Raw genomic sequence first — 144,179 nt, 5'->3', positions numbered from 1 at the left:
CATTGTGTTTGTGGAGCGTTGTGTTTGTAGAGCGTGGTTCTTGTTGAACGTGGTGCTTGCGGGGCATTGTCCTTGTAGAGCCTTGTGCTTGTGGAACATTGTGCTTGTGGAGCGTAGTGTTGTGGAGTGTTGTGGTTATAGACCATTGTGTTTATAAAGTGTTGTGTTTGTAGAGCATTGTGCTTGTGGAGCATTGTGTTGTGGAGCGTTGTGTTGTGGAGCGTTGTGCTTGTAAAGTGTGGTGCTTGTGGAGAATTGTGGTTATAGAGAATTGTGGTTATAGAGCATTGTGTTTGTAGATCATTGTGTTTGTAGAGCGTGTGTTTGTAGAGCGCTGTGCTTGTAGAATTCTTGGAACACAGTAATCGCCCAACAGACATTCTGTTTTGTTTTTAAACATTTTTTACTGGGGGCTCGTACAACTCTTATCTCAATCCATCCATCCATCTATTGTGTCCAGCCCATTTACATTTGTTGCCCTCATTATGCTCAAAACATATGCTTTCTATTTGAGCCCTTGGTATCAACTCCTCATTTCCCCTTCCCTCCCTGCCCCTTCCCCCATGAACTCTTGATAATTTATAAATCATTATTATTTTGTCATGTCTTACACTGTCTGACGTCTCCCTTCACCCACTATCTGTTGTCCGTCCCCCAGGAGGGGGTTGTATGTAGATCCTCTGTGGTTACTATTTCCTGAAAGCAATGGGAAAGGGCACCTGTCAAACTTGCTGCACCTTGGAACCAGAAAAATCTCCTTTCTTCTCCATATCAAGGAGTCACCGGACTGGCTTCCTGGTTCCGGCAGTGATGGTGGTGGTGGGGGGGAGTGCCCTGGGGCGGGCTTGGCCCTCTGCTGTGGGAAAGCAGTCCAAAGTTAGCCAAGCATAGCAGCCTCAGCCAAGGGAGCTGCCTTCCTGGGAGCAGAGGAGACTAGTTTAAGAGGCACCAGGTTGCAGGGGTCAAAATCCTCTCCATGGCGGCACAAGGGTGCACATTGTCGTTGTCGCTGCTACTGCTGGTGCTGGCAGTGGGCAGTACAGACAAACTGTGGACTGGGAAGGGCACCAGTCAGCAACTGAGGTCCATCTTCCTGGGCCGCTGCCAGGACTCCCTAGTGCTGCTCAGTCCGGAGGAGAGGTGAGCAGAGGGGGGAAAGGGACTTAAGGGAACTTGGAGGGCAGGGGAGTGAGGCAGAAGGGTGGGGGTCTGGAAGAACAAGGGCCATCCAGGGCTAAGAGGAATGTGTGGTCGAGAGCAAAGATGGGATCTTGGGATGAAGCGCATGAATTTGGAGGGGTCAGGCAGGGATCTAGAGGTAAAAGTGTGTGTGAAGGGACATTGCCAGGAAGGTGTGTCGACATATCACAAAAGGGCTTGCTTGTGATGTAGGACTCTAGAAACAAGAGGTAGGTGATGGAGGTGACTGTGTGTGTGTGCGTGCGAAAAGAGAGGGAGCCTGCGGTGATCGGACTATCTAAGGGTATGTGTGAGGGTTGAGGGAGGAGAGAGGTATGATCTAGGTCCTGGTGAATGTCAGTACCTCTCCTTAGACTTAACCAGGACCTTGGGGCTGCAGAACATATTCTCTGGAATTGTTGGAGTCAAGATATTCCAAAGATTCCCATTTGAGGTCCTCTAATCTAAAGAAAGACCGAGCCCTGATAATGCAGTTGGTTACACAGTGTGCTGCTAGTCTCCTGGTCAACCACAGTTTGAGACCACCAGTGCTCATGGGGAGAAAGATGGGAACTTTGACTCTCATGAAGAGTTACAGCCACAGAAATCCACAGGGGCCAGTTCTACCGTGTCCTAGACTGTCGCAATGAGCTGGCATCCACTTGATGGCAGTGAGTTTGGTTTCTTAATCTTTTTGGAAGCAGACTAACATATCTATCTCTCAGAGTCTGGTGGAATGAGACCATTGACCTATTGGCTAGCAGTATTTTTATCTACTGAGGTTCATCCAGCAACAGTTATAGCAGTACCTTCACAAGGATCTGCCAGAGGTTCAAACTAGATTCAAAAGTAGTCTTGGAACAAACAATATCATTGCTGATGTCAGAATTTGCCTCAAAGGAGAGAATTCCAGAAAGACGCTTACCTGTGTTTTGTTTACTATGCCACGGCATAACAAACTCTGGATTGTGCTTCTGTGGTATTTGGATATGGAACAAGAGGCAGTTGTGCAAAAGAAAGAAGGAAATGTTGCATTGTTTAAAATCCAGGAAGGTGTGCAATAGGCTTGCATTCTCTCCTGATACTTATTCCAACTTTATGCTGAGCAATGTATCAACGAATCTGACTTATGTGAAGAAGAGTATGGCACCAGGAGTGGAAGAAGGCTTATTAACAAATGGTGATTGAAGATGACATAACTTTGCTGAAAGTGAGTTGTATTTGAATCACTTGCTGCTGAATATCAAGGATTGAAGCCTTCAGTGAAGAAGATCAAAATCTTTACAATTGGACCGGTAGGTCACATCATGACAAATGAAGAAAGAAATTGAAGTTGTCAAGGGTTTTGTCTGGCTTGGATCCACAGCCAATGCTCACGGAAGCAGTGGTCAAGAGCTCAAAGGATGAGTTGCATTAGGTAAGCCTGCGGCACAAGACCTCTTTGTTGCGGCTAGATGCCATCAAGCAGGCTCCAACCCACAGCGACCCGATGCACAAGAGAATGAAACACTGTGCCATCCTCACAAGTGTTTCTATGCATGCACCCATTGATGCAGCCACTGCCAGTCCATTTCGAGGGCCTGCAGTGCAGAGTGCCATATCTTGGGTCAGGTGCACCTTAGTCCTCAAAGTAACACCCTTACTCTTCCATACTCTAAAGAGGTCTTAGCCAGCAGTTACCCAATTCAGTATATCTTTTCATCTCGACTGCTGCTTCCATGAGCATTGACTGTGGACCCAAGCAAGACAACATCCTTGACAGCTTCAACCTTTTCTCGACACTGATCATGATGTTCCCTATTGGTCTAGTGGTGAGCATTTGGGTTTGCCTTGCATTGCGTTGTCATCTATACTGAAGGCTTCAATATTGGTCTCCATCGGCAAGTGCTTCTATTCTGCCTGATTTTCAGCAGACAAGGTTGTGTCATTGTTAACAAGGCCTCTTTAGAGCAGTGAAAAGCGAGGATGTTACTGTGAGGACAAAGGTGCACCTGACCTAAGCCATGGTATTTTCAGTTGCTTAAAATGCATGTGAAAATTGAACAAGGAATAAGGGTGGCTGTAGAAAAATAGATGCATTTGAATTATGATGCTGGAGAAAAATGCTAAAGTACCACGGACTGCTAAAAGGAAAAACCAAACTGTACTGGAAGAAGTAAGGCCAGAGTGCTCCTTAGAGGCAAGAGTGGCAAGGCTTTTGTCTTACATACTTTGGCCATTTTGACCAGGCCCTGGAGGAAAGACATTATATATATTTATATATACAGAGTCTACAAAAAAGGGGGAGGTCCTCAACAAGATAGATTGACACCGTAGCTGTATCTTGGGGCTCAGGCATAGGACAAATTGTGAGGATGGCTCAGGACAGTGCAGTGCTTCATTCTGTTGTGCACAGAGTCACTATGGGTCGGAGACAACTCGATGGCACCTAACAGCAACAACAACTTTAAAATTACTGTGCTCCTGGTTCCTCTCCATAAAGATTGTATTGTTGAGTTATTAGGTACCTTTGAGTCCATTCTAACTGTAGTGGCCCCATGCACAACAGGATGAACCACCACCTGAAACACTCCATCAATGCTATGTGTGAATACCTGGCTGCAGTCACTATGTCAATTCATATCCTTGGTATCCAAGCAACATGTCCTTCTTCGGGATCTAGTCCATCATGATAGCATGTCCGTAGTGTGGGAGGCAAAGTTTTGTTATCTTTGCTTCTAAGGAATCACTGGCGAAACTTTCAAGACAGATTTGTGTGTCCTTCTAACACACCCTTGTATGAAAATTAATCAATGAAACTTAATCAATTCTGCCTTACTTGTTCATTATCCAGTTTTTACATGCATATGAGAAGATTGAAAAATACCCTGGTTTGGATCAGATGCTCATTAGTCCTCAAAGTGAATTCTTTGCTTCTGAACATATCCAAGAGGTCTTTTGCAGTAGATCTGCTCAATGCAACAGTACTTCATTTAGTTTATTCTTCTTTTCTTAAATTTCTTTTTTATTGTGAATTGGGGTAATATTTCTAGAACAGATCACCTTTCTATTCAACAATTCATACACAGTTTGTTTAATCTCATTGATTTCTACCCCCTCAATGAAACACTGCTTATTTCATTCCCTCGCTGTGTTTGCTATTTCTAGCCTTCCTTCGGTCCTCACCTTTCTGAACTCTGTCTTTGAGGAATTGCTGTCCTTTTGATATTAAACAGTGGATTCATCTGGTATGTGTGTACTTCCTTAGCCCTATGGTTCTCTGTATTGAGCTGTTTATTTTATTAATTTATATAAATCATTTTATTGGGGGCCCTTATAGCTCTTATAGCAATACATACAGTAATTGTTTTTTAAAAATTATTTTGTTGGGTGCTCTTATCACCATTCATACATATATCCATTGTGTCAAACACCTCTGTCATATATCAGTTGTATCAAGAGCATTTGTACAAATGTTGCCATCATCATTTTCAAAGCATTTTCTTTCTGCTTGAACCCTTGGTATCAGCTCCTTTTTGTTCCCACCCCTTCCTCACCCTCCAATCCTCATGAACCTTTGATAAGTTATAAAATGTTATTATTTACATATCTTATACCATCTGCTATCTCCCTTCACCCACATTTCTGTAGTTTGCCACACCCCGGGGGGCATGGGATGGGGTTATACGGCAATCATTGCAATCAGTTCTCCATTTCTCCTCCTTCTCCCCGTACCTTCCTACGACCCTCATGGATAACATCACTGTTCCCATGATTGTTCCTGAGGACTTTATCTGTCCTGGGTTCTGTGTGTCGATAGCACTTATCTGTACCAGTGTACATGCTCCAGCCTAGCTGGTTTTGTAAAGTAGAACTGGGGTCATGATAGTACAGTGGGGCTGGGGAGGAAGCATTAAAGAACTTGAGGAATGTTGTGTGTTTCATCGGTGCTACACTGCACCCTTCCTGGCTCATTCCTTCCTTGTGATTCTTCTGTCAAGGGATGTCCAATTGTCCACAGATGGGCTTTCGGGCTCCATTCAGATCCCCCTCGTTGACATTGGTACGCTTGTTTGTTTTGGGTCGTCTGATCCCTGATTCCTGATCCTTTTGATACCTTGTGATCACACAGGCTGGGGTGCTTTTTCCTCGTGGGCTTTGTTGCCTCCCTGCTAGATGGCTGCTTGTTTAATTTCAAGACTTTAAGACCCCAGATGCTATATCTTTTAATACCTGGGCTCTATCAGCTTTCTTCACCACATTTGCTAATGTACCCACTTTTTCTTCAGCTATTGTGTTGAAAAGGTGAGCATCACAGAATTCCAGGTTACTAGAACAAAGTGCTGCATTGAGAGAGTACTTGAGTAGAGGCCCAATGTCTGTCTGCTACCTTATACTTAACATATAAATATATGTACCTAGACCTATATCCCTACCATACTTTAATATATTTCCATATAAATGCCTATATTTATACCTCTGGAAATGTCTTTTGCCTCCTAGTTATTTCTCTATTTTCCTTTCACTTTCCTCCTGTACCATTATCATGTTCTACCTTCATTCGGCTCTCAGTAATTCCTCTCGGCTACATTGCACTTCTTCAAACCCCACCAGGCCTTCTATACCTTCTTTCCCTTCGATTTTAAATCTCTTGTCCTTCCCTTGTCCATTGGTTTTGTTGGCTTGTCCCCTCCATCTTCCTCACCGTCCCCTCTCCCTAGTCCCCAGGGAACCATCAGTTTTGTTGTTTTCTCCTGGGGATTGTTTACCTTGCCTATCTTATATAGATAGAGGTGAGGAGAAGAAGAAGAAGAAGAAGAAGAAGAAGAAGAAGAAGAAGAAGAAGAAGAAGAAGAAGAAGAAGAAGAAGAAGAAGAAGAAAGGGGGCCTTTAATTAGTTCCAGGTCTGTCTGCTAACACTTATGTATGTTTTCTGATCAAGTCTGATGAGGTGCCAAGTCCGGCCCTCTGGATCTGAAGTCAATTTTCAGGATTCCTCGGGGACTTTGTTCCCCTTGATGCTCTGTTGTGCTCCCTTCCTGTTTTTCCCTGGTGAGTGTGTGGGTCAGACCAGGCACAACTCCAACACTGAACCTCCAGTACTGTCCCCAGCAATGCGGTGGGCCAGTAAGGGGGCATTGTGTCTCATGATGGGGCCAGCCCTACGGTCCTCTCTGCTCCTTGGCTTCTCTGAGCAGAAGTGTGGTCCCAAAGGCTTGTGAGGCCAGGATGCGGTCCACTCTCTTTCTCTCTCTCTGTTTCCCTCTTATTTGCTCCCATGTGCTATGGGCAGCCCCGTTACTCTCCTGGGGGTCTCTTCAGTGCTGTCCTCTGTTGTGCAATCTTATGGGGAGTGGGTCGACATAGCTAGGATTGGGACCAGCCCTACACACCTCTCTGTTAGTTCACTACTTTCTGCTTGTATGTTGTCCTCAAGGCTTGTCAACTGCATGAGGTCTGGTCCCTCTCTCCCTTTCCTGTGGAGAAATAAACCATAATCTCCCTGTGGATGGGTTAGTGCATTGTTCCCCCACTATCCATTTTCTTTTTTTTTTTCTTTTTCCCTCCTTTTTAGTAGACTTCCATATGTAACCCTGGGTTGTGTCTGACCCTGCCAGAGTGCCTGAGCCTCACCCGTGAATTTATGCATTTAGTAGCTTTTCCCCACGCCCTTTGTGCTTTTTAAGCTTACCTCAGTGGACTCATGTTATACTTGTTGTTTTTTGATTGGCTTATTTCACTTAGCACTATTTCCTCCAACTCTTCCCATGCGATGATGTGCTTCATGCATTCATCACTGCTTTTTAGGGAAGTGTAGCACTCCATTGTGTGTATGTACCAGAGTTTTTAAATCCTTTTGTCCATTTAAGGAAATGTAGGTTGTTTCCAAGTCTTTGCAATTGGGAACTGCACTGCAAAGAACAGTGGAGCACTGATGTCTGGCTGTGGTCTGTTTCTTCCCTCTTCTGCGTACATGCCCAGTAGGGGGCTTGCTGGGTCATATGGTAGCTCGATTTCCATTTGTTTTAGGTATCACCAAATCGATTTCTGTAACAGCTGCACATGCCTGCAGGTCCACCAGCAGTGGATGAGAGTTCCTATCACATCACAGCCCCTCCAATACTTGTGCTTTCGGATTTAAAAATTATATTTCAATTTATTTATTTATGTTTGCTTTCTGATTTTTTCGCATTGGGCTATCTTTGAGGGTGTTAGGTGGTATCTCATAGTTGCTTTACTTTGAATTTCCCTACGGCTAATGATCGGGAACATTTTCTCATATGTTTATTGGTCATTTGGTTTTTCACTCTTGTGAAATTTCAGTTCAGGTCCTTTGCCCAGCCCCTCACTGGGCTATTTGTTTTTTTCTTATTGTAGGCTAGCAGACTATTGCCAATTTTAGTAACAAGGCCTTTGCCTGATGTGTCATTCCTGAAGCTGTTTTCCCAGTCTTTGGGCTATCACAGTATTCTCTCGGCAGATTCTTCCAATGTACACAGGTGTTTTATCTGCGGTATATGTCATTTGTTGAGCTGTTTATTGCTCGACTCAAAACTTAAATTTGGGGGTTGAATTCAGGTCCATACATGAAGGACAACTAAAGGCAGTCATTTCAAAGATTCCACCAATCTCTACGCAACCAGCAGGTCTGGTCTTTTCATGACTTTGATTTTGGCCCATATTTTTCTCTCCCTGTTATGCAGAGTTTGATTTCTCGAGTGCTACTTCTAGGAGGATGCAAGTAAAATAAAATCCTTTATAGTTTATATGCACTTATCATAATCTTGCTAATGGTCCAGTGGTGAGGATTTTAGTGTTCTTTATGTTGAAGTGTAGCCCATAAGGTGACACTTTGTCAGCTACAGTCTGATCTTCATCAATAAATGCTTAGAGTCCTCTTCACATTTATCAAGCACGGATTATCATCTACTGCAGATTGTTCACGAGTCTTCCTCCATTCTTGAGTCTGTATTCTTCATATAGACAAGTTTCTCAGATTAACTGCTCATAAACCTTATGGGACAGTGCTCCTGTGTCTGATAGGGTCACTATGAGTCAGAATGGTCCACCTGTGAAATCCCACCTGCCACTCATGCCCCACTGGAGCCTTGGATCTGGCTGAGCTCACACCCTCGTGTCGAAATGAAGAGACAGCTGAGGCTGAGAGTCTTCCTGGCTTATCAGGATGACCAACCTTCTAGGTCTTGTCTGCTTGTCTTTCTTGGTGCCCCTGACTAAGAAGTCAGTGGAGAACTTTGTGAGAGAGTGTGAGAAGGGCAAATTTAAAAATGGGTATAGTGAGCTGGGTTTTTTTTTGTTTCCTCTATTGAATTTTGGTTATTTCATAAGCCCTGACCATGTGTGGTCTTTTTTAATCACCGTGCTTTACAGAGCAGAAGCGCTCATAGTACAGTGGTTAAGTGAAAGCTCACCTCACAGGATAAAGACTGCACCATCTATAAAGATTGTAAACATTCCGAATGATCATAGCTTTGGACATCCTATGTGTCTGTGCTACACTGTCCTATAGGGTGCCTGTAAGTTGGAATTGATTCAGTGACAATGAATTTTCAGAAGTTAGGCCTGTAGTCAGCACATGACAATTGCTTGTTAAACCTTGAATCTTGCTGAGAGAAAGGGAAACACTGCACCACAGTGATATGAGCGCTCTTTTTGTACCTTGTGTTTTGCACAGAGACAAGAACTGCACAGCCATCTGGGAGGCCTTTAGTGTGGTGCTGGACAAGGACCCCTGCTCCGTGCTTCCTTCTGACTACGACCTTTTCATTAACCTCTCGAGGCACTCTATTCCCAGAGACAAGGTAACTCCACACACACCCACATCTCTGCAGAGATCCAGAGATCCACCTAAAGGTTGGCAGTTTAACCCATTCAATGACTCCATGAAGAAAGGCCTGGGAATCTGCTCCCATACAGACAACAGCCCTCATGATGATGGCAGCATAAGTACAAATGTGCTTGACCAAGGGATGGATGAATGTACTGTGATAAGAGCTGTGGGAGTCCCCCAACAAAATGATTAAAAACAAATAGGGGAACAGGCCAGGAAACCCAGTGGAGGAGCCCTGTTCTGTAACTCATGGCTCTGCCATGAATGGCAGTCAACCCCACAGGAATGGATTTAGTAGAGGTTTGATAGGGATACATGGTTCATGATCACACTTGGGGTTAGCTGTTCTCTCCCAAGCAAGCAACACAATGTGTGCTGCATCTGTCTGGTGGGGAGGGGACGCTACATCTCCTGTCCTTGTCATGGTAATTGACTGGAATAGCTCCCCCAACTGAACAAGGTCATCTTCCTGGTAAGCCAGCAAGACACTCAGCCTCAGTTGTCTCTTCATTTGAACATGGATTCATGATCCCCACTTGCCAGACCTCAAGACTGAAGGTCAAGGAGTTTAGATGACTTGGTCAGTATCATCCATCCATCATCCAAAAGAGCCAGCATTCACACCTGGGTCTCTTAGTCCATTTTAATCAAGGAATATTTCCACAGATATGTGATTCTGGGAGACGTTATTATTTGCCACCTTGTAATCGATGAAAGAGAGAGGATAGGACTCTCATCATGGTGGATAAAAGACATAACTAAAAGGGTTCATTTGTTGTGTAGCAGGTCAATGTTGAGTAGGAAAATGGGCTGCCTGGTTTGTCCTCATGTGGTGCCTGAAAAAAGTATTCTGATTTTAATTTGCATCTGATTTTTGTTTTGTTTTGTTTTCCCTTAGTCCCTGTTTTGGGAAAATAACCACCTACTCGTGGTCAGGTTTGCAGAGAATGCCCGTCGCTTCATGCCTCTGAGTGATGTGCTGTATGGCCAGGTGGCAGATTTCTTAAGCTGGTGTCGACAGAAATTTGCCTCTGGTAAGAAAGGGTTCAGGTATCAAGTACCAAAGAAAACATAAAAAATCATATCATCGTGAATGAGGGGGAGTGTGGAGTGGGGACCCCAGGCCCATCTGTAGGCAACTGGATACCCCTTTGCAGAGGGTTAGCGGGGAGATGAGTCACTCAGGGTGCAGTGTAGTATCAATGAAACACACAACGTTCCTCTAGTTCTTAAAGGCTCCCTCCCCCAACCCCATCATGATCCCAAATTTACCTTGTAAATCTGGCTACACCATAGAATGTACACTGGTGCAGATAGGAACTGGAAACATGGAATCCAGGACAGATGAACCCCTCAGGACCAGTGGTGAGAGTGGTGATACTGGGAGGGTGAAGGGAAGGTGGAGTAAAAAGGGGGAACCAATTAAAAGGATCTACATATAACTTCCTCTCAGGGGGATGGACAACAGTAAAGTGGGTGAAGGGAGACATCAGGCACTGTAAGATATGACAAAATAATAATAATTTATAAATTATCAAGGGTTCATGAAGGGAGTGGGAAGTGGGGAGGGAGGAGAAAAATGAGCTGCTGCCAAGGGCTCAAGTGGAAAGCAAATGTTTTGAGAATGATGATGGCAACAAATGTTCGAATGTGCTTGACACAATGGATGTATATATGGATTGCGATAAGAGTTGTCTGAGCCCCCAATAAAATTATTTAAATAAATAAAAAAAGAGAAACCTCTTCACACAAGAAAAGAAAAAAATCACGGTTTCTACTTATGATGCATTTATTGAATGTATATTTAATTGCATAAATTCCTTTAAAATGTCTTGTAATTTATCAACCTTTTCTTATGATTTGGGTGAAAGTTTACAGAACGAATAGATTTTTGTTCAATAATTCATACATCTTTTGGTTCATGACTTTGATTGTACTCCTCCAGAATGTAACAGCACACTTCCCACTTTCTCCCTGTGTTTCCATGGAAATTCATCTTTCTCTCTTGCCCCTTTATGTCTTCTGAACGTTACCACTAGGCAACTGCTGCCCTTTTGATCTCCTGTGATTGATGGATCTAAAGAGTAGCCCCTGGGTATGATAGTTCACCTTATAGGTTTGTCTATTGTTTGGCTAAGGGCTGACTTCCATTCCAGACCTGAAGGGTATCTGAAGGCTAGAGAGGTAGGGCCTTCCTCAGTCTCCATCAAACCAATACCTTTGGTCTCGTAATTTATGTGACTTTTTCATTCTTTTATTTCCATGTATATCCTTTGTTTCCCCCCAAATCGTCTTGGTGCATGTTTATTGTTTGTTGGTGTTAGATGGTGTCTAATTGTTTCCAACTTATAATGACCCAATATACAACACCGCCTGATCCTGTATCATCCTCACAATTGTGGTTTCAGCCATGGTGACAGCTAATGTCAACACTTCTCCTCCTACCATTGACAATAGAGGATTTCCAGCCAGACACACTACATAGACTCTCCACACCAACGACCCAAGAGACCCAATGAAATCAATGCAGGTGATAAACCTAGAACTCTGGGCTTTAGTGGAAGGGTAGAGCAGTGGATTGACTATTTAGTAACAGGAGAGACTGAACAAAAGTGGTTAGAGAGGAGATAGGAGGGGGAATAATCAGTTGTTCTGAAACAGTGTGGCCATCTTCAGCTTCCATAAGCAGCATTGCATCCAGATGGGCTGGCACCCGAATGACTGGCAACAAGGACAGTGAGATCCTTCTCGTTTCCCTCACCCTCCTGATGACTAAAAATGTAACCAGCATACACTCTCACCCACCAAGAGTCTTGTGACAGCCCCTTTCCACTTCCTCACCACCTCCACACAGTCCCTGCTCAGTCTGAGGCCAGAGTCTCACCCTCATGGATCAGAAGCCAGGAGAACCACGTCTGGGTCTGGATTTGGGAACTTTACCTCTTCAGATCAGCACAGATGTGATCCGTAGCATCCCCTAACTCGGCGGGGACTCCTTCCATAGCTAATTCCCCAGCTCCCAGAGGTCGTCCACAGTGCATTAACATTCTCATGACATGTGGTTGTTCCCTTTCTGTCATTCTAGCTTCTCTCCGCTCTTCTGGTTTGTGCTCTATGACAAATGTTGACGTTTGGTCTCACATAGATGATTGTATCTATTAGTCTGTTTTGGTACTTTTTAATATAAAAGAACACTTAACTCACGAATGATATGGCTTACTCTGTGAACCAACTGTTAACTAAACTAATAGTGCTGTTATTTAGATGCCAGCAATTACTTTCCAATTCCCCCCGCCCCCCCGTGGGCATTTGAAGATTCTCTAAAAAGTTCTTGGAAAGATTCCATTATAATTTTAGTCCATTTTGGTATGACTTCTCTGAAGCACCCTCATCAGATCTTCACTACAGCTCCTACTGAGTGGTCTGACCCACCTCTAAATCAGATGCCCTGATCCCAAACAACACATAGTATCACCCCTCCTTTCCATCACACCCCAGGAGCTCTCGAGATGGCAGACAGTGCCAACCCTCTCGGGTGCGCTGCCCTCCTCTTCCCCCTCCCCACATTTTCTCCTTTCCCTTCCTTATTTTCCCCCCTTTATTTATCTGCTTTTATTTTTCCTCCCCACCCCAACATCTACTTAATTTTTGCCTTGTGTTTTCCTTCACTATTTTCTCCCCACCGCCTATTTTGCTTCTTGTACTTTTCTTACCCTGTTCTCTTTTCATTTTCTCTACTTTTTTTTCATTTTCCTTCAGTTTTTCTTGTGGTTATCAAATTATTTTTATCTTGCTGTCTTTATTGGCTTTTCTTGCTTGTTTTTAATTTATATTTATTGGCCATCATTTCCTTTTTTTGTCCACATATGTAAAAATTCCCAATTAAACCCACCAGGAAACAGATGATGAGTGACTAATATCTTTCTTTTATTTATTTTTAATCATTTTATTAGGGGCTCATACAACTCTTAGCACAATCCATACATACAGCCATTGTGTGTCAAGCACATTTGTACATTTGTTGCCCTCGTCATTCTCAAAACATTCCCTGGTATCGGCTCCTCATTTTTACCTCTCCCTCCCACCTGCCCCTCCCTCATGAACCCTTGATAACTTATAAATTGTTATTATTTTGTCATATCTTACACTGTCCTATGGCCCCCTTCATGAGTGGCTAAGATCTTATCAACATAAAATGATCAACTAAATGTAATGTGTTGCTGACAACTGAAGTTCAAAGAATCAAGCTAGAATGGCCCAAATAAGTGGCCAATACACAGAACCAGAAGAACTTTCTCAGGAAAAAAGGCATTGGAACTATCTAATAAAGATTTAAAAAGAAAGACATTTGGATTCCTTTAATGAACTGAGTGAAAGATTAGTGAAGCTGTTGGTTCTATTATGAGATATTTACATATTTGCTTGCCTCTAAGTGTATCACAACTGAGCAATGCAAGGGTAGTCCAATATTAGAAAGCCAATTAATGTAAACCATCACACAAATAAAATAATGGAAAAGAACCACATGATCATATCATTTAACAAAACCTAATACTTATCACTATTAAAAAACATCCAAGAAAATAGGAATAAGAGGAAAATTCCTCAGCATAGTAAAGGGCATATATACAAACCAACAGCCAACAGTCCTCTCAGTGGAGAACTGAACATGCTTTCCTTATAGATGGCAGTCCAGCAAGGAGGCTCTCTTTTATTCAAGGTCATCCTATGGAGTTTTTGGGCTTTGGGTTCCACTTGGTGGCCACACAGCAATAGCACAGGTACAACCGTTGAAGTGAGACATGTTTCTTTATTCTTTTATTGTTAGGACTGGACTATGAGTCCTGCCCTACAGCGGAAGACTGTGAAAACAACCCGGTGGATTCTTACTGGAAAAGAGCATCCATTCAGGTAGTCCTGGGTTGGGGGCTGGACACAGGTGGGACAGTGCACGTGGGAGGGAGACTTCAGACACTGAGCCATTGCATCCCTCCTTTATTTCTCTGGGCGTTCCCTTTCCATTTTAGCATTATTCAGGTTCCTTCTTTCTGCTCTCCTAGATTGTGGGTATTTACTGAGGATCTCTGGGGATAAAGAAATTGCAGTCTCTGGTACAGGGAAACTATCTATTGGCTGCTAGTTATAGATGAAGATATTAAATAATCATTATTAGAACTACTTTGCATTGGGAAACTCTGTGGCAAAATACCTCCTTTTAAATCTCAAAAAGCAAGGATGTCTTTTGATGACTAAGATTCACGTGGCCCAAGAGATGGTCTTTTCAATTGCTTCCTATGGACGCAAATGTTAGCCAATGAAAAGGAAGACCAAAGAAGGGCCATTGCATTTGAATTGTGGTGTTCATGGAGAAGATTGAATAAACCAGACTAGTGAACAAAATTGTCTTGAAGGAAGTATAGCCAGTGGGTTACGTCAGGTTGTCTAGAGAAACAAATCCAGTGATTCTCATAAGAAAGAGGTTTATATCAAGAAGTATTCACATATCAAAAGTCCCAGCCTAGTCCAACTCGAACCCATAAGTCCTCTATTAGTCCAGAAGTCTCTCCTCAGATCAACACAGCCACACAGAATGATGAAAAAATGCAGGAAGCTCACAGGCCAGTGGGTGCAGCATCATGTGGGTCGCAAAATCAACTTGCTTTCTGGAACTGATACTAGTTTGTGTCTCTATTAACTATAGGGGGAAAATACCTAAATTGATCACATCCTTGCTTATTAGGAAACAAAACACAGCAGCAATAGCAAAAACTATTCTGCTCATTTCATAGGTGATAAATGGCATGCTTTCGTTTCCTCAACATTCTCATTTCTCTTTGCAGTATGCCAGGGATAGTTCCGGAATAATGCAAGTCATGCTGAATGGTTCACATCCAAATGGAGCATATCCAGTCCCAAGGTATAATCACTAACACTAATAAGCACAAAATATTTACATTGTTGTTTTGAATGGATCCTAGAGAGAATCATTGATGCTCAGCTAGTTGTCTTGGTTATCTAGAACTGTTTCACTAGTTTAAACACATCAAGCTTTATTTTCTCATGGTTTAGGGGGCCAGAAGAAGCCTGTATTCTGCATGTTGGATCTACAGGAAAGCATTTTCTCTCTATTGGCCCTGGGGGCTGTCCTTGTCTCCCCAGCCTCGTGTCCTGGTTCCTTGGAGATCCCCAAGTGACTGGCATCTATCATCCTCCCATCTGTGCATGTTTAATCTGCTTCTTAGATTATGTAAGAGATGGACTCAAGATGCAGTCTACACTAATACTGTATCATTCGTATAACTAAGACGACCCCTTCCCAAATGGGATTGTAACTACAGGATTAGAGGTTACCATCCACCCCCCCCCCCCACACACACACACAAAGAAGCACATAGTTTTTGGAGCACTAGTCTAATGGGTGCTTCTATTAATCCAGGTAAAGCAAAACAGTTGAATGAGCTGGTAATCAGAGCCATCATGTCTATACAGCTACATGGTCAACAGTTGATACATACACATGTGAAAATAAGTAGTCTAAGGATTAAAAGCAAAGCAAAACAAAATAATACTCCCCCAAACCATCCAAACAAACAAACTTAAAAGCTTCCCCCACCCAACTCCGCCATAGATATGTTGGTTTAAAATTCACATATTGTTTACTTCCATAGTCAAATTGCTTTTAAAAAGTTGCACATACACCATCACAATCCTTTCTAGTGTGCTCGCCCCCACTCCAGTGTGCATTCTTCCTCAATTCCTCTCAACCTCCACCCCAATTCCTGATAAGCTATTACGGAAGTCACTGTCTCTGTGAATCAGCTCTTTCTGTACTTCATAAAGTGGGCAACAAAAGCAGAAACAAGAAAAACAAAACTGGAAAACAAGAAAGAAAGAAAGACAAAAAAGAAAAGAAAAGACAGTCCTACTGGCAATATTAAGATAAGCCAAAGAGAAAACGTCTGTCTTGGAACAAGCTAGAAATATTTAATCCTAGAGCAAATTCGGGATGGGTCAAGAGGGAGGTCAGCTGACCAGGTTTCATATTATAATGCCATCCACCATAATAAAGTTGACAATAAGCTGTGTCTGAGAGTAAAGCTGCTCTAGTCCCTTGACTGTGGCCACAAGAGAGCTGCCAGAGCCTTGATGCAAATAGGGACTCTGACAGTGAATTTGGGGATTCTATTTTACAGGAATGTTTAATAAGTTTACAACTGAAATAGAGGTAAACAAACATCCCCCAGCATCTCACTGCACCAGAACTTTAAGGAATGCTTTCCTGGTTTCTCAGTTTTTTTGCAGACTATGAAATTCCATTCCTCCAGAAGGATAAAATCACACGAATTGAAGTCTGGGTGATGCATGAAATTGGGGGACCCATTGTGTAAGTACTGGTGCTGTTGGTGATGAGTAATTGGGCACATATACTTTTTTCGGGGGGGGTAATCATATACCTACACTCATTTTGCATCTGCATATTGCGGGCAATAGAAGTCCTCACTGTCTCTGAAATGGGCAGAGGTTTTCTGAGATTGTCACTGACCTGTCCTGATCCCAGAGAGAAAACCTTCTCCCTTATCTAGGCCGCTCCACTGTGCCAGGAAAATGGTGCTCCTTCCTGAGTGGCACCAGCAATTTGGGGGAAGCAAGTCATCCAGTTTTTCCTGTTGGAGATTGGAAAGTCAAAAGCTGACCTCACTAGGGGCTCTCAGCACTGACCCAGTACTCTGTGATGAAGACATGGTTCTTGAAGATCAATCAGCTCTACAAGTGGAATCTCAGATAACCGACCGAGGACACTTTCAGGATCCACATTTTTCAGGGGAAACATTTGTGTTTTTTTTTGGGGGGGTTTAACACTGTTATTGTTAGGCTCCCTCAAGTCGGTTCTGACCCATAGTGAACCTACGACTCATAGCACAGCACAGGAAACACTGCTTGGTTCTGAAGCATGCCCACAATTGTTCTTAAGACGAGCTTATTTGTGCAACCACTGTGTCAATCCATCTCACTGAGGACCTTCATCTTTTTGATGCCCTTCCACCTTACCAAGCAGGATGTCCTCTCCTGACAACATATCCAAAGCATGTAGGATCAAGTTGCCCCATCGTTGTCTTTAAGGAGCACTCTGGCAATACCTCTTCCAACACCGATGAGTTTGTCCTTGGAGCCGTCCATTGCACGCTCAATATTCTTCAGTATCACAGTTCAAATGTATCCATTCTTCTTTGATCTCCTTCCTTTCTACTACCCAAGTAGAACATCATTTTTGGTCAAGTAGTTAGACAGTGGAAAAGAGGAAGGCCCTCAAGGGGACAGATGGATTGACCCTGTGCGTCCAACAGTGAGCTCAAGCATAGGCTGGCACAGAACTAGGTCGTGTTTTGTTCTGTTGTGCATGGGATCACTGTGGGTCAGAGCTGACTCCATGGTACCTAACAACAACAGACAAGGTGCCTTAGAATCAGAATTGATCCCGTGGCTTTGGTTTTGCGCGCGCGCGCACACACACACACACACACAAGCAATGCAGGATGCAAAATACATTGGGCAGTGTCTTCCTGTTTTTGTTTTTAAGTTTTGTGTAAATAAATATAGAACTGTCCCCCTGAGGAGACGCACCACCATGATGGCAGCAGGTCCTCCAGTGTTGGGAAATGTGGGGTTAATTCTGTTTTTTCTCTAGTTTCCCGGTGTTTTCCAAAGCTGAAGCAAGTATGTTTGGGTGGTTATTTAAAGATTGATGTGAATGCAACAGGGTAGGGCTTGTGTCACACTATCATGTGCAGCACGAGGCGGCACTTAGCGTTTCGCTCTCACAGGTGGGTGTGTGCTGCGTGAGGCGGGCGGGAGTGGGGAGAGCTTCACTCAGTGTGGGGTGCAGCTCTGTACCTTCCCGTGGGCATGGTCTCTAGACTTCAGATGGAGCCATCGCCTGGAGCCAGCCTCGCCTGGGGCGTGTGGGGTTCCCCAGGAGCAGCCTCTGTCTCTATGTGTTTTCAGGGAATCCTGTGGCGAAGGCACTGTGAAAATCCTGGAAAATCGGCTGAAGGACATGGGTTTCCAGTTCAGCTGTATAAATGATTACCTGTAAGTGGCATCTGACCCCCAATGGGGCCATTCAAAGGTGGGTGGGTGCTTTCTTGGGGTGGGTATCCGTGGTACAAGTGGCAGTGTGTGTTGATCTGGAAGAGCCTGGGAAGAAAAGCTTTGGAAAGGCCCAGGCTGTGAACATAGTTCTACTCTGCCACACAGCGTCCCCTGGAGTCAAAACCCAAACCCAAACCCAGCTCACTGGGATGTTGCTGGGTGTCAGCTCTCAAGAGCACCGGGCTGTGACTTCCAGGTTGTCAAGGTGTTGGGACAGGGAATGTCTCTGGCTGGGGCTCTGCCTGCCTCCCATCCCACACAGGCTCAGTCCAGAGTAATTTTCCTGACAGTGAAAGGCCACGTGGAGAGCCTGTTATCACTAGGGGTCTGGCTGGCTTCCCCACCCCCCCGCCCCCGCTTTGCACTCTCCGGACGGAGTAACCTGAGTACTGGACTGTGTCTCATGGAACTCTGGACTCTTCCTCCTCTGGGTCCTCTCTCCTCAATCAGCGCTTTACACTCTGCATGAGCGTTTCTTTGAGATATTTACAGCTAGATATTGTGACGATAGTCAGAACAATGCACTCGACAGGTGCCACTTTAATGTTTCCCACCTGCGCAAGTTAGTGTTCCGGTTACATTAGTCACACTGTGCCGCTGTCGCCAGTGTCCACTGCCAAACTCTCCACCACCATCCACAGAAACTCACTGCTTCCTAATGTTGTTCCCTCCCACCACCCACCCTGGTAACCGTGATGAGCTGGGGCTTCTATCGCTTAGCCTGTTCTGGATCACTCATTAGAGGGAGGTCACACAGCATTGGTTTTTTGGAGGTGGGCACATTTGGCCCAGAACAATGAGATCACAGTGTATCCCTGTTGTCACATGTCTGTGGACTTCCTTTCTCCTTAAGCCTGTGGAGTACTCACTTGTGGTTATGGCACATTTTGTCCACTTCATTCGTTAGTGTGCTGGTGGCCTGTGAGGTTGTGTCTACTCTTGAGGATTTGAGTAAAAAAAAAAAAAAAATTTAAAGCCCAATGATGAAGGAAACTGTGGCTAAGAACTCTAATTTCGGAGCACTTGGCCTCAGTCTAGGATCTCCCCTAATGGGACTACCTTTTGGTAAGTTGTTGGGTCAAGTCAAGGTCTCCTTGTTCCTTACAGCTGTCTTGAGGTTACTCAGCTTACTCTGAGGCCTTTCTAAGAGCTTTAGAAGGAGGTCTGGTAGCACAGTGGGTTAAGCACTGGGCCGCTAACTGAAGGATGATGGGTCCAAACCCAGCGGCTGCTCCCCAGGAGAAAGAGGGGACTGTCCACGCCTGTAGAGGTCTGTAGTCTTGGAAAACCTACGGGGTCATGAGCAGTCAGAATTGACTGTGGCAGTGGGTTTCTTTTTGTTGTGGGAACCCTGGTGGTGTAACAGGGCTGCTAACTGTGAGGCTGGTGGGGTCAACACACCCAGTGGCTACACAGGAGAATGAGTTGGTGATCTCCTGCTATACAGAGGCCTAGTGAGAGGACCCTATGGGAGAGTTTCACACTCTCACAAAAGTCCTCTGGAAAGCACCTGGCAATGGAAGCAATGTGGTTTCTGAAGCTGGACCTTAGGACTCTTCTCTTCCAGACCTGCTCTCTCTTCTTCAATCCCCAGTTCCTCATGTCTTCGTTGTTCACGGACTGTTTTGGCGACAAGGTGGGGGTTGAGGACTGCTCCTGGGAAGGAGAAAAGAGACACCAAAAATGATGAACTTGGGGAAGTGACAGGGTTAAGAAATCCACCTCTAGTCCAATGATGGTTCTTGGGTTCAACATTGTACTAGTGCACGTAGAGGCAATAACCAGTGGGGAGAGAGCAAGACAAAGGTTCACAAACCAATCTCCCCGTCCCACCCTTTGCAGAGATGTAGGTGAGCACTTCCACCTCCTCAACACCAGGCTTTACTCTCTGCTGTGCTGTGTCTCTCAGTGTCCCCCGAGATTCTTTTGGGTTTCTGAAAGACTGATGGTTCAGACTCATCCAGAAGCGCCTGAAGAGAAAGGTCTGATGACTGGCTCTAGAAAGGCCACAGCCAAGAACACCCCCTGGAGTGCAGTCCCCCTCAGAACACAGGGGTGGGGGCTATGAGCTGAATGCACACGACCAGGGGGATCTTTCCAATAACCTCCTTTGCTTCATTTCCGGCCAGCACTCTCTTGAAGTAGACTCATACCACCTTTCTGCGGTATGTGACAACATACAATGCTAATAAAATATATGAGTAGAGTAGATTTTAGAGGAAAAATTGATGCTTTTGTTGGAAAAGCATATTGCCTGTACCATGGATGTACAGAAGATTGAACAAAGCTGTCTTGGAGGGAGTAAGACAGAACAGAATGTTCCTTAGAAGAGAGGATGGCAAGACTTTATCTCATGTACTTTGGATATGTTATCAGGAAAGACTAGTCACTGGAGAAGGACATCTTGATTTATAAAGTAGAAGGTCAACGAACAAGAGGACGACCTTCAGTGAAATGGATTGGCACTGCGGCTGCAACAATGGGCTCAACATTGGAATGCGTGGGAGGGTGGCACAGATCGGGGCATTGCTTGATCTGCTGCGCACAGGGCAGCCCTACATAGGAACCAACTTGACCACAGCTACCAGCAACACATTGCCCAGGCAAGTAGGTGAGCTCAAGGAGGGGTCACAAAGCATGCCACAGAACAGTCAACCCACATATGCAGTTCTCCAGTCAGTCACCCGCCCGTGTCCACCATTACTTGTGCCCACGAACACAGCCAGTCTCCCTTAGCCCCTCAGTTGTGCTGGGATTTGACACCTTCTCCAAATGATTGCGATGATGTGGTAATTTTTCTTTCTGAATTTCAGCCTGGACATCAGCTGTTACCCTTGCGCTTCAACTACAATCTGCCCAAATCACTTCACAAATGTCTCCAAACATCGCTGCTCATGTGCACATGCACACACACACTCACATGCACAGTGTGGCACCGTGCTCAAGCCCTGGTATCCCCCTTCAAGTTTCAGGTTCAAATCCATTACTAGCCTTTCTGAGATCTTGGGCATGTGACTTTGGTCACGTGCTATCTCAACTGTCAACTGGAGATGACAGTGAAACCGCCTGTGCTTGGTCGTCATGAAGATTCAATGAGATAATCTATGTAACAATGGGCTCATACACAGCAACAATTATGAGGATGGGGCAGGACAATGTTTCCTTGTGTTGCCCACCGGGCCCCTATGAGTTAGAACTAGTGCAACGACATGTAATAACAAGGTAAAACGCTTGAAAATATTTCCAGATTATATAACCAGAAACCCTAATCCACTGCTCTCTAGTTGATTCTAGCTCATGGCGATCCCATGCATGTCAGAGGAGACTTGTACGCCTTAGGGTTTTCTGGGATGTAACCTTCCTGCAAGCTGATCATCAGGCTTCTCTTCTGGGACACTGCTGGGTGGATTTGAACAGCCAACCTTTAGGTTACTGGTAGAGTATAAACAGCATCTGCCAAATGAGCACCTGTAAGTACTCAGTACATGCTGGGTACTCTTTTTCAAATAAATCATTTTCATCAAGATCAGAGACTGTACCTTCAGTATCTTGCAGGGATCCCCTCAATATTCAGTGAATGAAAGATGCTGAATTCTCTCCATCTTACCTCTTTTCTTGCTACAGTCCCGTGAAGCTCTTCAAATGTGTGGACCACAGCACTCATCCGGACTGTGTCTTAAATTCTGAGTAAGTGTTTTCACTCAACTCTCCTCTCTTCCCAGGTAGCCAGCTCTTAGCATTTGTAGGTCTCTGGTGAACTGCAAGGGTTCATGGGTGGTGCAAATGGTGAACAACGTCTGCTGCTTACCAAGAGGTTAGAGGCTGAAACCTATCCCAAGGTTCTTTGGAAGAAAGACCGAATCACCATAGAGAAATCAGTGGAGCACAGTCGTACACTGACCAGCATGGGAGTCACTGGGAATTACATGACACTCAAAGGCACTGTGTTTATTGTTTTGGTTGGTGAATTGCAATGTGATTTTGTACCACACCCTAAAATGCCCAAGTGCAAAATTAGCATTGTGTTTCTGCTTTGTGCCTGACAGACATCGCAGGGCTGAGTTGAACACAGGTGGTGCCCTGGGTCAGAGACTGCCCTGAGGAGCTTCAGCAGGAGGACTGGTCTACATTTCATTATGAAACTTAATATGATTTACAATGCCAGTAATAGTTCTGAGAAGTAATACATATACATGGGACAAAATTAAACTCTGATCCATGTGAAGTTACCAGAAGCCAGGATCAACTTGACGGCTATGGGTTTAAGGTGTTCACAAGCATTTCCTGGGACAGGCTACTAAATGAGCCTGGAATCTCCTAAGTCTTGGTTCCTAGGTGTTCTTGGTGTCACGATGAAATCAGAGTCTTTGTGTTTTTACTCCTTGGCACTGTAGTCAGAATGTCAACTTTAAATAGATGCGAGGAATGCCTCTTAGTAAAACTCATGCCCAGTGTGACACACTCTGCTGGCTGACATACTGCTGTGATACTGAAAGTTACAGCACTGGTATTTCACATTATCAACGGGGTCATCTCTGGTGGACAGGTTTTAGAGAGCATTCAGAATAACACGGACAAGGAAGAAGGACCTATCTACCTCTGAGAAGTATTGACGCGTGAGAGCCTTACAAGTAACTAGAGAACATTGTGTGATATCGTGCTAGAAAGAGAACCCCTCTGGATGGAAAGGATTCCAGCTATCACTGGGGCACAGCTTCTGCCTCAGAATAGAATGGACCTTAATGATGTGAATGGAGCACAACTTTGGTATTCTTCATTTGCTGGGGGCGGAACAATGCAGAGTGAGAAGGAACAACCACGGGCATCTATTCATAATAACAGCGTGAACTATATGAAGGGAAAATCAAGGGGTGGCAGAAAAGGAGAGAGAGCACGTGAAGATCAATGCCCTAGGTATCATTGTGGTGGTGTTGGTTCAGTGTCAGGGAGGATGTTCTAACCCACAGTGACATTATGCACAACAGAAGGAAACACTGCCTCGTTCAACCCCAGCTTCACAATTGTTTCCACGAGTGAGCCAGCCATTGTTTCAGCCATGGTGTCTGTCCATCACCTTGAAGGCCTTCTTTTTCCATGCTTCTTTCTCCGCCAAATATGATGTCCTTCCTGCTCCAGGGACTGCTCTCTCCTGGCAACATGTCCAAAGTATGCATGTAAGAGTAATTCACTTGTGCTAAGTGTTGTATGAGCCCCCAGTAAAATAATTTTGGGGGAAAAAAGAAAAGTAATCCTTACCATCTTGACTCCAGGGGACACTCCAACCGTCCTTCCAAGAGAGATCCGTTTGTCTTATGAGCAGTCCCTGGTAATATCAGCATTCTTCTCCAGCTCCACAATTTGAGTTCATGGGTTCTTCTTTGGTCTTCTTTATTCAATGTCCAACTTTGACATGCATATGATGCTATTGAAATTACTCTGGCTTGGGTCAAGCCCAGCTTACTCCTCAAGGTAATATCCTTGTTATTCAATATTCGAGTGTCAGAGTTCTTCTCCAGTAAATTTATATATGTCAACATGGATTTTGATTTCTTGACTGCTGCTTCCATGAGCACAGGTTGTGGATCGAAGCAAGACAAAATCTTTGGCAACGTCAACCTCTTCTCCATTGACCATGATCCTATTGGTCCAGTTGTGACGATTTGTCTTTTTTCACATGGAGTTGTAATGAGGGCTGCAATCCTTGATTCTCATAACCAAGTGCTTCAAGCTTCCCCCACTTTCAACAAGCAAGGTTGGGTCATCTGCTAATGGGAGTGGTTAATAGGCCTTCCTCCAATCTGGATACCACATTCTGCTTCCTATAATTTACTTTCTCGGATTATTTGCTCAGCATACAGATTGAATAAGTATGTTGAAAGGATACAACCCTGACACACACTTTTCCTGATTTTAAAACATGCACTATCCCTTTGTTTCATTTATATAACTGCTTCTTGACCCATGTACAAGTTTCACATGAGCACAAGGAAGTGTTCTGGAAATCCCATTCTTCTCAAGGTTATGTTCCACACAGTCAAATGTCGTGGCATAATCAATAAAACATCTTTCTGGTATTTTTAGCTATCAGTTATTATCTGATGTCAGCAATGATTTTTCTTGTTCCACGGCCTCTTCTAAATCCAGCCTGACTCTGTGGCAACTCCCTGTAGATGTACTGATGAAACTGGTGCTGGATGATCTTCAGCAAAATTTTACTTGCATGGTATATCAGTGGTACTGTTCTATAAGTTTAGCATTGGTGGTGGTGGAGTGTCACCATTCTTCAGAATGAGTACAAATATAGTTCTCTTCCAATCATTTGAACAAGTAGCTATCTTCCAAATTTCCTGGCATCGATGAATAAGTGCTTCCAGTGCTTCATCATCTTGTTGAAACACTTAAATTGGTATTCCATCAATTGCTGGAGTCTTGTTTTTGGCTAATGCTTTCAATGAAACTCAATCTGCTTCCTTCAAAATCATTGGTTTTTATTTAAGTGCTACCTCCTGATATGGTGGAATGTCATCTTTTCAGTACCGTGACTCTGTATTCTTTCCATCTTCCTTGAATACATCCTACATCATTTAATATTTAGCCCAAAGAATCTATCAATATTCCAATTCCATACTTGAATTTATTTTTTTTACTGTTTACTTCTTGTGTTTTATAGACTATGCAAAGGCATTGAACTATGTGGATAATAACAGACAATGGATAGCCTTGAGAAGAACGGACATCCCAGAACACTTTATTGTGCTCATGCAGAAGCTGAACATGGATCAAAGTGTAGTTGTGTGACCAGAAGAGAAAAAGGGTTGTTTTTAGCATGCTGTTTTTAGCAAAGTAAAGGTGTGCATCAGGGTTTTTAAAAATTATTTTTGGGTTCCTTCAGTTTAAGATATGGCGATTGTTCTCTTCCCCTTTGGTCTTCTAATTCTAGGTCTTTGCACATTTCCCTATAATAATTGGCTTTATCTTTTGGAATTGTCACTTGAAATGTTCTATTCAGCTCTTTGACTTCATCCTTTCTTCTACTTGCTTTAGCTATCTAAAACTAAGAGCAAGTTTCAGAATCTCTTTGAAATCCACTTTGCTCTATTCTTTTTTTTCCCTGTCTTGTTAATGACCATTTCCTTTCTTTTTTAAAAAAATCTTTTTATTGGGGCTCATGAGGCTCTTATCACAGTCTGTACATACATCAATTGAGCAAAGCACCCTTATACATTTGTTGCACCCATCATTCTCATAATTCACCTTCCACTTGGGTTCCTGGAATCAGCTCGGTTTCCCTTTTTTCCCCCGTCCCCCTCCCTCCCCGATCCCACCCCTGGTCCCTTGATAGTTTATAAATAATTATTATATTTTATCTTACACTCCCCGGCGTCTCCCCTCACCCGCCTCCCCATTGCCCATCTCCCAGAGAGGAGGTTACACATAGATCTCCAAGATCGGTTCTCCCTTTCTACACCCCCTTCCCTCCTGGTGTCGCCACTCCCACCGCTGGTGTTGAGGGGTTCGTCGGTCCTAGATTCCCTGTGCCTCCAGATCCCCACTGCACCGCTGTACATCCTCTGGTATAACCAGGTCCTCAAGGCAAGGTAGAATTGGGGTCATGATGATTGGGAGGGGAGGAAGCGTTCAGGAACTAGAGGAAGGTTTTGAGTTTCATTGTTGCTACACATTTCCTTTCTTAATGAATGATGCTCTTCATGTCCTCCCACAGATATTTTCCCACTAGTTTTCAGTGCTCCAAATCTGTTCTTGAGATATTCTCAAAATTCTAGTGGGATAAACATATTTTGGGTCTCATGGATTTTTTTTATTCCTTCAGCTTCTCTTGAACTTATATATGAGAAACTGATGATCTGTTTCACAGTCAGCCCCCTGCCTGGTTTTAGCTGCAGATATTGAGCTTCTCCACAGACTCTTCCAATAGATTTAGTCAATTTATTTCTGTGTATGCCATCTGGAGAAGTTTATGTGCATAGTCACCATTCATGATATTGAAAAGTGTGTTTGCTATGAGCAAACGGTTGGTTTTACAAAATTCTATCATCCAATCTCCAGCCTCCTTTCTTTTACCAACTTTCTATTTTCCAACCACTCTTCCTTCCTCCTTGTTTCAACTTTTGCATTCCAATCACCAACAATTATCAATGCGCCTTGATTGCCTGCTTGATCAATTTTAGACTGAAGTTGTTGGTAGATTCTTTAATTTCTTCATCACAACATCTGTGGTTTGTGCAAAATTTGGGTGGTAGTTGTATTGACTGCATTTTCTTGAAGGCAGATAAGTATCCTATCATAGACCGCATTGTATTTCATGATGGATTTGGCGATATCCCTTTTGTCAATGAATAGCAGGCTATTCCTCTTGATTTTGTTATTACCAGTACAGTAAATCATGATTTTCTGATTCAAAACGGTCAATACTAGTTTATCTCAGGTCACTAATTCCTAGGATGGCGATCTTTATGCTTTCCATTTTGACCACTTCCAGTTTTCCTCAATCCATACTTTTCACATTCCAAGTTCTACTCATTAGCAGATTTTGTCGCTGTTTCTCCTTAACTTGATTCAATCTACATCAAGAAATGAAGCTCCTGAAGGCTCCACTACTATAAGCTTTACTCAACTCATATCACACACTCTGAGAAATCAGCTCTTCCTTAGTCACATTTTGAGTGCTCTTGGACCTAAGGGACTCATCCTCCAACACCATCTCCAACATTGTTCTGCTTCATTAAACATCTACTGTCTGGCAATGTTTGAATTTATGCATATGATTTTCAGCAGCTACTTCCTCCCAAGTGGGAAACTGAGGGCTTCCTCACTGTCTGTTCTTAGTCTTGAAGTTCCACTGAAACCTGTTCTCTTTGCATGACCTTGCTGTCCCTTGAAACAGCAGTGGCATAGCTTCAAGCATCACAGAAACACACACGTCACCACAGTACGAACAACTGACAGACAACTACATGATAGTCCAGCTGAAACTGAGACCATCTCGAGAATCAGTTTGATGCATTGAGCACTAATGACCAAAGACCAGACAAGGTGTAGGATGACATCAAAGGAATGGTGCCTGAGAAGAGTAAAAGGGCATTTAAAAGAGCTAAAAGCTAGAAAAGACCAAACTAGGTGTCAGAAGAGACTTTGATATTTGCCTTGAATATTGAGCATGTAAAACAAATGAAAGAAATGTTGAGATAAAAGAACCGGACAGTGGACTTCACAGGGCAAGTAGAGAAGAAAAGTATCCTAAAACAAGCACAGACCTCTAGTTAGAAGACCCCAAAGGACAAACATTGGCATTTGTCAAGCTGGGACACCTGAAGAAAAAATTCAAGCCTCTAGTTATAATAACGAATACTTCAATGGGCAAGATATTCAATGGGGCTGGAAGCATCACAAGAAGATGGAACGAATACAGTCACTCTACCAAAAAGAATTCCTTGAGGATCAACCATTTCTGGAGAGAGAATATTATAGAGAACTGGTGATCCTAAGGAAAGAAGTCCAACCTGCACGGAAGACATTGACTGTAAACAAGGCCCTAGGAATGGATAGCGCAAGCATTTCTGGAAGCACTCACTCATCTAAGCGAACAAATTCGGGAAACCACTTTCTGGCCAACTGCCACGAAGAGATCCATTGTCAAGTGCACTGCCAAGCAAGGCCGTCCTACAGAACGCAGGCTTTATCAGATACCACCACTGCACCGGAGTGAACGTTTGCTGAAGAGAATGCAATAATGGTTGAGGACATACATCTTGATCCAAGCTGGAGAGAGAAGAGGCCATAGAACGAGCGAGATCATTACAGGGGTCTGATGGACCTTGACAGAAAGCAGAGGTTACCAGAAAGATATTTTAAGTGTTTGATTTACTATACAGAGGCATTCGACCCAGGGATCACAGGAACTATGAAAACCTTAATAAGAACGGGAATTCCAAAGCACTTAACTAAGCTCATGCAGAGCCTACCTGTTCAGAGAACAGGAGGCAGTCGTTCAAACAGGGCAAGGGACTACAGAGATCAGCAACTAAACTCCCCCTGTGGGTCAAATTTTAGCCGAGCAGGACGGTTATAAGAGGAACAATGACAATCATGATGTAGGCACAACTTACAATAATCTGTCTTTTGATATCAAAAGGGCAGCAGCTCCCACGGACAATGTTCGGCACTGTTAGAAAAGAACAAAGACAGGATGACACATGGGAAGAAGCGAGATAAGTAATATTACCTGAGGAGACTGGAATCAATGAGTGGAGACAAAATGTGCATAAATTGTTGAATGCAAAACACACCCTCTGCTCTAAAGCCTTCGGCCAATTCACAACAAAAAGTTAAAAAATAAAATCAAGGAAGGCTTGTATCAGTATTGTACCCTTTCACCACATGTGTTCAACCCACGCCTGGCAAATCATCCAAGAGTGTGGACTATGTGAAGGGGACCTTGGCATCAGGTTTGGAGGAAGGCTCATTAATGACCTGCAATATGCAAATGAAACAACCTGCTTGCTTGCTTGCCTTCAGTATGGATTTCAACCCAACATAAACAATCAGAAACCCTCAAAAAAGCAACATCATGAAACATGGAGAACAGATTGCAGTGGGCAGGGATTTCACTGGACTTGGATCCACCATGAACACTCATGCACACAGCAGTTAAGACATCAAACGACACATGACATTGGGCAAATCTGCTGCCCAAGACCTCCTTAAAGGGATGAGAGAGCAAAGATGTCACCTTAAGAACTAAGGTATCCCTGATCCAACCCATGGTATTTTCAATCACCGCACATGCATGTGAGCTGGACATGAATAAGGTATCCACATGGAAGTATGTTCAAGATAAAATGCTAGGTATAAAAAAGAAACCAGAGTTTATGTGTGCTTAGACTAGAAGATCTATGAATGTGTGTGTGCGTGTGCCTGCCTTAGAAGGGTCATTCATACTATCAACATTGATTCTTTATTAAAGTAATAATGTGCTGCCTATGAGAATTTTACTTTTCACCTATGAATTTTGTACACTATTTGAATTTTTCTACATTGTGCCAGTGTGTTTTTTAAAAAATCATTTTATTGGGGGCTCGTACAATTCTTATCACAATCCATACCTACATCCATTGTGTCAAGCCAGTGTGTTTTTGAAAGTAGCCTTTGTAACCAAATACTGACTCTCTTTTCTATTTCCTTCTCAATTTGCAGGGTAGAGACATCTCCTCAAGGAGGAAGCTCATCTCGTTATGAAGCCAGGGTGCCTTTGGTCTCAGCAGCGCCACCTTAACCCGCCCCAGCCCTGCAAACTGTTCATGGCACACAGCGATGATCTCATTCTGTATCTGCCAAGTGATTACACGGTCTGAAGGGGCATGCTGCTGGCAATTAGTCCAGGCATATTTAACAGGCGGCAGTGGCTCCATTACACTGAAAGCAAGACATTTCTTTTTTCAAATCTTAATCAGCACTGAGATCGAGACGGCTTGCTGTAGAATCCAACATCTTTAGAAATTTGATTAAAATTGCATCTTATGTATGTCTTCCTTGTTGAAGTTATGTTACTCTTAGGTGCCATTGAGTTTGTTCTGACCCATAGTCACCCTATACACAACAGGAAGAACACATTGAACGATCCTACACCATCTCACAATTGTTCTTATGCCTGAGACCAGTGTTTCAGCCACTGTGTCAATCCGTCTCATTTAGGGGGTTCCTCTTTTTCCCTGCCCCTCTACATTTACCATTCAAAATGATGTTCTTATCTGAGACTGATTTCTCCTGATCACAAGTATGTCAGATGAAGCCTTGCTATCCTGACCTCTAAGGAGCACTCTGGCAGTACTTCTTCCCAGATAAATCTGTTTGTTCTTTTAGCAGTAACTGGTACTTTCAATATTGTTCCCAAGTACCACAATTCAAATGCATTGATTTTTTGGTCTTATTTATTCAATGTCCATCTTTCAAATGCATAACAGGCAGTAGAAAATACTATGATTTGGGTCAGGCCCACCTATGTCTTTGTGTTAGACAATGTTCACTAGAGAAACAAAACCAGGACAGTTATGATTTTATATAAATAAACATATATACATACATAAACAGTATATATGTATATATACACACATATACAGTTATATATACAGTGTATATACACACACATACATATATACACACAGCACAAAAGAATATAACAGCTAAGTAGTCCACAGCAGTACAGAGGGCTCAGTTCAACTTACTTCCATGGAACTGTTCATATACTGGAAGTCATTCAACTCACAAGGGTCCCTGGGTCCAGGGTCAACGAAGCAGACAGCGAGTCTTCCCTAAGGCAATGCAGGCAGTCTGGCCACAGGCAGCAAACAGCAGGGCAGGTCACCAACAATCAGCAAGACAACATGATCTGACAGTCCCAAACTCAAACAATGTATGCACCAGCAGTGTGGTCAGCAGATCTCAAAGGAACCTCAAGCTCTAGCAACATGATCCATGGGTTGGCGGTACCACAGGTAGTGAAGCTTATGAGTTGAGGCAGAGAACTAGCAGCTGCACGCTGATCCAATCATCAGAGAGCAAGAGAGAGAGTGGCAGGCCTTGCCAAGCCATTATCAAACAGCGACCTTATTAATCCCACGTGCTCCTGTTGGCCAAGTTGGCACAATAAACCTACCAATTACAGTCTTCAAAGAAATATCTTTTCTACACTTCATAGATGTTCTGTGCAGTAAATTTACCTAGTGCAAAGCATCATTTGCTTTCTTGACTACTGGTTCCATGAACATTGATTGTGGACCCAAGCAAGACAAAATCCATGACAACTTCAACATTTTTGTCATTGTTTATGATTTCTGTTGGTCCAGTGAGGATTTTGGTCTTCTTTACATTGAGTTGTAATCTATACTGAAGGCGACAATCCTTGATCTTCATCAGCAAGTGCTCCAAGTTCTCCTCATTTTCAGCAAGCTGAGAGTTGTGTCCTCTGCATATCTCTGGTTGCTAAAAAACCTCCCTCTAATTCTGATGCCACGTTCTTCTTCATATTATTCAGCTTCTCTGATGATTTTTCTCAGCATATAGTTTGAATAAGTATGGTGAAAGGATACAACCCTGAGACACGCCTTTCTTAGTTTTAAACCATACAGTATTTTCTTGTTCTGTTCACACAACTGCCTCCTGATCCAGGTACAGGTTCCTCATAAGCACAATAAAGTATACTGGAGCGCTCATTCTTCTCTAGAGTTTCTTTTTTTTATTGTTTTATTAGGGGCTCATACAACTCTTATCATAATCCATACATACGTCAATTATGTAAAGTATATCTGTACATTCATTTCCCTCATCATTCTCAAAACATTTGCTCTCCACTAAAGCTCTTGGCATCAGATCCTCATTTTCCCCCTCCCTCCTCCCCCCTCTCCCCCTCCCTCATGAGCCCTTGATAATTTATAAATTATTATTTTGTCATATCTTGCCCTGTCTGACGTCTCCCTTCACCCACTTTTCTGTTATCCATACCCCAGGGAGGAGGTCGTATGTAGATCCTTGTAATCGGTTCCCTCTTTCCAACCCACTCTCCCTCTACACCTCCCAGTATCGTCCTGAAGGGATCATCCGCCCTGGATTCCCTGTGTTTCCACTTCCTATCTGTACCAGTGTACATCCTCTGGTCTAGCCAGACTTGCAAGGTAGAATTTGGATCATGATAATTAAGGGGGGGGAGGAAGCATTTAGGAACTAGAGGAAAGTTGTATTTTTCATTGGTGCTACATTGCACCTTGACTGGATTGTCTCCTCCCCTAGACTCCTCTGCAAGGGGAACTCCAGTGGCTGACAAATGGGCTTTGGGTCTCCACTCTGCACTCCTCCCTTCATTCACTATGGTAAGATTTTTATGTTCTGATGATGCCTTATACCTGATCCCTTTGACACCTTGTGATCACACAGGCTGGAGTGCTTTTTCCACGTGGGCTTTGTTGCTTCTAAGCTAGATGGCCACTTGTGTACCTTCAAGCCTTTAAGACCCCAGACGCTATACCTTTTGATAGCCAGGCACCATCAGCTTTCTTTGCCACATTTGCTTACGCACCCATTTGTCCTCAGCTATCGTATCATGGAGGTGTGCACCCAATGATATGATTTTTTTTGTTCTTTGATGCCTGATAACTGATCCCTTTGGACCCTCGTGATCAAACAGGCTGGTGTGTTCTTCCATGTGGGCTTTGTTGCCTCTGACCTAGATGGCTGTTACCCTTAATCTTTTAAGACCCCAGATGCTATATCCTTTGATAGCCAGGCACCATCAGCTTTCTTCACCACATTTGCTTATTCACTCGCTTTGTCTTCAGTGGTTGTGTTGGGAAGGTGAGCATCATAGAATGCCAATTTAATAGAAGAAAGTATTCTTGCATTGAGGGAGTACTTGAGTGGAGGCCCAATGTCCTTCTGCTACGTTAATACTAGACCTATAAATATATGCACATAGATCTATTTCCCCATCCATATATATATAAAATTTGCATTTGTACATGTCTTTATCTCTTTATCTAGACCTCTATAAATGCCCTTTGCCTCCCAGCTCTTTGCTCTATTGCTCTTGACTTCCCTCCTGTCCCACTATCATGCTCAGTCCCCACCAGGGTTTCAGCAATACCTCTTCATAACATTACCCTTGATCATGCCCAACCAGGCCTCCCAGACCTTCCTCACCAATTTGGATCACTTGTTGTTCCCTTGTCCCTGGGTTTGTTAACACCACTTCCTTTACCCCCAATTCCCCATAACCCCTGTCCCCCCGGAACTGTGAGTCCCATTGTTTTTTCCTCCAGATTGTTCATCCAGTCCATCTTATTTAGACAGACCTGTGGAAATAATAACATGCACAGAAACAAGACAGAGCAAAACCAAGCAACAATATGCAACCATACAACAACAAACCACTGACAAAGAACAGAACAAAACATAAGAAAGAAAAGCTTGTAGTTAGTTCAAGGATCATTTGTTGGCCTTTAGGAGTGTTTTTCAGTCCAGTCTGTTGGGCACCACGCCCTGGCCCAAAGTCCACCTTCGCATTCCCTAAGGACCTTGCCGCTCCATTCCCTTGCTGTTCCATTGCACTCTCCCAGTGCTTTGCCTCGGTGTGGTGGGATCAGGTTGGGTGCAATTCCCACACTGTGTCTCCAGTGCTGTCCCCTGCAGGGACATGTGTCGGTGAGCAGTGTAATGTCTCATAGTGGGGCTGGCCATGTGGTCCTCTCTGTGGACTGGCTGTTCTAATTGGGGTCATTGTCCTCAAGGCCTGGTGGGCCAGGCTGTGCTCCACTCTCTCCTACTTCCCCTTCATTTGCTCCCGTGTGCTCTGATCACATATGTCCCTCTCCCGGAGCTGCAGATTCAATGCCGTCCTTTGAAATAAATTCTCCTGCGGGGAGGGGCAGGCGTCCACTTAGTATTTGGTACTGGGGCCAGCCCCCAGCTTCTCTAGGTTTTCTATAGTTTATTATGATCCTCACAGTCCTCTTTTGAGTCTAGCCAAACCTCTGGCAACTCCCTGTCAATGTAAGATTGCTACTGTTGGATGATCTCCAGCAAAATTGTAATTGTATGTGATGTTTTGTTATATTGTTCTGGAGTTTGAGCATTCTAGTAGGTCTCCTTTCTTTGGGATAGGTGAAAATATGGATTTCTTCCAGTCATTTGGCCAAGTAGTTCCTTTCTTAATATCCTGGCATAGAGAGGTTAAGTGCTCCCAGTGCTTCATCACATTCTGGAAACATTTCCAGTGGTATTCCATCAATTCCCAGGCTTTGAGCTAATATTCCATCCATCCAGGACCTTGTACCATTTGGAACCCCCTTTAGCAGCACTGCTGTTAGATGCCATGGAGTTGTTTCCTACCCATAGCAACCCCATAGCAACACAGCAGAACAAAGCACTACCTGGTCCTATGCCAGTCTCACAAGTGTTCCTCTGCTTGAGCCATTGTTCCAGCCACAGTGTCAATCCACCCTGTCCAGGGGATTCCTGTTTTTGCTCCCAGGGCTCCTGGTAATGCTCACATGACCTTCCCTAGGATGTGGACACCAGGCAATTAACTTCAGTCTTGCTTTTGGGAACCACTTGTTACGTCTTCCAGTTCACCATTGCCCAGTGTTCACCCAGGCACCTTATGGCACAGTGGTCTACTCCCTGTAACTTGGACACTCAGGAGACATGGTGTTGAAAAATGGCACAAGAAGGATGATGAGAGCTTGGGAAATAATTCTAGCTTAGAGTGGTTAAAGGAACAGATTGTGGGAAGTGAGTCTGTAGAAGAAGGAAATCCAAGGAGACCTGACAGGTGGTGGGATGCTCATTTGGCACAGCTACTGGTGTTTATGGTACCAGCATGCCAGTTTCTTAGGGAAGCTATGCCCAGCTGGCCATCCTCACACAAAGTGACTTGCTGTAATCCAGACATGTCCTACGTTCTCATTCCTGGAGGTGGGGGGCATGCTGATTGCTGCTTCCTCTGCAATGAAGTCCCTTCTTTCTCTGCCACCTAGTTGGCAGACTTCAAGATCCATCTTCAGTATCATCACCTCACTAAACTAAACCCTTCTGTTTCTGTAACCTCCCCACCGGGATCTTGTCGTTTTTCCTCTTTGTTTCTCAGCCCCTGTGAACTTACCTAACATGATCCATGTCCACAGAGTGAGCTCGTGCCTCACTTCATTCTGTCCTGATGGCTTCATCATGGACTTGGCCATGTTTTCATTCCCAGGTCTCACCATCCCTGTCAATGTGGATCTCCCACCACATTGCTTGGGTGAGAGAATGGATAACTGAGTGGATTGAGCTTCAGGGAAACACAGAAGGGTATGTGCTTGTGTGTGTGTGTGTGTGTGTGTGTGTTTAATTCCTTTTGCCGTCGGCATTGTTGGAGGAGCTCAGGGATGGGACAAGAAAGGCTGAAGAATATCATATTCCCTGTTGTTGTTAGCTGCCATTGAGTTGACTCTGACTTATAGTGACCCTATGCATATCTTCACAACCGGTCCTATGCCTGAGCCCTTTGATGCAGCCACGGCATGAATCCATCTCACCCAGTGCCTTCTTCTTTTCCACCATCCTTCTAATTTACCAAGCATAATGTCCTTCTCCAGGGACTGACTGGACTCTCCTCATAATATGTCCCAAGTATGTAAGACAAAATCTTGCCACGCTTGCCTCTAAGGAACATTCTGGCCTTCTTCCAATACAGATACATTTTTCTTTTAACAGTTTATGGTACTTTCAATATCCTTCTCCAGCACCACAATCCAAATGCATCTATTCTTCTAATGTCTTCCTTATTCAATGTCCAACTCACACATGCATACGATGCCGTGGAGACTACCATGGCTTGGGTCAGGCACATCTTCGTCCTCAGAGTAACCTTCTTGCTCTTCAGTACTCCAAAGAGATCTTGTGCAGTAGCTTTACGTAGTACAATACTTCTTTTCATCTCTTGACCTCTGCTTCCATGAACATTGATTGTGAATCCAAGCAAGAAAAAATCCTTGACAGCTTCACCTATGGTGTTACCATAGCCTATGGTGTTACCTATTGGTTTAGTTGTGAGGATGTGGGTGCTCCCTACACTGAGCTGTAATCTGCACTATAGGTTACAATTCTTGATCTTCATCAGCAAGTGCTTCAAGTCCTCCTCCTTTTCAGCCAGCAAGGTTGTGCCATCTGCATACCGCAGCTGATTAACCAGCCTTCCTCCAATCCTGATGTCACACTCTTCTTCATATGCTCTGCCCTGATGATTTGCTCAGCATATACATTGAACAAGTATGGTAAGAGGATATAACCCTGTCACACACCTTTCCCAATTTAAAAACCATGCAATATTTCCTTGTTCTGTTTGCACAACTGCCTCTTGATTCATGTACATGTCCCGTATAATTCCTCTAGAATTCCCATTCTTCTCCAGGTCATCCACAGTTTGTTCTGGTCCACACAGTGGAAGGCCTTTGCATGCTCAATGAAACACAAATAAACATCCTTCTGGTATTCTGTGCCTTGAGCCAAGTTCCATTTGACACCATCGATGATTGTATCTTGTTCCACATCCTCTTCTGAATTCAGCCTGAACTTCTGCTAGTTACCTACTCATTTGCCCCACTCTTCAGAATTTATGCTATTTTAATTAAGCACTTAAATTAAATCCGATATCACTAGAAAGAGGAGGGGAAGCAGAAAGGGAGAATGCTAGTGGAATAAAAATTTGGTCTCAACCAACTTCGATGTCCATTTTTTTCCGAGTTTCTGCCTGGCTTTTCAGAACAATGCCTCAGGAGACCAGCCAAGGAGTGTCTCTTAAGCAAGGCTTCAATTGCATAGCGCCCTCGGCATTTGGGTTGCCTGGGTGATGAGCCCATTTCCACAGACCTCACCGCACACTGTCTGGGACTTAATCAGGTGGCCACCACTTGAGTTTCATGGAAAATAAAATGCTTTGTTTTTCAGAAAACAAAAACCACTTTCTTCCTAATTTAAAAAAATCATCATACCTGTTACCGTGAAAGCATTTAAACACTGCACACCGGTTGCAAATAAAGCAATGATGTTGCTGGTCCTCATACCGCCAAACAAGGAGGCGCTGCTTCTGTGCATCCAAACACAGGGAGTCCCTGGGCGGTGCAGAGGGTTAGTGACCTCAGCTACCAGCCCAAAGGGCGGAGGGTGGTGTTCACACAAGAGGCTTTTTGGAAAAAGGCCTGGTGGCCTACTTTGGCCAAAGCTGCTTTGAAAACCCTAAGCAGTGTGGTTCCACCCAGGCGCTCCTGGATGGGGTCGCCCTCAGCCAGAACCGACTCCAGGGCACCCGGTCTGCCTCAGGCACCAAATTGTTTAAGCGCAGGAACCTAGGCTTTGACATCGAGTGCAACCCAGAGAAGAATCATTAAACCACACGATCTACTTTTTGTGTGTGTGTTTTACAATGCTTGTTTCAAGCATAGCATTGCCTCTTACCCAGTCTCACTGTTTCTGATCGATTCCCCACCATTCCAGCCTACCTGCCGCAGAGCTGCCCCACTCGCTGTACTAGGCAGGGTCCTATTTCAGGACATCTTGGCTTAGAGTCATCAATGGCTTCCAACTGTCAGCCAAATAAAGTCTTGCCGTCTTTCTTAAAATGACTACGGTGGGAAATCTATGCATCATTAAATCTTTACCATCCCAACATTCTTCACAGTACAATTCAGTACACTAGGTTCACCATGTTGTTCAACTATCACTGCCGTAATGATTCCTTTCATAAGAATTACTACCTGAAAGTTGGACATTACAAAATGAACGTCTTACTGAATATTCTCTGTGTTACTTCTTCAGGAATCCTGCTTGTGCAGTACCATTCAGCTCCGCTTCTGTGAGTCAGAAAGTCCAACTTCCCTGTTTTAAGTGCCTGGAGGCACCCCACACCACAAGCCAGCATTAAAAGGACTCCTATCAGCTTGCTCCATGGGCTGGGAAGTCCATCCCTCTGTCCCATGCCCTGACTCCTGGTTCTACTGCTCTTTCTCTGGTGGTATAGCTGTCATCTGGATCAAGGGGGTTCAGTGAGCAGGGTTCTAGGGTCCAGAGGACATGCTCCACTCCTAGTTCTTGCTGGTAATAGATTCCCTCCTTCTGCTTCCCAGAGGGCTCAGTTTATACACAGCAGGATGTACTCCAGGGAATCCTATTTTCAATTACTTACAGGAAAATGCTATCAGTATCTTCCCCACTTTCTTACCAGACACATTCAGGGAAAGGTTTTATGACGGGAGTTAGAGACATTGACTAGCAGAGTCACTTTAAATAATTCACTGCTCCTGAAACCATCATTGTGTTTCTTAATTGTTCCAACGCCCTTAATAGAAGCTCAGGGTCCCCTAAGCACTGAACCTCCCTCCCTTTACATCTACCTCCCCTCTGTCCCTGATAACCACTGATAAACATTTATTTGCCTATTCTGGGTATTTGTCCTCATGTGAGAGACTTTAGAAAAAATCATTTTATTGGGGGCTCATACAACTCCTATCACAATCCATACATCCATCCATTGTGTCAAGCACATTTGTACATTCGTTGCCTTCATGATTCTCAAAACATTTGTTCTCCACTTAAGCCCTTGGCATCAGCTCCTCATTTTCACCCTCCCTCCTGGTCTCCCCTCCCTCATGAACCCTTTATAATTTATAAATTAATATTTTGTCATATCTTACACTGTCTGACTATCCCTTCACCCACTTTTCTGTTGTCCGTCCCCCAGGGAGGTGGTTATATGTAGATCCCTGTAATCAGTTCCTCCTTTCCACCCCACCCCTCTCCACCTTCCCGGCATCGCCACTCATACCACTGGTCCTAAAGGGATCATCTGTCCTGGATCCCCTGTGTTTCCAGTTTGTATCTATACCAGTGTACATCCTCTGATCTAGCCAGATTTGTAAGGTCGAATTGGGATCATGATAGTGGGGAGTGGGGGGGGGACTGGAGGTGGAAGCATTTAGGAACTAGAGGAAAGCTGTATGATTCATCGTTGCTACACTGCAGTCTGACTGGCTCATCTCCTCCCCATGAACCTTCCATAAGGGGATGTCCAGTTGCCTACAGCTGGGTTTTAGGTCCCCATTCCTCACTCCCCTTCATTCACAATGATATGATTTTTATCCTTTGATCTTTGTTACCTGATCCCTTCGACACCTCATGATCATACAGGCTGGTGTGCTTCTTCCATGTGGGCTTTGTTGCTTCTGAGCTAGATGGCTACTTGTTTACCTTCAAGCCTTTAAGACCCCAGATGCTATATCTTTTTATAGCCAGGCACCATCAGCTTTCTTCACCACATTTGCTTATTCACTTGCTTTGTCTTCAGCGGTTGTGTCAGGAAGGTGAGCATCATAGAATGCCAATTTAGTAGAACAAAGTATTCTTGCATTGAGGGAGTACTTGAGTGGAGGCCTAATGTCCATCCGCTACCTTAATACTAAACCTATAAATATATGCATATAGATCTATTTCCCCTTCCTTATATGTAAATATATTTACATATGTACATGCTTTTATTTAGACCTCTATAAATGCCCTTTGCCTCCTATCACTTTCTTCTATTTCCTTTGACTTTCTTCTTGTCCCACTATTATGTTCAGTCTTCATTTGGGTTTCAGTAATTCCTTTTGGTTACATTATCCTTGGTCATGCCCTACCAGGCCTCCTATACCCTCCTCATCACTTGTTTTTCCATTATCCCTGGGTTTGTTAACACCACTACCTTTCCCCCCACCTCCACCTCTCCCATGTCTCCCAGAACTGTCGGTCCTGTTGTTTTCTCCACCAGATTGTTCATCCAGCCTATCTTATTTAGACAGACCTGCAGAGATAATAACATGCACAAAAACAAGACAGAGCAAAACCAAGTAACAAAAGAAAAGAAAACAACAACAGCAACAGCAACAAAAAAGAAAAGCTTGTAATTAGTCCCAGGACTGTTTTCTGACCTTTAAAAGTGTTTTCTAGTTGAGTCTGATGGTGTGCCAAGCATTGGCACCAAAGTCTATTTTTGGTATCCCATGGGGACTTTGTTGGTCTGTTCCCCTTGCTGTTCTGTTGTACACCCTTTGTGTTTTAGCAGGGTGTGGTGGGATCAGATCAGGCGCCACTCCCACACTGTGTCTCCAATGTTGTCCCCTATAGGGCCATGGGTCAGTGAGGGATGTCATGTCTCATAGTGGGGCTGGACATATGGTCTTCTCTGTGGATTGGCTTCTCTGAGTGGGAATCTTGTCCTCGAGGCTTGGTGGGCCAGGATGTGCTCCATTTTCTCTTCTTCCCCCTTCATTTGCTCCCGTGTGCTCGGATCAGACATGTCCCTCTCCCTGAGCTGCAGCTTCAGTGCAGTCCTCTGAAATAAATTCTTTTGGGGGAGAGGCAGAGGTCCACGCAGTTGGAAATGGGGCTGGGTTCTCAGATCTCTCAGTGTGAGAGATTTATTTCACTCAATTTAATGTTTGCAAGGTTAAAATGTTTATTGTTTAATCACTCAACTTCCATTTGCACACAAACTACCTTTTTCAGCCCATATGTCAAGTAACCCCACCACACTATCCATGTGTCTCTTTTCCATTTCCTTTTCTCTAAGAACATTTCACACTTTACAACTTTGCTTTTGCTGACAACCGAGTCTGACATTGCCCTTTTTTACCTCCTCTGTCCATATGAAATATCAACTCCTCCTGGAAGCTTCAGATTGCTCTCTTGTCTGTCTCCATGGACAGTGACTTGATCCATTTGGATCTGTGTCTGCTATGCAGTTTTATCTTGAGCAGCTGTGAACCAGTGAGCTGTTGAAAAACCCCAGACTCAACTTGCATTCAAAGTGGAGCTAGATATTCAGGCATGGGTAACGGATGGGGCCCCTGGCTGGGACAAAGAATTAATGTGATGGAAGGATGGGATGCTTGAGTCCACTCAGAGGCATCTTGGAAGAAAGATCTGTGTGGCAGTTATATTTTATGTCAACTTGAACCTGTGTGAAAGTGTAGGGGTGGGGTCCAACCTATCAATCAGATCACAGCCTAACACCTGACACCTCCTTGGGGTTATGGGCTTAAAAAAATTTTTTTTTAACAAGAGAAACAGTGATAAGTTCTCTCTCTTGCCCCTAGCCTTCCTCCTCACTGTCACTCTGTCTCTGCCTTCAAGGATGGCTCCATGTTGGCCACTGAACAGGAGAACTTCTGGTTCCCTGCTATGCTCCCACCAACCATGGACCCAAGCACTTCTGCACCTACTGACCTGTGATGTCCCTGCTTCCTGCTTCATCAGCTAAGAGCTACACAAGTCTGAAGGGGAGCTCAGCTAGCCTTGGGCCCATGAGCATGAGTTGTACTGGGCTGGGATGCCTTCTTGATATGGAATTCTTTTTTTTATATGTATACAAGTGACACTAGTTTGATTTCTCTAGAAAACCCAGTCTAACACAACCTGGTAAGCTACTTTGGAAAACCAGTCATTGACAACCTTAAAGAGCACAGCCTTACTCTGACACCATGAGTTGGAAATGGTTGGACAGTAATTGGTGATCATGGAGATGTGGAGCCCAGGACAGGGCAGGGAGAGAGTGGACTTTTGCCCTCACAAGCACCTACTCACCTCCCTTCTCTGTGGTCAGGGCTGCAATGACCATTTCATTTATGACCCAAAGTTATTATTGCTTCCCCCACTACATAGTGAGATGCTGCTCAGAAAGATGTATTGACACAGTGGCCGCACCAGTGGCTCAAGCATAACAACAATTGTGAGGAGGGACCCGGACCGGAGGTTTCAGATGGTTGTGCATCAGGTCCTATGAGCTGAAACCTACTTGATGGCTCCTAACAATAACAATAATTTGCAAAGGAATCACAGATCCTGGAGAAAACATTTGACAATATATCTACCTTTTCTTAAACACAAAAACAGCTTTATTGACATATAATTCAAGTACCATAATGCTCAATAGTTTGAATGGATTAAAAATTGTTCAATCAGGACACAATCAAGTTTGGAATATTTTATTCATTTCGGGTCTCATTATTATTAGCTCTCCATTTCTCTTCAACTTCCCCTACCATAACTCTAAGAAACAATTACTGTATATACTTGAGTATAAGCCGACCCAAATATCAGCCGAGGCACCTAATTTTACCATAAAAACTGCATTAGAAATGTGTCAAAAAACTCGGCTTATACATGAGTATATATGGTAATATAGTATATATATGTATATATATACACACACACATATATATATTTACCTATCCTGGATTTCATCTAAAGAAAACATACAACGAAAAAGCAATCCAACAACAATAGGAAATTTAAATGAGTCAAAAGGGAGAAAAAATGGTAAGGTGTACCCTAAGTACACCTGCAATAACACACTTTATAATGCATTCTGTCTGATAGCTAGACTCATCACCGCCATGGTCAGTGGTCCAAGGGTGGCCACTGGAGGCTCAGTCCATGTGAGGTCTCTGCCAATGGACTTTTGGCTTTCACTGTCCCCCATGCCTCCTCTCAACCAGCTGCTCAAAATTGAAGCTTTAATATAAGTCCTTCCTCTGGTCTTAGATTTTATGATGTACAATCCTTGAATCACACAGGCTGGTGTGCTTCTTCTACTGGGTGGACTTAGCTGACACCTCACTTTGTTTGTTGGCTGCTTATTTTGAACAATGTTTTAAGACCCCAAATGCTATTCTTTGTGTTAGCTAGGCACCTTTGATTTCTGCATCATGCTTTGCTATAATACCCATCTCTTCAGTGACCCTTTCATGAGGGTAAGTATGGACTAGGGGCTTGTCATAAGAGCTGGTTTTTCTTAGGATAGGGCTTATGGTTAAGTGGAAACTAAAAATCAATTCTTATATCTTAGGTTTATATACATTCATGTTCCACTTTAGTTCATGCCTTTCTTGATAAAAATATTCCAGCTTCCTAGTGAAGCCATTAAGCCCAGGTGTGGAGGGACTTGCATAAAGATTGGAAGATGAAGTAATTTTTAACATTGGAGTCTGGAATTGGTAAATAAATAGGGAAAAATTAAATGAGAACAAATCTTCCTGAAAACATCCTGCATCATCAAAGACCCAAAACAAAAAATCACATCGATGTGAATGAAGGGGAAGTGTAGACCCAAAGTCCATCTGTAGACAACTGGACATCCCCTTAAAGAAGGGTCACAAGGAAGAGACGAGCCAGTCAGGGTGCAGTATAGCACTAACGAAACACTCAACTCTCCTCTGGTTCTTTAAAGCTCCCCCTCTCCCCCCATTATCATGACCCCAGTTCTACCTTACAATTCTGGCTAGACCAGACCATACACACTGTTACAGACCAGAGCTTGCAACACAGGGAATCCAGCACAGATAGACCCCTTAGGACCAATAATGAGAGTAGTGACACCAGGAGGGAAGGCAGAGGGTGGGGGGGAGAAAGGGGGAACCGATCATAATGATCAACGTGTGGCTCCCTCCCAGGGAGACAGACAACAGAGGGGTGGGTGAAGGGAGACAGCAGTTGGTATAAGACATGAAAAACTAATAATTTATAAATTATCAAGGGATCATGAGGAAGGGAGGATGGGGAAGGGGGGAAATGAATTGATACCAAGGGCTCAAGTGGAAACAGAACGTTTTGAAAGTGATGGTGGCAATATGTGTACAAATGTGTTTGACACAATGGATGTATGTATGGATTGTGATAAGAGCTATAAGAACCCCAATAAGATGATTAAAAAAAACAAACAAACAAAACCATCCTGCACATTGACCTGTTCAAGTCCTTGATGAAGAAGGGTAATGACTCCTTTCTAATGGTCTTCACAGATGTTAGATGACACTGATCAGATATTTGAAGTTCCCCTTGAATATCAAGAACAGTTCAACAGTAAGGTGTTTGTGAGAGATAAAAGTGTAGCCATGGTATCCAGCCTGTTGGTCAGGCCACAGCCTGATGGCGCCTTTTTGTGGGAGTGGCCTTCTCATAAAAGAGAGCCCTGGGGGAAACTCCCCACCTCTCTCTTCCTTGATCTTCCTGCTTGCCCGCAACCTTGAGAGCTTTCAGAGCCTTTCCATGCTTCCACTGATCTCTGACCCACACGACTTGGCATGCACTTGCCTGCCAGTGCGATTACTGCATTCTGCATCATTGAATATGACTGTGTGCGTCTAAAGGGAGATTTCTGACAAGTATCAGACAGGGAGTTGAGTTGGACTGGGTGGGGTTGTTTTCTTGATATATAAGTACTTCTTAATATAAAACTATTTCTTATACATATAAGAGTGCCACTGGATTTGTTTTTTTTTGTCAACCCGGGCTAGCACAGTGCTGAAGCAGACATGCGCTAAAGTTAGCTCCCGATTCCTTTGCTGAGATGATGAGAACGGGGCATTGCACGGAATGCAGGATAATCGTGGGTGAAAAGAGTGTTACTTTGAACACAATTTATGATCCCACTCCAATGGAACAGCCCCACGGCAAGCTTAGCCTTCTCCTCATGCTTGTTCTCTTGATTTAGTCTTTCTGAAATCCCTCTCAGAAAAATGCCTCTGCGTTTAAGACTTTGCAGTTGCTGGAACTAAATTAGCAGGCTTTTCAAAGCCAGAGTCCAGCTTTCCAAGTTCACTGAAAATCCATGGACTGTCAGAAAAACAAACAGATTTGTCTTGGACACTTGGAATACATTTCTGCCCAACTCTCAGTGAATCACTCTATGGAGTAAGCACTGTGATGACCTTAGATGCTGGCCTTACAGAGAACATGGCACCCCCCCAATGACCACAGCAAGACTGTGTGGCAGTCCAGCTGAAAGAACTGTGCCCGACTCAGGAGTGAGATTCCATGATAGGAGAGTAAGCAAAGGACAGTCTCACCCAGACTGAGGAAATGGCAGTCATTGGACCTTGAACGGGATACCTGGCTTAGTTGGTACCCAATGAAAGTGGACCAAGAACCACCATATAATTAGTATCGCAGTACTTCCCTTGTGTTAATATGACAGGTATTAATCTGATAGGCAAGTATCTGCCCTTGTAAGAAATGTTATAGGAAAATTTTCTCCAAGCATCTACTCCCTGCTCAATATAAACAGAGCTCCCCAATCAATTAAGAAATCAATCTGTACAACGCAACAACTCATGAATTGTAGCTCGCAATGGGAGTATACTCACATAACCTCCTCATAGCAATAGTACCTCGAATTCTATGCCATTGAATAAATGATTGATGTTATCGATACAATCATGTAAACCCCAGGGGGATGATTCACAATGTTTTGTTTGTTTTATTGTGGGAGTTTTTGCTTTTGTATTTTTGGTTGTTGCTCTTGTAGGTTTTCCTTTTTGTTTTTGTCATAATATGACTGCCAAAGTAAACCAGAGCTGTTCATCACCCACTGACAAGCAGATGGACTCTGGGCTCTAACTTAATTCTAGCCCCAATCCCCAAATAGTTAGTTCTTATAACATAACCCTGCTTGATATTTTCTTTCATGAAGATGTCATGATAGATAAGGATACTACCGCACAGTGTGGTGAAGAAAGCAGATGGTGCCTGGATATCAACTGGAACAGTGGCTGGGGTATTAAAGGCTTGTATTCAAACAAGCAGCCATCTAAGTGAGGTGTTAATTAAGTCCACATGGAGGAAGCACTCCAGTTTGCGTGATCCAGAGATGATGATAACAAAATTCAACCATGATGAAGGGGAAAGTATCAGAGCTTAAATTGTGAACAGTCAATTTGTCAAAGGCGATGGAGGACAATATCTATCTGCAGAGTCCATAGATAGTCAGAGTAAGCCTCTGGCAGATCCCCTCTGGCCATTGGTGAGGGGCTTAGAGAGCTTAGTACCAGACAGAGATGGTTGTAAATTTGATTAGAGTCCAGGGTATGGGGAGTGGAACACTGGTGATAGCCATGGTGGTAGTGAATGAAGTGGGAGGGTTGATGGATGAGCAGATTAGAGAAGGCTTCAATGGTGAAGGGACAAATTAGTTAAATCTTCTTGCAAGCGTGGGATTTTACAAGTTGGCAAAGGGTTTGTTGTGTGATAGTGGTGGTTGTGAGACTGGCATAGCATTTTGTCCTTACAATGAAAACCTAAAAGCGTTCTGATTGACAAGTCCTGAGTACATGACCTACCATGAAGCAGTGAATGTGGCTGCCAGGGCTGGTTATAATAGCTCGACCAGCTGTGGCCAGGGAAGTGAGACATGAAGGGAGATCGATATTTCCCTAGAAGAGGAAGATAAGTGATAGAAAGTTCTGCTTGTTCAGATAGAGAGGGATTTGGGCCAATTAAAGAGCACACTGCACTCTTTTCATAATGTTTTAAATATTATGCTTATGCCTTGTTTTTCTTTGGTCATCACCATGTGCAAAACTCAGTACTTCTTATCTTTCACATATAATATCTGTGGCTTTTTGTGTTCCCTTCTTCCTCTCTTACTACTACTCAGATCAGGTACGTGACTTGGGCACAACCAGAATATACATGTCTGCCGGTCTATAAAGCTGCTAGTGAAGTTTGGTTTTGTCCTTAAGGCAATGGCAAACAAAGATTTTTTAAAAGTTTACAAGGGAGATGTATGGTTAGATTTGTGTTTCAATCCTTAGTTCTTTCAACAATTAATGTTTATGGGTACTAGATGCACTGGAAATACTGCCTTGAATAGCATATCTATCTTGCTTTCTTGGCACACATGTGTAAGAAAGATAATAAGTCACTTGTATAAGTAAACGGTATCTTATAAGGTGATGCATGCTCTAGAGAAAAAATATAGAAGGAAAAAGACATGGTTGTGTATCCTGGCCCACCAAGCTCCAAGGACAACACTCCTGCTCAGAGCAGCCAAGGCACAGAGAGAACCGTAGGGTTGGTCCCCGCCTGGCACCCCACGTCCCACACACACACCATGGTTGAACATGAAGGGAGCACAACAGAGCAGCAAGGGGAGCACACAGCAACAAAGTCCCCGAGGAAACCCGAAAATAGGCTTCAGACTCAGAGGGCACCTCATCAGACTTGATTAGAAAACATACTTAACGGTCAGCAGACACACCTGGGACTATTTATAGGTCCCTTTCCCCCTTCTTGTCTATCTATATAAGATAGGCAAGATAAACAGACCTGAGGAGAAAACAATGGGAGCAATGGTTCTGGGGAGACAGCAAAGAGGGGGAAGTGGGGGAAAGAGGATGCAAAAACCCCATGGACAAGGGAGCAACAAGAGATCTAAAATTGATGGTGAGGAGGGTGTAGACCACATGGTGGGGTTTGATCAAGTGCAATGTAGCCGAGAGGAAATAATGAGAGCTGGGTGGTGGTCGAACATGATGGCGGGACAGGAGCAAAGTAAAAGGAAATAGAGGAAAGAACTAGGAGACAAAAGACATTTATAGGCATGTGTAGATGTAAATATATTAATATGTAATGATAGGGATGTAGGTCTATGTATATATATTTATATGTTAAATTTCAAATTAGCAGACAGATATTGGACCTCCACTAAAGTCTTCCCTCATTGCAAGAACACTGTTATAATAACCAGGCATTCTATGATGCTCACCTTCCCAACATAATTGCTGAAGGCAAAATGAGTACATAAGTAAGTGTGGTGAAGAAAGTTGATGGTGCCTGGCTACTAGAAGATATAGCATCTGGGGTCTTAAAGGCTTGAAGTTAAACAAGCAGCCATCTAGCAGGGAAGCAACCAAGCTGACATGGAAGAAGCACACCAGCCTGTGTGATCATGAGGTGTCAACGGAATCAGGTATCAGGCATCAGAAAACCTCAAACAAACAATCGTATCGATGCAAATGAGGGGGGTTGGAGTGGAGACCCAAAGCCTATGTGTAAACAATTGGACATCCCCTTACAGAAGGGTCACAAGGAAGGGATGAGCCAGCCAGGGTACAGTATAGCACAGACGAAACACATAACATTCCTCTAGTTCTTAAATGCTTCCTCCCCCCACTCCCCATTCACTATCACGACCCCAGTTCTACCTTACAAATCCAGGTAGAGTGGAGCATGTATATTGGTACAGATAAGAGCTCTTGACACACAGAATCCAGGGCAGCTAAATCCCTCAGGAACAATAATGGGAGTGGTGATACCAGGAGGGTAGTAGAAAGGTCAGGGGAGAAGGAGGAGAAAAGGGGAACTGACTGCAATTATTGGGGCAGACTCCCCCCCCCCCCCAATAAGAGGGGACAGACTACAGAAACATGGATGTAGGAAGACAGCAGATGGTATAAGATATAAAAAAAAATAATTTATTTATCAAGGATTCCCAAGGATGGGAAGGCGAGGGAGGGTGGGGAAAAAGGAACTGATACCAAGGGCTAAAGTAGAAAGAAAATGTTTTGAAAATGATGATGGCAACATATGTAGAAATGTGCTTGATACAATTGATGTATGGATTGTTATAAGAACTGTAAGAGCCCCCAATAAAATGATTTTTTTTAAAGTGCTGGTTAAGGGGTAGTGGTTTTAAATTATGAACTTAGGAAAGGTGGTTTGACTAAATATTTGGAGATATTGATGGAGTAAGTCATGCTACCTGCTTGTTTTTGCTCTCTAGGGCTACTATAACAGAAATACCACAAATATTTGGCATCCATATTTATCTAGGGGAAGACTCTTTCTCTCATTCGGCTCACAGTCTAGGAGGAAAGTTTTGGTCTCCTTTCAGTGTCTGTAAGCCCAGAGTTTATTGGCATCTCCAAGCTCCTCGGCATCCATCTGGCCCTGGATCTAGGAAGTTCCTACGGCAAGGATCCTGGGTCTCAGCAATCCCCCTGCTGGACATAAACCCAGAAGAGGCAAGAAACAAACCACAGGCAGACATCTGTGCTCCAATGTTCATTGCAGCACAGTTCACAATTACAGGGAGTTGGAAACAATCCAAATTTCCATCAATGGACAAATGGATTAAAAAACTGTGGTACATACATACAATGGAGTACTATGCATCCCTAAAAAGCAGTGATGAATGCATGAAGCACATTGTCACATAGGAAGAACTGGAGAAAATTATGATAATCAAAGTAAGCTAAGCCAAGCACAAAAGGACAAGTACAACATGAGTCTGCTGAGGTAAGCTTACGAATGCAAAAGGGGCATAGGGAAAAAGCTACTGTACACATACATTCCTGGGGTAAGGTCGAGGTACTATGGCAGGGGCCAGACCAAATCCAGGGATACATATGGTAGCCAACTAAAAAGGAAGGGGGAAAAAAGACATGGGTAGTGGGGGAACAAGACACTAACCCACCCAAGGGGAGGGCATTGTTTATATCTCCACAGGGAAAGAGGGACCAGACTTCAACTTGGTGCATCAAGACATGGATGCAACATACCTGCATGAAGCTGGGAACCAATATAAAGGCCTGAGGAGCCAGCTCCAAGTCCAACTACATGGACAGCCGTCCCGTCCTCCCCCCCCCCCCCCCCCCGCCGAAGAATTCATTTCAGAAGACGGCATTGGAGCTACAGCTCAGGGAGAGGCATAGGTCTTATCAGAGCACACAGGAGCAAATGAAGGGGGAAGGAGAGAGAGTGGAACACATCCTGGCCCACCAAGCCCCAAAGACAATGTTCTTGTTCAGAACAGCTAATGCATAGAGAGGATCATAGGGCCAGCCCCACCACGAGACACAACAACCCTCACTGACCCATAGCACTATGTGGTACAACACTGGAGACATAGTGAGGGAATTGTGCCCAATCTAACCCCACCACGCCGAGGGGAAACACTAAGGAGGTGCAACAGAATGGCAAGGGGAAGAGAGCAATGAAGTCCCCAGGGAATACCAAAAATAGACTTTGGGGCCAGGGAGTGGCACCCCATTAGATTTGACTGGAAAACACTCCTAAAGGTCAACAAACAGATCCTGAAGTATTAACAGGCTTTTCTCTTTTTTGTCACTTGTTTGGTGTTGTTGGTGTTTTGTTTTCTTTGGTTGCTTTGTTTTGCTCTGTCTTGTTTTTGTGCATATTATTGTCCCTGCATGTCTATCTAGATAAGATAGGCTGGATAAACAATCTGGAGGAGAAAACAATGGGAGAATGGGACCAATGGTTTGGGATAGGAGTGGGGGTGGGGGGCGGGGAGAACATGGGAAAGGGGCAGGCGGGGGAAAGGAAGTGGGTCTTAACAAACTCAGGGACAAGGGAACAAGTGAACTCAAATCGATGGCGAGAAGGGTGTATGAGGCCTGGTAGGGCTTGATCAAGGACAATATAATGGAGATGAATTATTGAAACCCAAATAAAGGTTGAACATGATAGTGGAACAAGAGGAAAGCAAGAAGAAATAGAGCAAAGAGCTAGGAGGCAAAGGGCATTTATAGAGGTCTAAATAAAGGCATGTACACATGTAAATATATTTATATATGATATTGGGGAAATAGATCTATGTACATATATTTATAGGTTTAGTGTTAAAGTAGCAGGTAGACATTGGGCCTCTAGTCAAGTACTCCCATAATGCAAGAACACTTTGTTCTATTAACCTGGGATTCCATGATGCTCACCTTCCAAGCAGATCAAAGTTGATGATGCTTGAAGAAAGCTGATGGTGCTTGACTATCAAAAGATATACTGTCTGGGGTCTTAAAGGCTTGAAGATAAATAAGCAGCTATATAGCTGAGAAGCAACAAAGCCCACATGGAAGAAGCACACCAGCCTGTGTGATCATGAGGTGCTGACATGATCACGTATCTGGCATCAAACACCCAGAACAAAAAAAAGTCATATCAATGTGAATGAGGGGGAGTGTAGAATGGAGACACAAAGGTCATCTGTAGGCAATTGGACATCCCCTTACAGAAGGGTCACGGGGAGGAGACGAGTCAGTCATGGTGCAGTGTAGCAATGATGAAACATACAACTTTCCTCTAGTTCTTTAATGCTTCCTCCCTGCCACTATCATGATCCCAATTCTACCTTACAAATCTAACTAGATCAGAGAATGTACACTGGTACATGCTGGAAACACAGAGGATCCAGGACAGATAAACCCCTCAGGACCAATATTGAGGGTAACCATACCACGAGGGTAAGGGGAAGGTGGTAGGAGAAAGGGGGAACTGATCACAAGGATCTACATATAACCCCCTCCCAGGAGGATGGACAACAGAAAAGTGGGTAAAGGGAGACATCGGTCAGTGTAAGACATGAAATAACAATAATTTATAAATTATCAAGGGATCATGAGGGAGTGAGAGTGGGAGAGGGAGGGATAGTAAGAGCTCAAGTAGAAAGAAAATGTTTTGAGAATGATGATGACAACAAATGTACAAATGTGCTTGACACATGGATGTATGTATGGATTGTGATAAGAGTTGTACGAGGCCCCAATAAAGTTTTCTTTTTAAAGGAAAGAATCCTGGTTCTAAAGAATGCACTCTGCTCCTGTCTCTTCTTTCTTGGTGGTGGTAAATCCTTCCTCTCTAATTGCTTATTTTTCCTTTAACCTCTTGGAAGTTTAAAGGGGATGTAGACCAAATATGTATTGAGTAAGTCTGCTGCAAAAGACCTCAAAGTGCCACTATGAGGGCTAAAGTGAACTTCACAGAAGCCATGGCATTTTCAATTGCCTCATATACATATATGAATGTTGGATATTGAATAAGGAAGATGACCAAAGAAGAATCTATGCATTTGAATTATGGTACAAGATTCAAGAATCTTGAAAGTACCTTAGACTGCCAAAACAACACACAAAATGGTCTTGGAAGAAGGACAGCCAATGTCCTCTTTAGAGGCAAGGATGGCCAGACACCATCTCCCCTACTTTAGACATGTTGTCAAGAGAGACCATTCCTTATAGAAGTACATTGTACCTGGTAAAGGTCAAACAAATCCAATGACACTTGTATATGCATAAGAATAAGCTTTCTATCAAGAAACACCCTGGCCCAGTTCACTTCAAGTGCAAAAGTCCACTACTTGTCCATAAATCCCTCTTCTGACTCATGTATCCACATGCTATGATGCAGAATGCAGAAAAATCACAGGCTGGTAGGTGCAGAGTTGTGTGGATTCAAGGTTGGTGGAAACATGGCAGGGCTCCAGCAGCTCTGAGGGTGGCCAGCAAGTAGGAAGGTGAAGGGGTAGAAAGAGAGAGGGAGACTATCTTCCATAGCTCACCAAATACCTAGGTCACACCTCCAAGGACACAACACCAGGTGTGACCCAATTAACAGGTTGGGTTCCACCCCTCGCCATGAGTGCTGTGAAGGGGTGGAGTCTAGCCTGTCAATCAGGTCACAGCCAATGGGGCCTCTGTGTGGGCATGACCTTCTCTTCAGGATTTTTGGGAACTCCTGTCTTCCACCCTGGAGGCGGGACACAAACTCTCTCTGTGAGACATTCCCAGTGACAAGCCACTTGGAGCTACGCTAATAGAGCCAGAGCTCTGGAGCTGGAGGAACCATGTGGAGACCCACACCAGCACTGAAATATTTCTCCTCCACTGGATCCACAAGCCTTTCCACCCACTGGCTTGTGATCTTCCTGCATTTGGCATCATTGCATGAATCTGACAAGGAATTTATAGATTGGTATCAGACATATGGGCTAATATTAGACTTTTGGACTTGGTCTAGACTGGCCTGGGATGTTTTCTTAATTTTCAATTACTCCTTGATATAAAGCTCTCTCTTACACACATGAGTGTCTAGGAATTTGTTTCTCTAGTCTACCCAGACTAATACAAATGTCCACTGACGTGAGATTATCTAATTGCCACAGTAAAACAGTGGGGCAGCAAAGAAGAGAAAGACTTGCAACACAGTGGATTGACATGATGGCTGCATGCAGGAGCTTACACTCAAGAGCAATTTGTGAAGATGGCACAGAACCGAGCAGGGTATCTTTCGCCATGTCCGAGCCGATGTGCAGGCATCTGACAGCAAGAACAACAGACCAAATCCTACAGACCCCTACTAACCCACTGCCATAGAGTCAATGTGAATTCCTAATGACTCTATTGAGGCTATAGATCTTTATAGGATTAGAAAGCCTGTCTTTCTCTCAGTGGGCAGCTGGTTGGTTTGAACCACCAACCTTGGATTTAGCAGTCAAATGTTTACCCAACAGAATCAATAGATAAGGGATTCGAAATCCTAAAGAAACTGCCCCTATGTCAGATCAGGGCTCAATGATCTCATTGAAATTATCTCAGTGTAGGTGTGACATACTACTCGAATCCCCTTACATCAAATCAGATCACATAATCTGTGAGGATGACATCATGACATAATTGTAATGCTGTATTACATCATTGTATAAATCCCAAACCACTGGGAATCAAGGAAAGTTAAGACATTTTGGTGGGCGGTAAGGAAGGTACAATTCAGTTCATGACATTGATTCCAAGAAGAAGGTGCCAAGGACCTGTGGTGTCAGGGTATCCTTGAACTAGCCAAGAAAAAGCAAGGAGACTCACAGGATTGGATATGTGTGGGAAAAGAAAAAGTTCCAGAAGTCGAGCTCAGAGATACAGCTGACACATGTGGGTCTCATAGACCTCTGTGCACACGTTTATCTGAATGACATGGAGAGCCAATAGGACTTCGGAAGGAACCTTCCATCTGAAGCATGCTGACGTCCCAACACTCTGTTGAAGAAGATGAGTTAAACATCAATCAAATCTAAGCCACAACTTAACCGTCCCGTTACTGCTTCCTCCAGTGTTGAAGTGCTTTCATCCACCTGCACCTCTGACATAAATGCTTTCTCCAAATTGAGCCGCACTGAGCTCTTCTTAAATCCCACTTGCATCCGCTCCAGCTTTTGTCTAGCCTGGGTCTATCTCTGGGTCTCAGTGACATCCGGGGTTATGACCTGGAGCTTCCAGGAGCTCATTTGTGGGAAGTGTTTCCAGAGAATCAAGGTGCTCTGGAGGAGAAGGCCATTATCATCATGTATGTAGCAGAGCTCACTCTTGTGTGTCTGTAAGGTGAGACTGTGTGGGTACAGGTGATCGTATATGTGAATGTGTACATATGTGGGTAGGTAGGCACACATATGTAGGTGAACGTGCATGGATGAGCATGTGTGAGTACATATGTTCATACATGTATACGTGTAAATACATTGTGTGTGTGCGTATGTGAATGCATCTGGTTGGCACATGCTATCAACTGATGTCTGCTCTCCCCGTGTGTTTGTTGACAGCATCCTTGTGTGTGAGGAGGACCCCTAGATAAAGTGTGGTGCCTAGGAACAGATAGTGGTCTTGTGGTGGTACCATGATATCAGAGTGTGATACAACCAGAGCCCGGGGAAGATCCCCACCCAGAGGCCACTGGGGGCTTTGATGGGGTCAATGGAAACTGCCTCTTCACGGTGTCAGGCATGGCACCCAGGTGGGAAGCTGCAGTTCCGAGAGTTGAGGAAGCTGAGTAAAGAACTCTTTGCAAAGGTATGACCACCATGCAAAGATGCCACAGGGCCCAGCCACAGCAGCCGAGACCACCCTGGCCTGGAGGTTATGGGGAGCAGGATGGAAAGAGTCCAAGGGAGGCCTTTACCTTGAGAAGGACAGGCACTCGGGGGTGGGGTGGGGGGTGGGGTTATGCTATTTTGGCTCATGAGAGGTTTCTTAACAAGGCTCTCCCACTTTCCGTTAATGAGGCAAATCTGTCTTTGTCACCGGAAAGGGCGGGGAAACCCTGAGAAAAGGCAGCCTTTGTCAGCAGAGATAAAATGGCCCCATGCAGAGGGTCACTGGAAGGGGTGGCGTCCTACAAAACAAGCAGAGGATTCAGGAGGCACTACGGAATACATTGTTGGGGCTACTGTGTCCCCATTGTGAACTTGGACTTGGAGGTGCCCAGGGAAGCCAGTATGTTTAGCCTGGAAGGAAGCCTTTCAGAATCAGCAGTGTTCTCTTCTCTCTCAAGCAGTGAATCATCTCCGGTCTCCTGGGTCTCTCTCAGGCTATGTACACCACGCAGCTGCAGGACCCTCTCACCACTTCCTGTCTCCTGGGCCTGTTTTCAGCCTCTGCTGCTCCCTCCGCATTCCGGAATGGAGGCCAAGGGAGAATGGGGAGGAAGGATGATGTTATCAACATTGAGAAGGATGCAGCCCACATTCTTTATTTTGTTGATTTCTGAACTCATTCATGGATGATTTCATAAAGGCATCTGATCAAATGTGAAACACTAGTCAGTTCCAGCCGGCTATTTTTGTAACACAGTACCGTGGTACAATTTATAGCTGGTATTTGTTGGTTTTTAGGTTACATATACAACTGGAATACTCTCCAGAGATTCAAAAATCAAAATACTAGGTGCCTCCTGAAAAGTCTGCCATCCACCCTAGCCTCCATGATCCGCTTCCTCTGATTGACACCTTTTCTGAGTCTCCTGCAGGTCCACCCAGTTGTTTGGTGAAAAATAAACACAGACGCACAAATAGGAAGCCAACCAAAGTCATGGAATGGTACAAAATGTTGAATGGGTAATTTTTTGGTGACATCTATTTTTATCACAATAAAACAAACAAAAATGTGGGTTGGGGTGGGAGTGACACAAACCAGAGTGAAGTGCCTTCAAACCATGCTCAAGGAGCACCAATTGCCAATGGAAAACAACCCATCAAGCAAAAAACCTGTCTGTCATCATTTATGCTCAGAAAATAAATAAATAAGGTGATGGACATATGCATATGTCAGGGGAGCTATATTTATTCAATTTATTTTGAGTTTATCATAGGTCAGGCACTATATTTGTACATATACATGATGGTGCAGACATATATTCAGATTCTAAAAAATATGTCCTGTCTTTGCTCTCACCTTCCAGTCTAGTCCCAGTGTGGTAACTTGGAGATGAAGTTCTAGGAAAACTTGTGATCGATGAGTGAATCAGTGCCTAACTCCGGCCACCACACTCTGGGCATCAGGTTGCCTCACGATGTATACAATGAACAATTTTGCTTATTTAACAGACATTCCTTCTCCAAATAGAAAGTACAGGGCATGCACCCCATATTGCAAGGCTTTATGTTCCTGGAATCTAGTTCATAGCCTGGTTATGCAGTAAAATTTTAAACACAGTTTTGCATGCGCTAGTGCATGAATCAATAATTTTGTCGATTTTATTTTTGTGGTGATTTTAGGACTTCATTAAAAATAATGTGGTATTGTTATATGTATTTAGTGTGTGATAGTGTATGGTCTAAAATCAGGAGAGGTGTGCATCAGGGCTGTATCCTCTCACCCTACTTATTCAATCTGTACGCTGAGCATATAATCAGAGAAGCCAGACTATATGAAGAAGAACGTGGCATCTGTATGGGAGAAAAGCTCAGTAATAACCTGTATTATGCACATGGTCCAAACTTTCTTGCTGAAAGCCAAGTGGACTTGTAGCATTTACTAGTGAAAATCAGAGAATACAGTCTTCAATTGAGATTACAACTCAATGTAAAGAACAACAAAGTCCTCACAAGTGAGCCCAAATACCTAGACATCAAAATAAGTACAGACAAGACTGAATTTGTCAAGGACTCATTTTGCTTGCATTCACATCAATGCTCATGGAAGCAGGAGTCAAGAAATCAAACCTTGCATTGCACTGGGCAGATGCGTTGAACAAGACTTCTTTAAAGTGTTAAAGAACAAATATGTCACTTTGAGGACTAAAGTGGACCTGAACCAAGCCATGGTATTTTCAATCACCTCATATGCATATGAAAGTTGTAAATTTGAATAAGGAAGTCTGCAGAGAAATAAATTATTGTGTTGATGAAGAATTTGGAAAGTACCCCGAATGGGCAACTACCTTCAAGTCTGCCTTGGAAGAAGCATGACCAGAAAGATTCTTATAATCAAGGCTGATGAAACTCCTCTCACTTGCTTTGGGCCTGGCATCAGGAGGAGCCGTACCTGAAAAAGGACGTCCTTCACTTGTCCCTCCCCCCAGAATTTATTTCAAAGGACGGCATTGAATCTGCAGCTCCGGGACGGGGACATATCTGATCAGAGTACACGGGAGCAGATGAAGGGGAAGTAGGAGAGAGTGGAGCATATCCTGGTCCACCAGGCCCTGAAGACGATGTTCCCAATTGGAGTAGCCAGTCCACAGAGAGGACCACATGGCCGGCCCCACTGACCCATAGCCCTACAGGAGACAACACCAGAGACACAGTGTAGTAATTGTTGCCGATCTGATCCTGCCACAGCGAAGCAAAACACTAAGGAGGTGCAACAGAACAGCAAGGGAAAGGAGCAGTGAGGTCCCCAAGGAATGCTGAAGGTGGACTTTGAGGCCAGGGTATGGTGCCAGAACAGACTGGACTGGAAAACACTCCTAAAGGCCAATAAACAGTCCTTGAACTAACTACAAGCTTTTCTTTCTTGTTTTGTTTTTGTCGTTTTGTTGTATACTGTTGCTTGGTTTTGCTCTATCTTGTTTTTGTGCATGTTATTCTCTCCGCAGGTCTATCTAAATAAGATAGGCTGGATGAACAATCTGGAGGAGAAAACAACGGGACCAACAGTACCGGGGGGACATGGGAGAGGGGGAGGTTGGGGGAAAGGTAGTGATGTTAACAAACCCAGGGACAAGGGAAAACAAGTGATCCAAATTGGTGGTGAGGAGGATGTGGGAGGCCTGGTAGGGCATGATCAAGGGTAATGTAACCAAGAGGAATTATTGAAAACCAAATGAAGTCTGAGCATGATAATAGGACAAGAGGAAAATCAAAGGAAGTAGCGGAAAGAGCTAGGAGGCAAAGGGCATTTATAGAGGTCTAAATAAAGGCATGTACATATGCAAATGTATTTATATATAAAGATGGGGAAATAGATCTATGTGAATATATTTATAGGTTTAGTCTTAAGGTAGCAGAATGACATTGGGGCTCCACTCAAAAACTTCTTCGATGCAATAATACTTTCTTCTACTAAACCGGCATTCTAAGATGCTCACCTTCCCAACACAACCGCTGAAGACAAAGCAGATGAATAAGCAAATGTGGTGAAGAAAGCTGATGGTGTCCGGCTGTCAAAAGATATAGCATCTGGGGTCTCAAAGGCTTAAAGGTAAACAAGCAGCCATCTAGAACAGAAGCAACAAAGCCCACATGGAAGAAGCACACCAACCTGTGTGATCATGAGGTGCTGAAGGGATCAGTTATGAGGCATCAAAGAACAAAAAATCCATATCATTGTGTGCTAACCTCCCTGATATGATCGCTGAAGACAAATGGGTGCATAAGAAAATGTGGTGAAGAAAGCTGATGGTACTGGACTATCAAAAGATATAACATCTGGAGTCTTAAAGGCTTGAAGGTAAACAAGTGGCCATCTATCTTAGACGCAACCAAGCCGACATGGAAGAAGCACACCAGCCTGTGCGATCATGAGGTGTCAAAGGGATTAGGTATCAGGCATTATCAGAACAAAAAAATTTACCATAGTGAATGAGGGGGGGAATGTGGAGTGGAGACCCAATGCCCATTTGTAGCCCATTTGTAGGCTACAAATGTAACCCATTTGTAGACCCTTACAGAAGGGTCTCAGGGAGGAGACGAGCAGTCAGGGTGCGATGCAGCAATGATGAAAAATACAACTTTCCGCTGGTACAGATAGGAAATGGAAACACAGGGAATCCAGGGCGCATGATCCCTTCGGGACCAGGGGTGTGAGTGGCGCGCTACAGGGAGAGTAGAAGGAGGGAGGTTAGGAAAGGGGGAACCAATTACAAGGATATACATGTGATCTCCTCCCTGAGGGATGGACAACAGAAAAGTGGGTGAAGGGAGATATCAGACAGGGAAAGATATGACAAAATAATAATTTATAAATTATCAAGGGTTCATGAGGGAGGGGTAGCGGGGAGCGAGGGGGAAATGAGGGGCTGATGCCAGGGGCTTAGGTGGAGAGCAAATGTTTTGAGAATGATAAGGGCAATGAATGTACAATGTGCTTTTCATAATTGATGCGTACATGGATTGTGATCAGTTGTATGCGCTTCTAATAAAACGATTACATAAAAGAGAAAATGAAACTCTTGAATGATGAGGGCAATGAATGCACAGGTGTGTTTTATGCAATTGATGTGTGTATGGATTGTGATAAGAGTTGTATGAGCCCCTAATAAAACGATTTAAAAGAAAGAAAATGAAACTGTTGAAGGATGAGGACAATGAATGTACAAGTGTGCTTTACGCAATTTATGTATACATGGATTGTGATAAGAGTTGGGTGAGCCCCTAATAAAATGATAAAATAAAGGGGATGCCGTTCTTGGTAAAGGTCAGCTAAGAAAAAGAAGGCTCTCAGGGCGATGGATTGACACGATGGCCCCCCAATGGGGTCATGCATAGCAATCCAGATGATGATGAAGGAGGAGGCAGCGCTTTCATCTGTTGTACATAGGGTTGCTTCAAGTCAGAAAGGATTTAATGACATTTATCAGCAACACATATATGAGCTACTGTCCAATCAGCTCTGACTCATGTGCTTCAGAGTATAACTATGCTCCCTCGGGATTCTCCTTCCCCAGTGGAGAGAAAGAAATGCAATCTTCAAAATCAACCACTTTCAATCAATTTAGGGCCGGGTGAACAGGTATTCTGTTTGGATTAATTATGTTGTTAGGTGCCATTGACTGGGTTCTAGCCATAGTGACTCTTCGCACAACAGAACAAAACCCTGCACAGTCCTGCACGCTCCTCACAAGGCCAAGCCCATCGTCAGTCCCTCTCCTCAAGGCCATTCCGCTTTTGTGCTGCTCATCCATTTTACAAAACCTGATATCGTTCTCCAGGGACTGATCTCTGCTGACAGCATGTCCAAAGTATGTAGGATGACATCTTCCCCTCCTTGCCTCTAGGGAGTCCTCGGGCCGGACTTCATCCAAGACAGATTTGTTTGTCTTTGTATCAGTCCAGGGGATTTTTAATAGTCTTCTGCAGCTCTACAATTCCAACGCATCTATTCCTCAGTCTTCCTCACTCAATGTCCCACTTCCACATGAATAAGATGCAATGCAAAATCCCATGGCTTGGGCTAGGCCCACCTTTGTCTTCAAAGTCACACTCTTGCTCTTCAGTACTCTAAAGAGGTCTTGTGTAGCAGATTTACCTAATACAAAACGTCTTTTGCTGTCTTCACCGCTGCTTCCATGAGCATTAATTGTGAATCTAAGCAAGATGAAATCCTTGACAACTTCAATCTTTTCTCCAAGTACCATGATATTACTGATCAGTTCAGTTGTGAGGAATCTGGCCTTCTTTACATTGAGTTAAAATCCATCATGCAGGCTGTAATCCTTTATCTTCATCAGCAAGTGCCTCAAGTACTCCTCACTTTTAGGAAACAAGACTGTGTCTTATACATATCTCAGGTTGTTCATAAGCCTTCCTCCAATCCTGATGCCACATTCTTATTAATATAATTCAGCTTTCTGATGATTTACTCAGCATACCAATTGAATAAGTATGATGAAAGAATACAATCCTTTTGCACATCTTTCCTGATTTTAAATGATGCAGTATTACCTTGTTCTATTCCCACAACTGTCTCTGGATCTACGTACGAGTTTCATATAAGCACGATGAAGTGTTATGGAATTCCCATTCTTGTCAGGGTTATACATAGTTTATTATGACCCATCTAGTCAAATGCCTTGGTATAGCTAATAAAACACAAATTTGTGTCTTGGGTATCTCTGCTTTGAGCCAAGATTCACATAATGTTAACAATTTTATTACTTGTTCTAAATGCTCTTCTGAATACAATGTGAACCTCTGACAGTTCCTTATCAACGTATTGCTGCAGCCATTTGGACTTTATTATTCTGCCATATCTGTGTTGATTAAGATGGCTATGGGGCTCTTTACTTTTGTTCTGTTCATGTAATGTATTACATTGATGGACTTTCTAATGTTGAACCAACATCACATTCCTAGAATAGATTCCACTTGATCATGGCCGTTCATAACCAACAGCAGCTCTTTGGGTGACAGATGGAGCTCTCTACTCTGGAAACAGTACCATCTTGGCAACCACAGGGTCATACCTCTGAGTCTGTGCTGACTGGTAGTCATGAGAGAGATTGTGATGTATAATTGTTTCTATATGTGGTTGGATTCTGTTTACCGGCATTTTGTTGAGATTTTTTTATGCCTGTCTTTAAGTGATATCTTCTTTTCTTAAAGTATCTTTGTCTGCCTTTGGTACCAGGGTAATGGTACCCTGGTTTTGGTACCATAGGGTTTATAATGGTTGATTTTGTGAGGAAATATATTGCCAGGCCTTTCTTCTTAGGTAGACTTGAACTACCAACATTAAATTATCGGCTGAGCATGTCAATCATTTACACATTCCAGGGATTCTGTATATAAAATTCTGGAATTTAACAGGAGTTTTCTCTAGATAATAGGGTTATGGCGGTTCCTATTTTCTTAGTGATAAAGTTATGTGTTTTCCCATGACTATACATTATATATTTTTATTTGGAAAAGGACCTAAATTAAATTACAAATCAAACAAAAGCATAACTTATTTCCTGGTGATTTCCTGGTGGTGTTTTTGATAATTAATGTAAGTTGCAAGACTAAGCTACATGATTTTTCTCATGAGTTTTAAGGATCATAACTTTGTTATATGCTTTAGTTCTGTTTCTTTTAATGTTTGCTCCTTTCTTTCTTTTAACATCAAGCATATATTCACTCCAATTTAAGATACTCATCACAAGAAAATAATAGTGACGTTCAAGGGGATATATTTTGGAGATTACCAAAGCATGAAAAATTGTGGACATGGCCCAGCAGCCACAACTAGCTTCCTCTGGGGAAACAAGAGAGAAGAAGGCTCCATCTCCACATCAGTTCAATGCCAATTGCCACGAGGCAGACATCAGACATGCCTCCATCCTCCATAATTCTTGGTCTATTCTGGCACCTCTCTGTCACAATGATGGAGTTTATTAGTGAAATTAAGGGGTTACTAGAAGCCAGGTCAGAAAATATGTCCCTCTTCAGCCAGTGAGTTTTTCAGCCTCTCAGCCATGTGGTCCCTTGGCCGCTGCCTCCATGGGCCAGGAAGCCTTCCTGCTGTCTTGTCTCACGGCCTCATAGTCTCCTGGCAGTTCCTCTGCTCTGTCACGTAGCCTCTGTGTCTCTGCCTCTGGTCACACTGTGAGACACCTCTGATGCAGTGCCAGGGACTTCAAATGTGCTCTGTTGGTGACTCTTCTTCCTTGGTGGTTCTGGGAATTCTCTTTCTGGGATGCCCTCTTCTACATGAGGAATGGCAACTGAAATGGACCAATCCCCTCTACGAGAGCTTCACATGCCCCATTTGCATAGTGCCACCCCATCGCTTGGTGGGAGTTACAGGTGACAGATTCCTATTATGAGATTTCATTTCACTGCATAACTAACAGGAAATTAAAACCATTTATGGAATGACAACAATATGGGAATTATGCACTATGAAACATGTTATTTTTGAAAAATATTTAAAGACAAAATAAAATATTTCACAGATAACGTTAAGTTGTACTGGTTAGGGCATGAAATATATATCATATAAACCAACCCAATTTACCCACTGCCATTGACTTAATCCTGACAAATAGCAACCCCATCCAGGGTTTCTGCAGCTGAAAATCTTTAAGAACCCTGGTGGTGTAGTGGTAATGTAATAGGCTGTTATGCACAGGTCAGCAGTTCAAACCCACTGGTGGCTCCATGGGAGAAAGACAGGATTTTCTACTACTGTAGAGTCATAGTCTTAGAAACTCGCAAGGGCATTTCTACCCTGCCTATAGGGTCACCACGAACCTGCATCAACTCGACGGCAGTGAGAAGTCTTTAGGGAAGCAGACAGCCTCATGTTTCTCCAAGGAGCGACTAGTACCTTTGGACCCTTGGCCTTGGGATTAGCCAGTCTAATGCTTAACTGATAGCACCACCAGGGCATCACCAAAATATTAATATCGATGGTAATTATTTCTGATTTAAGGGGCTAAGGGGAATTTAAATTCCCCCCTTTAGCCTCCTCTTAATTGTCGAAATTATGTATGAACAGAGGATTGATATTAGAGCCTGAAAAAAAGTTATCTGATGTACTTGCTACATTACAAGAAGGGATGTCTTCCTGATATATAAAGGGGAACGTTGCTTTCCTGCAAGGTCAGCAGTTCAAAACCACCAGCAGCTTCAAGGGGCTTTCCACTCCCATGAAAAGTTACAGTCTCAGGAACTCACAGGGAAGTTCTACCCTGTGCTATAGGGCCGCTGTGAGTCGGCATTGACTCTATGGCAGTGAGTTTAGTTTGGGTTTGGTTTCACTATTAATGACTTCGTGAAGTAAACAGATCTTTGCAATCTATCAAGTTAAAAAAAAAAAAGTCCAGCCCAAGAAAACAAAGCCACAGTGAAGGCCAAGTCGGCTGGCCCTTCACTGTCAGGGCACTCTCTGTTGGTCTTTCTGTTGAGTGTGCTTGTTGTGACCTGACCTCAGCTCGCTCTGAAGGCGGCTTGGCTGAGAAGGCAGTGCCATTTCCTCTTAGAATGTGCTCCTCCTCCCAGCTGAGATATTTGACCTTTTGCCTTTTTGTGTTGGAATATAAGCCCAGAGAGCATGGGTGTCTCGGGCAATCAAGTAAACATGTTGTAAGCAACCTGTCGGACTCATTCTGGCATGGAGTTAGGGGTGTTCGGGATGCTTTGAGACTGACTGAAGTATGCACTTTGGCCCTGTTGCTATGTGTGGGCTATGTGACATCAATGAATGCAATTGTGTGGTTATTTTTGTTTTGTTTTTCAGCATCGTTTCACGCTTCTTCTGGCGATAGAGTTTGCTCTCCCTGTCCTTGGACCCTTCCCTTCCTCCATGTAGCTCCAGCCCCGGCTCTGGCTGCGACCAGGCTTACGTAAGCGCATCAGAGCACAGCTGTCTCCGATCCACAGAGACTGGCTCAGAAGTAGACTTAGTGAGAATCAACAGTTACGTAACTGCGAGGATTTGTTGTTTCCGAGCAACTAAGAGATCTCATCTATGTTTAGCGTGGAAGAACACAAGGGAACTTCAAAAGGTTCGTGGGACCATGGGGTTGAAATATAATGCAATCTCAAGATTTTTTTTAAAGCTTCTGTGTCTGCTCCTGAGCTCTCTCCTTGTGTTCGGGTGTCAGTTCCAACGTCTCTCAGCTAGGTGACCTCAGACAAGTCACTTATTCTTTCTGTGGTTCAGTTTCCCCCAGGCAAAGTGGAGGTAAGCCTTTCATCTGCCTCATGATAGTGTTCTTGGGATTGCATGGGTTGATATTTTTAAACTCTGTCATGTGTCTCTGGTGTGTGTTATTGATTGCACCCCACGCCCCACCCCAACTACCGCCCCTGCCCCAAGACGTGTGCTGTAAATTCTAACCTTGAAATCTATGATTATAATTCTATTGAGAAATGGGATGTCTTTGTGCCAGGGTTAAAATAAGGCTGTAAGCAGAGATGGCAGGAGAGCGGGTGGCACCATTCAACCGACAACAATCTTGAATTCAGCCTCTAACCTCAAACGCTGAGAACACAGGTTCTGTTCTGTAAAGCGACCCCTTTGTGGAGTGTCTGTGATAGCAGCAACAAAGGACTAATCCAGTGGGCAGTGAATGCCTCACACCTCATCTGCACAGCAGGGGTCTTCCTCCCGGTTTTTCCCAGTCCAGTCAATGGCAATGTCATCCTGCCAGTTCCGCAAGCCTAAAACCAGGTGGTGTTTCGTTCCTCTTTGATCCATCAGGAAATCCTGTCATCGCAATCTGCAAAATATGCCCCCAATTCAACCACACCCACTGATGCCTTCCTGGCAACAGTGTGGGATGCAATTTCTCTGTTTCTGACTGTGACCCTCTCCCGTTTCTTCTCAACCAGAAGCCAAGTGAGCTTGAGAAAAGGTTGAGTCACATCATGTCTTCTGGACAGCAAAGCCTCTCCTCCCCACGGGCTGTGCGGTCTTTCTCCTTGTCGTGAGCATCCCGCGCTGCCCAATCAGAAACGCCCTTCATGGGTAGCTGCAACAAACAGAAGCGCGATCGTGCACGGTTTAGGAGGCGGCTCTAGGTCAGGGGTGCTCAATAAGTCGATCACGATCTCCTAGTTGATTGCAAATGTAGTGAGGGTAGATTGCACGGCATTCAAAAATAGACGTAAGCCTATCATCAATCCCGCCACTTAACTGATATACAGCGCAGCCAATCAGATGCAATCTTAGATGTCAAACGCATGCGCAAACAACCGCTCTAAGTGCATCAAAACTGACAAGCTAAGTTATCGCCAATTTTTAGACCTTGGTTTTTCCCCTCCTTAAACGCAAGAAAGGGTAAAAATGAGTGGGGGAGCTGGGTCAAGTAAGAAGACAAAAAGGTATCACTTTCATACGGAATGAGAGATGTTGATACTACAAACCGACATTCAGCTCAAGTCCAGAGCGCATGAACAGTTCTGGGACTTACTCGCAGAGGGAAAGTACCCCAAAATGAGCACATGTGCTACCTCCTTGTCTATTAGTCGGCTCTACTTATTTCTGTGAGTCAGCCTTTTCCCACATAGAGATCATGAAGTCCAAGTACTGTTCCACCATGACTGACTATCATTTAGAAGTGTGCTTGAGGCTGGCTGACTGCTGTCTGGACTAGGCATCCCTGGCTCATTCCATTCAGTGCGAGTCATGAGAGTAAACTCAGGTCGTGACAAAAAGTGCACATAGTTAACTGCGTTGTGCTGTGCACAATGGACTCATGCGGTTATGCAAGGTACACAAACACATCGTACAGAAAAAGAATTCTCAATGCATTTATGAATACATACATAAATAAAAACATGCTTTGCAGTTTTGTAGTTTGGGTAGTTTGGGTAGATCATTTTGGCTCACATGCTGAAAAAGTGTGAGCACCCTGCGTTAGGTCTAGGGGACAACTTTCTCTCTGCGTCTGCCCTGGGGGACAGTCTCTCTGCAGCCTCTCTTGCCAGGTTCTTTGATGACTGTGAGGTGTAACTCTTCCCTTTCACTGTGCTTCCTTGCTTAACCCCCTCTTTCAGATCTCAAAGGAGATTCACTGGAGCCGCACCCTCTGCATAACAAAGAAACCTCATTCCCACAGGAGGTTACAACCACAAATCTAAGGGTTAGCCTTTATAACACATAGGTTAGGGGATACAATTCAATCCCTAAAAAATCTTCATCCCCTGCTCCTAGTCTCCTCGCTCCTTCTCACACATCCTACTGACCCTGTAGGTCAGAGTAGAACTGCCCTATAGGGGTTTCAAGGCTTGAAATCTTTAAACAAGCAAACAACCCCCACTCCAACCACCAGAAGGAAATATTTATAGAAGCAGATGGCGGCATCTGTCTCCGGGGGAGCACCTGGTGTGTTTAAACCATCCTTCCTGTCATTTAGAAAACATGTGCCTAACCACCACGACACCCGGCTTCCTGTGCTCCAACGGCACAGTGCAAATGCACCTTTGCTTTGGGTTGAGCACAGGAGGCGTACTTCTGCCGTAGGGCCTGTGATGGGCTGGGTTCTCTAGAGAAACATTATCTGCGGTGCTTGTCTGTGTAAGACAGAAACATATTCAAGTAAAGAAATGGCTCATTCTGGTTCACTAGCCATCCAGGAAATGCCAGTCAAAACCACCTTGAGATGCCTTCTAACGGTAGCCCAATCTTCACAAAAACAAAACTGAGAACGACACATGCCAGAGAGGATGTGGTACAGCCACTACTGCAGAAGCCGATAAGGCGATTCCTAAAACAGATGACAATTGAAAGACCATATGACCCAGCAATACCATTACTGGGCACAAACCCCACAGAAATAAGAAACAGAGCACCAACAGACATAAACTCCCCCATGTTCGTTGCAGCTCAGTTCACAATAGCAAGAAGTTGGAAACAGCCTAGCCCCACAATAGTATCAGAGTGTAAATGGAGAGATTTCTAGTTAGCAGAAGGCTCTGAGTAACCGTGGGAGCCCAACATACATTTGTGGGGACGACATAGAAAATAAACCTCCGTTAATTTCCTTCTATCCGTACTAGAGGGATGGAAGGAAAATGGTTACTAAACATAGTGCATTGGAGAGAAGACTTGACATGATCAACAGAATAAACCTGATTTGAACGGTTACAATCTAGGCAGTTGACCCCTCTCAGGCACGTTAGACCTGATCTGGGTTTTAACATTTTCTGTATTTTGTTTGTTTGTTCATAGAAGGGTTTATCTCAGATGTGTTATGTCATTTGGGGTCACCCGCTTGGATTTTTGTTATATGTTTTTCTGTTTTTCAGTATATGAAACCCAGGATTGATAAACCTATAAGGACAGCAAGTCAAATGGGGTTTCTGGGGAGGTACAGTGGTGGTGATAGTGGGGCGGTACCAGGGGGTTGATGTCCAGGAGTTCAGGAAGAAGAATGGTTTGGAACTGGTTGTGGTGGCAATTGTACAGCACTGCTTGAGGTGTATGAACTGTGGAATGATATGATACCTGTATCAATTCCCAATAACATGGCTTTGAGAAAGAAAAGGCTCATACAGTTGGGGGAATAGGTGAGTCCAGTCTCTTTCAAGTCTGTGGGTCAAATATAAGCTAGATTCTTCTGCTGACTTGGGTAACTGCAGGAAGTAGGAAAACGAAGCAGGGAGACCACATAGGCTGATGGATGCAGAATGGAATGAAAGCAAGGCTGGCAGTCTGCGCATGACCCCTGAGATTGGCAGGCAATTTCGTAGGAGGTTGGCAAACCAGATGCAAAAAATCGAACAGTAGAAATGACCTAGCATCCTCTCAGAGTCCATTTATACTAAGTGGGCCACATCTTGAATGAAACCGCTCTTCAATTGCATCAAGGCTTTGACCAGACTGACAAGGTGGTTGTTGTTGCTGCTGTAGGTGCCAGAGAGTCAGTTCTGACTCATGTTTGGGCCCAGTTTTGTAGCCACTGTGTCAATCCATCTCTTTGAGGCTCTTATGGGGCCAATCTACTTTTGGTAAAGCTTGGTGTCTTCTCCAGGGGTTGGTCTCTCCCGACAACATGTCCGAAATATGTGAGATAAAGTCTCCCCATTTTTGCTTCCAAGGAGAGTTCTGGCTTGACTTTCTCCTAGAGAGATGTATTTGTTCTTTTGGCAGTCCTTAGCACTTTCAATATTCTTCTCTAGCCCCACAATTCAAATGTATCATTTTTCTGTGGTCTGTCTTATTCAATGGCAAACTTTCAATAGCATATGAGCCAACTGAAAATGCCATGGCTTGGTTCAGGCACGCCTTCGTCCTCAAAGTAACGTCCTTGCTTTTCAATACTTTACAGAGGTCTTGTGCAGCAAATTTACCCAGTGGAATGTTATTTGATCTCTTGACTGCTACTTCTATGAGCATAGATGGTGGATCTAAGCAAGGTGAAATCCATGATAACTTCAATCTCTTCTCCCTTTATCGTGGGTGTTACATTTTGGCATAGCTTGTGAGGTCGTTGGACTTCTTTACATTAAGTTGTACTCCATACTGCAAGCTGCAAACTTTGTCCTTCTTCAGAGAGTACTTCAAGTGCCCCTCACTTTCAGCAAGCAAGTTGTTAATAAACCTTCCTCCTATCCTGATGCCATGCTCTTCCTCATATAATCAAGATACTCGAATTTGCTCAGTGTATAGATCACATAAGTATGGTGAAAAGATATAATCCTGACACACACCTTTCCTGATTTTACGTCATGCCCTATCCCCTTGTTTTCCTGGCACAACTGAGTCTTCATCCCTGTAGAAGTTCCAAATGGAAACAATCAATTGTTCTGGGATTCCCATTCTTCTCGAGAAGATCCAGAGTTTGTTATGATCCACACAATTGAATGTGTTGATGTAGACCATGAAAAGCAAATAAACATCTCTCTGATTTGTCTGTTTGCCACCAACATCCTCCAGACATCAGCAATCATGTTCCACCTCCTCTTCTGAATCTGGTTGCCTGGACCTCTGGCAGCTCCTTATCCATGTACGGAAGCAAATTTATTCGATGACCTTCAGCAAAATTTTACTTGCATGTGATATTCATGACATTGTTCTGTGTTGTTGTTATTAGGTAAATTCTAACCCCTAGTGACCTTATGCACAACAGAAGGAAACACTGGCCGGTCCGGCATGATTCTCCTAACTGTTCCCATGACGGAGCTCACTGTTGTAACCACCGTGTTCTATCATTTGAGTAATTCTACTGGGTCACCTTTCTTTGGAGTGAGGACAAACATGGAATCTCGCTCAGTCAGTTGGTGACGTGTAGCCCTCCAGCCAGTTGGAAGCTATCTGAGATGCACAGAGCAATTAGTTAAAACTTGAGATTGCGTCATGAGGGAAAAGGCAAGGGTCTCAATGGAGAGAAGATGAGCTTCTCCACTCACCAGTTTTTATTTGCACACCAAGGGAGAAATTTTACAGAAGTTGAAATGCTGGTGCAGTGCTAGGGCACAATGACGTCAGGCTCAAAATGTGTTCATGATTTAGAATCAACAAACAGTCTTATATGACTAACAAACATTCTTGTGTGATTAACCAAAAAAAATCTCATATTGGAGAACATTTTGACCTGATGGCGTTCTTGTGTCTCCAGGAGTTCCTGGAGAATGGAAACAGTTATACACTCACCGTTTACTCACGGTCTTTGCACCCAAGAAATCCTCCCCGGGGGAACGCGACAATGTTTCCCGACAGTCTTACAAATTGGTAGGCTTGCACAAGTCAATGACTCTAGAGTTTCACCAGTCTTTTGAAACATTTCAGTTGGTATTCCATCAATTCCTGGAGCCTTGTTTTTGGCTTATACACTCAGGGTAGCTTGAATTTTTATTAATATCGCTGGATCTTGATTACATGCTACCTCCTGAAGTGGTGGAATGTCAACTGTTGTTTGTTTTTTAATTCAGTGACTCTGTGTACTCCATCTGCCTTCTTTTGATGCTTCTTGCATCATTCTATATTTTGCCTGTAGAATATTTCAATATTGCAACCTTAGGCTTGAAATTTTTCTTTGGTTTACTAACACTAGGTCGTTGCGCATTTCGTTACAATATTTTACTTGGTCTCTGGAGCTGCTCTTTGAAATTTTTCTGTTCGGCTCTTTGGATTCATCATTTCTTCCATTTGCCTTAGCTATTATATGATTAAGGGCAAGTGTCAGAGTCTCTTCTGATATTTATTTTCTCTTTTGCTTTCTTCTTGAATTGTGTCCTTGATCTCCTCTCATAGCTCCTCAGATTTCCTGTCATTAGTGTTTAATACATCAACATTTTTTTGAATATCAGGTGAGATACCCTTGAGGTCATATTTTGGCTCTCTTGGACTTGTTTTAATTTTTTTCAGCTTTCACCTGAACTTGCATATGAGCAATTGGTGATATATTTCACCAGACAGACAGCCCCCGGTCTGGTTTTAGCTGCTGATATTGTGCTTTTCAATCATGTCTTGGTACAGATATAGTCAATTTGATTTCTGTGTATTCCACCTGGAGAAGTCCATGTGTAGATGTGCCTTTTGTGTTGTTGAAGAAAGGTATTTGCCATGGACAAGTTCTTGGGCTTGCAAAATTCTACCATGTGATCTCCAGCTTCGTTTCGGTTCCCAAGACCATATTTTCCAACTCCCGTTCTTTTCTCGTTATTTTTAACGTTTGCATTCCAATCTCTAATAGCTACAAATGCATCTTGCTTGCACGTTTGACAAGTATCTAACTGAAGATGTTGGTAGATTACTTCAATTTTCTTCATCACGAGCTTTTGTTGGTGATGCATACTTCTGAATAATAGTTATATTAACTGGATTTCCTTGAAGGTGGATAGGTATAATCCTATGACAACATTGTACAGTATTCCTTTATGACAGTGAATGCAATGTCATTCCTCTTGATTGTGTCATTCCCAGCATAGTAAATCATATGATTTTCTAACACAGAATGGCCAATTCCAGTTCATTTCAGCTCACTAAGACCTAGGATATTGACATTTATGCATCCCATTCCATTTTTAATGACTTGCAATTTTCATAGATTCACACTTCCTACAGTTCAGGTTTTTATTATTAGTAGATGTTGACAACTGGTTTCTTCATTTTGAGTCATGATTCACCACCAAGTGAAAGTCCCGCAAACTTTACTCTGAAAGGCTTTTATTCCATACCCATCATTACGGTCAACTCTACGTTGAGAAGGCAGTTCTTCCTCAGGAATATTTTCAGTGCCTTTGGGCCTCAGAATATAATGAGCTTGAGCGGCCCATCTTCTGGCCTCAACTCTGACAATGTTCTGTTGCTCTTCGTTAGGTTTTCAGTATCTGACAATATTGGTTTTCAATGGCTAGTTTCTCTTCAGTGGACAGCCATTTTCTTCTTTGTAGTCTGTTCTTCGTCTGGAAGCTCTGCTGAGAGCTGTCCACTTTCAGTGACCCTGCTAGTATTTGAAATACTGTTAATGTAGCTTCCAGCGTCACAGCAACATACAAACCGCCACAATGTAACAAACTGATAGACAAGTGGTGGGAGGAGGTGGTCCTGCACCCTATTCTTCCCAGAACGACTTGGCGACTTCTCAGAAGACCCCACCATGGAGTTGTCCCCACTGTGTTAGGTGACATCGTGGGAGAATCCTGGCCCAGCCAAGGTGACATAAAGCCTAATTCTCACAAGACCTTTGCAAAGCTCTTTTTTCTCTCCTTCCAGAACTTGCAGTTGTTGCTCAAATATCACCATCTTATTGAAGCCTTCCTCGTCCTCTATCCAAAGTTGCAAGCCTCCTCCCACTTCTTATCCCTGTCTCTATTTTTGCCTCCTAATATTCACACATATGCTACACTTACTGATTTATTTTGTGTGTTTTCTGCTTGATAAACTCCACAAGGGCAGGCGTTTTATTATTGCCGAGTTCCTGAACCTAAGATGTTTCCTGAATGGATGGATAAATCACTAAAAGAAAAAATTATTTACATTCAAGTGTGTGATTTAACAACAAATGGCACCTTGTTTATAAAGGACCTTTAAAGACAAAGTAAAATATCTATCATATAATGTTAAGTTGCATCATTCATATATAAATTTGGGGCAAACCATATGCTAGAAAATTTGCAAGGGCTGGAAACTGTGTAAGGCAGAAAACCTGTCAAAGATGGAAGACACAAGTCTTTTCCACTAAAATAAGCCATAGAATAGTGGCAGGCCATTTGGTCAAAGGCAGAAAACTTGCAAGACCCAGAAAAACAAGGCCATCCTGGCATTTCTGACGTTCACAGGATTCATTGTATACATTATATATGAGAAATCATAGATAACCAAAATACTATTATTAATAGAGGTGACGTCTGAGTTGTGAGGTTACTGAGTTATTTCCCAGGGGTGAAGCATAGTAGGTAGGAATGGATAGGAAAGGAGGATAGAGGAAAATGGTAAACCCAGGAAAGAAGTGGAAAGCATGCTGCTATGTTGTGGGGACAGACATCCATGTCACAAAAGAACACATGTGTGAATTGTTGAATGGAACCAATCTGCTCTGTCAATTTCACTCAAACCACAATAGAAATTTTATTTAGTTATTGTGTTAGACAGGGTTCTCTACAGAAACCAAAACCAGGACACCTATGAGTATAGATAGAGAGATAGATAGATAGACATATCGGTAGATTTATACAGCACAAAGGATTATAACAGCTAATTTGTCCACACAGCAGTACAGAAGGTTCAGTTTAACTCACTTCCATGAAACAGTTAATATACTAGAACTCCTTCAACTCATGAGGGCAGCTGGGTCCAAGGTCAAGGAAGCAGACAGCTGAGCCTTCCCTAGGACAATGTAGGCAGTCAGCCCACAGGTAGCAAACAGCAGAGTGGTTTACCAATTGTCAGCAGCTCAGGAGCTTATTGAAGCAGGCCCAGATGGGATATCTAACTCAAGAAATGCAAGATGACAGGATCCACTAACCTCTAGCTCAAGTGATGTATACATCAGCAGCGTGGCAAATCAGGTCTCGAAGGAACTTCAAGGTCTAGCGACATAATGCATGGGTTGGCTGTCCCACAAGTAGTGTAGCTCACGTGTTGAGGCAGAGAACTAGCTAAAGCAGCTGCATGCTGGTCCAATCGTCAGAGGTCAAGAGAGAAAGGGGCGGGTCTTGCTGAGTCATTCATCTCTTCGCCATCCAATCAAACTGCAGCCTGATTAATCCCACATGTTCCTATTGGCCAGGCTGGCACAATAAACCTACCTATCGCAGTTATTTTTAAAGGAAAACAGATATATGGAACTTATTCAAAACTATAAGAAAGGCCAAGCTTGCTGTTCAGATAGACACTAATGGAACCTCAAAGTCTATGGTCCTTGATCATCCTTCAGATATGGAATGAAATTCAGTTCTATAGCTCAATTCTCAGTCAAACCATGGGCAGGCGTAGAAGGAGGAAAATAACACTAGGGAAGTACATACACCTTAGAATAACCAGCCACTTGTGATCCAAAGGGTAGCATTTACCCAGAGACAAAGTCTGGAAGAGTGAGGAAAGAAGGGGGAATAGAAACAAGAACCTCAGAGTGGAAATGGAATAAGTGATGGTCCATTGAAGTGATTGCCATGAAAGACTTGGGATGAAATGTGCATGAACTGTTGAATATCAACGAACCAGTGATCGCATAATTCATAATACAGTTTATATATGTTGAAGGTAGATGTCTACATATCTAAGCTGTGAGCTTGGTGATCAGGAGTTGTAACCAGATAGTGACAGGATAGTTGAGAAGTCACTGACTCTGTTAGGCTGTGGTTAATCTTGGCTGAAGAAGTGGCTGAGATATGAATGAGGGGGAGTACAGAGTAGGGACCCAGGGCCCTTCTGTGGGAAATTGGACATACCCTTGCAGAAGGGCCGCAGGGAGGAGACGAGCCAGTCAGGGTGCAGTGTAGCAATGATGAAATATACAATTTTCCTCTAGCTCTTGAATGCTTCCTCCCCCCCCCCCCCATCATGATCCCAATTCTACCTTACAATCCAGCTGGACTGGAGGATGTAGTCTGGTACAGATAGGAATGGGAAACACAGGGAATCCAGGAAAGATGAACTCCTCAGGACCAGTGGTGAGAGTGGCGATATCGGGAGGGTAGAGGGAAGGTGAGGGATATAGGGGGAACAGATTACAAGGATCTACATATGACCCCCTCCCTGGGGGACGGACAGTGGAGAAGTGGGTGAAGGGAGATGTTGGATGGTGTAAGATATGACCAAATAATAATAATTTATATATTATCAAGGGTTAATGGGAGAGGCAGGAGTGGGGAGGAAGGGGGAAAAGGAGGAGCTGATACCAAGAGCTCAAGTAGAAAGCAAATGCTTTGAGAATTATGAGGGAAACAAATGTGCAAAAGTACATCACACAATGGATAGATGGATGGATTGTGATAAGAGTTGTATGAGCCCCCAACAAAATGATTTTAAAAAAGTGGTTGAGAAACTGACTTCTACCCTTTGTTCTACCCAGATTAAATATAGAAGTAAGCCGGTGCCCTGCAAGCAAGAGAGGGTAGCCGGAGTGAGTTAAAAAACCAGGCATTCTGCCAGGTGATGTGCATTGCTTCTGCACAAGTCTAAAGTCAGTAGTGAACTCAAGAGTCAGTCCTACTTAGAGGATCAAGGAGGTTGCAACTGGCAGCCTGCTGGAGCAACCAGATAGCAAGCACAAAGCCTCCCTAGGAAAACAGGCCAACCTTGAGCTAACTAATCTATATACAGCAGCTACAGACCACAATGCACTTCCAGAAAACTCCTCTCTGGACTATAAATTTTGTATAAGAACAGACTGAGTCAAACTCTGTGTTAGCAGGTGATGAGTGCCCATAACCATGTCAGATGCTGCTGCAAAGCTCAGATGAGGTGTGCAGGTTTGGACAGGATCATCTGGGTTCAAGAGCCTCCTTGACTAACTCTACCTCTGGCCAAATTGTTGTGGGTTAAAATGAATGACAGCCACTATAATGTTCTGAAATCTAGAAGAGTGTTTTATTCGGCTATAACCAGACTGCAAGAATCTAAAAGCGACTCTTTGACTGCAGTCCTGAGTGCACGTTCCTGTCCATCTTTAAAGGCAAAAGTTCATTTATCATTCGTCTAGGACTTAAGCAAGCATGGACGGAAGCAGAAAGCAACATTAACGTTCTTATTCTTTAGAGTTAGTGAATGTTACAGGGTACAGCATTGATGATAACATCCTGGTTAACAAAATGAAAATACTAATACCCTGGTTACTACGTCAAAAAGAACAATATTATTAATGACCATGTTCTGATCTCGAGAACATATGAATGCATTTTAAAATCAATCACTAGTGGAGTTTTCTGAGACAGGAGGGGGAAGGAGGCAGGTCATTCAGCAGTGAACAAGATGGCCTTACAGTGGTTCGTGCTCATCTGTCTCATTACCAAAGAAGAGCACATACAAATCCAACAATTTCTCCGTGTACAATTCTGCGACACTGATTATATCTTTCAAATTGCATGGCCATTTTCATTCTCCTATTCAGAATTGTTCTTCCCCTATGAACTCATTGCCATCTTTTGAATTGCTGTTGTTGAGTTGATCTCATACAGATAGATCTTAAAGGAGGATAATGCTGACGGCAGGTATCCTTGACTGGTTGCGTTCATCTATTGTTTGGCTGATCTTTACTGGTTAAATTCAGGGCTACTTTTGGGGTATGGTTTATGGACATGCGTTTCAGGAGTTCATCCACTTACCCTGGTTCTAGAAAGTCTGTATTCCCTGAAAATTTAAAGTACTCCTCTGCAGTTTCCCACTTTGATCAGGATCCTTCCAACGAATCTTTGCGCAAAATGTTCAGAAACGGTAGCCAGACACCATCTAGTTGTCCTAGACTCACGGCAAAGGAGGCAGTTGTTCATGGAGGCCGTTGACTGCGCATTCATTTCCTCTTCCTCCTCCTGGCTCTCCATCATCCTGTGTTGCTCCAGGTGAACAGGGGCTAATGTTTGCACCTTGGATAGCTGTTGCAAACTTTTAGACCCCAGGGACTATTCAACAAACGAGACGGCAGAACTGAAGCATGAAATGATTTATTGGTCCAATTAAATGGGATGTCCCATGAAATCATGACCCTAAATTTTACCAAAGGAAAAAGAAGCTGGAAAATGGAGTTGTAAGACCAGTGTTTCCACTATCAGTGGGACCTGGATGTGTTTTCCTTTCTGGTCCACCAGCCAGTCATCTCAGTACCCAGTTTTGTACCTCCTGCGGTTCAAACGTTTCCTCTCCTTTCTGCAAATCTTGCTTTCCCTTGTACAACCTAATCTGTGAATACACCACGATCTGCTCAGCGCTTTCTTGAGAACCACTGTGACTCTTAATGATCTCTCCTGCTTATCACAACACCTTTGCAAAATTAGTACATAAATGATGAATGCTTGCTAAAGGCCAGCCCCTATGCTATATCCTGGGCCTAGTTCCACAGGCTAATTCCCAAGCTGCTCACAGGTAGATTTGAGGCTATTCTATGAGAGGGTGCTAACTATCAGAGGAGTTTTGCTACTGTCCAGGTGGCTCCCCGCACCCTGGTCTGCCTCACCACACAGCCTGAGCTCTGACCTGCTTCTCTGCAGTGGGCTTCCCCAGGCCAGATACTTCTGCATCCTCAGAATGCAGACAGTGTCTGCTGCATGTGAGTCCTTAGTAGTTGTTCAGTGAATGGACACTAGAATATGCCATTAAAACTGTGTGTGTATATTTCTGTTTGGGTGGGCTACTAGTCTTGTGTACAAATTAGGTTCCCACTTGACAATATTTATACCATTTGTTCCATGACATTAGTTACAGTTTTCATGATGTGTCATTGTTCCCACGGTTTCCATTGTGCTTGTTTTATTTCCATTGACCTAGCATCCCCCTAGTTCCTTTGTCTTCTAGTGTTGGCTTTTAAGTATAAGTTGATCCTCTGTAGTTAATTTTTAAAGGGAACTCACAGGTGATATTGTTTATTTTATAGGCCAATCTATGATTTGGCTCCAATGTGACCTCTAGGAGTTGCTTCTGTTTCAAGGTCAAAGGGACCATGAGGGCTATAATCTTGGGGATTCCTCTAGTCTCTATCAGCCCAGTAAGTCTGGATTTTTTTTTCTTTTAGAATTTAAATTTTGTTCTACATTTTTTGGCTCATTCTACCTGGGACCTTATATAGCCCCTGGTCAGAATAGTTGATAGTGGTATATCTAGGTTTTCTGGTTATGTCATAGATGGTTTGTGTCTTAGAGGGCTATCCACAAGGTTTTAAGACTCCAGACACTACTTACTAAATTAAGGTGTAGAAAATTATCTTTATGAACTATGTTATGCCAATTGACCAAGTTGGTCCCCAAAACTATAGTCCTGAGTCTCTTAACCCAGTAAAACAACTCCGTCCTTTGTTTAAATATGTGTAGGGGGTGTCTGCAACTGTCCCCCCACGTGCTTATTACATATATGGAGATATATGCAGCAGCACACAAACATGTATACACCTATATCTACAGCTACATCTAGGTACATGTGTGCATGTACTTACAGATACTTTCCTATAATTCAAAGCCAACCCCCCCCTACCATTGATTCATTTTCAACTCAAGGCAACCTATGGGATGGAATTGGACTGCCCATAGAGTTTATGAGACTTTATGGGAGCAGACAGCCTCATCTTTCTCCCACTACCGTCCTATAGTCATACAGAGATTTAAGTGAGACTTTATGGGGGCAGACAGCCTCGTCTTTCTCCCACTACCTTCCTATATTCATACAGAGATTGAAGTTCTCAAGGCTTTCCTCTGGCCTGGATCCAAACTCAATGCTCATGGAAGCAGCAATGAAGAAATCAAGTGACACACTGCATTAGGTAAATGTGCTGTGCAAGACTTCCTGAAAGTGTTGAACAACAAGGATGTTACTTTAAGACTTAGGTGCACCTAAACCAAGCTATGACATCTTAAATGGCCTCATCTGCACGGGCATCGAATAAGGAAGACTGAAGAATTGATGCATTTGAATCATGATGCTGGTGAGGCATCTTGAAAATATCATGAACTGCCAAAAGAACAACAGCAACAACAACAACAAAGAATCTCTCTTGGAAGCAGTGCAGCCAGGATGCTCCTTAAAGGCAACAATGGTGAGACTTCGTCTCATGTACTTTAGAATGTTATCAGGAGAGACTGGTACCTGGAAAAGGACATCATTCTTGGTATCATATAAGGTGAGTGATAAAGAGGAAGACTTTTGGTAATCTAGACTGACACAGTGACTCCAACCATAGGCTCACACATAAGGCCAATTATGAAGACGGTGCATGACTGGGCAGTGTTTCTTTCCATTGTACATAGAGTCTCTATCAGTCAGGACCGACTCAATGGCACCTAAAAACAACAACAATTACAATCTATGGAGAGATTGATTTCCCTTCCCCCTCCTATCCCTGTTGTTGTTGTTGTCGATGTTGTTATTGTTTGGGGCCCTCAAGACGATTTTGACTCATAACAATCCCATGCACAACAGAACAAGAGACTGCCTGGTGCTGCACCATCCTCACAATTGTTGTTATGCTTGAGCCCATTGTTGTAGCCGCTGTGTCAATCCATCTTGCTGAGGGCTTCCTCTGTTGTTGCTGCTCTACTACTTTATCAAGTATGCCATCCTTCTCCAGGGACTCTTCTCTTCTGATAGTATGTCCAAGTTATGTTCGAGCAAGTCTCTGTAACCACCAAAGACTGTTGTTTTCTGTGTGCATCGATTCTTCAGTTCTTAAATACCATCCAATACTGGGACCATCCAATATTTGTTCTTTTGTAAATGACTTATTTCACAGAAATGTCATTCAGATCCATAGGGTGATTTGTGCTTTTCTATACAACCATTAGAGTTGTATAGATGATATTGTATGTGTGTTCCTCAATGTATTTAGCTATTCATCTGTTGATGGGCCATTAGGTTGTTTCTGTTGTTTTTTAATCATTTTATTAGGGGCTCATAAAACTCTTACCATGATCCATACATACATCAATTGTGTAAAGCACAACTGTACATTCATTGCCCTCATCATTCTCAAAACATTTGCTCTCCACTTAAGCCCCTGGCATCAGGTCCTCACTTTTCCCCTCCCTCCCCGCTTACCCCACCCTCATGAGCCCTTGATAATTTCTAAATTACTATTTTGCCATGTCTTGCCCAGTCCGATGCCTCCCTTCACCCTCTTTTCTGTTGTCCATCCCCCAGGGAGGAGATCACATGTAGATCCTTGTAATCGTGGGCCCCCTTTCCAACTCACCCTCCCTCTATGTTCCCAGTATCGCCACTCACACCACTGGTCCTGAAGGGATCATCTACCCTGGATTCGCTGTGATTATGGTTCCTATCTGTACCAGTGTCCATCTTCTGGTGTAGCCAGACTTGCAAGGTAGATTTGGGATCATGATAATGGTTGGGGTGGGGAGGAAGCATTTAGGAACTAGAAGAAAGTTGTATTTTTCATTGTTGCTACATTGCACCCTAGCTGGCTCGTCTCCTCCCTGAGACCCCTAAGCAAGGGCATCTCCAGTGACCTACAAATGGGCTTTGGGTCTCCACTCCACATCACCACCCCCTAATTCACTATGGTAAGATTTTTTTTGTTCTCATGATGCCTGATACTTGATCCCTTCAACATCTCATGATCTCACAGGCTGGTGTGCTTCCTCCATGTGGGCTTTGTTGCTTCTGAGCTAGATGGCCTCTTGTTTACCTTCAAACTTTTAAGACCCTAGATGCTATATCTTTTGATAGCCAGACACCATCAGCTTTCTTCACCACATTTGCTTATTCACCTGCCTTGTCTTCAGCAATCGTATCAGGGAAGTGAACACACAATGATATGATTTTTTGTTCTTTGATGCCTGATATCTGATCCCTTCGGCACCTCGTGATCACACAGGCTGGTGTGCTTCTTCCATGTGGGCTTTGTTGCTTCTGAGCTAAAGAGCCGCTTGTTTACCTCCAAGCCTTTAAGATCCAAGACACTATATCTTTTGATAGCTGGGCACCATCAGCTTTCTTCACCACATTTTCTTATTCACCAGCTTTGTCTCCAGTGGTTGTGTTGGGAAGGTGAGCATCATAGAATGCCAATTTAATAAAAGAAAGCATTCTTGCACTGAGGGAGTACTTGAGTGGAGGCCCAATGTCCTTCTGCTACCTTAATGCTAAACCTATAAATATATGCACATAGATCTATTTCCCCATCCTCATATATAAATATATTTGCATATATACACGTCTTTATCTAGACCTCTATAAATGCCCTTTGCCTCCCAGCTCTTTCCTCTATTTCCCTTGACTTTCCTCCTGTCCCACTATCATGCTCAGTCCCCACCAGGGTTTTAGCAATTCCTCTTTGTTATATTACCCTTGATCATGTCCCACCAGGCCTCCCACACTCTCCTCACCACCAATTTGGATCACTTGTTGTTCCCTTGTCCCTGGGTTTGTTAACACCACTTCCTTTCCCCCCACTTCCCCCTCTCCCATGTCCCCCCCTAGAACTATCGGTCCTGTTGTTTTCTCCTCCAGATTGTTCATCCAGCCTATCTTATTTCGACAGACCTGTGGAAATAATAACATGCACACAAACAAGACAGAGAAAATGAAGCAACAATATACAACAAAACAACAACAACAAACCAATGACAAAAAACAAAACACAACAAGAAAGAAAAGCTTGTAGTTAGTTCAAGGATCATTTGTTGGCCTTTAGGAGTGTTTTCCAGTCCAGTCTGTTGGGGCACCACACCCTGGACCCCAAGTCAACCTTCAGCATTCCTTGGGGACCTCGCTGCTCTTTTCCCTTGCTGTTCTTTTGCACCCCCCTTAGTGTTTTGCCTCGGTGTAGCGTGATCAGATCGGGTTCAATTCCCACACTATGCCTCTGGTGTGTTTCTATTTTTTTTGTTGTTGCTATTGTGGAATTCTGCAAAGAACATAAATGTAAGAATGTGATTCTTATATCCTTTGTGTATTATAACTATGATGATTATAACTATATGCACATAACCCCATAATATCAATATTACAATAAGTCAAATGCCTCTCCTATGCTAGATTGTATTGCATTAGGTGATCTGTTGCTTAAGACCTCTCTAGAGTATTGAAGAGCAAGGATGTTACTTTGAGGACTAAGGCGTGCCTGACCCAATCCATGGTATTCTCCATTGCCTCATATGCATGTGAAAGTTGGACATTGCATAAGGAAGATGGAAGAAGAATAAATGCACTTGAATTGTAGGGCTAGAGAAGACTATTGAAAATACCATGGATAGCCAAAAAGACAAACCAATTTGTGTTGGAAGAAGCAAAGCCAGAGTGCTCCTTACAGGCAAGGATAGCAAGGCGTCTTTGGGCATGTTTTCAGGAGAGACAAGTCCCTGGAGAAGTTCGCTATGCTTGCTAACGTGGAAGGGCAGCAAAAAAGAGGAAGACCCTCAATGAGATGAACTGACACGGTGGCGGCATCAACGGACTCAGACATAGGAACACTTGTGCGGCTGGCACAGGACTGTGCAGTGTTTCATTGTGTTGTGCATACGATCACTATGGGTTGGAGCCAACTCGATGGCACCTAACAATAACGACATCCTAGTTGGGCATTTGGCCTCAATTAATCTCCAAGTCAAGCTGGTGAGTAGGCGTGCACTTGCCCATTTTACAGTTGAGTAAACCGACACTCAACACATGTAGGTGTCTTTCCCCAAATCTCTTCTTGCCAAGCTGAGCTGGGGCGGAGGGGAAGCTTTTGTGCAATCGTGGTCTTCCCTAAGGCCACATCGATGCTTGTCATTTGTAGTGGAGCTTCTAACTTGCAGAGAGAGAAAAACAAAGGGGCAATGGTCACACATCAGCGACTTAGCGGAAGCATAACTATTTGGGATTCTTACAGGTTTTACTTCTTGATTCAATATCTAACTTTCACATGCATTGGAGGTGACGGAAAATACTGCGGTGTGGGTCAGGTGTACCTTAGTCCTCAACGTGACGTCATTGAGCAGTGCGTTCACAGTGTCTTTAGAAGACCGATGAGGAATGGATGCATCTGAATTGTGGTCCTGGTGAAGAGGATAGAAGGTATCATGAACTGCCTGCCAGAAGAAGACACAAATCTATCTTGGAAGAAGTACAACCAGAATGCTTTTCAGAGGCGACCTTCAGCTCATGTGCTTTAGACATGTTATCAGGAGAGACCAGTCCTTGGAAAAGGACACCCTGCTTGGCCCAGCAGAGGGACATCAAAGAAAAGGAAGACCCTTGATAAGTGGCTTCAGCAACGGACTCAAGCGTAACACTAATTGTGAGGGTGATACAGGAGCGGGAGTGTTTTGTCCCCTGGGGCAGGGGATGCTATGAGTTAGAACTGACTCCGCAGCACCTAACAACCATGCAGATTTTCCTGAGAACCTCTGCGGCCACAGTGATGGAAGCGTTGGACTACTAGCAGTCAGTGCCCCAGCCACTCTGAGGGAGAGCTAAGTCCTTCAGTAGAGACTTACAGCCTCAGAACCCCGGTGCTTCCCATTGAGGTCTGTAAGTCAGAACTGATTCGATGGCAGCTGGGTAGTTGTGTACATAGGTTTTACTTTCTCAAGCATGTATTACATTTAACAAGAGGAAGACCTAAAAGCTGGATTCCCCAAGCCACAGCTGACTACACATTAATCAGAAAAATAAGTTAAACTAGATCCTCAACTACAACCGGATGGGTGTTGGGAAACTTGCCTTCTTAGTCAGTTCTGTGAGGGCCGGTTGGTAACACCTTTCCAAACATCAGAGCTCCTGCCCTCGGATGAGAGAAGTCTACTTTTAGCAATGTACTTGGACCTGGGATGGAGTACAAAGACGAAATACCAATCAATATTTATCTGGTTAAATCAAGGGTGGTGTCATGGTTACACATTAGACTGTGATTAGAAAGGTCCCCAGTTCAAAACCCCCAGCTGCTCCTTGGGAGAAAGATGGGGCTTTCTACTCCAGTAAACAGTTTCAGTCTTGGGAACGCACAGGGGCAAAGGGTCCTAAAGGGTCGCTGTGAGTTGGCATCGACTTGATGGCAGCGGGTGTGTTTTGATGGTCCAGCGACTCTCTCTTTCTCTTCCTCTTGCCCCCAGGAAACACCAAGGTCTCACCACCCTATGAGAACAGCTCTGGGCTTTCCAGAAAGGTTGGGGTGCGGTGAGAAGAGGGTGGGGTGGACTGGGCGCTGTGAGCGGTTTGCACTGGGTTGGTAATCTAAAGGCTGGAATCTAAAATTCAGCAGGTGGTTTTCTGGAAACCCCAGTGAGCTGTTTCTTGAAAGATTACAGCAATTAAACCCCGTGGGGAGCAGTTGGATTGATCCCAGTGGGTCGCTGTCAAGGCAACCCTCAGAAGGAATCCCGGTCCTGCCCATCCTTTCCTTCCTTCACTGCGCGCTGCCACTTTGCAGAGAGCAGGCGGTGACCCTGTGACCGAGAAGTCAACTGCAGCCTTGCCAAAGTCGAGAGGCCCGGAGTCCCCGCCGGATGTTTGCAGAGGGTTGCTAGTGGTGGCTGAACATGGAAGGTCTGGATCTGTCTGCCTCGGAGCCTAGAACGGAGGAGGTAGGGCTGCCGTTCTCCTAGCCTAGCCGTTCTCCTAGAAGTCCTTTAAGAGCTGTCAACTTTTCTGGGTCCGGCAGGCTCAGGCGGGCACTTGGGGGAGCAGGGAGGATGGGCAAAGGAAAGGCGGTGGTGCCCTTTGTGAACCTAGCTCCCCCCTCTGCTCTCTCTCTCTCTCTCTCTCCATCCAGCAGGAGAAAGGCCCTCCTCTGCTGGGCAGCGGCGACCCCGCGGGAGCCCGCGCCTCCCCCTCCGAAAGCTCCTCGGGGCAGCGGCGGCGCCGGCGCAGGCTCATCCTGCTCATCAGCTTAGCCCTCCTGGTCCTGGTGGTCATCGTCACCCTGGTGGCGGGAATCTTGTGGCGGCGGAGCCAGCGCCAGCAGCTTTTGCACTGGCAGGGTTCTGGCACCACCGACAGTATTTCCGAGATCATCCTGGGGAGATGCTTCACCTACACGCGGTTGAAGCGACCCGAGCTGCGGTGAGTGGGGCTCGGGGAGGCTCCGAGAGAGGACTGGGCTGTGCTGGGCACCCCTGCACCCCTGGCACGGGATAGGCGGCCCTCAGGCCAGAACCACACATGGGGATGGGGGACTTGGAGGAGGGGAGCCACCCGGTACGCTGTTGGTTCAGCGCGCAACTGGCTTGAGCCCCTAGCTTGGTCCCTGAGCTAACACGCCCACTTCCTAGAGGACCCGGTTCGGCCCAGCTGCAGGGCTGCCGCCTGGGACCAGTAAACTCACTGTAAACAACACACACACACACACACACACACACACACTTAAAAAGTTAAGATGTGGCTTGTTCCTTTAGGCGGATCTGCTCATTATTAAATGTCTAATTTCCTGCAGACCTTTAGAAACACCACCCAGATTCGTTTATGGAACCTTTCCAGAACCCTCTGACCCCAAGATCCTCACCCCAACAGAAAAATGGTCACAATATTAATTCAGACTTAGACATCTTCTGTGTGGAGGAGTCAAGTGCGCTGCACCTGGTTTTCCTGCCTGTGAGAAAACCTCACTCACTGCCATCAAGTCCCAAGACTGGAACTCCTGAGGGGAGTAAGGAACCCTGGCTTTCTCCTGCAGAGCAGCTGGTGGATTCTAAAGGTTGACCTTGGGGATAACAGCCCAACCTGTGACCACTGTGTCCCCCGGGCTGCTCATGTTGCATTCATTGCTGAAATGTTGCCCGCGGGAACCCACACAGAGGCACTAGGATGACAGAGCTGACAAACAGCATCAAAAGATCGTAACCTTGAAAGCCAAAGGAGTAATTCGACCGGAACACCTGAAGTTGGCTGGGTGGGGCTCCCAGGGTTCCACACTCTAATCTGGGTGGTGTTTCTAAAGGTTGGTAGGAAATCAGACATTGATTAACAAGCTGATCTGCCTAATGGAACAAGTCACGTCTTCACTTTGTACGGTTTCTCTGGGGAGCAACCAAAATCCTTTTTTAAAGTTGGTCTTCAAGTTGCCAGATCTTTCCTTCCTCACTGCTGGGTGGATTCAGACAGTCAACTTTTAGGTTAGTGGTAGCTGGGTCCCAGCTAGTCAAGCCAGACCCATAGTAACCCCATGTGCAATAGGATGAGCACTGCCTTGTCCTGCGCTATGTTCACCATGTTCTCAAGTTCAAGCTCACTGTTGCAGCTTAACATTGTTGCACTGTGTTAAGCCGTCTTGTCAAGGGCCTTCCTCTTTTTCACTGCCCCTCCATTGTGCCAAGCATGCTGCCCTCCCCTGACACGTCCAAAGTACCTACGACCAACTCTGGCCATCTCTCACTTCGCAGGAGCATTCAGGTTACACTCCTTGCAAGACAGGCTTGCTTGTTCTTTTGGCAGTGCCTGGTGCTTTCAATGCTCTCTAGCACCGCCACTTGCATGCATCCATTTTTCTTTATCTTCCCATTCAATGTCCCCCGGTCACATGCACGCGAGGCCATTGAAACTATTCTGGCTTGAGTCAGGTGTACTTTTCTCTAACACTAGTAGCCGAGGGAAACAGATGTTTGGGGAGAAGTTCAACCAGAATGTTCCTTGTAGGCAAGGATGCTGAGATTTCATTTTATGTACTTTGGACATGTTAGGAAAGGACATCGTGCGTGGTAAAGCAGTGGGCGGTACAAGAGAGGAAGGCTGTCAATGAGATGGATGGACACAGTGGCTGCAACAATAGGCTCAAGCAGAAGAGCAATTGGGAGGACGGCACAAGATAGGACAGTGGTTACTTCAGTTGGACACAGGGTCACTCTGGTCTGAACGGGCTCTGGCGCCTAACAACAATGACAACCGAATGAAAACTGCCTGTGTTCCCGTGGGGCTTTAATCCTCAAGCCCGTTCTCTACAAACTCACTCCGAGTGAGGCCATTTTGATCTCTACTTCCATGACTTAGTTTTGCCTCATTGTGAAGTTGTTTGTAAAGTTAGAAAAAGCTGACAAAGAGGCAGCCTGGGAGGGGAAGCTGATTTGGCACCCTGAGAGAGAGATTTTGCTGTTGCTCCTGCCCAAACCCACCCCATCAATTGCCCAATGGAGCAGATGAGGGAGGAACGGCACCACCTCCCTGGAATCTTCAGGGGGTGTTCCAGCAGTAAATACTGGAGGTTTCATTTCCAGATTGTTCTGGAGAAAAGATCCCCCAGCATCCCTGTGAGTGGTTTGTGTTTATGGAGAATTGAGTACTCCATTGAAACTAGACAGTGAGAGTTCCATTAGCTTCTGCAGCTGATAATACCAACGGCAAAAAAGTCTGGTTTCAAAGGGTGATGCAGAAGAGCAATCCTGTTTCTGTTTCCACCTTTCCCTGAATATTTCTGTCTGAGCCGCCCCACGGCCCCCCACCCGAACACCCAAAGTCACTGCCATAGAGTCAAATCCAACTCATAGCAACCCTATAGGATAGCATAGACAGAACTGCCTTTCTGGGTTCCTGAGGCTGTAGCTTTAAAAAATATATATTATTGGCACATGTTCACATATCATACAATTCACTAGTTCAACCTCATCAGGAAGAGTTGTACAATCATGACCACAATCAGTTTCGGAATATTTTCTTCAAGCTTGTACTCATCATTACTACCTTCCCATCTCCCTTAGCCTCCTCTGCCATACTCCCAAGAAACCATTAGTCCAGTTACTAACTCTCTAGACTTGCCTATTGGATTTCGAATGCAGAAAAACAAAAATAACAACAATAACAAAGTCAAACAGATAAAACCTCAATAAAAAAAGAAATCAGAAAGTATTAAAAAACTAGAACAAATGAGTCAAAAGGGAGATTAAATGACAAAGTGACAATTTTAACCTAACTGCATCTGCAAAAATCCACTTTCTGATGCATGCTGCTTAATAACATATCCCTCATCTGTGGTCAGAGGGCATTCACCAAGAGGCTTAATCCATGTCTATTTCCCCTTCACGTATTCTCTTTTTTTTTAAGGGAAACAACAATTTTATCATGATGTGACCTCTTGGTCCAGTTGTGAGGGCTTTGTCTTCTGTACACTGAGTCCTAATCCGCTCTGAAGGATGAGATTCTTGATCTGCCTCAGCAAGGGCTCCAAGGCCTCCTGAATTTCAGCAAGCAAAATTATGTCATCTGCATATTGCTGGTTGTTAAAAAGCCACCACTTTTCTGTTAGTTTGTTGTACTGTGGTGGATTGTGTGTTGCTGTGATGGTGGAAGCATTGTCACTGGTATTTCAAAGGCCAGCAGCGTCATCCAAAGAGAACAGGTTTTAGCAGCGCTTCCAGAGTAAGAACAGGTAACGCAGAAGGGCTTGCCTCCACACTTCAGAGGAAGTAGCTTCGAAAAACCTCATGAATGATTCTATTGAGAATGTCATTAATTTAGCCAATGGTATAGAATTTAGCACACGGTCGAGAAATAAAGGCAATTATGAGTATAGGCCAGCTATGAACCACAATGCATCACTTGTTGACTTGTACAGATTAAACTCTTAAGTGATTGGACACTATTTACACAAACAATGGGGGTTGGTGATAGGGCAAACCTTTCTATAATTTCATTCACAGTAGCAGAGTCATGCCTGCAATCATAATGAAGCAGAGGCATAATATAGTAACTATATGGGAATTCATCATTCATGGGGCAACCTCAAGGCAAGAGATTCAAACCAAAGCTTAATGCCTGCCAGTTCTATGCTCTTGGGGTAGCAGCCAATGGTTTCTTCTATCACTAAGGGGTTTCTGCCTTACATCCAGGCGAGTTTGACATAATGCCCCGTTTACTTTATGGGGTTTCCACACCGAGTCCTCCTGGGGTGTTCTATGAAGGCTGTCATGCTCCTCCAAAGAGCAGAGTCTAGAGCCCCAGTAGTCTATAGCACTCAGCCTGGGCCACCAAGGGCTGCAGAGAAGCTAAGTCAGAGTGTCCACATAAGAACTTAGTACCAGCCATGTTCTCCCCAGGCATATTCTGTATAAGCATTGTGAAGCATTTCTTCCCAATGGGAGGTTTTTCGTCCTGCTCTGCTGCCGACAGAAACATAATTGCCTTCTTTGAGACAAATGTGCCTCCCTCCCTCTATCTTTATTTGACTGTCCAGGGCGGTTTGCTTATCATTCTGGTAGGAGTGAGTGTCTGGTGGTTTGGGGTGAACGGAGCTTTAGGTCAAACTCACTGTAGCACAGTGGCATCACATGGTACCGTGTGCCAACGACAATAGAATGTAGGGAATGTGCAGGAATAGGGATGAAGAGTCAGCACCCAGAGCATCTGGTTGGTGCAGCTTCTGATGCACAAATCTTCTCACAGTGGGGGCCACCCCATATATGATGGCGATGGTAATTAAACTGCTGGCTATATAAGCGAGAGCTTAGGGTCAGCATTCGGCATTTCTTGGACAGTTCTATCCATTCCTGGACTAGTAGGAGTCCTGGGAGAGAAAGAGTGCTTTGTTCATCTCTGTATCCCCTAGCTATTGAGAATGCTGATTGACATATTATAATCACCTAATAGATGCACCACACTGGTTGAGCTCCAACATGAATAATGAGAGAATTAATCACAGAAAATTCCTCTGATGGAATTTACTGGATGACAGTGAGCTTGGTTTGAGATCTGTTTTATTTACTGTAGTGGCCCCAGTGTCTAGTCCTGTGTTTAAGAGCTCATAGGCACTCAATAAATTACTGTTAAATGAATAAATAGATGAATAGGTAAAAAAAAGAGAAAATTCTCCATCAATCTTATTTCCTGATGAACATGTCTGGGCCCATGTTTAGTGTCTTTTCTACTTCTTTCATTTTCATTCTACAAGTTACTTTTGATTCTCCTTCCTCTTTAATATTTCTGGAAAGATTGCTCAGAAGCCAACTAACCTGTCTTTCTTTTTAAAAATATTCCTCAAGTTTCCCATGTCAGGGCCCATTCAGTAAAAGTCATTAGCCCACAATAGCAAATGCATACAATAAAACACAAGGACATGACATGTGACTGGTGCCGTAGTAGGCATGGAAACTCCAAGAAGAAGCAAGACATGAGTCCTCTTTCCTAGCTGCATTTGAACTATGGTGCTGGTCCAGGACATTGAAAGTACTGTGGGCTACCAAAAGAACAAACAAGCCTGTCTTGGAAGAAGTACAACCAGTAAGCATTTTACAGGCAAGGATGGTGAGACTTGGTCCCACGTACTTTGAACGTGTTATCAGGAGAGACAGCATGCTTGACAAAGGGGAGGGGTAGTGAAACAGAGGAAGGCTATTGGTAAGATATGACATGGTAGCTGCAACTTGCACATGATAATGGTTGTTAAGGATAATGCAGGACTTGGCAGCGTGTCACTCTGTTATACAAAGGGTCATTATGAGTTGGAACCATCCCGAAGGCACCTAACACAACAACTTTCCAGTGTGCAATGAGGGAGGACCTCTGCAGGGAGAGAGCTCCGCAGGGCACTGTGCTCTGCAACAGCACAGGGTGTGTACAAAGATGAAAGGGACATCGAGGAGCAAGTGATTGCTTCTGCACTGTTAGCCTTGGCCTGTATCTGCAGCAGGGTATAAGATACCAGTTATTGGTTAGCTGCCATCAAGTTGGCCCCCAATCCTGGTGACCCCATGCAAGAAGGTGCCTGACGTGGCAACCGTCTCATGATTATTTGTTGATCATTCCATTGACACCATAAGGATTTTTTGAGCGGTGGGGGGAGGGGGAGGGAGGGCTGATTTTTAGAAGTAGATTTCCGGGTGTCCTTGATAACCCATTTTGTCTGGTAGTTCAGACTGGTAGTACCAGATACTGACATTATTCAGTATCAGCAGCAAACAAGCACCCACTGACAGACTGATTGCTGGATGTGCAAGAAGTGTCTTGGCTAGGAACTGAATGGAAGGTGGGAATTCTACCAATGGTCTTATGGCGTCCCTTCCTATTTCCGGATGATGCCTGGTGGCATAGTCACTTCAATGTTGGGCCCATTCAGTAAAATTCATTACCACGCAATAGAAAATGCATTCAATAAATCACAAGGACATGACATGTGACTGGTGCCGTAATAGGCATGGAAACTCCAAGAAGACGCAAGACACGAGTCCTATTTCCTAGCTGCATTTAAACTATGGTGCTGGTCCAGGACATTGAAAGTACTGTGGGCTACCAAAAGAACAAACAAGCCTGTCTTGGAAGAAGTATGACCAGGAGCCACTCCAAGGAAGAAAGACAGAGATTTCTACCCCTGTAAAGAGTTACAGTCTCGGAAACTCACAGGGACAGTTCTACCCTGTCCTATGGGTATGAGCTGTATGCACTGGTATTGACTCAATGGCAGTGAGCTTAGATTTTATTTATTAGTATTTTAACAAATGAAACTAGTTGCTGTCCAGTTGATTCTGACTCAAGGTGACCCTGTGCATTTTGGACTATTCTGTGCTCCAGGGATTTTAGATGGCTATGATATTTCAGAAGGACATCTTTCTTCTGAGGCACGTGTGGGTAGATTTGAACGGCCAAGTTTTCTATTAGTAGCTCAGTGCTGTTATAGGGGAGAAAGAGATCTCAAATCCAAATATAATTTATGGAAACACCTTTACTAAGTTTTAAAGATGACAAAGACAATTCATCTGGATGAGGGAGACCATCACCACAAGGCCATACTGCCATCTGTGTTAGGCTGGGTCCTCTAGAGATGCAAAACCAGTCGTGCTTATATGTGTTGTATATGGAGAGAGATGTATATCAAGAAATGGCTTAAACAATTGTAGAGATAGGTACGTCAGCAAGATGGCAAAGCAGAGAGAGGAGGGTGCACAGGTTGGTGGGTGCAGAGGGCCAAAGTTGGCGACAGCTCTTGGGATTGGATGGAAATATAACAGGAGACCTAGGAACCACACAAGATCCAGTTCCAGCAGATGGCGAAGAGCCAACAAGAGCTCAACTTTGCTCAGTCTCTCTCTCTTATACAAAAACAAACCAACAAAAAACTTATGACATCAAAGAGGTGTCATCAGGCTGTGAGGTAATAGATAGTGTGAGCTCCACCCCTACCTTTATTCAGGAGTGTCCAGTTGACATAATTCCTAACCACCACGGCCTACAACGATATACAGAGACAAGGCTGCTTGAGTAGGTCATGGGAGTGCAAGAGAAATTCACAGAAGCAGGATTGATGGCAAATCAATGTATCACCATTGCTGGCAAGACTACAGAAATGGGAATAAAACTATTATTGGCACACATACATTATTCTAAATAGAAAAGCTCACAGGATTGGTTCAGAGACCAAAGAAGTCAGGATATGACTCTTGACTCTGTGACCCAAGTACCTGAATTTCCATACAAGCAAGTGCCAGAGGAAAAGGTTGGCCCTCCATGGACTGGCTAGGGCAGTGGTAGTAATCTGTTTTCAAATACACTCTGCCTGAGGGCAAAGCTTTTCACATTGCTGGTCGATGGTCAGAAAGAATTCAATGGAAGCTGAATCTATTTGGAGACTTGACATGTATTTAGGCATTTCACTTTAAAGCATATCCTCCTGCAAACTTCGTGCTCTGAATTTAAGCTCTAATAGTGTTTAAACATTTGTGTCCACCTAGAGGCTCCTAAGAATCCGAGCTTACTGCCATTAAGTCAATTCTGACATACAGCAACCCTATAGGGCAGTGAAGAACTGTCCCCTAGAATGTTCAAGGCTGCAAATCTTTATAGGAGCAGAAATCTTTATTTTGCTCCTTTGGAGTGACTGGTGGGTTTGAATTGCTAACTGTGTTAGTCCGAATTTAATAGAGAAACAAATCCAGGAAGACTGTCATATGTGTATAAGAAAGAGCTTTATATACAAGAGCAGTTGAATATTGAGAAAACAACCCTGCCCAGTCCAGATCAAGTCCCTAAGTGTAATATTAGCCCATATGTCTGATACCAGTCTATAAAGTTCTCTTCACACTCATAAAACACATGAAATGACACCAAATGCAGGAAGATCACATGTCAGTGGGTGGGAAGTCTTGTGGGTCCAGTGGCATCATAAGCATCTCAGCACTGGCAGGAGTCTCCACATGGCTTCTCTGGCTCTAATAGCCTCTCTCCATGTGTCTTCTCCACAAGGATGTTTTTCAGGGAGTGAGCAGAGAGTGTCTTCCATCTCCATGGAGGAGTACAGGAGTTCCCAGAATCCTCAGGAGAAGGCCATGCCCACACAGAGGCCTCATTGGCTATGATCTGAATGACTGCCTAGACTCCACCCCTTCACTCTGAATCCTCAAATTGACACCAGATTTTATAACTGCCACACTGACCTTGCAGTTATTAACCCAATTCATAACCCACTACTTAGGTATTTATAGCACAAGAAAGACATTGCTAATTATCATGAGCGACAGATCAATGCACAGAAAGTCAGAAGTGGGCCTAACTCCACCCAGCAACTTTGTGAACACAATGACAGTTGTTCCTTTCAGAAAGAATTTCAATAGGGAGATGCTCTTGCTGGGTGTTGTGCTGTTGAAAGAAACCCAGGAGGTAGATGAGATGTTACTGCTCTGGGAAGGTTGCTTATTCTTTATCCAGTTTCTACATAGATGGTAATAAGAATGATAATAATAATCCTCAAATCAAGACTTCACATTTTCTTTCTCTGTTGTGTTTGATAGCAGCTACCAAATACTCCTTTCTAGGGCCACAGACAGGTGGAGCGAGAACAGATTTCATAAGGTAAATGGACAGAATCCTTCAGTCCCTCAAAAAGGTACATGTTGGCTGCTAGCTCAGAGGCCTGCCGGGCTCCTTCACTTCTAAAGCTACTGGTTCCCAGTACTCCTTTGGGTTTGAGGAATTGTGGGAAGGACTCAGGGGACACGTAGAAGGTACTGTCCTTAAGACTACAGCTTTATTCTAGCATCCAGTGTAAATTTGGATGGGCACAAAGAACAGGCACATAGGATTCCCAAAGTGAAGCCTCTGTGTCTCAAAGGGCTTACTACCATTCCACGCGCGTTAGCATGCTTCACTAACCAAGGAGCTCATGGTATATCCAAGCTCAGAGCTTTTGTTGGCTCTCTCAGACTCATGATGGAAGTATTTTGCAGAGGTAGGATTTATGAAATCATCCCTCACCCTTCCCTGAAGTTAGATGATATCAGGTACCAGGTGGTCTTGGTGGCCTTGTCAATCTCTCACTCCCTTGTATGAGTCCTCCAGCAGTGCAGGGCATGGATGTTTTAGATAATCAACCAAACTAACTCCATTGCCATTGAGTCAGTTCCCACTCAGCAATGCTATAGAATAGAGTATATCTGCCCCATAAGAGTTCCAAGGCTCCAATCTTTTTTTTTATTAAATCATTTTATTAGGGGGTCGTACAACTCTTATCACAATCCATCCATCCATTGTGTCAAGCTCATTTGTACATTTGTTGTCATCATTCTCAAAGCATTTGCTTTCTACTTGAACCTTTGGTATCAGCTCCCCGTTTTTCCCACTCCCTCCTCTCCCCACTCCCTCATGAACCCTTGGTAATTTATAAATTATTATTGTTTTGTCATGTCTTACACTGTCCAATGTATTCATTCACCCACTTTTCTGTTGCCCATCCCCCAGGGAGGAGGTTATATGTAGATACTTGTAATCGGTTCCCCCTTTCTCTCCCACCTTCCCGATATCGCCACTCTTACCACTGGTCCTGAAGGAATCATCTTCCCTGGCTTCCTTGTGTTTCCAGTTCCTATCTGCACCAGTGTACATCCTCTGGTCTAGCCATATTTGTAAGGTAGAATTGGGATCATGATAATGGGGGTGGGGGGTAGCATTTAAGAACTAGAAGAAAGTTATATGTTTCATTATTGCTACACTGCACCCTGATTGACTCATCTCCTTCCCGCAACCCTTCTGTAAGGGAATGTCCAGTTGCCTAGAGATGGGTTTTGGTTCTCCAATTTGCACTCAGCCTTATTTACAATGATATGATTTTTTGTTTTTTGATGCCTGATACCTGGTCCCTTCTACACCTCATGGTCACACAGGCTGGTGTGCTTCTTCCATGCGGACTTTGTTGCTTCTGAGCTAGATGGCTGCTTGTTTACCTGCAAGTTTTTAAGACCCCAGACACTATATCTTTTAATAGCTGGGCATCATCAGCTTTCTTCACCACATTTGCTTATGCACACATTTGTCTTCAGCGATCGTGTCAGGGAGGTGTGCATCATGGAATGCCAATTTAATAGAACAAAGCATTCTTCCACTGAGGGAGTACTTGAGTGGAAGCCCAATGTCCTTCTGCTACCTTAATGCTAAACCTATAAATATATGCACATAGATTTATCTCCCCACCATCCTATATAAATATATTTACATATGTACATTCCCAATCTTAATGGGATAAAACAACCATATCTTTCTCCCATAGAGTGGTTGGTGGGTTTGAACTGCTGACCTTTAAGTTAGCAGTTAAATGCTTTAACCCCTGTGCCACCAGAGCTCTTTTAGACAACCGAGGTCCCTCAGTTGCCCAGGAAATTCCAGAGTTATCTCTCGGGAATTGAGGATAAAGATGGAATTACTTGTGTAGTGTTTTTGGTCTCACAATAGTATTATGATCTTGAGGCTTTCCACAATTCTGTCTTTTCTTCTGGGGCTCCCAGACAGAAACAAGTGGCTACAGCACCATGACCCAAACCCATCGAGTGGATTCAGACTCATATCAACCCAATAGGTTGGAATAGAATTGCCTCTTTGGATTTCTAAGACTTTAAGTTTCTTTGGGAGGAGATAACTTCATCTTTCTCCCTCAATGTGACTAGTGGGTTTGAACCACTGACCTTGTGGTTAGCAGTTCAATGTATAACACAGTGGTCTCAAAAAAACTAAAACAAAAAAAACTAAACAAACTCACTGCCATAGGGTCAGTACTGACACATAGTGTATAGGACAGAGTAGAACTTCCCCTGTGATTTTTCCAAGATGGTAACTCTTTATTTTTAATTGAAAATTTATTGGGGACTCTTACAGATATTATAACAATTCACATAACAATTATACTAGTCAACTTGTACAGATGCTGCCATCATCATTTTCAAAACATTTTCTTTCTACTTGAGCCCTTTAATATCAGCTTCTCTCTCCCTTCCCAACCCCACTACTCTCCTGAACCCCGAATAAATTATATATCATTATCTTTTTTTCAATAGATTCCTTTACCCACAGTTCTGTTATTTTTTCCCTTCGAGGGGGGCATGGAATTGTTACTCTAATTACTGTTTATGAGGGGTTTCTCTATCCTGGATTTTACGTGTTGAAAGCTTGTATCTGTACCTATGTACATATGCTGGTCTAGCTGAAGTTGTGAGGTCAAACTTGGTCCATGATAGTGGGCAGAGGAAGCATTAAAGAACTAGAAAAATGTTGTGTGTTTTATCAGAGTGACACTGCATCCTGGATGAGTCACCCTTCCATGTATCCCTTCTCTGTAGCAATGTCCAGTTATAAACAGATGGGCTTTTGGGTCTCCACTCTCCTTCACAATGATATGTTGCTTGTTTTTGATCTTCTGATACCTGGTCCTCTCGACACTTCATGATCGCTGGTGTACTTCTTCCACGTGGACTTTGTTGCTTGCCTGCATGGTAGATATTTGTTTAACTTCAAGCCTTTAAACCCCCAGATATTATATCTTTTAATAGCCAGACACCATCAGCTATCTTCACCACATTTGCTTATAAATCCATTTTATCTTCACTGATCGTGTGGGAAGGTGAGGATCACATAGTGCCATGTTGCTAGAACAAAGTGTTCTTGTGTTGAGGGAAGACTTAAGCAGCGGCCCAAAGTCCATCTGCTACCTTAGTGTTTTAACACATAAATATATATATATCCCAATATTCCTATCTTTATATATTAATATATATGTCTATATTTATACCTTTTTGTAAAACTTTTACCTCCTAGTTCTCTCCTCTAGTTCCTTTTACTTTCCTCCTGCATGCCCCCCACCCCCATCATATTCACCCTTCATTCGGCTCTCCGTAGTCCCTCTCAGTTACAGTACAATTGATCAAACAGCACTGGCACTCTATGCCCTCTTCTTCATCAATTTTAGATCCTTTGATGTTCTCCTGTCCCAACTGAATTTATTGGTTCAGTGCTTCCTCTCTCCTCCTCCTTTTCTCCTATGTGACTCCCCGCCCACTGTTGGTCCCAGTGTTTCTCCTCGGGATTGGTAATCCTGCCTATTTTATATAGATAGACGTATGAGAGAAAGAAAGTCCATATATTGTTCCAGGTCTATCTGATGACCTTTGTGAACGTCTCCCAACCAGATCAGGTGAGATACCAAGTACTGCCCCCCAAGTCAGAAGCCTATTTTCGAGATTCCTCAGTGGCTTCGTGACTTTGCTCCCATTGCTGATCTGTTATGGTCCCTTCATGATTCACCTCACTGTGGGGGGATCAGACCAGACACACTTCCCACACTGTGTCTCCAGTGTTGTCCTCTATATTGCTGTAAGGCCAGTGAGGGGAAGACATGTCTTGAGCTGGTGCCGGCCCTATGGTCTTCTCTGTGTATTGGCTGCTCCCAGCAGGAGGGCCACCCTTGAGGCTTGGTGGGCCAGGATGTGGTTCTCTCTCTCTCCTCTCTCCCTTCCTCTTAGTTTATTCTTCTGTGGACAGGAAAGACCGGCCACTTTCCCCAGTCTGCATCTTCAGTGCTGTCCTCTGTAGCACAGTCTTGGGGAAAGTGGGTGTCAACATAGCTCTGATTGGGGCAGGCCCTTGCAGTCCTCTCTGTTAATGAGCTGCTCTGTGCAGGCAGGTTGCCATCAAGGCTTGGAGCACGGGAATGAGGTCTGGTCTCTCCCTCTCTTTCCTGTGGAGACATAAACAATACCCTCCCCCTAAGTAGATTATTGCCCTGCTCCCCCTAATGTCCTCATCTTTTCTTTCTTCTCTCTCTCCTCTCTCTGTGGTCCTTAAGGACATGGGAGACGTGAGAAAGATGTCTTTCGGCCCCATTGCTGTTTGCATCTTCTTCTTCTTATTATTTTTCTCCCTTCTTTTTAGTTGGATACCATATGCAGTCTGGACCTTGACCCAGATATTATGAAATCAGTCATTTTTAGGGAGTAGAAAATCCCATCTTTCTCCAGAGGAACCACTTGTGGTTTCAAACTGCTGACCTTGCAGAGTGCAGCTCAGTGCATAACACCTAAGCAACCAGTGGTTCTCAGAGTGGTCTACAGAGTCTTAAATGCATATGATTGCCTAAAGGAAGTGAAATAGGGGAAGTGAAGTGGGGCCTCAAGGCGTGGTCTAGTTGATGTTGTGATTAGAGATAGGGAAGTCAGCCCATAAGGCTGAGGTACATTTCTATACGAAGGACGGAGTGGAGTATGCTGGGCTTAGAGGCTCTCCTGTGACATCAGGGAAAGGGCAGCTCTGAATGGACTCATCCATGAGGAAGGGCTAGTTAGAAGGCAAGCGATGGTGGAGCAAGAGAAGGGAAAAACTCAGAGGAGACAGGAGGGATGCTGCTTCCATGCATGTTGGCCTTTGCTTCAGGGCCTGTTTCTAGAAAGGTCAGTGGTATCTGCTGTCTGATCCCCACCCATGCCCTTGCGCTGCAGGAGAGGGCTGTCTAAGGTATGGCAGTCGTGGAAAGTGCCCTAGTTCTACCTGCTCAAAGGTGGTGCCATTGGGCAGCTTCTACTAACCCGATACAGTCCAACGTCCTTCCTTACGTTTCAGGTGGTGGTTAGTATATTTTAGGAATTTTACAATGAAGGTACGCACATTGGCCTTTTAGACATAATGCTATTGCGCACTGTATTAGGCTAGGTTCCCTAGAGAAGCAAAACCAGTGACAGCAGCCCGCAAGTCCCTCTTCAGACTCACGCAGTCACCTGAAATGATGCAGCATGCATCGCAGGCCATCACAGGCCGGTGGGTGCAGAGTCGTGCGGATCCAAGATTGGGGGAGACATGGCAGGGCACTGACTCTCAGGGTGTCAGCAAGCTGGCATGCAAAGGGGCAGAGAGAGGGAGGTTCCCACGGTCCTCCTTGTGAGTGGGCCACACCCCCAAGGAAGCACTAACAGGCTGAGACCTGACTGACATGTTGGATCCCATTCCCACACTTTTATACATCTGCAAGTTAACATAAAAATCATCTAACTACCACACACTTGTATGCATGTGTATCTAGAAAGAGATTTATATCAAGAAATGGCTCACACAGTTGTAGAAGTGGGCGAGTCTCATCTGGCTCAAGTCCGTGGGTTGAATGTGAGCGTTAGGTTTCGAACAGGAAGCAGGAAAGCCAAGAGGAAGACCACAGGCGAGTGGCTGCCGAGCTGAATGAATGTGAGATCAGTTGAATACATCCAAGGCCGGCAGTCCACTGAAGGCTCCTGGGAAATGTAAAAAATGTTTGTGTGCATTCCTTGATTGAAATACTTGCTTTATTGGGGTGGTCCGGAAATGGAAACTGCCATATCTCTGAAATGTGTCTACAGTTGGTACATGGCCGAAAACCAAGCAAACCCATTACCATCAAGTGGATTGCAACTCATGGAAACCCTATGTCTTGATGGGAGCAGACATAGGGAGCAGACAGCCTCATCTTTCTCCATCTGAGCCGCTGGTGGATTTGAACCTCTTACGTTTCAGTTAGTAGTCCTTCACATCCACAAGACTCCACCTCTTTCTGTCCTTCTAGGATCATCACTTACTAGATGGCTAATAAAACTGAGCCATAGAAGGGTTTTCAAGGTCTAGCTTAGTAAGCGGAATAGCCAAGATCTCAGTCCGGATAGACAGACGGCATAGCCTGAAAGGAACACATCCGATGACTGCTGGAAGACTTGGTTCTCAGCAGGTGTCAGCACCTGGGGCAGCTGACTCCAATCCAAACACTGCCCTTGGGTCGCTTCCAACTCAGAGTGGCCCTGCAGGGACAGGGTAGACCTGCCTCTGTCGGTGTCCAAGACTATACCCCTTCATGTGAGTTGAAAGCCTCATCTTTCTGCCTTGAAGCAGCTGGTGGTCTGAAGCGCTGACTTTGTGCTGAGCAGCTCAAAGCGGAACCATTATGCCACCAGGACGCCTTCGTTTCTAATGTTTCTGGGTAGAGGCCCTCGGGTTTTATTATTGTTTGTCAACCACAAAGGGGAGTCATGAGGTTGCCAAATGAGGTCATTGGTTTCCTTTCAGTGTCGTGACCCTAGAGTTCAACCCTTTGCCTTTGTAGTTCAGGAAATATTAGGAACCAATCCAGGCAACCGCCACCCACCTGCCACGTTTTGTGCTGTGGTGACATGCACGGCACTATGATGCTGGAAACAATGTCATCAGTATTTCAGACGCCAACAGGGCCACTCACGGAGCTCAGGGTCCAATGCAGCGTCCAGATTAAGACAGACTGGGAAGAGGGGATGCGTGATGTCCTTCCAAGAGCCCATGATTGAAAACCTTATGAATTGTCCCAGAGCAGCGTCCAGCTTGCTTACTTTGGGTTTCTCATCAGGAAGGACATTGTGGTTGGTGAAATGCGGGGCCAGTAGGGACAAGAGAGCCTTCCCTGGGTGGGATGGATAGAAACAATGACCACAGGGACCAACTCCAACATGCGGGAAATCACAAGCTGCTGCAGCATGGGGCAACGCCCCTCCTGCTGTTTGTAAGTTAGACATGCATCCGCACTGACCAGAGAAGCCTTCCCTTTATCTAGCTGCCCAGGTGCAGTAGCAGACCCAGAAGCATGGCTTTCATTGCCTCCCAGCGCACGCTTGTTGTGACGTGTCTTACTTCTTTGAGAGTCGACGCTGAGAGCTGGCCAGGGACTGTGCAGCACCCCTGCCTCCAGCCCCCGAATTTCTAGCTCTGCATCCATGCAGGGCGGTGCTGGCTCACCTCAGCACTCTGGGAGAGCCTGGGGGCAGCCCCAGCATCTGCCTGCAGTGCTCCATGGGAATGCTCCCAGTAGGAACTGTGTGGGAGGTGTGATTCTCAGGTCAGAATCATGTTTCTTGTCAACGTCAGTCCCCTCCAAACCCAAATCAAACAAATCCCCAAGGTGGAACTCCTGCCTTGGAATGAACTCAGACTCAGAAAGCCTTAGTTGCTTCAGCGAAGGTCCCGAGTCACTTTGCCCACAAGGTGGCAGTCGTTACCTTAAGAAAGGCAGCCTTAGCTTAATATTTTTGTTTTCCGATAACAGGATGTTTACTGTATGGTAGGTAAGAGTTTCCATTTCAGATCAACTTTGTCATTAACAGTTTAAACGACCCGTCAAAGCTCCCCATAGCTTACCCTTTACCTGGTCTTTGACTTCTCTTCTCCATCCATGTCTCTCAAGTTGTCTACACATAAGGACAGTCTAGCCCATTGCTGTATCTTCCCTTTGCAGCCTCCTCCTCCCCCACCCCTTGGCAAATTCCAAAGGCTGTTCCGTTCGGTATTTTTCCACCCCATCCTGACTTATAGCAGTGGTCTCGTGTACTTGCCCTTTTGTGGTCGGCTAGAATTGACAGGCCAGTTCACTGGCTTGCTTGCTTCCGGCACGACAGCAGGAAGATGGATATCATGGGTGCAATTACCCTCCCGACCTAAAGGCTCTTGGGAAGGAGGATGTGTGTGTGGTCCAGCTCTCTCTGGGAGCAGCTGTTTAGGAAGATGCTGCTGCTGTCTTACAGGAGACTTTGAAAAGTGTTGTCATGGGTCGGGGGTGGGATTGTGTGGCAGAAAAGTTCCCCTGAGCCCCCAAATCACTGCCGCTGAGTTGATTAGACTTATAGCAACCCCATAGAACTGCCCCTGTGGGTTGCTGAGTAGAAAGCCTTGCCTCCCTCCCTCGGGGCGGTGGTGGTTCGTGAACTGCTGGCTTCTTGGGCAGCAGCCCAACATGTAACCACTAAGTCATCAGGGCTTCTCCAGCAGGGCAGTTAGGAGGCTAGCATGGGCTGGCAATGTGCAGAAGGGATGGATTGAACCGTTTGTCTCCAGGCTCACCCGCCACCTTAGCATAAGGTTTTAACCCTTTCTTCCCCAACCCGCTTGCTCACTCTCTTCTCCCTGGCATCTGGCCACAGGTTTAGATTTCAAACTCACACGAGACCAAGGGAAGTCAGGGTCGCTCTCTGGGTCACAGACTTCACGTAGGACTGCATTGCTCCCTTGCACTAAGGTCAAACGAACAACGAGAACAGAAGCATTGCCTCCGGGTGGGTTTCAGAGAACTGCCCTTTGTGGGGTTCTCTTGGCTGTCACCTTGACAGAAGCAGGTCACCCGGCCTCTCTCCAGCACTGTGCTTGGCTGGGTTCAAGCCACCCGATTTGGGGTAGCTCTTTTTGTTGCCAGGTCAATTTTCACTCCGTGGAAGGTGAACTGTGTCTACCAGGCAGAGCCCAGTGGGGGTAAAACCCTAAACCAAGCCTGTAGATGTTGGGTCAATTCGGATTCATCTACGTAAAATATCATGTCACCTACAAATGGAGGTTGTTCTATTTTGTTCCTTTCCAAGCTGGAAACCTTTTATTTCTCAGCGTTCACGGTCATCCTTACCTTGCTCGCAAGTTCAAAGGAAAGGTTCTCAGCTCTTCTCCCTGGTGTAAAATCTTGCCTGTTGGTTTGCATATCTGCTCTTAATTATGTTGACATGTTTCCCTTCTATTCCGATTTGGCTGATAGCTCTTATCAGGAAAGAGCGCTGAAAGATCTCAGGCCTTTTCTGTAATAGGTGATATGAGCCTTCCTTTCTTGCCCTTTGTTTTAGTTATGTGGTAGGTTACACTGATTTTCTAAAGTTGAACAATCCTTGTGATCATGGTGTGTGATTCTGGTTTTTGAGATGCCATTGAAGTCTGTTGGCCAAGAGTGTGCAGAACATGTTTGCAATCATGAGTGTGTTCATAAGGGAATTGCTCTGTAGTTTTCTTGTTCTGTAATGTGTTGGCCAGTTTGGTTTCAGTGTAATGCTGGCTGCAGTAAATGGCATGGGCGCGGTCATATCTGACCTCCTAGGGCTTCCTATGGTCTCGAGGCAGGGGACAGACAAGCCTCCAGGGTCCATCCTTCATTACCTATCTGGACACCAACCTTTCTGCCCACATCACTCTACCCTGTGTTGAATTTGATTAACTCCTTGCAATGGCTACACAGAACTCACGGGCAACACTCACGGTTAAGGAGGTTTATTAAGGAAGTAACAGATTACCAAAAGTCAGTAAGGATACAGTCATTGATCTTAGTCAGCGGCCAAGTCTCTCTCCGGGTCTTAATCTTTCAGCCACGTGGACCCGTGACCTTTGTCTCCATGGATCAGGAATCCAGGCCACCGGTCCCTCTGTCTCTTAATTCCATGGTCTCAGGCTAGATATGGAAAAGGTGCCCCATAGTGTTGGCGCTGCTCCTCTGAGTCTCTGTGCCCCGATTCTGTGATGCTTCTGGTCTCGGTGGCCTCTGCCACTCCTGGCAAACGTTTTCCTCCAAGGTCCTCTGGGGCTCTCTTTTGTTTAACTGCTTTGAAGATGGCTCATCCTTATAGCCAGGGGGGTTGTGGTAGTTACACAATCTGTTGTCAACTTGAGACTTAAGAGTGAAGGGGTGGAGCTTAGCCTGTCAATCAGGTCACAGCTTGATGACCTCATTTAGAGGCGCTAAGGCAATTAATAGCTTGCTGGAGGCTGGGCACAGCTATTCCTGCGAGAGGTTCCTGTCGACAAGACACATGGAGCTACACTATAGACATGTGGAGACCCCTGCCAGTGCTGAGATGCTTACACTTCCATTGGATCCACAAGACTTTCCACCCACTGGCCTGTGATCTTCCTGAATTTGGTGTCATTGCATGTGCTGTGTGAGCCTGAAGTGGACTTTATAGATTGGTATAGGAGATAGGGGCTAATATTGGACTTATGCACTTGATGTGGACTGGGCTGGGATGTTTTCTAGATATTCAATTGCTCTTGTATATAAAGCATTTTCCTATACACATATGAGTGTCTCTGAATTTGTGGTTCTAGTCTGCCTGGACTAACACAGGGGTAGTAGTGGAAACTGACCAGCCCCCTTTTAAGTGGTACATATGCCCTGTTGGCTTCTTCTTGTTGTTAGGTGCTGCCAATTCTGAGTCTGTACTGACTCATAACGACCCTATGTAAAACAGAAAGAAACACCGCCTGGTTCCGTGCCATCCTCGCAATTGTTGCTGTGTTTGAGCCCCTTGCTGCAGCTACTGTGTCAATCCATCTCATTGAGGGCCTGCTTCTTTTTCGCTGCCCCTCCACTTTCCCCCACACGATGTCTTTCTTAAAGGACTGGCCTCTCCTGATAACATGTCCAGAGACGTGAGACGAAAAGTCTTGCCATGCTTGCCTCTAAGGAGCATTCCAGACATGCTTCTGCCAAGACAGGTGTGTTTTCATTTTTGGCAGCCCATGGGACTTTCAATATTCTTCATCAACATCCTATTTCAAATACATCCATTTTTCTTTGGTCTTCCTCACTCCATGGCCAACTTTCACATGCATAGGAGATGATCGAAAATACCATGGCGTGGACAAGGCGTATCTTAGCTCTTGAAGTAACACCCTTGCTATTCAACACTTTAAATAAGTCGCGTGCCACAGATTCACCTGATGCAATGCATCGTTTGTTCTCTTTACTGCTGCTTCCATGAGCATTGATTATGGATCCAAGAAAATCCTCTCACCCAATCATTTGGTGACTGTTCTGAGACTTGGGTAGAAGAATCACATTGGCTTCCTCGGGAGAGTTAAAAAATGTTCCCTCATCTCCAGTTTGAAGAGATTGAGTAAGATTGGTGCCCACTCTTCTCACCATATGGTAGAATTCTCCCAGGTAGCCACCTACCCAGGATTGTTGTTGTTGTTGGCAGTTTTTAAAGTGACACTTCTATCTCTTTTGGAATGAATGTGTTTATATTTTCTCACTCTGTGTCAGTTTGGGTAGGTTGTGTTCATTTCAGTTATGTTTTCAAACTCCTTGGAGAACAGCTTTTCATGTTATCAGTTATGCTCTTTTTTGGTTTAGTTTTAATGTTACCAATTTAATTTCATTGCTTTGTTAGTTGGCCTCTTCTTGTAAGTTTTGGTTTGTTCTTTCTTTTGGGTCAATCTAGCTAGTGGCTTGTCTACGTTATTGATCGCTTCAAAAAAATCAGTTTTTGGTTTCATTGATGCTTTCCATAAAACCCAAAGCCAAACACACGGCTATTGAGTTGGTTCTGATTGATAGCAGCCCTATTGGACAGAGTAGACCTGCCTCTGTGGGTTTCTGAGACTGTAACTCTTTATGAGAGTTAAAAGCCTCATCTTTCTCCCAAGGAGAAGCAGGTGGTTTCTAAATGCTGACTTTGTGGTTAGCAGCCAAATTTGTAAACCACTACACCACCAGGTTTGACTCTTTCTATGGTTTTTCCATTTCCCAGATCTCCCTTATTTCCTTTTTCTAGTAACCTTTGGCTTGATTTGCTTCCTCTTTTCGATTGCTTCAAGTTTATGGCTTAAGTAAATACTCGTAGACCTTTATTCCTTAAAACCTGCACATTCATACAGACTTTCCATCTAAAAGAAAGCCCCTACACCAAGTCACTACAGGTAGCTCCCCTGGTGCTCCCACCCCTTTTTCCCTCACTCGCACGACTATTAAAACTGGCGCCTAGCCTGGCCATGTGTCAATTGTGGATCACGTGACAGCTTTAATGAAATCCTGGCTTTCCTAACATGTGTCTTATTCTAAAGCGAGGTGCCTGGGTAGCCCAATTGGTTAAGCACTCGGCTACTAAACAAAAAGTTGGTGAATCAAACCTACCCAGGAGTGCTTTGCTAGCAAGATGTCTCCCAGATTTAAATGAACAAACCACAAACACCCTATGGAGCGTCGTCGTGCTGTGTTGCACGTGGGTTTGGCATGTGATGGAATCAACTCATGGTTTAGTGTTTGTTTTAGGTGTGTGTGCGTTTAACTGATTTGGTTTCTAAGTGTGTTTACAAATGAAAGTGAGAAGACAACACGTCTGTTGCTTCTACAGCCATGTGTTCATTGCTTGAAAGAAAAGAATGAAAAATGACAGCAGTTGACATGAAACAGAAAGTCTATCTGTTTTCAACCCCCTGGCTCTCTTTTCATCCCCTAAATACCAAGGAGCCAAGGAGACCAGGATGCACCCCAAGAATCTCAATGCTCTACATTTGAAGAATACAATGTCATCCCTACCCCCAAGGTATTTATACCACGATATGGAACGTAGGAAAGAACAAACTAAGTGTACTTCCAGCTCTGGCAGCTTGCTCCAAACTCTAAAAATTAAAAACCCTGTATAGAAAATATTCTACGGCAGAAGATAGAAAACCGCTGTTTCAAAGAATCATTCTACTGGGAGCTCGTACAGATATTATGACAATCCACAATTCAATTAGATCAAGCATCATTGTCCAACTGCTGCCGTCATCAGTTTCAACATGCTTTCTTTCTTCTTGAGCTCCTTAATATCAGCGCCTCTTTATTATCTCCCTCCCCCACGCTACCTCCCAGGAACCCTTATTATATATATTAGCTGTTTCTTACACCATCTAATGGATAGTTCACCTACAATTGTGTTATTCATTCCCCTCAAGCGGAGTTATACAGACATCATTATTATCAGCTCCTCCCCTCAAACCCTACTCCCTGCCTTCCCGTAACCTCAGGGAATCATTACTCCCATTACTGTTTCTCAAGCGTTATCTATCTTGGCTTTCATGCAACGAACAAACTTAATTATACAATTGAACATACGCAGGTCTAACAAGATCAATAAGGTAAAACAAGTAGCATAATGCTAAGAGGGGAGATATTAAAGAACTAGAAGATAGTTCTGTGAGAAAACAACATGCTTAAAAGGCCTTATAAAATGTCCATCCATGTCCTTATTTGAACACCAAAAGTGACGTGCTTCCTCTAGTACACCGCAACGAGAATGCAGTGGGCGATGGTCTAGGGCTGCCGACCCCTCTAATGGAGCCCTCTCTTCACATTTGAAAGACCACCTGTAGCCTTCCTCTGTTTTTAAAAAAAACATTTATTCTAATATATTGATGTAACCTGTAGTATCTGTCTACCTACATTTATAATGGCTGCAGGTTTTAGGGGACTACTTTCTGGCTTTGATTTCTTGGTGAATTCTTCTGTAATTAGAAACAGGGAATGGGAAAAAGGCGAGGATCCCTGGTGGTATAGCAGATTATGCATCGACCTGCTAATCTCAGGGTTCGTAACCATCAGCTGCCCCCTGGGAGAAAGAGAAGGTTGTCTACTCCTGGAAAGATTTAAAGTCTGAGAACCCCCAAAGGGCAGTTCTACTCTGTCCTGTAGGGGCTCTGTGTGTTCAGAATTGATTTGATGGAAATGAGTTCTGCTCAGTGGAATGTCAATCAGTCCTTGTTTTGTTTTTTCATTCTATCTCCCAAATACATTATTATTATATATGGCCAATGTTTTCACTTGCCCTAATATTTGTGCGTGTGATTAATTTTGCTTTTTTTGTTTGTTTAAACCATTTTTTATTATGAATTAAATGGGGGGGGGGTTGTAAACCATCCTTTGCACAATTAGTTTACACAGAATCTGGAACCTCTTGGGAAGTTTTTATTTTTACAACAGTACAGGAAGAGAGCAGGCCTAGCCTTGTAGAAAGTGGGGAGATGGTGGGCAGCAAAGTGGCCTCTGAGAAGGAGAGGACCAGGCAACTCCTACCTTTCCTCTCCACGCAGCTATCAGAATAAATACCAACATTCAGATGTGGGGTAATTCTACTTGAACAGTTCAAACTTACATCGTGAATCCTCTCCGAGTTCCTTGGTTGACGGCACAAAACCTGCCCTGGTTCCACCCCCCTCCCCCACCGGCGGCCATTTATTTTCATCATGGTAGCCAACTCAGGTGGCTTGGCTCTCATGGACTTCCACTTCTGGGAAGTAATCATTTCATAAAAGCTTCTTTTTTTCCCCCCACCCCACCGCCCACACACCTCTTACGTCTTGCAGATCTTTGTAAGGAATGATGTAAAAGAGTTTTATTAGAGTTTTGTTTTTGGGGGTGGGGGTGGGGGAGGAACTTTGGACAGCAAGTCCCTGAGAAGGCTACTGCATTAAATTAATGGAATTGAAACATGATCTCCCAAAGAAAAATAGCTGCCAAACACCGCTATTTTTTTGTCTAAATGGCTCATGATGGTGCCCTAAAAATCTTGACTGATTGAAGAACATAATGTAATAACTCTGTTTTCTTAAATATTTAGTCGGTCGAGGACGCCAGGTTACTGGTGATTTCCTGGCAGCTTTTGAAGGCAAGTAGGGATGGGGTTGAGCTGCCCTGTGAAAATCGGGGCAGCAGAGAGCCTTGCAAAGCTAGGGACCATGAGCATTGACACGAATGACCTCATTTCATCTTCAGAAACCCCCGGGGAACAAAGCGTTGTTGACCCATGATCATGGTCACGATGATTTCTTCTGCCACTTCAAGTCGACTACTGAGCTCTTCCAATGACGTGTTCATCTCAGTTAGTTTACTTTCTCATGTCAGCATCTCTAGTTGGTTCTTAAAAAAAAAGTCTATCTCTCTGCTGCTATTCGCCATGGAGTGGATGGATCATGGTTCTCGTTCCTTTGATTCTTTCGACATTTCCTTGAGGTCCTTGAATGAACTTGGGATACCCGGATGAAGTCCTCTCTGTCTACAGATCCAACATCTGCGCTTCCTTGGGGGCGCTTTCAATTGGTTGCTCTCATTCCTGTGGATGAGTTAATACTTCCGTATTTCTTCGTGTGTCTTGTAATTATTTTTGAAAACTGAACCCGCAATGTTTTGTCAACAGCCACAATCTGGGGCCTCTCCTTCTTCAGAATGTTGCCACTGCTAAGTGCTATTCTTGTCATCTGTTTGCTGTTGTGGCTGTTTTCTTGTTTAGTGACGTTCCTGAACTAATGCTGAAAAGACTGTGTTCTTTGTCATAGGAAGGGAGTCGCTGGTGTTACTGCTCCCTTAATTTGTGGTCAGCTAATGGTTGGACAGAAATTTCTTAAAACAGCTTACCTGAAACCCAATTCAGTGCCGTGGAGTCCGTTGTGATAATAGAGACTCCATAGAGCAGAGTCGAACTGCCTGCGTGCGCTTCAGAGATTGTAAATCTTTACGTGAGTGGAGAGCATCCTCTGTCTCCTGTAGTTTTGTACAGCAGTCAGCTGTCCTTGTGGTTAGCAGCCAACTGCATAATCAGCTACATCAGCAGGGCTCCTTAAACCTGTACATTTCCCAGGCTTCCGGAGCATCTCTGTGTACCTGCTGGACTTGCCTTCAGTGTCTTAGCAGGCTGTTTAAAACCCTCTTGAGCAGAGCCATGAGTTTCAACAGACAAGAGCTGAGAGTCTTCTCAGTTCCTTCTTGGACCTAAGTCCAGCTCTGGGCATGTACATACTCCAGTTCATCCATACAGCCATCCCAGGAACATGTCTTCAGAGCTCCCCGTGAGCATCTGCTATCTCAGTTTTCCCTTTTATTTATTTATCTATCTATTTATTGGACCAGTTTCATGTTAGCCCTAATGAGTTAGTTCAACCTCACACAACAGTAATGTTCAATGCGATTGTTAATGGCAATCTGTTCCAACCCATGATGCTCCCACATATGCCGAGCAGAATTGCTTATGGGGTCTCAGGTTGGAATCTTTTGGAAGCTGATCACGAGGTCTGTATTCAGGGTGGATTTGAGTCACCAACCTTCTGGCCAGTACTACATAACTCTTTGTACCTCCCAGGGATTTAAGCGTTAAATAACCGCCACTACCGCATTTCAATGTTCACACACAGTGTACTCTGAGTTCTGCCATATAAAGAGAATTCAGCTTTTCAGGGAGGTGCCAGACCACCAAATGCTGACATCTGTCTGGGGATGGGGTTTATGGGGAGCACTAAATCTCACCCCCTTCTGGTGGTTGCTAGGTTTCTGGTTTTCACAGCCCTCAGAATTGTTGGTCTTAAAGCTTCGGGGAAGAGGGAAGAGAGGGTGGAATTAGGGCAGGTTAAAATGACACGAAGTTCTCTGTCCTGCAGACTCAGCTGTTTTTCTCAGATAAGCCTTCCTCAGATGGTGGCAAGTCTTGAAGGCTTTCTGAATAGTTGGCTTCCGAGTTAAAGACTTTCGCAGTAAAGGGAACAGACCTTGGTGTTTGCCACAGTGGGGAGAAAAAGGAAGGGAAGATAAGCAGCGGGCTGCACCAAGGTTAACCTTTAGTTGGGTGGGATGGAAGGTGGCAGCTCATGAGATGGGGAAGAGAAATCAAGAAGCTGTTGGGGAGTAAACTATTGGGGTGGGGTTGATGAATAGTTCAAACTATTGAATACAACGTTGTTGATCTGAAATGTAAATCTCCACCTAGAAAGAAAGAAAGAAGCAACAGCAAAGAAACATTGGTGCTGGTCAGTTTGCCGCTCCTCTCATTGCTTTCATGGAGGAAAGGGCTTTGAACGGGATCTCACTCTACCAGGAATTCCTGGGTGGTGCAAATGCTCAACACTCTTTGTTACCTGAAAGACTAGTGGTTCAGGCCCACCCAGAGGCAGTTCAGAAGACAGCCTGATAATGTACTTTGGAAAAATCAGCCATGGAATAGCCTCTGACACACACAATTCACCATGAGTTGGAATCAAACTTAGTTTTCTTTCCAAGTTCAAATGAACATTTATTGAGCACCTATTAAATGGCATGTGGTCAAGGAATGTATATGTACAGTTCCCTTCACCTCTGAGCCTAATTTTTTATTCAGCGGTGGACTATGTTTCACTTGTAGAATCCCCTGGAGTATAATGATAGCCTTTTTCTGAAGTTCATGGTCTTCTTTGAAAGCATGCAGTAGCAATTTTGGGGTCCACCAGTAATGTAAAAAATATGCTGAAGAAACATTTTCTGGAAAGGCGCTGGTCTATGATCTTGATGGCTTTGGTTTTGTACTGGAAGTTGGTGGAGACCTCAGTGGCTTTGGTCTCAACTTCAAAGCTGGTGGTGGCTTCGATGATGACTGACTCCACATCAGAGGAGAAACCCACGTGGGACAAGTCACAGCCAGAGCCATCAGAGCACAGGAGAGCATGGTCCCAGTGGTCCAAGGGCTCTCAAAGGGAAGATGCACTCACTGGAATGCACCAGAACCCATTTCTTCTTTCGTTCTTCTTCTTCCTCCTCCTCCTCCTTCTCCTCCTCCTCCTCCTCCTCCTCCTCCTCCTCCTCCTCCTCCTCCTCCTCTTCTTCTTCTTCTTCTTCTTCTCCACGTGGCCATTCTGAAAGTGAATTCTTCCTCCCCTTTAATCTGATATATGAATTGAGTGCTGATGAACTGGATTCCATTTCCTGCTCAATGTATTAATACAATGAGGAATTAGATGATGAAATACTATGCTTTCTGGCCTCGAGACACTTACATTCTAGGGAAATCAGAACTCAGCTAACCTCTCTTACAGACACAATAACTTGGAGGAAGAGTGCAGTGGGGAAGAGAAATGAGATCATTCTCTGAGGAAGGTGGGCTTTGAATTGGGTCATGACATAGGAAGTCCTTAATCCAGCCCTCAATTACAACTTCACACTTGTACCTACCTCAGTGTCAGTCAGGTTCACAGTATAAGAGGTACATAGGCCCAGGGGTCTCCCGAGAAAGCAGTAGAGTCTCACCTCAGCCCTTTCTGTCTCCAATAGAGTTGAGCGGTGTGAGTGGAACTTCAGTGGGCAGATATGGGGAGAATGGCTCCCCAGCAATGTGGGCAGTACAGGCAAAGGGCAGGGAAGAGTCACAGAGAGTTCAGCTCCAAACAGTCAGACCTTTATGAAGGCAATTGTTGTGAGCTGCTTGCAAGTTGGCTCCAGCATATGGTGACCTCATGCACATCTGAACAAGATGCTCCTTGGTTCTCATCATTTGTTGTAGGTTGGACTATTGTGACCCACAAGAACTTCACTGGCTGATTTCTCAGAAGCAGACTGTTAGACTCTTCTTCCTACTCTGTCTTAGTCTGGAAGCTACACCTGACCAGCATCATGGCAATAGGCAAGCCTCCATTGACAGACGGGGGTGGCTTCACATGAGGAGCCTTGGCCAGGAATTGAACTTGTTGTTAGGTGCCATCAAGTCAGTTCTGACTCATAGTGACCCTTTATACAACAGTCGAGTGTCGGGAAGTATATACAACAGAACAAAACCCTGCCCGCGCCAACCGGCACCAACCTCACATTGTTCTTATACCCAAGGCCGTTGTTGTGGACACTGTGTCCGTCCATCTCCTCGACGGCCTTCCTCTTTTTCCCTGCCCCTCTACTTTACCAAGCAGGACGTCTTTCTCCAGGGACTGGTCTTTATAACGTCCACAATATGTGAGAGAGTTGTTAGTGGCTTTCAAGTTGGTCCCAACGCAGGGTGACCTAATGTACGTAAGGAAAAGGGAAAAAATGCTGGGTGTAACATCATTTACCTCTAAGGAGAATTCTGGCTGTACTTCTTTGAAGACAGATCTGGTTGTTCTTTTGGCACTCTGCGGCACTCTTCCTGCTCATATTCATACAGACAAATGTATCAATTCAAATTCATACAGACAAATGTATCAATTTTCCTTCAGCCTTCCTGATTCAGTGTCCAACTCTCACATGCATATAAGGGGGATCTTTAGTCCTTGAAGGAACATCCTTGCTTTCAACATGCTAAAGAGGTCTTGTGAAGCAGGTTTGCCCAATGGAAGACAGGGATACACTGGAAGGTGAGAATGCCACCGCTGCTCCCACATGAAGGCAGCCGGAATCACGAAACGCGTTCATGCACTGGGGGTGGGTGGGTGGGGAAATGATTTGCCTTTATGCCTTTTTCTCAGTTTTATGTAACTCTTGGGTAGCAGAGTGTTAAACTGACCCCTGAGCCCTGGAATTAAGTAGACACAGTTCTGAAATTTGGCTCCTCCCCTTGGGCAGCCTGTGTGAGTCAGGAAGGCATCTGGACCCCAAAGAGCCTCTGTGACTTTATCTCTGAAGTAGGAGGAGGTTAAGGGTCATCTTATAAACATGCATAGGTTAGATGAGACGCTATGCACCAACTGAGTGTGGTTCTTTGTTGTAACTCTCTTCCCAGACTACATTGAAGATCTAATTGTCCACCTTGTGCTTGACTCACAGAGATAAGAACTGCCCTGAGATATGGAATGCCTTCAAAACTGCGTTCCTCTTCAAGGACCAGTGCAACATTACAGAAGCAGACTACCAACCCTTGGAGAAGTTGGCCAATCAAACCTTACCTTGCAACAAGGTCAGTGGGTCAAACGTTGTGGTCTTAGGCACCATCAAGGTGGTCCTGACCTACAGGGGTGGAATGAGCGATGGTGGATGTGAGTCAGGGGAAGAGGTTACAGGGCCCAAGGCTGATGGAGGAGGAGAAAAACCCCAGTCTTTAGATGGTGGGTGTGGCCAGGAAGGGATATTGTTTGTGGGGCCATCTGGGACCAGTGTTCCAGGCTTGTGCATAAGGGTTGTAAGAGAGACATGGAGACACAAAAAGAGAACTGAGCAAATATCATGCAAGAGAAAACTAAGACTGAACACAACCCAACCCAACAAAAATGCTTTGATTTTATCTAAGTACAAACCTTGTTTCTGGCCTTTGATCATAATATCAGGCACCATGGAGTTGGTTCCGACCTCCCTGAAGAACGAATGGGTTCATGGAGCAGAATCTGGTTCTGAAATGTGTCCTCTCAGAGAAAAGTCCCCTGTTCGCACTCTATTTGCATGGGTGCGTGGGGGGCGGACTGGGGAATGGCGAGGAAGCTGTGGTACTTTTGAAGAATCAAAGGACACTTCTTGACAAATAGGTTGCTGTTGTTACAACTCCTGTTTGGACGCTCATAGTGAGCCGATAGACAGGGATACACTGGCCCAGCCCGGGCCTCTCTTCCGGAGTATAGCATGTAGAGAATGTTGCCCAAGCGATCTTGGGGGTTCCCGAATGCCTTCTCCAGATGTGGTCTGATTCCAGGGTTATTATGAGGCTTTGATCAGTGGCTTTCAGACTTTTCTGACAGCAGCCAGAATCTTAAGACCATTTTACATCATGACCCGGGAGATCCACCTACATTGCCTCTTTCCCTTCTCTTTTACATTCACACACACACACACACACACACACACACACACACACACATACACACACCCTCCAATAAAATGGGAAAAACTTTCTCGGGGCAGAGCAGTCGTAGGACACATTCTACCTGCTGAACACAGCTTACAAGGACAGCGCTATGGGAAAAACTCCAGTGTAGAAGTGGTTTTCTCATTTCAAAAGAGGTAAAATCTTGATTGGTGGATGACAGATCTTGTTCTGGATGTCCGTCAACTTCCGGAACAGACAAAAACCTTGACAAAATCTGTGCAACTGTGCTCGAAGACCGACGATGGGCCATTGAAGGGATGGGGAAGTTATCAGGATGATCTTGGAGCGCGGCTCAGTGAATTTTAACAGAAGATTTGGGAAGAAGGATCGGTGAACTTTGTGCCTTGGCTTCTGACTGACCAGAAAAAAGAGCAGTGCTTTGAAAAGACTGGAAACATGCTGCGCTTTGAAAAAAAAAAACAAAAACATTTCCAAAGCGACCCAGACATTTCTCCCTCAAGATCATTACTGGTGATGAGACGCCCTGCTATTCTTCACACATTAAAAGACTGGATTATTTTTTTAACCAACTTACCCAAGTGGCCGGGTATTTTTTCAGCTGTTAGTATTTTTGTTGTTGCATTAAACCATAAATGGGTTTACATCTCATCAACTTTGTATCATATTTATGTATAACTTTCAGTTTTTGAATATAAAACATTGTCTCACATTATGAAGCAATATTTTGCAATGCATGTGGAACATTATTACTTTTATGAACTATAATCTTCATGAAATCATAAACTTCTTGTAAAAATAATCAACACAATCCATATTACTTTGAAGAATTAGAAGAATTAGGACTAAACATTTCTTCATGTCTTTTTGTGTAACAGGAGACCACTGGAGCAATGTAGGTGATGTTCTACATCTCACTGAGGTTTGATCATGATAAATGCACAACTCCTTGTAAAACAATTCAAACAAATAGTAACTATTTGATTTAACCAAAATGCACTAAAATGCTAAATAAACAAAAAGAACATGAGACAAACGAGTTTGATAAATTCACTACTGCTGTAAACACCTAAATAGATGAAGTAGTTCAAATATATCCAAGCAGATGGCCTCTGAAGACAGCATGTAGAAGTCACGAGTTATCTCGTGATCTGTCCGTAACAGATGATGCGTGAAATACGGGTAAACTCGGGATCCGTCTACAATATGTTAAGACCCTTAAAGTACACATCAATCAAGCCAGTAAAAGATGCGATTGTCACCTCGCACCCCAAAATCTCATCCACTGAAATCAAAGATCAAGATGATACTAATTTGGGCCTTTTTGATGTGAGAGGGATAGTGCATTTGGAGTTCCTTCCACCAACCAGACTATTAGTCAAGCTTTCTACTTAGAGGTTCTGAAAAGATTGCATAACAGTGTACCACAAAAAAAAGGCCTGATGTTGTAGATGGGGGGCTGGTTTTGTCACCATGGTACTGCACCTGCTCATTCAGTGTGGTAGTTACACAATTTCATGTCAACTTGATAAAAGAATGAAGGGGTGGAGTCTAGCCTCTCAATCAGGTCACAGCTTAATGATGGCTTCTTGTGCGCATGGTCTTCTCATGAGGATTCTGGGAATTCCTGCTCTCTTGACTCTACCATCAGAAGAGGTGGGCCACTCTCTCTCTCTCTCTCTCTCTCTCTCTGCTTCACATTCCTGTTGACAAGCTACATGGAGCCATGCTGATGGCAGTCAGAGCCCTGGGGATGCTTTCACTGCCGCTGCACCCACAGGACTTTCCACCCACTGGCCTGTGATCTTCCTGCATTTGGTGTCATTGCATGAGCTGTGTGAGTCCGAAGAAGAATTTATAGCCTAGTATTTGACAGATGGGCTAAGACGTCTGGACTTGATCTGGCCTGGGCTGGGATGTTTTCTCAATATGCAACTGCTCTTGTATATAAAGCCCTCTCTCTTACACATATATGAATGTCCCTGGATTTATTTCTCTAGTCAACCCAGCCTAGCGCATACATCCAACACAGTGTGCTAATTTTGGACAAAAAACAGACTCTTGCCCCAGACACCTGACTCTCTTGACCTCACTCTGTGCGACTTCTTTTTGTTTCTGTGGATGAAGAAGAACATGAAAGGACAGCAATTTGATGACATAGAAGAGGTGAAGGAAAAAACACGGAAGGTGCTGTCAGCTATCCAAACAGATGAGTTTGAAACACGTTTCCAAGAATGGAATCACAGATTTGACAAATATATTAAGTTTAATGGAGAGTACTTTGAAGGTGATAAAGTTGTTTTGTAAAAAAATTTTTTTTAAATACCTTGCTTGGAAAAAATTATGTTTTTTTAGGGGGTATCCCTTATACTACACACATACACTTTCTCTTTTTGTTTTACCTTCGCATTAGTGCACACACTCCCTCTTTCCCTCTTTCTTTTTCTCCCATTCTCTTTTACACAAGCCCACACTTTATACACACAGAGACTCTCTCTCTTCCTTTCTCTTTTATTCACACTTCACACACATATTTGCATACTGTCTTTCTATTGTTTTACACCACCTCACAGAACACACACACACGCACACAGCAGTGATACAGAAAACACGCCTCTCCCTCACCATATATTGTTTACTTTACTCTTTTCAGTTTCCTTTTGTTTACAGAAAGGAAGATTTATTTTTTGCTAATAAAACTGATTTCAAAATTAGCTTGTGTTTACTCTTTCTTAGTTCCTCTATTGGAGCAAGACGTATACCCTGGTCCACCAGTACACAATGGTAGAGCAGGACATGTTCACCCTGGAAGACACACTGCTGGGCTACATGGCTGATGGACTTGACTGGTGTGGAGATCCGGGCAGTTCTGGTGAGACTCTGGGCCCCCTGGGACAGCCCAGGACCTGCTGGGTACAGGAATCCTGAGCTCTTTTACCAACCCTGGAATCTCAGTGTGGGCTGGGGTGCTAGCACCCACTTAGAGGCCTAGCATGCTCTTGACAAACCAAACCAAACCAACCAAACACTGAAGGGGCTGCTGTTGAGTTGAGTTAAGGTTCATGGTGAGTCCATTGGGGTCGGAGTGGAGCTGTGATACAGTGAGGTTTTTTCTTTAATGATTTTAATGGGGACTCGTACAACTCTTATTACAATCCATCCATCCATTGTGTCAAGCACAATTGTACATTTGTTGCCATCATCATTCTCAAAACATTTGCTTTCTGCTTGAGTCCTTGGTATCAGCTCCTCTCTCCGGTGAGTTTTCAATGGCTGTTTTTTCAAAAGTTGAATGTCAGGCCTTTCTGTGGGTAGACTTGTACTTTACAGATGAGCTTATGAACTCTTGGAACTACTGTGGAGGATTCCAATGACAACTCCAAACCCCAAGCCAAACCCTGTGCCATCAAGGTGATGTCAACCCACAGTGGCCATAAATCTGTGTGTGTGTGTGTCGGGGGGGGGGGGCTGGTGGATTTGGACCTTGGCGCTTGCAGTTCGCAGTATCGGAGACCGAGGTGGCATTCCCAGGAGCAATTCCTGTGCTTTTGAAAAGCTGCAGTGGCCTGTTCCCTCCTTGGGTCCAAGTGCTCATGAAGCCTGCTTCTGGTTCCTGCTAGTTTGGTTTCCATGAGGGTGCAACCAGGCCCACAGAATTTTGGGAAACAAATCGGCCTCATTGGACTGAGACCATATCACTACTCACTCACCACCCACACCCATCCCCAATTTAATCTTTTTCTCCTGTGAACCGAACCTCAGAGCATTGCCACACAGGCTGGTGTTTTACTTGATTACAGGTCTGTCTTCCCCAGTAGATCACACGTTCTCTGAGAACCTCCTTACCCCCAGAATGTAATACTCAACAAGTGTTGTGCATTCTGAAAAGTAAGCTGGGGAGAAGAAAGATGGAAACTGGGCATGCATGCTTGACTGGACCTCACTGATGTCTTAGCCTAGCTTGATGGGGGTAGGGTGGAAGGGCATCGGAACCTAACAGTAGGGTGCAAAGGAGCCCTGGTGGTATAGTGGTTACACATTGGGCTGCAAACCACAGGTTCAGCAGTTTAAAACCATCAGCTGGTCTGCAGTTAAAAGATGAGGCTTTCTAGTCCTGTAAAGAGTTATGGTGTGGGGAAACCTGATGGGGCAGTCCTACCCTATCTTGCAGGGTTGCTATGGGTTGGAATGGACTCCGTGGCAGTGAGTGGTGGCTGCTGTTGGTGTAAGGGAGGGAGGGAGAGAAGAAAGAGAGAATGTTGGCAGCAAGCAGAGAATTTTCCCTAGACGGAGGCTGCAGCATGTTGGCCATTACAACTGCTAACCTCAAGGTTGGTAAGGTCAAATCCACCAGTCGCTCCTCAGCAAAAAGACGGAGCTGCCTGCTCCTTTTGAGATTCACTGTATGAGAAACCCAATCTTGGGCCACTATGAATTGGAACCGACTTGAAGGCCATGGGTATGGAATTGGGTTTGTCTCTGTCAGGCGAACGCTCTGTGCTTCCCAGAGTGATGACTCAGAACTGGCCCCCGTGCCCCTGTCGGGAATGCGGAGGGCAAGGTGAGGGCTTGGCAGGGATGCATGGGCACTTAGTTAAATTGGTTTTGAGATGTGCTCACTCTGTCCTCCTCCATCTTGGCAGTAACATCAGTGGCAACTGGTTCTTCTGGAATGGACCGGGCAGAGAAGAACGGAGTTTCTTTGTAACCGTTCTTGTCCACTTCCGTTGTTTTTAATCAGCTCTGTCTTTTAGCAATGAACCACCAGTCGTGCCCACACTGGAAGAAAGACTGCAGCAACAACCCCAAGTCCGCCTTCTGGAAGATGGCTTCCAAGTGGGTAAGTGCCAAGCAGTAACATTCTAGAATTTTGGAGACCAAGGAGTTGAAGCGGTCATCCAGTCCCGTAGTTGGTTCTTCACTTTTTGGGGGTCGCGGGTCCTTTTAGGAAGGAAGGTTTAGGATCTTTTCCTAAGGAAAATGCTCACAACCACGTGGCAGACGATTTTCACAGACAATGTCATCGTGTTCCTCAAGCACGCAGCCCCAACTCTGGCTGATGAGCAGCTGGGCGCTTGGTTTCCCCTCCCACACAGACACCGGCTGGTCACAGACACCTGGGAAAGTCTTCATAAGCTACAGTGACAGGCACAGTACTCAGCTCTCTCCTTAGATTCAAAGCCTTCATCCTTGAAAAACCCCCAGGGAATAGGGACTGTGGTGACCACGCTGGCTTTATTTGTGATGAAAACAGAGATGCAGGTGGATGAACAATTGACTCACTGTGCAAAGTGGTCAAATATTTCACTCTACTCGGGTCTTCAGTCAACACCCATGGACGCTTCAGTCAAGAAATCAAAGGACATAGAGGGTCAGGCAAATGAAATGACTGCAAGAGACCCCTGGAAAGTGTCCAAAAGCAAAGAGGTCCCCTGGAAAACCACAGTACGTTGATGCAAAACAGCCAAGGTATTTTCAATCACGTCACGTGCATGTGAAAGCCGAGCGATGATTCAGGAAGATCAGCGATGAACAGATGCACGTGACTCCGGGTGAATATGGACTCTACCGGAGGACAGAGCCAATCTGCATTGGAGGAAGTTCGCTGGAATGCTCCTTTCAGGTGCGGTTGGCGAGACATCATCTCACTTGCTTTGGACGTTATTTCCGGGGAGGGGTGGGGGGCAGGGAGCAGTCCCTGGAGAAGAACGCTGTGTTTGGTAAAGTAGAGGGTTCCGTGGAAAAGAGGAAGGTCCCCAACAAGATGGATTGACACAGTGGCCACAACAATGTGTTTAAGCGTAGCAAAGGTTCGGAGGATGGTACCGGTCTGAGCAGTGTTGTGCTCCATTGTGGATGGGATCACCATCAAAGGGCCTACCCAATGCCTAAGAACACCAATCATGTCGCGTTTCTCTTTGGTCTTTGCAAATAAAGCTCTATGATTATTCATGAGAATGCAGGGATGCTGAGGAAGCGCAAAGGTTGTAAAGGCGAATCTCATTGATAGAAGTTATGCAAATGGCTGAGAGCTGGGTTATTAGCCAAAACGCTGACGAGGTGAAGCCACCATAGGTGCCTCAGGAGAAAGGACTGGTGATCGCTTCTTTGAAAACCCTATGGAGCACAGTTCTGCTGAGAAACGCATGGGGTCGCCATGATTTGGAATTGACTCAACACCACCATTTATGCGTGTTTTTAAGGAGCCCAAGATCAGCAGTTTGAGCCCATCAGCTGCCCCACCAGAAAGAGATGCGGCTGTCTCCTCCTGTAAAGATTTACAGACCCAGAACCCCTAGGGAGTTCTTCTCTGACCCGTAGGGAAGTTGGTTTGGTTTTTGGTACTCCGACCTGGGTGCTAGAAGTACCGTGATGGAGGTGATGAAAGCTCTGGTCCTAGGATGCTCTTGGGGACTTGCACCTTATCTTTGTCAAAGGCACATGGCAGACTGGGCCCTTTTGCTTGTTGCAAGAGAGGCAGCTCTGCCTGGTTTAAATCCCACTTCACCACCAGACTCCCAGTGGGAAGCAAATGGATCCAACCTGGACTGCACCTGGCCCCTCTCAGGAGATGTGCATCTCGGCTCTGTGCTTGGAGCCCAACGTGGGGTCAGCATTTGTGACTCATCATGACAATTGGACCAGTGTCCTGTGCTCATCCTCCCTCAGTGGGGAGACACTAGGTTCCCACAACCCATTGTTGGACATCTTCTGGTGGTTTCTGAGCTCCTGCAAACAGAAGGCTAGACTCCTGGGTGGGGATTCTCCCAAGTCCCCAAGAGCTCCTTACCTTTCCAGCCTCAGCATTGCCAGTGTTTCCCCAAAGTAACCTTGTTCTCTCGCTACATTCAGCTTTTCCACCCACCTATGTCTGCTGCCTTTGTCTGGTGGACACCATAGTTTGACTCTCAACCTTGAGGTGCATAGTCAAGGACCAACTGTTGATTTCACTTAGAGGTTATCTCCCTCCGAGTGTGTGCTTAGCCTGTACCCAACAAACCTTCTGGCTGAGGGCTTGCAGCCTGACCAAAGGAAATTGCTTACTTAGTGATAGTCATCCATGCACTCAATTCCCTTTCACTGTGTGCCTGCTGAGGCTTGCATGCTAGCTGAACTCTCAGCGTGCTGTTTCCCCAACCTCTGACCCACCCATCCTGCTCCCACTATAGCACAAGGAAGCGATTCCACCTTCCCCTTCCAGCAACACTCCTCTCACACACCTGAGCTTTTGAATTCTGAGCTACGGCACCTCAGAAGGTCCTTGAACAATGAATGACATTGAGCCTCATAGTTCAAGCTACTTGTGTATCGAGTAGCTTCAAGATGCTGATGGCATCCACCCTTGTTCCCATGGCTTGGAATGAGTGACATACTCCTGGCCAGACCTCAGAGAGGATAGGGCCTCTCTCATCAGGGAATGCTAAGGGCTGTTTGCGAGGGGACTGCTTGGGTCTGGTGATGCATTTTGCATGCTGAGGAATGGTGGGCTTTTTTTTTTTTAAGTTTGCAGAAGCTGCCTGTGGTGTGGTGCATGTGATGCTCAATGGGTCTACCGGTAAAGCAGCCTTTCAACACACCAGGTACTCATTTCTTTGCACATTATGTGGAAGGGTGCCTATAGCTTCCCAGTTGGGTGTTCCATCCTGAGTTAGACCTGGTGGACTAGAGAAACTAATTCAGTGACACTCATCTGTGTGTAAGAGAGAACTTGAGATCAACGAGTAATTGTATATTTGGAAAGCATTCCATCCCAGTCCAGATCAAGTCCATAAGTTCAATATTAGCCCACATGTCCCATGCTAGGCCATACAGTCCTCTTCAGACTTATGCAACAAATGCAAGGATGCTGGATGCAGGAAGATCACAGGTCTGTGGGTGGAAAGTCCTGTGGGTTCAGGGGCAGTGAAAACATCTCCAGGGCTCTGGCTGCCCTCAGTGTGGCTCCATGTGATTTGTTAACAGGAAAGGGAAGCAGAGACAAAAGTGTGTCCCACCTCCAGGGAGAAAGAGAGGAAGTTCCCAGAATCCTCATGAGAAGGCCACATCATCAGGCTGTGACCTGCGTGACAGGCTAGATCCCACCCGTTCACTCTGAATATCAAGTTGACACGAGGTTATGTAACTACCACCCATACCTTGACAGGCATGCTTTGTAGGCTTCCGTTCAGTCCTGACAATTGGGCCTTGAAGAAAGGTGAAGTCTGTTTTCTCTGAGAGTTATCTGTCTCCATCGGTGATTTTGTCTGGCCCCTCCTTTACCGCAGTCTGAGAATGGCCCCCGTGCTCACTGTCCTGTGTACAGTTGGCACCCTGGGTGTTTTCTCAGTTCCCTATGTCATTATTGCCACCTGCCCAGTCCTTGGCTTTGTTCATGCTGCCTGGTCCGTACCCCCTGACCCCCACCTCCCATAGGCCACTGGTCCTCTCCAGTTTGTATACCTAAATCCTCACCATCATTGATGGTCTGGGCATTTCTCACCCTATGAAAGACAGACAGGGCTTTCTACTCTGATGAAGAGTTACGGTCTCAGAAACTCACAGAGGCATCGCCTCCATAGCAGTCCGTTTATTATTTTTTTCATGAAGTGTTTGCATTCCAAGTGAGCAGTAAGCCTATGATTGTGAACAAAAGGAACTTCACTGGGCTGTGGACCGAGACTAAATGATCTCTAACGAGATCATTGTTCTTTCCAGTGATCTCTCTATCAGTAATCGACTGTAGTGGATCACAACAGGGACTTCAGAGACCATATGTGGTATCTGTGTGATCTTGGGAGCCCTGAACAAAGGATACGCACTCGGCTACTGCCCTCTAAGGATCCCTTGCTGGTAGCAAAATGTGCTACGCACTGCTCGGCTAACTTCAAAGCCAGTAGTTTGAGCCCACCACCTGCTCCATGGGAGAAAGATGAGATTCTTTTGAAGATTTAAAGTCTTGGAAACATAAGGGAATGGTTTGACCCTCTCCTGTAGGATGACCAGGAATTGGAGTCAACTCAATGGGAGCGAGTTTTGGGGTTACTCTACAGGAGTAAAACCCGGAGAATGGCTCCTGTGAGGATTGTAGCCTAGGAAGCTCCACAAGGCCCTTCTCCTCTGTCCATTGGAGTCACCATGAACTGAAACTCGACTTTATGGCATTTACCAACATATGACATGTGGCCTTAGGAGTCCCTGGTGGTAAAGATGGTTAAATGCTCAGCTACTGACAAGAGGCATTAAAAAGGGGGAAGACCCTCCACGAGATGTGTTTTCAGCAATGGGTCCTAACACAGGAACACTTGGAAGGATGAGTGATTTGCTCTGCGCTGTACAAGGTTGCTATGGGCTATAAGTGGCTCCAATGCACCTAAGAACAAGAGCAGCAGCAACTCATCAGAAGGTCTGTAGTTTGAATCCCCATGAGACATCATATAAGTAAAGTCGGGCCATCTCTTCCTAAGCAGTCTCAGCACAGTCCATGCTGCAAAACAGTGGGTCTCTGTCAGCTGAAACTGACTCAGAGGCAGCTGGGTTGGATATTTGGTTCTGTTTCCTTAATCTAAGGAGCCCTGGTGGTGTTAATGGATTAGGTATGTGTTAGGCTGCCAACTACTATGGGTTATGCATTGGGATACTAATTACAAGGTCAGCAGTTTAAAACCACCAACTGAACAATGGGAGAAAGTTGAGGCTTTCTACTCCCATAAAAAGTTACAGCCATGGAAAACCACACAGTCAGTTCTATGGCGTCACTGTGATTTAGACTCAAGGACAATGGCAGTGAGGGAGCTGCTCCAGAAGAGAAAGATGAGGCTTTCTACTCCCAAAGACAGCTACAGTCTCATAAACTCATCAGGGCAGTTCTATCCTGTTATATGGAGTTGCTGGCACTGACTCAATGACAGTGAGCTTGTTTCTTTTCTTTTGTTTGGGGTTTGATCCTAGGTCCTTAGGTAGTTCCCTTATGACACATGCAGTTGAGAAGACGGTGGGGGATGGACTGGACTGAGATAACATGTGAACAGAGTGCATGGCTGCTCGATGGCCATCAACTGCTGTGATCTCACTTCATCCTCACCCTGGAACCCAGTCACACCCATGACTTCCTCTTCCAACTCCTTCCACCCTACCAGTTGTTTTGTTTTATTTTTAAATCATTTTATTGTGGACTCATACAGCTCTTATCACAATCCATATATCCATCCATTGTGTCAAGCACATTTGTAAATTTGTTGCCATCATCACTCTCAAATCATTTTCTTTCTACTTGAGCCCTTGATATCAGCTTCTCATTTTCCCCTCCCTTCCTCAAGAACCCTTAATAATTTATAAATTATTATTATTTTTCCATATCTTGAACCATCCGATGTCTTCCTTCACCCACTTTTCTGTTGTCCATCCCACTGGGAGGGGGTTATAGGTAGATAATTGTGATCAGTTCCCCCTATCATCCCCCACCTTCCCCTTCCCCTCCTGTTATGGCTACTCTCAATATTGGTCCTGGGGAGTTTATCTGTCCTGGATTCCCTGTGTTTCTAGCTCTTATCTGTACCCATGTGCATGCTCTGGTCTAGCTAGATTTGTAAGATAGAATTGGGGCCATGATAGTGGGGGTGGGTGGGGGAGGAAGCATTAAAGATCTAGAGGAGAGTTGTATGTTTCATTGGTGCTATACTGCATCCTGACTGGCTCATCTCTTCCTTGTAACCCTTCTGTAAGGGGATGTCCAATTGGCTACAGTTGGGCTTTAGGTTTTCACTCCACATTCCCCTTCATTCTCATTGATATGATTTTTTGTTCTGGGTCTTTGACACTTGATACCTGATCCCATCAATAACTCATGATCACACAGGCTGTGTGCTTCTTCCATGTGGGCTTTGGTGCTTCTGAGCTAGATGGCCACTTCTTTATCTCCAAGCCTTTAAGACCTCAGACACTATGTCTTTTAATAGCTGAGCACCATCAGCTTTCTTCACCACATTTACTTATGCACCCATTTTGTCTTCAGCAATCATGTTGGGAAGGTAAGCATCATGGAATGTCAGGTTATTAGAACAAAGTGTTCTTGCATTGAGGCAGAACTTGAGTAGAGGCCCAATGTCAATCTGCTACCTTACTACTTAACATATAAATATATGTACATAGATCTATTTCCCTATCATTATACATAAATATATTTACATATGTACATGTCTGTATATGGACCTCTATAAATATTCTTTGCCTCCTAGTTCTTTCCTCTATTTCCTTTTACTTTCCTTTTGTCCCACTATCATGTTCAACCTTCATTCACGTTTCAGTAATTCTTCTCAACTACATTGACCTTGACCAAGTCCCACCAGACATCCTATGCCTCCTCCCCATCCATTTTAGATCACTTGTTTTCCCTTGTCCCTGGGCTTGTTGACACCCCCTTTCCCTTCTCCCACCTCCCCCTCTCCCATGTCCCTCCCCCCTGCAGAGCTGTCAGTTCTGTTGTTTTCTCCTTGGGATTGTTTATCCCCCCTATCTTATCTAAATAGACATGCAGAGACAATAATAAGCACAAGAACAAGACAGAGTAGAATGAAGCAACAAAAGAAGACAAAACAACAGAACAATAACAACAGCAATAAAAAAATAAAACCGATGACCAAAAGAGAGAAAAGCCTATAAAGAGTTCCAGGTAGGTTTGTGGTCCTTTAGGAGTGTTTTGCAGTCGAGTCTGGTGGGGTTCCATGCCCTGGCCCCAAAGTCTGTTTTTGATATTCCCAGGGCCATCATTGCTTTGCTCCCCTTGCTGCTCTGTTGCACGCCCTTAGTGTTTCACCCCTGTGTGCTGGGGTCAGATCTGGCACAATTCTTGCACTGTGTCTCCAGTGTTGTCCCCCCCGTAGTGCTATGGGTAAGTGAGAGACATCATGTCTCATGGTGAGCCCACTCCCTATAGCCCTCGCTGTGCACTGGCAGAAACATAGCCCTTTGGGGCTTGGTGGATTGTTTGTTTTTTTAATCCCCTCTTCCAATGCCCCATCCTCTGTTCCCCTGCCTCTCCCTGCTGCTGGCTGGATTGAGGGAAGAGAACAGACATCCATTCCCCAGGCCCTCTGTCATCATTGTTAGTTGCTGTGCACTTAGTTCCATGCCAGGCTCGCAAGCTTGCACTGGGCTCCATCATTTTAGAAGCAGATTGCCAGGCCTGTCTCCTGAGACATCTTGGGGTGGGTTTGAACCACCAGTTTTTCAGTTAGTTGTCGAGGTCTTGACTGTTTTTGCCACCCAACACCCCCCCACACTCCCTCTCCACACACCCCGACAAAACCAGAAAAACCAAGTTCACTGCCCCAAACAAAGGAAAACAAACAGCTCACTGCCATTGAGTCAATGTCTAGTGACACTATAGGACAGGGTAGACCTGCCCCTGTGTGGTTCCAAGACTATAGCTGTCTGGGCATAGAAAGCCTCATCTTTCTCCTGTGGAGAGGCTGGTGGTTTCGAACTGCTGACCTTGAGATCAGCTGCCCAATGCAAAATGACTATGCCGCCAGGGCTCCCTTTCTGCCACCCAGGGACTCAAAAACTAATTTTGCTTCTCTCTGTTTAATATTTAATTGAAACAAACAAACAAGCAAACCCTGACTGCCTTCTGGTTGTCTTCTGCACCTTTCTCCAGTCCGTTTCATCCTCAGGGTAGTTGGGTGAGAGGGGCAGGATTTTACAATGCAGAATTCACCATCTCCGTGCTGGCAGCAGAAGTGGCAGCTATCAGATGGGAATGGGGAAGTGTTTGGGCCAGGAAGCAGGGCAGAGAGCTGATGTCTTTTAGAGTCGTGCTTTGGAAACTTCACTGACTCACGGAGCTAGTGAGTCACCAGCTAGTTTCCACCAGCTAGTTTCCACCAGCTCCCAGAGTTCCTGCAGGGTTCAAATGACCACAGTGCCCTTGGTTGCTAATGCACAGGCACCCAGAAGTGCCTTGGAAGAAAAGGCTGGTGTCCTACATCAGCAAGACCACCCACTGAAAAACCCCATGGAGCACAGTTCTACTCCAACACACTCGGGGTCACTATGGGCTGGCGCCAACTGCACGGAACCTGGTTGAACTGGTGATGCTTGTGGTGCTGGCCCAAGGAGGAGACTTTGAAATAGCAAGGATGTAAAGGACCAGAGTCCAAGTAGAGATGAGGCATCTTGTGTTCCGATTGGCCCCAATGGAAAGTCATGCGGAATGAGAAAAGCTGGTTGTGTTAGTCCGGGTTGACTAGAGAAACAAATCCAGAGACACTCATATGTGTGTAATAGAGAATTTTTTATCAAAGAATAATTGAGTATTAAACCATCCCAACCCAGCCCAGATCAAGTCCGTAAGTCTGATATTAGCCCATATGTTTGATACCAATCTATAAAGTCCTTTTCAGACTCATGCACCACATACAATGATGCTGAATGCAGGAAGATCACAGGCCAGTGGGTAGAAAATCTTGTGGATCCAGTGGCAGTGGAAGCATCTGACTGGTGTGAGCCTCCACGTGGCTCCTCCAGTTCCAGGTTCTGGCTCCATCAGTGTAGCTCCACATATCTTGTCAACAGGAATATCTCATAGTGAGAGAGTGTGTGTCCCCCTCCAGGGAGGAAGACAGGAGTTCCCAGAATCCTGAGGAGACGGCCACGCCCACACAGAGGCCACATTGGCTATGCTCTGATTGACAGGCTAGACCCCACCCCTTCTCAAGTTGACAGGAGAGTATGTACCTGCCACCTCGTTGTTTCTAATGTAAATCGGGAGTCTTCACCACAGCCTCCTGATTGTCAAGATGTGTGGGGGCTTCATTATGGGGTGACTGTGCTCTTTGTCTCTTCTCTATCTTAGCACTTTTGGAAGTGTGGAAATCCCCAATTTGCACCCAGATAGAGTCCCTTTGCTTGAAGCCTGGGTGATGCATGACATCGGAGGAAATTCCAGGTATATTTTATTGCTTTGCACCCATCGACCCTCAGGGCTCATGCAGGATCCAGCCAAGAAAGACTCCCCATTCACACGAATGCCTTGGGAACAGCCTGGCTTGGGGGAATCAGTTGGAATCAGCTCAGTGCTTACTGGTTTCACTCAATAGTTAACCACTGCCCATGGTCTCTTGACCATACCTCTGTGCGTTAGGCTGGCTTGTCTAGAGAAACCAAATCAGCCATACTCATCTCTGTGTAAGAAAGAACTTTATATCAAGAAGTAATTTTATATCAAAAAGCCATCCAAGCCCTGGCCAATTCAAGTCCAGGCGGGTCCAAGGCTAGCCAGAGCCCTCTTCGGAATCGCTTAACTGAAGGCCTGTATAGCAGAAGAGAAACGTGGAAACAGAGTGATCATGAGCCAGTGGGTGCAAGGTTGCATGGATCCAAGGTCTGTGAAAACATGGCAGGGGGTCAACAGCCCCAGAGTTGGTTAGTGGCCACGTGAAGCTGCCCCTGGCTGCAGACACAGAATCCAAGCAAACTAGGAGATAAAGAGCGAGAGTGAGAAATTCCCAGTGTCTCTCCTATAAAAAAAAAAAAACCTTACTTCCCTCCCCCCCCCATCATCCTAAGGTGATATCATCAGTCTGTGGCCTGATTGACAGGCTGGACTCTGCCCCTACATTTTCCTCCATATAGAAGTTGACATCAAATCTAACCACCACAATAGGAATCTGGCCACCATGGTGGTTCATTGGTAGAAATCTCACCTTTTGGAAATTCAGAGTTGATTTCTGCCAGCTATTTCATGGGCAGCCCCCACCCATCTGTCAGTGGAGATGTGTATATTGCAATGATGCTGGCCATGCTTCAGTGGCTCCTTCAGACTAAGATACCCTAGGAAGAAAGAGCTGGCGATCCACAAGGGTACGTAAGTAATAAGGAATTGCTACTAGGGTCCCAGTTCATACTGACTAAGATTTATTGCAAACAAAATGCATTTTAACATAGCGCTGGGATCACTAGTTGGCTGCAAATAACTTTTCTCAAAATAGACTTGTCTTCTTCTCACTATCGTGTCTTCTAAAAACTGGTCCATTCAAAACAATGACTTCCAAGGGAATCTGCTGGATCCGTTATATTCAAGGTCAGCTCAGAATGTTATGGGGACTAGACTTCTGATAAGATACTGGACTAGGCAGACACTCTACCCAATCCTGTGCAACAAAGACTCAAGCAAGTCAATGAAACAGATACAAGTGACAATTTCAGATCCGTGGGCTTCAGCAGTAAGGATAGAGGAGTGGATTGAATATTGACAAGGAGAGGAAATTGATGAAAAGCAGCAAGCAAGGAGACAGGCAGACAGTAAATTGTCAGTTGACCTGACACAACATGGCTATTTTGAACTTTGACAAGCTTCATTGATCAGGACAGCGATCTACTAATTGAGTCTCCTTGCTCAGGACTGCACAAGTGCCCACTCCTTGTCTGGCAACCAGACTGGTACAAACTTCCCCTTGTGGCCCATACCCTAATGGGAACCAGAAGTTTCTCCAGTGCCCACCCTCACACACCTGGAAGTTGTGACACACCCCTGCATAGCTGCTGCTCCATTTGAGGTCAGAGGCATGCTCTTGTGGATTAGTGCAAGGTGCACGTCTGCCCCATGTCTGGAAGCATGTGAATTTTGCCTCCTCAGGCTAGCAGAAAACAGTCTAGACAAAGGCTCTGGCCCAGCCAGCCCTGAACAAGCAGGAATTCCTTCTAGGGCCAGGTAGCCTGATCCAGCAGGTAGGGACTCTATCCAGGATGGAATAGCCTGCCCTCCCCAGCAGTCTCCTTAGCTTGTGGAGGGTACTGACCTTGTCTAGGTGCCCTGACACCCTCTGCCCCATTTTTTTCTCACTTCTGTGCCCTCTCCCTCTTTCTCTAGTTTACTCCTTGGTATTATTTCTCTTTTCTTACACTTGTTTTCCCCCCATTTTAAATTTCTGTTTTTGGTCTTCTCTTACTTTTCAATTTTTACTTATTTAAAAAACTATTCCCTTGTCTTTTCATCCCCGCACTTAGATTTCTTGTTTGTTTGCTGTTTCTTTTTCCTTCTTTATTTTTAGTCATGTTATTTGTCCCTCCTCCTTTTTCTTTATCATTTTCTATTTGCTGTGGGGGTTTTATTGACCTCTTTAATTTTTTTTATTGGCCTCTTTAATTTTTTTTGCCTTGTCCCATCCAGCAGGAGACAGCAATTGTGCCCATACTACCGAACCACTCTCCTAGATCCTGCTTCCCCACCCACTGGAAGAGGGCTACCACGCACTCCTGGCAGTCAATCAACTGTAGTCAACAGCCAATCCTGTCTCAACAACATAGAGAGAACTGCGTATATATTCTCATTCTTTACTACACACAGGAGGAGAAAGGTGCTCAGAATCAAGAAGACACTAACATGCAAATCACCAATGCGATATAACAACACCACAATGTCACAGAGACAAAGCTTAGCATCTGTGTCCACGAAAAAAACAAGATTGAGCAGCTCAAACAAGTGACTCAAGTATAGAGCAAGAAAACCTTTCTGGGGAAGAAATGACTTTGGAACTGCCCGATGAAGAAGTCAAAAGAATGATATTTTGGTACTGCCAATGGAGTGAAAGATCAAGAAAACTTTAGACAAACTCAAGGAAAACACAAATAAAACTTTGGAAGAATTCAAGAAAACACCAGGAGAAACAAACTGTCAAAGGAAAATTAGAAATGATACAAAAACAACAATTTGAAATCTAGATGATTAATACCCAGGTTTCAGAAGTAAGGTACTGTATTGAATCAATGGATGGTCTAATTAGCTTAAAGGCAAATATCTCAATACTAATCTCCCAGTGGAACAAAGGAAGAAAGCTTAAGAATTATGAGGGTTATCAAGAGGATTAACTTATATGCAATTAGAATTCCAGAAAAGCCAGGGTGGGGAGCACAGGGACTATTGTCCAAGGGTTGTTGGAAGAAAACTTTCCTAATATCATGAAAGACAAGACTATATGCATTCAAGAAGCTCAATGAACACCAAACAAGTCAGGCCCCAAACGAAATTCACCAAGATGTGTCAGACTCAAACTTTCCTAAACTAGAGACAAGAATCCCGAGAGCCATTTGGGGAAAATGAAGAACTTCATTTTTCAAACCCAAACCAATAAGACTAAGCTCTGATTTCTCAGTGGAAACCATGCGGGCAAGATGGCAATTAGGTGAGCTTTAGGAAACTTTGAAGGAAAGAGATAAAAATGCCAATCAAAAATTATACACCCAGCAAAATTATACCTCAAATGCAATGATAAAATTAGGACATTGCCAGATAAACAAAAATTAAAAGAATCTATGAATATCTGACCACTCTTAGAAGAAATACTAAGGGGAGTTCTTCAGGCAGAAAACAATGTCACCGTGAGATGCAGGTGAAGTCAACGGCCGACCAACTTGTGAGCTCCCAGAATCCTGCCTCTGGAGCTTTGTCCGTGATAGAAGAGACTTAGAGAATGTTTATGAGAGCTTGTTTTTTAATACCGTCTTCTTTCTTTCCTAGTGATTCATGCTCAGGCGCCTCCATACATGAGCTGCGTTCACTTTTAAACAAAAGGAACATAATATTGATGTGCGAGGATGACTACAAGTAAGTGATTTCTTGAAGAAGAAACATGTGATTCGCCATGGACAAGTGTTTTCCCTTTTCTTAGTCTTTTCTGAGCCAGGAAGGCTGAGCAAATCCTTTACTGGATCTGTGACCTGGAATGACTTCCTGGTAATCTCAGACAGTGATCTTGGTCACTCCCTGCAGACTAACACAGAAGATGTTTGTAGACTGTGGGCCTCACCTGGTCACCCTTCCCTCATCTTTGCCTCCCTTCCCTGTTTATTCAAAAGGTGTAATCTTTAAAAGGTGCATATACCCAGCCTGTGAGGGGTTGTTTGCTGGTTTCCAGTCTGAGGCTTAAGCATCCCAAAGCATCGTGGAGCAAAAGTGCACATGGCCAAGGGCTTCCTCAAATCCTCTTGTCAAGTCCTCATGACTTGGTAAGCTTCAGCACCACCAGTTTCATTAGTACAAAACCACCAGCAGCTCCTTGGGAGAAAGGTGAGGCTTTCTACTACTGCAAAGAGTTGCAGACTCAGAAATGCACAGGGGCAGTCCCACCCTGTCCTATAGGGTCACTATGAGTTAGCATCTACTGGATGGCATTGCGTTTGTTTATTTATTTGTGTGTTTGTACTTACCCTCCCCATGGCCCTTTGACCCAATTTTCCTTCAGGGGGTTTCTGAAGATAGCAAATCAAATCCTCAAAAATATGAGTGCCTGGGCTACAGCCCTAGGTTTGTAAGAAAGGCCTGGCGATCTCTTTCTTAAAAATTAGCTATTGAAAAGCCCTGTAGATAACAAAACAGAACCAAAAACACACGTAGAGCAAAGGTCTGTTCTGATACACATGGGGTTACAATGAGTGGCAATCAACCAGAGGACAGTTTGTTTACTTTTTGGATTTGAATCAAGAAGACTGCTTGGTACACATATCTGCGACTCATTCAAGTTCAGATATCTGGTTTCATCTTTGTGTAGCATCATCCTTACCAAATTTATCCTATGGTTACAAACTCCAGAAAACAAACTCTCTGCCTTCAAGATGAATCTAACTCATATGAGTCCTGGTGGCATATTGGGTTATGTGTTGGGCAGCTCATGACAAGGTCAGCAGTTTGAAACCATCAGCCTCACTGGTGAAAAGATGAGACTTTATACACCCATAAAGATCTCCATTCTCAGAAACCCAGAGGCAGTTCTACTCTTCCCTATAGATTTGCAGTGACTACACATGACTTCAAGTGAAATTAAATATGACCAGAGCTGAAGTCACTCCCTCCTGGGTTAGATTTTGCTCTTGGCCTCGACCTTGTCCAGTTGGGGAAGAACATGTGTGGAGGCTAAGTGGTTCATACACCTAAACCCTCTGGCATCGAGTTGATTCAGACCCATAGAGAGTCTACCAGGGTTTCTGAGACTCTGAATCTCCACAACTCGCTCAGGACTTCTTGACTCATGCACACATCTGTGGCAAAGGAAGGTCACTTGTACAGGTGGCTTCAAACACAGACTGAGCTCACCTTGCAATCTCCTCTTCTGTTTCCTTGCCACAGGCCTGCCAAGTTGGTCCAATGCGTGAGCCATAGTGAGCATTCTTCTTGTGCTCTTACCTAGGGGGCTTCAGGACCCCTCGAAGACACCAACATGCGTGGCTCAGAAGACAAGCGGGTGGGGAACTGAAGATGTTGGAGGGTCTTCTGTGGTAACAATAACTCAGAGAATGGAAGTCTTTCCCTTGGAGATCTTTGGGTCATGTGGTATTGGTTTCTTTCTTCTTTTGTTCACCTAATAGGAAACGGGAGAACGTGGAATTTGTGTAAAATGAAATTAAAGTTTTATATTAAATGACTTCATTGTCATGGGATCCTTTCATGGTGTGTATGTATTGGTGACACTCCATCCCATTAGAAATGACCACATCTTGGAATAATTTGGACAAGGACATCAATCGTGGTTGTACAACACAAAGAGTATAATCAGAGGCACAGAATTATATGTGTAGAAGTTGTTGAATTGGAGAATGTTTTATTTTTATTGTTTTGCCACAATTGAAAAAATATTATGCTAATGAGTACAAGGAAGAAGAAAATGTTCTAAAAATTGATTATGGTAATAATTGTACAGCTCTCTTCTTGATACGATTGGATTGCCGAATTATATGATTATGTGGAGGAAGTGCCAATAAAACTGCGCTTTAATTTTTTTAATGACTACATCAGCAGGCAATTAATGAAAGACAACTACCCCAGTTGTTGGGAATACGTTCTATTTCCACACATAAATGACTTTGCATTAGTCATGGTATTCTTCCTATAGATGATCAGACTATAAACTCCAGGTTCTTGGGTCATGTTGGAAAAAGCATTTGATAAGATTTAAACTACCTCTGTACAAGGCATATTATACTTCTTGTCCCTGATGTGGGTTGGGTTTTGTCCTCCAAAATGAAATACCAAACCAAATCTCCAGTAGCATCCCTTGCCTATGTAATTAGCGTGACAAGCAACCATATGGGAGTAGCGTGGGGATAGATCCAACATGACTGGTGTCCCTTTAGAAGAGAAGAGATAGTTTCTTGCTGCAGGGCCAAGAGTGGGATCACCCAGGAGATGACCTGGAGCCGGAAGCCAGCGATTGTTTTAAGAAAGTGGCAGACAAACCAGACATGAGAGAAGCTGAAGAAAGCGGAGATGCAGGAGAAGAACATTCTGCTGACCAAAGACACCACCGAGCAGGAGAAGCGGAGTGAAATCTCCTAATCCTGGAGGATTCTCCTCCTCCATCGTCTACCAGACTGATGTGGAGGAAGCGTCACCTACAAGATGGACACCAGGGATGATCTGCACAGGCCTCCGGGTCTCCGAAGGGACCACCAAATTCTCCGGTCTGCCCTGGGATACTATAGAACATAATGTGTAGGGTTAATGAAAATTAAGCACCTTGTGGCACTAAAAAAAAAAAAGAAAGAAAAAAAGAGGAGATGAGATGAGGAGAAGACTATGTTACCACAAAGCCCAAGATTGGATTGATGCTGTCGCAAGTTGAGGAACACTGGAGTCACCAGAAGATGAAGAGACCAGGAGCCTGCCCGGCCCACACCTTGAGCCTGGCACCTGCAGACCTAAGAGTGGACACTTTCCTGTCATTGTAAGTCACTGAGGTTTTTTTTACTGTACCCACAGGAAACAGTATATACTTCTATCCCGTCTAATAGCCCTGTGAAGTTGATATGATTAATGTAATTATTACTTCCAGTTTGTTTGATAGGAGCCTGGAGGCACAGTGGTTAAGGTTTGGCTACTAAACAAAAGGCCAGAGATTTGAACCCACCAGTTGCTTAGCTGGAGAAAGACGAGACAGCCTGCTTCTGTAAAGACCATAATCGCGTTTTGAGAATGATGAAGGCAATAAATGTACAAATGGGCTTGATACCACGGATGGATGGATGGATTGTGACAAGAGTTGCACGAGCCCCCAATAAAATTATTTTTTTTTAAAAAGACCACAACCTAGGAGACTTTACAGGGCAGCTCAACTCTGTGCCATAGAGTCACTAGGAATCAGGATTGACTTAATGGTGGTGGATTTGTGGGTGTAATGTGTATCCTCTAAAATTCTTGGGGGGGGGGCTCTATAACCAAATGTTAATAGTCTATTTTATCCCAACTGAGGGTGGAAATTTGTTTTGTAGTAAGAGTATAATCATTTCACAAATTCCAACTCACTCACAGCAACCTGCACAGGGCTCTGAGACTGTCAATCTTTACCGAAGCGGAAAACTCTGTCTTTCTCCTCCTGAGAAACCTTGCAGTTAGCAGTCCAATAGTCACCTAACAGCACCACTGGGGAACCTTATTAGAATCATCAGGAGGTTTAACTCATGTACACGTAATGATACGTCTATTTGTAGTATTAGCGGGACAAAAGCTCATGAAATTAGGCAAATGCATTTGGAATGGTGTAATTTAAATACGCAACATGGCATTTGAATTATGGTGCTTGTTGAAGAAGATTGAACCACGAGTTGTATATGGTCCTATAGGGTTGCTACAAGTTCTAATAAAGTGGAATCTCAGAAACATTACATAATTTGCTTAAAGCAAAAATTAAATTTTGCTCAAAGTAGGGGTCAGAGTAGAAGTTTCCAAAGCGCTTTCAAACCAAACCAAACTCACTGCCATCAAGTCAATGCTGACTCATCATGACCCTATAGGACAGGATAGAACTGCCCTGTGAGCTTCCAACAATGTAACTCTTTACAGGAGTAGAGAGCCTTGTCTTTCTCCTGAGAGGCAGCTGGTGGTTTTGAACTACAGACCTTTCACTTAGCAGCACAATGCATAACCACTCTGCCTCCAGAAACTATAGCCAAGAAAACCCTATGGAGCAGTTCTGCTCTCTCACACTTGAGAGTGACGTGTATTAGGGGCTCACCTGTTTTCCACCCACAGCAATGACCTGGCTCTACGGCACTGGCCATACTCTGGAACCCACTACAGGTTGCCATGCTGGGGTGGGCTGAAGGTTAAGGGCATGAACCTCCCGTGGTGGAGGTTGCCATCCATGCCACAGATCAAAAGGTGGACGAATCATTGACTGGAAAACCAATTTGCTCCATGAACTTCCCCTCAGATCACAAGGAAACACTTTAGAAAGCAGTTCTTTTGAAGTCAGCGGTTTGGAATTTTCAAGTTCTCAATGCTGGCAAGGTTCACACTCCATCTCGTAACAGCCATGTAAGCACTTCAGTATGACTGGTCTAACAAGCAGTGTGACTGTGGGTTTACCCAGGTCCATCCCAGGTTTAACCCCATGTTTGGGAGCTCGCGTCCTGGGCAAGCTATGCCGATGGCCTGGAGCCCCAGCTAGCTCTGCCATGAACGGACAGCGTGATTTGAAGTGTGTGTCTTCATATTGGGGAGGAAGCAGAGGAAGGAAAGCCTTTCTCCTTAGGTTGCTGTGGACGTCTTGTGGTAAAATCACGGATGGCCCAAGGCCGAGAAACAGAGAGTAGGTTTGAGGTTACCAGAGGCTGAGGAGAAGGGAGAGAGGACAGAGTATCTGCCCGACATAGTATCTGTCGACTTCACAGACATAGTGTCTGTCCGACATCATGAAACACTTCAGAAATAGATGGTGGCAGAGCTTACCCAACTTTGTGAATTCAATGGATGCCACTGAAGTTAAAATGGCAACTTTTAGGATAATAGGTTGTTGTTAGATGCTATTGGTTTCGACTCACAGAGACGCTGTGTACAACACAACGAAACTCTGTCCGGTCCTGTGCCATCCTCACAATTGCTCTTATGTTTGAGCCCGCTATGATATATATGTGTGTGTATACACTATCATATATATTACACACTATAATAGTATATTATATACACAAGTATATTACACTGAGGAAGAATTGATGCCTTTGTTTTTAATTTTTAAATTATTTTTTCCATGTTAGACCCTTCATTTTTTGTCCCTACCCCCACCCCTCCCTTCTCCCCATTTCTACCTCATCCCGAGCTTCATAGTCATCAAATTCTTAGCTATTGGTGTATAAACCACACTACTCCTCCTTTGTTTTTCCTTAGAACAATGGTGTATTAGGCTAGGTTGACTAGAGGAACAAATCTAGTGACACTCATTTGTGTAAGAAAGAGCTTTTTGCCAAGAAGTAGTAATTATGCATCAGGAAAACATCCCAGCCCTGTCCAACTCAAGTCCCTAAGTCAAATACTAGTCCATAAGTCCCTCTTCAGACTCACTCAGCCCCATGCAATAATGCAAAATGCAGAAGATCACAGACTGGTAGGTGCAAAGTCCTGTGGATCCAATGGCAGTGGCCACATCTGCAGGGCTCTGCTAGCAATCAGGGTCAGCTGGCACGAAGGTGAAGGCAGAGAGAGAAGGGGAGGCTCCCAGGACCCTCCTTATGAGAAGGCCGTGCCTTGATTTACAGGCTAAACTCCATCCCTACACTTTTATATATCTTCAAATTGACATGAAATTATGTAACTAGCACAAATGGGGATATTAAATGGTTATCTATGTAAGAATGAGTACATGTTCTTTAATTGCGTCCATGTCCTGAGGTGTTTAAAATAATTGTTATTGTTTTCTACTGATGCATAAAACCCTATACTATGAATGTATGAGAGTTTATTTATGCTTTCCTCTATAGTTGGGTTTTTTGTTTGTTTCCATGTTTTTTGCTCTTGTGGAAAGTGCAGCAATAAACATCAGTGTGCTTCAATCAGTTTGCGTTATAATTTCTTTGGTGTAAATATCCAATAGAGAGATTGCTAGATCAGAAGGTACTTGGATTTACACTTGTTTAAGGAAGTCCCATATTGATTGCTAAGGTCTAACTACTGACCTTAGGTTTAGCAGCCCCACACATACTCCACTATACACCCAGGGCTCCCTCACAATGAGGCCAAGACAGGTTGCAGAAAACAACCACCACGCCCAAACTCGGGAGGCACACCAGACTATTCCTTGTTGCCTTCTGGAATCAAGGCCCTGCTCACTCCCCAGGGTCTGCTAGGGCCTGGTCCTCCACAGGAAGACGATCTTCCACACAGCCCGGGCTGAGTTTATAGGCACAGTATTTGTAGCCCAGCTATTTGTCACCCAAAGACTTATTTCCTCTGTTCAAAGAAATTGCATGAAGAACGGAAGACAGAGAACAGGTAGAGCTGGGTGATTTAGATTGGACCCAGTGTGCGGGTTGGCATAGGATGGTACTGGTAAACAGACCTGGAGCTGTGATGGGACGGTGGCATAGCTTTTGAGGTTTTTAATCCATTCAGTATCTTTGGGGACACTAAATAAAACCCTGAGCCATGGAATCTATTCCAATTCACAGAGACCCTTTAGGAGCGGACAGAACTGCTCCTTCGGGTTTCTGAGGCTGCAAACCTTTACGGATCAGCTTCCTCTTCCCTCTGGCAGTGACTGGTAAGGAGGAGACCTGGAGGTGTAGTGGGGTCTGGGGGCAGCAGTTTGAAACTAGCAGTTGCTCCTCCAAACCACCAGATGGCGCGTTCCAGTCCCATAAAAAGTTATCATCTCCGGAAGTCTCAAGGGCAATTCTACCCTCCCATATGGGGTCGCCATGAATGACTGGTAGGTTTTGACCGGTAGGTTTGAATCGGCAACCATGTTGTCAGCAACCCCGTGCTAATCCACCCCAGTGGTTGTTTAAGAAAAAGCTCTTATAATCCAACCTATTTGCAGAAAACCTTGTTTATAAGCTACAGCGTGGCGTCACCTGATTTTCAAGAAAGTCAGGGGAGCAGGGACCAGCTTCTGACTTGAGAAAGGGGAGGAATTTTCCACGCTCTGGGCCTTTGAAGGCTGGGGCTGGCCCTGCGCCAAGTGCTTGCAATTGATAACAGAGGTGCCGCCTGCGCCAGGAATTTAGTTCTCTCTTTGTTTTCAATCTCATCTCGTTGCTGAAATGAGATGTCTTATGGGTGTTTCACAATAAAGGTGAGTTGATGACACCGCCCTACCCACCCAACTTTCTACAAAGTCAAAATCACCCAACAGGAGGAAATCCCGACTCTATTTCCTCCCATGCAAGAAACCCATTGATTTCACACTTTCTCGTGTCAAAAATTGGGAGTAGGTTAAAGTTGATATGTTTGCCTTACGTGGTCCGCCCCCTATCCCTGGCTAAAGAATTACTTTATTGGTAGCATATCTTATAATTAATTGGGCTGCAAATTCCAAGGTCAGTAGTTCAAAGCCACCAGCACCTCTGAGGGTGAAAGATGAGGCTGTTCGCTCCTGTGAAGATTTATAGTTTTGGAAATCCTGGGTAACAGTTCCATGCGGTTCTATAGGGTCACCACCAGTGGAATGAACTTGATGGCAGTCGGTTTTTTTCTTTAAAATAAATAATAGAGGACATAAGCTATTGAAAGTATCATGGACTTCCAAAAGAACAAACAAATCAGTCTTGGAAGAAGAACAGCCAGGATGCTCCTTCGAGGCAAAGATGGTGAGATTTCACCTAACATATTTTGGATACATTGTCAGGAGGGACCAGTGACTGGAGATGGACATCATTGTTGGTAAAGTAGTGGTTGAAAGAAAGAAAGAGAGAGAGAGAGAGAAAGGAAGAAGGAAGAAAAATGAGGAAGGCCCTCTAAAAGACAGACTGACACAGTGGCTGCAACAAGGGGCTTAAACACTGAGACCAAGTGTAAGGATGGCACAAGACCAGGCAGCCGTTCATTCTGCTGTGCACAGAATTGCTTAGGGTCTGCACTGACTCCATTTTGCTTAGGGTCTGCACTGACTCCATGGCACCTAAAACAACAACCACGAATTCTGATAGCCCTCTGCTTCTCATCTTTCTCCAAGTGTGTCAGGCAGGGTTCTCTAGAGAAACAAAACCAGGACACTTAGGGTTTTATCTATATCTATATATATTTAGACTTATGCAGCATGAAAAAGTATAACAGCTAATTGGTCCACACAGCAGTACGCAGGGCTCAGTTCAACTCACTTTTGTGGAACAGTTAATATACTGGGAGTACTTCAACTCACAAGGGCTGCTGGGTCCAAGGTCAAGAAAGCAGGCAGCTGAGTCTTCCCTTGGATTATGCAGGCAGTCTACCCCACAGGCAGCAAACAGCAGGGTAGGTCACCAACAGTCAGCCGCTCAGGAGCTTAGCAAAGCAGGACTGGATGGGATATCAAACTCAAGCAATGCAGGACAACAGGATCAAGCAATGTCCACACCAGCAGTGTGACAAAGCAGGTCTCGAAGGAACCTCAAGCTCTAGCGACATGATCCATAGTTGGCTGTCCCACAGGTAGTATAGCTCACAACTTGAGGCAGAGAATGAGCTAAACCAGCTGCACACTGGTCCAATCACCAGAGAGCAAGAGGGAGAGAGGTGGGCCTCGCTGAGCCATTTATTTCTTTGCCCTCCAAATCACACTGTGATCTTATTATTCCCACATGTTCCTATTGCCTGGTTGGCACAATAAACCTACTTATCACACCAAGTCAATTTCACCCGAAGGAAGGAAAAGGAACAAACTTACATAGTTTGGCACAAAAAAGGAAAAGGAAAAAACCAGGGAGTCGTCCTCATATGTCTACCCTTTGTCAGTTTGTCACACTGGGTGTTACTAGCATGTTGCTGCGGTGCTAGAAGCTATCCTGCCAGTGTGTCACATGCCCACAGGGTCCCTCATGGTTTCAGCAAAGTTTCCAGACTAAAACAGACTAGGAAGAAAGGTCTGGGTTTCTACTTCAGAAATTTATTTCATGAGCATCCTATGGACCACAGCAAGGTTGGAAGGCAACAGTGTATGAAAATGGATTCAAGTATGCTGTCAGCCATGAGGCTGGTGGCAGGGGGCTCAGGCAGCCTTCGCTTTGTCGTATGTGAGGTCTCTATGACTCGGAGTTGACGTGATAGAAGAGAAAACCAACAGATCAGATCTAATGGTGATAAGTGGTGCTTCCTGGGGGACAGACGAAGCTATCTACTTCTGTACAAAATTTGCAGCCTTAGAAATCATAAACAGGTGGCTGTGAACTGGAGTCAACTTGAGGCCTGGCGGTTTGCGTTCTCCGCTCTTTCCAATCCTCAACATGCTGCTGTTAGGTGCCTGCTATTATGGTCCCCACCCTCTTCCTTTAAAAAAAAATCAGTCAAATTTCTTTTTAAAAACAGTTCTTTTTGTTAGGTGGCATTGAGTCGGTTGCAACCCATACTGTGCTTTTTGTACAATAGAATCAAGCGCCGCCTGGGCTTGTGCCATCTCCAGAGCCATTGTTATGTTTGAGCCCATTGGTATCGGTCAGTTGTGTCAACCCCATCTCCTTGAGGGCATTCCACTTTATCGCTGCCCCTCTACTTACCAAGCTGATGCCCTTCTTTAGAGACCGGTCTCTCTTTCTATGATGCCTCCAAAGTACATGAGAAGAAGTCCCATCGACCCGATTCTGAGGAGCATTCTGGCGGTAATTCCAGACATGTTTGTTTTTCGGGCAGTCATGTTGAAAGTTGGGCACTATCAATGCTCTTTGCCAACAACACCATAATCCAAAGGTACCAATTCTTTTGTCTTCCTTATTTGTTGTCCTGCTCCCACATGTTTAGGAGGTGGTGAAACATATGATGGATTGAAGCAGACAGGCAGCCTTTGGGTACCCCATTTCTCTTGTGTAAGTGGGAATGACATCTTATAGAGGGAATGTGAGACCCCATGGGGAAATGCTCAAGAAAATGATGCAGAAAGAACAGATAAATGTGTATTGGTGTAATGATGATGATGATGATATAGTATTTCAAGTTTCTTCTTGGGATATTAGGGAGAATAGAATGGTTGCAAACCCGACTCTATTTTAAATTCCCTTATAAAAATCAGATATGCAGAGGCCACCTCTGGCAAATATGCAGGATCAGTACAAAGCAATACTTCGCAAAGAGCACCAGGGGCCCTGCTGGTATAATGGTTACACATTGGGCTGCTAACCACTAGGTTGGCAGTTCAAAACCATGAGCTGCTCCTCCAGAGACCGATGGGGCTTTTTACTCCTATAAAGTGTTATAGAAAATAACTAACTCTTGCCAGCCCCTTTGTCATGGCCTGGATCTTGGGAAGTGGTAGGGACAGTCTGAAGGGGGAGTGGGCAAAAGCATGTGTCTGGATCTGGTTACTGTCCTCCCCGGGGTGACTGTCTAGGGTGACCTCAAGACAGGAAGGAGTCACATCACTTCTGCACCCCCATAAAGGTGACCCCTGCAGTCGTGGCTGTGGAGAGGGTGGCACTGTGTGATGCTCAGGCTTCTCTCCATCCTAAAGGCGGCCTGATGGGATCTGCCATGCTAAGATGCCTGCCTCAGGGAAGCCATGGTAAGATGCCAGCCTCAGGGACTTGGGTGGTGTGGGTTGGGTTCTTTTGATCCTGAGAGCTATTCTAAGAGCAGGGCACAGCATGGGGCATTATCAATACGCCAATTCTGAGTCTCAGGGAAAAAAAGTTACAGATACTAACAGGAGGGCAGTTCTACCTGCCCTATAGGTTTGCAATGAATTGGAATAGACTTGCCCTCAGCACGCTGTTTCGTTGTTTTGAGCAAATGACGATGCTGTGTGTCCTAAAATGGACACAAGGATGGCCGATAGAGCAAGGGCATCACTTGCTCCTGTAGGAATCTATCTCCTCCCTAAACTGGGCCCCTCCCTGCCTCCTTGCTATCTCACTACCTTTAGATGCATCAAAAGACACCCTTCAAGCCCAGAACTGGACTCACTCTCAGAAATCACCTTTCAGACAAACAACAGACATTGTTTATCAATGGAACAATAAGGCCTTGGAGGAAATGCTCCTTAGACAAAACCCAAAACAAAGTCCAGAAGGCAGGAAGGGCCAGCAAGAAAAGACAAATGGAAATGGGAGTCCAGGGAGGGAGGGAGAAGGGTGCTGGGAGCTCGAGGGGATTGCAATTAATGTCACAAAGCAACTGGGTATATATTATATTATTGAGTAGAACACTTTTTATCCCCTGCAAACTTTCGCCCAAATTCCAAGTAAACACTCAACAAACAATCTTAGTCCCCAAAGTAGCATCCTTGCTTTTCAATACCTAGCGCAAGTCCTCTTTTGATTGCTTGGCAACTGCTTCCTTGAGCACTGAGTATGCATCCATGCAAGACAAAATCCTTGACAGCTTCAATCATCTCGCCATTAATCATGATGGCACCTACTGGCCCAGGTAGGATAGATTAAAAGACAAACAAACAAAAGCTCACTGTCATTGAGTTGATGCCCACTCATAGCAACCCTACAGGACAGGGTAGGACTGGACAGGGTAGGACTGCCCTGGTGAGGTTCTGAGACTGTCACTATTTTGAGAGTAGAAAACCTCCTCTTTCTCCCCAAGCAGAATAGATAGGAAGACAGAAAGTACAAAGTGGGGTGAACCCATTTGAAGGTCCGCCTGAGAACCAAGTAAGAAGCCCTGAGGACAGAAGGATGTGAGAGACCTTGTGGACGTTACCAGCTAGTTCCAGGCTGAAGGAGTCCGTGGGGCCACAGGCTAGCGCCGCAGAGGAGCAGCTTCCTTTCAGAGAGGGGGAGCTTGAGAGGGGTTTGGAGGTGATGGGTGGGAAGTGGTGTGAATTGCCCACACAGAGGCCCAGAGGGAGATGGAAAATTAGATCCAGCACTAGGCAGAGCATCAGTTTCAAGGGATCATCCAGCCCCCATGGCTCCAGAAAACTTGGAATTCTGTCCCACACTTTGTTTCCCTTTTCATCAGGATTCTTCTATATAATATCTTTGATTAAAATGTTCACTTAAAAGTATCTGATCACCATCCAGTTCTTCTGACAAAGGAAACAATCAGCTATGAATTCCTCTCTCTCTCTGAACTTTTTTTTGGCATATACAATTCAGTAGTTCAGTCACATCAAGAAGTGTTGTCAGTCATCACCACAATCAGTTTTACAATTTTTCTTCATTCTTGCAGTCATTGTTTTTAGCTCCTCATTTCCCCTCCCCCAACCTACCTCGCTGTACCCCCAAGGCACCATTGCTCCAGTTCCTGCCTCTATAGACTTGCCTATTCTGGATCTCATATACAGAAAAATATTTTTAACTAACAAAAATAGCCGAGTAAAACAGATGAAAACCTCAAGGGAAAAGAAAGCAGAGCACATTAAAAACTAGAACAAATGTAAATGGCTCATCGGGAGAGCAAGCGATAGGGTGCTGCGCTTTAACCTAACTGCATCTGCAACAATCCACCTCCCAGTGGGTTCTGTGTGCTAGCGAGGCGTTCACAGCCGTGGTCCATGGTCAGAGGGCCTCCCCAGTGACTTAGTCTGTGTGTATTTCCCCTTCATTTTCTCAAAAAACTGGAAACACTTTAAATGGCCAAAAGGGAAACTACATGATAAGATATTATATTTTGATCTAACAGTAGTCTGCCGTAACTGATGTTTCAATGCTCTCTGTCTGATAACAGGGCACTTCACATCCCCCACCTATGATCCGAGGGGGTTCCCTGGAGACTTCGTCCATGTGTAGACCCTACAAATGAATTTTAGCCCTCCATTGTATACTATTCCTTCCTGCAGGTTTAGGTTATAATATTTACGATCCTTGGATCACCCCGGCTGGTGAGCTGCTTCCATATGGACTTAGTTTGGGTTTAAGGTTCAAAGATTATCCCAGAGTAATAGTGTCAGGGGTCATGCTCCTCCGATTCCTGACTCTTCCTCTTTCATCATCACTCAACAGGAAACTTTCCACTGGAAATGTCTGTGGCATCTATAGTTGGGCTTCTTTGTGGCTGCACCTCTCAGGTGGCTCCTGGCTCACCTGTCTGGCCAGGGTGAATCATTTCACTCTGCTGCTATCATCTGAATCTGAAGTTCGATCATGGTCTTTCTGCCTTTTCTGGTACAACGGCAGGTTTACCTGGTCTGGGAGGCTCAGACCCCATGTCCAAAGGAAAAGCTTCTCTCCTGGTTTTCATGATAGGAAGCTCCTAGGAATCTCCATGTTCTAGAGATTTTATCAATCACCAGACAGGCTTCTTACTCACCACAT

At 44.5% G+C, this 144,179-nt stretch overlaps 2 protein-coding genes across 3 annotated transcripts; both read left to right on the top strand.

Annotated features, from left to right (window-relative positions):
- Window positions 1-946: 946 nt before the first annotated feature.
- BST1 (bone marrow stromal cell antigen 1) lies at window positions 947-21,851 on the top strand. Its single transcript, XM_075543596.1, has 8 exons — window positions 947-1,140; window positions 8,855-8,981; window positions 9,909-10,044; window positions 13,839-13,921; window positions 14,851-14,927; window positions 16,302-16,394; window positions 18,014-18,100; window positions 21,785-21,851. Exons 1-8 carry the CDS (start codon window positions 977-979, stop codon window positions 21,849-21,851), a joined length of 834 nt encoding a protein of 277 aa, XP_075399711.1. The 5' UTR covers window positions 947-976.
- Window positions 21,852-63,582: 41,731 nt separating this feature from the next.
- CD38 (CD38 molecule) lies at window positions 63,583-132,439 on the top strand. 2 transcript variants are annotated; one of them, XM_075545023.1, is made up of 10 exons: window positions 63,583-63,787; window positions 83,243-83,396; window positions 83,588-83,874; window positions 112,061-112,190; window positions 115,785-115,920; window positions 117,803-117,888; window positions 120,552-120,628; window positions 126,880-126,972; window positions 130,543-130,629; window positions 132,148-132,439. In XM_075545023.1, exons 2-10 carry the CDS (start codon window positions 83,352-83,354, stop codon window positions 132,206-132,208), a joined length of 1,002 nt encoding a protein of 333 aa, XP_075401138.1. In that variant the 5' UTR covers window positions 63,583-63,787; window positions 83,243-83,351; the 3' UTR covers window positions 132,209-132,439. The 2 variants fall into 2 exon arrangements, with proteins under 2 accessions (XP_075401138.1, XP_075401137.1); XM_075545022.1 differs by having other exon boundaries at window positions 63,584-63,787; window positions 83,585-83,874.
- The last annotated feature ends 11,740 nt before the right edge of the window (window positions 132,440-144,179 follow it).

Source organism: Tenrec ecaudatus, chromosome 3 (genome assembly GCF_050624435.1).
Source record: "Tenrec ecaudatus isolate mTenEca1 chromosome 3, mTenEca1.hap1, whole genome shotgun sequence".
Classification (NCBI taxonomy): Eukaryota; Metazoa; Chordata; class Mammalia; order Afrosoricida; family Tenrecidae; genus Tenrec; species Tenrec ecaudatus.
The sequence above is the reverse complement of the archived record's forward strand: the minus strand, read 5'-3'. Positions and strand labels throughout refer to the sequence as shown.

What these genes read in the sequence shown, in the direction of transcription:
- BST1 (XM_075543596.1), top strand. Translation starts at nt 977, where the DNA reads ATGGCGGCACAAGGGTGCACATTGTCGTTGTCGCTGCTACTGCTGGTG. An exon ending in CTGCTCAGTCCGGAGGAGAG is followed by an intron (nt 1,141 to 8,854) that starts GTGAGCAGAGGG and finishes TGTTTTGCACAG; the next exon opens with AGACAAGAACTGCACAGCCA. An exon ending in ACTCTATTCCCAGAGACAAG is followed by an intron (nt 8,982 to 9,908) that starts GTAACTCCACAC and finishes GTTTTCCCTTAG; the next exon opens with TCCCTGTTTTGGGAAAATAA.
- CD38 (XM_075545022.1), top strand. Translation starts at nt 83,352, where the DNA reads ATGGAAGGTCTGGATCTGTCTGCCTCGGAGCCTAGAACGGAGGAG. An exon ending in CGGAGCCTAGAACGGAGGAG is followed by an intron (nt 83,397 to 83,584) that starts GTAGGGCTGCCG and finishes CTCTCCATCCAG; the next exon opens with CAGGAGAAAGGCCCTCCTCT. An exon ending in GGAAGATGGCTTCCAAGTGG is followed by an intron (nt 117,889 to 120,551) that starts GTAAGTGCCAAG and finishes TTTTTTTTTAAG; the next exon opens with TTTGCAGAAGCTGCCTGTGG.